Here is a 144,179-nt window from a genome sequence, read left to right on the forward strand (position 1 = left end):
CTGTCTGCTGCAGATTGCACACGTTCTCGACCCTTTAGTATCTCATTATATCTCCCAGCTCCTTAGACTGCTTCCACACCCCGAATTTAGATGACTTCACATGCAGAACACTTTAGCTGTCACTCTGTCACTGTTATACTATCTCATGGAAGTATTTTACTTTAAACAAAAAGCAACTTGCACCCGAGGAAAAATTATGACAATATTTTGTGCAGAAGGGAGTGAAGTCATTTGTGGTTTGAAACAACATGTTTTTATGCCTTAAAAAACACAGACAGCTACTACCACTTACTGAGAAAAGAAAACACCAGAGGAAGTTTCTAATAGAGATCAGGAGTTGTATTCAAATGGAATCAATCAAATTGAGTTTATCCCCACCTGCTAACATCTGGGCAATGTGCCAAGGCAAGAAAAATTCAATAAACATAAATTATTACCAGAGCATGCAGGCCTCTGTTTCTAAAAATGCACATAAAGATTGCTTATAGTATTAAGCATGCAAAAAATTAATTAATAACTATAACTTATTTTTGTGACAATTTACTGTTACTGATTTTTATTCTTTGGTCTGAATATAGTGCTATGGGAGAAATGAAGATAGACCGGGAAAAATAAAACTAGACTTAAAAAAGTTTTTAAGGTCTGCAGCTGAGATGATAGAGGAGCTTAGCCTAAAGGAAGTGCATTTGTTTCTTTACCACTGTCCATAAATCTAGTTGGACTTTTCTTTTACCTCATTCTGAACTTCCAAGTTCGGAATCACTGAGATAACAGAATACATTTTTATGTATCTTAAAGCAGCTTTCCAGGTGGATGTGTTAGCAGGTACATTTTTAAATAACAGGTACCCGCTGTTAAACAAATGGGATTCACCCATAAATTCACCTGCTTCCATTTAAGTTCACTATCTTGTAGAGAAACATGTTTGATTTCCAACACCAACTATGCTTTTGAGTTCTTGAATGAGCCACTGATTCTGGAATGAATCTTTGCAGGTAGCTCTGTTGGAGAATCCATTCAGGGATAGGATAGTCTGTTTCTGCCAAGTCCAGGATTCATTCAAGCAGTGTTGGCTTCAGGGATTACTTTGCATCATACTGAGTTGGTACATGGAAATGTATGTGACAAAATAACTTGTAATCCATTTCTGATGGGATTTGCCTGAAAATAAATTATTTCTGTTCAGTCCACTATTGAATTTATCTCATAAATACTGATGAAATCATTGAGTTAACTGGTTATTCCTTGTACATGGCATTAGAGTTGGTCCACAAGGGGGCCCCCTTGCTTTAATTTTTAGATTTCTTGTAAAATGGATTACGGTACTTTGGAAGATTATTGTTTTGGTATTTTTTTTACCTTTGGAGAAGAATTTAATAAACCAATTTTAAATGCACCAGAAACTCTGAAATGTATTAATGGGTCACATTAACGTGAAAGAAAGAAGTGCAATCTCCACACTCTCTGGGGCATCTGATTTTTCTTAGTAAAAACTTTTTTTTTTTTTTTTTTAACAAATGTCATGTTGTTAGTCAGCTACGACAAAACTGTACTTCCCTAAGTCGTGCAAAGCCTACTGTACCAACACTACACAAATTCCACGAGACAGATAACATAATTGCAATGGTTAGTTCTGGGAGACCCCCATGGTTGCCATAGGACAAATTGCTATGTCAAATGGACATGTCATTTTTGTAATGTGAGTCTTAAAAAAAAAAAAAAAAGTATTTGTTTCTTCCATAATATAGGATTTGGCGATCTTTGAAATCTATTTGACTATGCATTTGGTAGGTTCTTTCTCGCGAATCCCACTGTTTATTCAAGAGATTGCTTGAGTGTGGACTTCGTCACAAACATTGTTTTAAAAACTAGGTGGTTTTATAAATGAAGAACTGATACCTCCAAGCAACTTACAGTTTCCCAGTAGGAATGAAATAGTATGTATGCAATTGTATGGCAATTCGATGGAGGTGCTGGATATGGGGAGCTTTGTCTCTTGATAAGGTTAAAAGGAAGACTATGGATTTACGTTAGGTTTACAAACACACGAAATACTGCATAATTCAACATTAAGGAAATATTTGTTGCTTATTTGTCTTATACCAGTCACTGCTGAATATATTTTTTTGTGCATCCTTTTATATAATCTTCATACTAAACCATGCCATGTCCTACATTTCCATCTGTTGAGCTCTATTTCCCTACAGGCAACAGTGGAGGACTAAACAATCCAGTGATCCCAGTTTGGCCTCTAGGTGGCAAACAAGTCTTTTTTGTTACCAAGTAGATGTCAGCATCCTGTTCCAGCCCCTCTTTTCTAAGAAAGAGTAAAATTCCTCAGGAAATATTATAGGCTTTCAAGTTTCATAAAATTCTGTGAGTAGCAACACAACTTAGATATTAATTCAAAAGAGGAATAAGACACGTGACTGGAAGTTTTATGTTACCAAGAACAACTCTAATATAACTGAAATATTTTTATATAGAGGGGAAGGGACTAGGAGGAAATTACATGGAATTGGAATGTTGAAATGAGTCTGAGCTGATTCTGGAAGGTAAGCTATAAAAGATCGAGGATCTTTATGTCTTTGTTTGCCCACTTTCTAAATTCCTTGCACCTAATATATAGTGAATGTTGAAAAGTTATTTGGTTGATAATCTGCCTCCCCAAATTTTTCTGTTAAGACTCCAAGAGTAAATATTTTTTAGTTTGTTGGCCATACTGGGTTTGTCACAACTATTCAACTCTGTTGTCATAATATGAAAGCAGCCATTTCCAATTAAAAAAAGAAAAAAAAAAAGAATGAACATGTCTATGTTTCAGTTAAATTTACAAAAAAAAAAAAAAAAAAAGCCAGGTGCTCAGCCCATGGTCTAGGTTCTTTGGCCCCTCCTACACATCTTCTTCCTTGTTCCTTGGATGCTCGAGTGTTTAGAAAGTTATATTTCATGGTTCATGACAAACCAGATAATCTGTGAGTTTAGAACCATGCCTTAAAATTTACAATGGGAGCTTGTTGCTTATATATTAACAGAGGTGGTATATTTATTACCAGGGCCTAATTTTGTCTCTTCTGAAGGCAATGGTCCTTTGTGAACACCTCTAACTATACTAGACCAGCCTCTCCAATGCCCCACAACATCAGGTTGATAATAACTTTGGAAATGAATAATAGTTACTTACCACACAGCAGATTAAAGCAGAGGTCTTAACTATCTGATGGTTTTCAGTTTAAGTGTTTGTTTGCCCTATAATACTTCCTTTACAATAATCACTTGAAAAAATATACAATAAAAAAATCTGCCTCTAAACTCTTCTCAATTTATATAGCACAGCAAGAAATAATATAAGCCAGGGAGAACACACATTTTTTTTTTCTTTTAAAGATTTTATTTATTTATTTGAGAGAGAGAGAATGAGAGACAGAGAGCATGAGAGGGAAGAGGGCAGAGGGAGAAGCAGACCCCTGCTGAGCAGGGAGCCCAATGTGGGACTCGATCCCGGGACTCCAGGATCATGACCTGAGCCGAAGGCAGTCGCTTAACCAACTGAGCCACCCAGGCGCCCGAGAACACACATTTTTAAAGAACTAAGTTTAGTAGCCAGGATTGTGCAAATCCTGTTACTTTCATTCTCTACTCCTCTATCCCTTCATCCTCCCCATCAGATCTTTACTATGGTAAGTGTCAATGAAGAAAAGACACAACAACTAACCTAAAAAACAGAGATATCCTTGAAAAGAGAACAGGGGTACACTTAGCATGTGTATTTCTAATTAATATTTGGCATATGGTCATGGTAAATTTAATGTGTCAACTTGACCGGGTCATGGGCTATCCAAATATTTGCTCAAATGTAATTCTGGGTGCATCTGTGAGGGTGTTTTGGGATAAGAGTAACATTTTAATCAGCAGACCGAGTAAAAAAGATTACTCTCCCAAATGTGGGTGGACCTCATCCAATCAGTTAAAAGCCTAATGAAACAAAAAGGCAGAACCTCCACTGAGTAAGAGAGACTTCTTCATGCCTAATGTTCTTTGAACTTGGAGGTGGTCTTTCTTCTTGCCTTTGGACTGGAACTGAAATTTAGGTTCTTCCTGGATCTGAAGCTTACTGAAACTTTACACTGGAACTACACCATTCTCTCTCTCAGTTCTTAAGCCTTCGAACTCAAACTGGAATTAAACCACTGGTTCTCTTGGGTCTCCAGCTTAGTGACCGAACCTGAAGATCTTGGGACTTGCCAGCCTCCATAATCATTTGAGCAAATTACTTATAATAAATTCTACATAGGGATGCCTGGGTGGCTCAGCAGTTAAGCATCTGCCTTTGGCTCAGGTCATAATCCCAGGGTCCTGGGATCAAGTCCCTCATTGGGCTCCCTGCTCATGCTTTCTCTCTCTCTTTCTCTCTCTGACAAATAAATAAAATCTTAAAAAAAATAAATCTCTATATAAATATTTAACATATATACTATATAATATACACATACACATACCCCATTTGTTCTCTGGACCCTAATATATACACACATATGTATGGTTTCATTGGTACCCAGCTCCCTGCTTTCACAGTCTAGATACTCTCTTATACTCTCTATGCTTCATCTGTGAACACTGACTACAGACAGAGCCTTTCTCTGCTTTGACGGGAAATTCAATGAACCCGTCATTTTTTTTCTTGGCTGCCTGCTGCAGCTGGAATCTTGATATTCTTATTTCTACAATGAATGTTTCTACTATTAAAGTTGAGTATAGGACGGGAGCCTACTTCTTCCACAGCTGGGTATACACCAGGGGAGGATGATGTGCTTAACATCCCAAACTGGAACATCATTGTGTTTTCCTAGTACACTCCGGTGAAGCTGAATTACAATTACATCTTTTTTAATTTTTTAGGTTTTCATAGAAAATAAACTTATGAAAACAATTTTTTAAATATAAAGACATTCAATCTTCCACATAATTCTCAAATAACTCTTGAAACATGATATTGATGCAATTTAGGAACCAAGAAATGCCATTGTTCTTTTTGGTTTGTTGCCTAATTTCTTAAGGTTTGGACTGATTTTTTTTATAAGTCTGTGGATTGTGGATAAATGCTGATTTGTTTAATTTATGTAATGGATAAAAAAGCAGACATTAAAATGCACTGACATTAGTGATGAGGTTGAAGAAACCAAGGCATTTGGTATTACATAAAGTTCTATTGAAATGTCTGGAACCAAAGCAGCAGTCTGTATTTCAAGGCTATTTAGAAAACAAGACATAAATCTTTACTTGATAAGAGGAACAAATCAATAGAAAACAAAACACATTTATATGTTCCTGATAGCACTACAAATGGGGAATAGAACTCTTAGGTTAACCTATTGTTCAAGAAGAGCCATTCAACTCTGTTGTGCATAGTGAATATAATTCAGGAATTTTGATACTTTTTGAAGTAAGGGCTTCTATTTTTTAAGTACCTCTAACCCTTCTTGTATGAGTTGAAAATTTGATGTTTTCTTATTTTTAACACTGTTAGATTTCCCTGCAAAGTACAGAAACAAACCGAAAAAGAACACAGTGTCTCTTAAAACCGAAAAGAAAATCTACTTTGACATTCACAGTTGCTAGACAAAGTCATTGTTTTTTGTTTTGTTTTGTGAAGAGCTAGAAAATATGGAATAGTAATGAAGAAAGAAAATAATTGTGACCTCATATATACTGAATATTAAATCAAATTAATAGGCAAAGATAGATTTATGACCCCAGAGATTATACAATGAAGCAAATTTCTGTCAGATCTGGAACTTGATTTATATCTGTTAGTAATGAAAATAATGAAGAATTATCTTTGTGTTATAATCTTTTAACCCTGTCTAATTTTTTTTCTTTTTTTAAATGGTTCTACTGAGAAATCCTAGTGATTCACTACTTGAAACAATCTAGCATCGTGAAAAATGAATTCCTTGTTGTAACCTTTCTGTTCTATGTTCTCAGTAGACATAAGTCTGTGCTTCAGATAGTGATCGTGCATAAACGCAGAGAGGCATGGATCCTGGATTCCTCTTCTAAGACTGAGTAGAACTCAGCCTTGCAAAGCCATGCTTCATCACCCCATTTTAAAATGGATTTTGGACATCCCATTTAGAGATGGATTTTGGACACCCCATGTGTTCTTTCACACATTATAATACAAAATACATTTATTTCTGGTCACACAGCACAAGCTTGTTGCTTCTGCTCTGACATTGGTAGATAGCACACTAAAGGGTATTTAGAAGTATTAAAAAATGCTGAATGGTGTGACCGCTGGTCACACAGATGTTGAGAAGTTTCCCCTGTGCAGTCTGGAGCAGCGAGTGTGATTAAACTATAAAGTAAGATTTCCAATCTAGTGCCAAAAGAAAGGAAGGAATGAAGAATGAACAAATGGACAAAGAAAGAAAAAAGAAGAAATCTTTTAATTCAAATTCTGCTAAATTTAAAACATTTGATTTCTACCTTGGTCTTGCACCCCTTCACTTTCCTCTGTTTACACTAATATTAAACTGGTTCCAATCAAATGAGTTTATTGGTGTGCAAATTCTAATTTTTTGAGCAAGTATAAATAAACATTCCTCTGATAATAAGGTGTAGGTATGTGGACGAAGAGATGAATTCATGAGAAAATCACTTCATATAAGACAAAACTTAAAAAAGATAATCAAAATAGTACGTCCACAAGCCCCTGGCCTTGATCCAAGTCTTAAAATGTCCTCTCCAGAAATATGAAAGGTGACTGAGAGATTGTCTACATGACCAGACTGAATGCACTTAGAGAGATATCTGAATTATCTCCAACATACCAACTTTGTAATATTATTCTAAGAACATTACTTATGTAATGGCTTTTTTTCCCAAGAGGGTGAAAAAATGTTTTTATTCAATTTTTAACCTATCTTTATAATTGCTTATAATAGTTGATTTAATTAATAAAATGATGATTCCCTATTTAATAGGTTAAATATAGAAGAGTAGGAGAACATATAGGCCCAAGATCCAGCACTTGGTGGTAAGGAATATACATTCATGAGTCCTCTGATATATATTAACTGCTACATTATACTAGCATATATAGATACACACCCAGGGTTCATTAATACTATGTGAGAATGCAGGTTTCCTTGTCCCCAGTAATGTTCTTTCCCACAGCATACTATATGTATCTACATAATTATTCACATAGAGTCAAAGAGTTGACAGTCATTTAATAACCTCAAAACAAAAGCAAAGTTGATGAATAGATAATGCCTCACAGAAGATCTGGGGCATCTTCCCGAGCATCTAAGGTTAGAAAGTCCCCTTTTTCAATAGTTTTTAAGCAATCTTTGATGATAAGGCTTATTTTTTTTTTCTCTCCTCGCCATTGGCATGGACCTTCCTTTCTTTCTTGAGATGTGCTCCTTCTCCATTTTTTTAGTCCTATCAATCCTTCAGGATTAACATCTGCCTTTCTGACCATTCTAGGATTCTGGATGCTCTCACAATCTGACAAAGGTCATGTTTTTGCCACTAAATTTATCGTGTAGTATTATAATTAACCTTATATTGAATTTGTCTCCCAAATTGGCCATGTACTTTTTAAGGGAAATTACCACATCTTAGATATTTGTGGACTTCCTTTGAATCACATAGCGGTTCAGTAGAAGATCAAAGAATGTGTGAATGAATTTATAGTCATTTAAAAACCTAAACCTATTATCTGTACCAATTCCATTTGCTTACTCTATTTCTCAGAGCTAGCATAAATGATGAGGAGTTGTTTTATATTTAGATTGATTTCATGGATTCTATTCTATAATGTTGGCATCAGTGGATGCCAGAATATTCAAGAAAATAATTTTTGGGGGCACCTGGGTGGCTTAGTCGTTAAGTGTCTGCCTTTGGCTAGGGTCATGGTCCCAGGGTCCTGGGATCGAGCCCCGCATTGGCCTGCTTCTCCCTCTCCCACTCCCCCTGCTTGTGTTCCCTCTCTACCTGTCTCTCTGTGTCAAATAAATAAATAAAATCTTAAAAAAAAAGAAAATAATTTTTTGCCTATTCTAATGCCCATTAAACCTCCAATTAATGATTTTAATAAAATTGAAATAAGCAACTGGTAAATAATTGATTGATTGAGAAATTCCTAACTTCACATTTTTTGATAATTTAAATTATTGATCTCATTTGCTATGGTGCTGGCATTTGACCAAGTATCCTGCCAAGTTAGTAATTAAAATACAAATTGGTTTTATGAATCAAAGTGCTTCCTTTCTAGATAAATAAATCCTCTGAGACACTGGCAATTGATATCATACACACTTGTAATGTCAAACAAGAAAAGGTTAGTTGCAATTGTAGACAGAAAACGATTAGTGTGGTTCTGGTTTGTATTGACAGAATCACTCTAAACAGAGATTTCCCAGTCTAAACACTATCATCCATTGTAATAAAATTTGCCAGCAAATCTGCACTATAAAGCATTTAGTTGATAATAATCCCCTTTAAAATGCAGATAACCCAGTCTCATAGGTGTCTGTGTTTATTTGTGAATCTATAATTTCAAACTCAGAAAAATAAACATCTCCCATGATGATTATTATCCCGTTCTATCCCTGACAGCTTTATTTCAAGCATAGACCATTCCTGGGGAATGAATTACATTACAAGCATTCAAAGTCCTGAGCATCATATTTAGGGTGATATGGCCTCAAAAGTTTAACTTTACAAACTCAGTACACATGTTCCACTTAGAATTGGAGGTTTTCTTCCTCCCCGCACCCCACCCTCCAACCTGTTAGTAGAAAGAGGCATGAGTGCCTTAGAGGGAGAAACCAGGTCCTAGATGGGGAGTACTAGGGAATTACACTTTTCAAAGGGGCTTGGAGTAGGTATTCTTAGTGAGAGTCTGGGAATGTGAGGAAAAGGAACAAGCTGTAAACATAAGAACTGATGTGGCGCACCACCTTATGGGTATTATTGTTTTCTTTATTTCCCCTTAAATTTCTCTTCATCCTAACTGAGAACAGAATGACAAGAAGGGGATATCGCAGTAGTAGAGGGGGGCTTTCCCTCCTTTTCAAGCATATCCTTACTGAGGTTGATTTGACTATGAGTCTTGTGAGATTAGCTCTACTTCTTGTGATCTAGATATTTTCCCTCAACATATCATTTAGATCTTCCTATTTCCCTGTGGATTTTCTGAAAACCAAACAAACATTCCAGCTACCTTTCTATTTAAATAATAAGAGATTCAGACCCCTTCTTCTAGCCATATTCTCCTCTGTATTCCAGCATAAAAAGGAAGTGAGGAAGCCGGAGCTGTAAATGCGAGATGGTGTGCAGGGCTGGGGTCCCCAGCCAGTGGTTCTCCATTTCTCTCCTGTTATTTAATCCTTTATCATGTAGGTGGGACTAGGGGGCTCTAATAAAAGTAACCACTGCACATAGTTAATTTAGTTCATGTACATTTTAAAAATACTTCTAAAATTGTTCAGTATAAGAGAAAGTGATGGGGTTCAATATTCAGCTGACTTCAGAAAACAAGAAAGGGGGATCTTGGATGGGCTATCATCATGGACCCATTACTTAGCATCCCAAGTGTACATAGGTGGTAAGACATCAAGAGTAAAGTATTAATCCAAGAATGTTAATTAAAATAACCCATTTCTGTTAGGTATCGTATGTTCATATCTTGGTCCAAGATCCCTTTGGATGGAAAATCACCCACCTTTTCCCAGGTTAAACAGATTAAAGCACTAGGATAAAAAGCTCCCTGGCTAAGTCGCTCCAAGCATTTAAAATGGCATATACCATTGTTTGTATGTGGGGATATGTGTGTGCACAGGCGCACACACACATGCACAGGCGCACACACACATGCACAAATAATATTTTAAGTAGGTTTTGTGCTATGAAAGGAAGAGAGAGAAAACAAGAGGGGGAAAGAAGGCAATGAGGGGAAACAAGGAGCAGCAGACCACATTACAAGGTGATCACTGCAGGGTGCTGAAGGAATGCAAATAGGACCAGGAGGGAGACAGATGTCTGTAGGATGAACATCGCTCTTCTTTTTCCCTCTGCCAGTTTAAACGTATCCTTCTAGCTACATGAATATTATCATTTAATACTGGAGCTTTGTTTAAAAAAAAAAAAAAGAGGGAGAGAGACAGACAGACATTGGCTGGATCTGTGGTGTAGCAAAGACAGCTTAGTGATTTGAACTGTAGGGTTGGTAGATAGCAGGTAAAAAATCATTTCCCTACATACCCAGAGAGCAAGAACAGTTCATGTAGACCCAGGCTGTGGATGCCATTCTTAGGTAACATATATACAGAAGAACGGGGGAGATGACTTGTATTATCTGAATCAGAAAGAGCTTTCAACAGGGCGAAACAATCTTATTTTTTCTCATTTTATAAGCTGTATTTGCCATTAAAATTTTTTTTTATAACAAAATGTGTGTTCCTCAGGAATCCTGTCAAAGGCATGATTATATTTTCTCAAAAGAAATTTTTGTTTTTTAACTCACATCAGGTCATATTGAAACCACCAGGGTCTCAAGCCAATAGAACCATCACATGTGAGGAAGGGGCAAACTTCACCGGTTCTTCCAGAAAGGAAGTTTTGGAGGAGGGAGGGATGTAGGAGGTGGAAGGGTAAAAATTCTTGCCCAATATGTGATGATGACATCCTCACTTCTTTCAAAATTTTAGTAAAATTTATACTCACAAATGTTATAGGCAAGTCATTTTGTTGTGGGGAGAAGGATATGATATTTCTGCTTTCCAGAAACTTACCACTTTCTACTCTCCCCAGAAATTAGAAAATCTCCTTTTTATCACCTTTCATTCGAATGGAACACTATCAAATTATGACAGCTGCCAATTTGAAAGCTGAAAGGGTTCTATTTTTATTATTTTTTTTAAAGATTTTATTTATTTGAGAGAGAGTGAGAGAGGGGTGAGGGACAGAGGGAGAAGCAGACTCCCTGCTGAGCAGGGAGCCTGATGTGGGGCTTGATTCCAGGACTCCGGGATCATGACCTGAACCAAAGGCGGACACTTAAAAAGTTCTATTTTTAAATTTAAATCTGAGTACTAATAAACTAACAGTATGAGTTTGTTAATTTCTTGGAGGGTCTTGGTTTTCTAACACAGTTGTATTATCTTTGTATAAGAATATGAATGAATATTGAAGGTTTCAGACATATTACCTGGAGATATATAAATATATGAATTTTTGAGAAGGTTTCTTTAAGATCTGAATGAATTAACTTTACACCCCTTGGAAGAGTTCCTTGGGTTTAGAAAGTGCTGCATATATTAGCTTTTTACTATTATTCGTACTTCACTTGCAAATTCATCCATTATAAAAGATCACTTACAAATTCTTACAGGTGACAATATCTTAGCAACTATGGAGAAGAATGGTAATAGACATTTTTACTATTGGATAACTTACTCTAATTCTAAAACATGTTTTAAAGAAGGATACGAGTATAACCACTCTGGCTCAAGTGGGTGGGGGGCGTGAAGTGCCACCAACTCAGCTTTTCCTTGTCTTCAGAGTGCTCCATCTTCAAGACACCTCTTAAGAACTTACAGTGGCATTGAACATCAAATATTGTTCCATCAAATCCTTTATTTAAAAATAAGATTCAATCATCCCTGAGAAACAAATTAACAGTCCTTGATCATACAAGTTAAAAGAGGCACATCTCTTATATTTTTTCTTTGCAATTGATACAGAATGAAAGAAAAATTGATCTAGTATATTCTCCAAGAGTACGAAGTCAAAAAGCCCTGACTTCAAAACATTTTGAAAAACAGAAAATCAGAATCATTTGCCTGGTTATTGTTTGGTGATACCAGTGGAGACACATTATGTCAACTTTCTAGAAACAGCTGTATTTCAGCCATTCAAAAATTTTGACTAGAATCACACATGGAATTCTAATTGCATAAATATAAGTAAAATACCAACTCAGCAGTGATTCATATTTAAAACTCAAATTTTTCACAGAAGCATAAATTATATGAACTTACACGGCATGCATACAAAAAAAAGACATTTAAATATCAGAAGAAATGTCAAAGGCATACCAATGAGAATATTTTTCTTTTCCTAAGGGACTAATGATCAAGGATTTTATACTTTATTATTTTATTGCCTAACTTCATTATTTTCATTACCTGCTTGAAGAGTTAGTTGAGAAATTATAGTACTTTTACTTATTTTTCTCTTACCAAACCCAGTGTGTCAATAACATTTATTTCTGCATTTTCTACTTAAAAAGGTTGTTTAGGTGATAAGCATTTGTTTTAGGGCTGCATGCAATATACAAGAAACTAAATGCTGATGCTCACAAGTTTAATATGCTTTCTTTTTGCTTCTCTTCGGGTTGCTTTGTGAGATTATTATATAGGTTATACTTTTTGAGCTTTTGGAAACCCAGGAAGTACTTTATGCTTTCCTTTGGATTTGGGAGTTTACTACATGCACATAACGTGCAGTCCATCTTTATGCAAATAGCTTAAAAGGCAATGTGCCTGAAGGGCTGTTTTATGACATTATTTGGTTTTACATCTTTGCAATCAACACCATACAGCGAACAGGGCCATGTAAATTCATGAGAGATTTTTCCATTGAAGCCCAAACAAGGTCACCTGCCTCTGAAGATCAGCGTGAGATAAAAGTGACACGGCTTCTATAACGGTACTAAAATAATGTGCACAGACTCTTTTTTTAAAACTATTGATTCCATCTTTGAAAGTATATCATTGATTTTTCCCCCAGAATTTGGATTTCTAATGCTAATTCTAATGACGTAATTTTGGACAAGCTCTGGTACCAGCTATTCGTGTTTATTTCCTTTTATAGAATGCTCTCTGAAACATTAAAAAAAAGTTTCAAAACTTGTTTTGCTTTCCAAGGCTATAGTGAGCTTTTTCAGGTATGTTTATGCATGGAGGTAAATAAGCATCTTATATGTTTTTATGTGTCCTTAAGATGCATTCTACAATATATACTACAGAATAGGCTATACTATTTTAAAATATCAACTGGAAAATATATTTAATGAGATTTCTTTTTTTGAAGAGGGAGTGTGACTGCCTTTATCACCTTTTACCCTTTATACATGGTTTCATTTTCATTAAAAATAGAAGTATTCAAAATGAAGTTCACATTCACTTAAACAAGTTTTTTTCTTTTTGTTTTGCAGGAAAGTGTGTTGGTGCTAAACTAAAGTGTGTCTTGCTAAATCCTCTTTTTAAAAAATACCATAGAGTTTATTTATATTTTTAATGAGAAAGGGAAAAAAAATAGGATCTTGATAGCTAGGCTATATAAACAAGACAAAACCAAAATCAGGTCCCTGGCCATACAGTTAATGGTTTAAGAAAACCCAAACCAAAGGTTCCAACACAACTTTCCTTGAATAACCTACAAAATGGAGAACCAACGTCATTATTTTTACATGTCCTGAAATACAGACTGATAACTTTCATTAAATATTTGTCACACTGTCCACTCATCTTCTATAATTTTATCTACTCCTAAGAACAAAATGTTAATTCAAATGGCATTTTTTTTTAGTACAGTCAACACAAAATGTTACATTAATTTTAGGTATACAACTTACTGATTTGACAAGTTTATACTTTATGCTATTTTCACTACAAGTATAGCTACCATCTGTCTGGTTACATGGCCATTATAATATCATTGACTGTTACTTCTTATACCAAAATTTGTATAAGACCACAGAATACTCTGACTAGCCAAAGCAATTCTGAGAAAGAAGAACAAAGCTGGAGGTATTGTAAGACTAGATTTCAAGATATACTACAAAGCTGTCGTCATCAAGACAGTATGGTACTGACACAAAAACAGACACATAGATCAATGGAACAGAATAGAGAGCCCAGGAATAAATCCACAGTTATATAGTCAATTAGTCTATGACAAAGGAGGCAAGAATTTACAATGAGGAAAAGATGGTCTTTTCAATAAGCAGTGCTGGGAAAACTAGACAGCTACATGCGAAAGAATGAAACAGGACTACTTTCTAACACCATATACAGAAACTCAAAATGGATTAAACAAGGGGAAAAAAAAGCAAAAATAAACTATTGGGTCTATATCAACATAAAGAAACTTTTGCACAGTCAAGGAAGCCATCAACAAAATAAAAAGACAACCCACCGAATGGGAGCAGATATTTGCAAATGTTATATCAAATAAGGAGCTAATATTCAAAATATATAAAGAACTTCTAGAACTCAACACCAGAGAAACAATCTGATTTAAAAATGGGCAGAGATCTGAATAAACATTTTTCCAAAAAGGACATACAGACGGTGAACAGACCCATGAAAAGATGTTCAACATCACTCATCAGCAGGGAAATGCAAATCAAAACTAGAATGAGGTATCACCTTACACCTATCAGAATGGCTAAAATCAAAAACACAAGAAAAAATAAATATGAGCGAAGATGTGGAGAAAAAGGAATCCCTGTGCACTGTTGGTGGGAATGCAAACTGGTGTAGCTACTGTGGAAAATACTACGGACGTTCCTCAAAAAATTAAAAATAGAAACACCATATAATCTGATAATTCTGCTATTGGGTATTTACCCAGAGAAAACAAAAACACTAATTTGCATCCTTACACTTGCTGCATTATTTACAATAACCAAGACATGAAATCCACCTAAGTTGAATAGATGAATAGATAAGGAAAATGTGGTATATACACACACACACACACACACACACACACGGATATGTATGGAATATGGAATATTACACAGCCATAAAAAGGAATAGGATTGTGCTATTTGAGACAACATGGATGGACCTAGAGGGCATTCTAGTAAGTGAAGTAAGCCAGACTGAGCGAGACAAATGGTACCATATGATTCCACTCATGAATGGAATCCAAAAAAGTAAATAAACAAAAAGCAGAATCTGACCTATAAATACAGAGGAGTGATGGTTGCCAGAGGGGTCAGGAGTGGGATTTGGGCAAAACACGTGAAGGGGAGAGGGAGACACAGGCCTCCAGTTATGGAGTAAGTCACAGGAATGAAGGCTCCAACCTCTTTTTGAAAGAGACTCCCTGTGTGGATAGTTATTTAACAGAGAACAGAAACTTACTCAAGAGATTAATCCAAGATTTCCTCCTTACCAACCTGGACTTCTTACACACTGGAGTTCTTTTCTATTACCCCACTTTGTAATACTTCTAATAGGACCCATTCTTAGCATTTTATGGATTATTCAGTTTACTCTTAAACTACCTTATGCCTCAGTACTACGATTTCCCCCATGTTACTGATGGAAACTGAAGCAGAAAGTAGGTAAGTTTATAGTTGCCAAAACCCACAAAGCTAGAACACCGTGGAGCTGAAATTCAAAGCCAGGCAGGACCTTCATCTACTGCATCATCTGCCGGCACCTAAATTTGAGAGCACTGATCCCTCAAGTTTCTTAATAAAACAAAATATGGAGCAGGGAGAAGAGATGAGGCATACTGAAATTTCTTAGCGGTTTTTTGTTTTTTGTTTTGTTTGCCAGTTGTGGATAAGTTCAGAATTTCTTGTAAGGCTGACAGAGGCACTTTGGGAGAGCTAGAGAGGCACTGGCATGAGTCTCTGAAATGCTGGGATGGACACTCTGTTTTACCTCTTAATAATTGTGAGAAAAATTTGGGGTGCGGCACTTCATGTCTGAGCCTCGGTGGATGGAATGAGGATAAAGACACCCACTTTAACCCAACTACACCTCAGGGAAGTTATAAGGCAATAAATACATGGATGGAGGGCACGGTATTCAAATAAGGGATTATAGATGAAAAAATTTCTCTTAAAATTTTTTTGAAAAGTTTAAACAATTATAGAAACGTACAGAGATTGAAAGACACGTGCACTTGTTGCCAATAATTAAATATATTTTGTCATTTTTAGAAAAGTGGAAGCACAAAAGAGTAGGGATCCCCCACCCCCCCTCTTTTTTTTTCCTGTCTCCAAGTTCATTTCCTACCTTCCCTCTCAGAGGCACAACCACCATGATAAATTTGGTGTGTTTTCCATCAGACCATGTTTGCAGACCTTAACTGAAAATTTGTGTACCCTTCTTTCATTGCTTTATGTTTTCACAAATTTACATAAACGCTGTCAGTTTATATGAAACAATTTTTACACCATGATATTTTTGAACTCTTCCCTGTACATTTCTATATCTGATGCAAGTGTATGAACATATCACAAATATTTATCCATTCTCCTACTGGTGGATACTTTGTATCCAAATTTGGCTATGCTTTAATAAGCAGCCTTGCCCACATCTCCTATTATGCCCATGAAAAAGTTTCTCTCTATGTATATCCTAGATCAGAGGCATGTCAAGATTTAAGGCACAGTGCCCTAATGTGATAAGTACACCTCATTTTTAGAAGTGACTCATGTTTACTCTCTTGTTTCCTGCACTGAATCATTTGCAAGCATCACATCTCTAAAGTGCACAGTGAAACAAGTGTTTTGGATTATAGTTCCTTGGTTGAATGCTGTCTTGAAATATCTTCTCTAGATATTAAAAAAGAAAGTATTTAAAATCTTCTGTCATCTGGCCACTGGAATTCATTTTAAAAAATGCAAATGTGACCATCAAATGCTTTAGTTTAATACTTATCAATTCAATTGATAACAAATGACTACCAAATGCAAACAGAATTCTTATCAAGCTCTAAAGAACCCTCAGTGATCTCATACCTAATTTCCCCCTTTAATTTCTTGATTTGTGCCCTTGACCTAGCTTTGTCTATACCGAATCTCTTACAGTTCCCCATCTGTACCTTCTAGTTTAATACCTTCACCCTTTGCTAATGCTGCTTCCCCTGTCATCCCCGAAAAGGCAATCCTTTCACACTTGGCGACACATGGTCAATACTTGTTTGCTGAAACTCCTTGTGACTACTTGCTCTTTTACTTTGCATTCTATCTCATCCCCAATTTAATACCAGTTGGTTTCAGGATCAGAACAGAAAAAAATAAAAAATAAAAAAGCTTACTATGTTCCCATCAGTGATTTGTCTTATATGTGAAGGACTCAAAGCAGGCATTATAAGCACACACAAACAGAGAGCAGTTGCATGAGAAAGTCTTGCACTATTTCTCCTGGCTCCTAGGCCACTCCATGCATGGGCTATGCTCTGCCGCAAGAGACAAAGCCGAAGTGGGAAGGGACTGCAAGGGAGCTATGCCTCCTTGTCTTAACCACCACTTGCATTACACTTGCCAGGAAGCCTCACCAGGCGGATGTGCCAAGCCATATTCCTCCTGGGGCAGCGGTAACTTCAGGGGTTCGCAATAAATAATCCTAAAAAACAGGCACTGTGAATTTAGTGTGTCATAATTCACTATGTTTCAGAGAGCAGTTGCGAGAAGATAAAACCAGTGTTTTAATCCCCAGCTGAGAGAAGTGTTTGGGTTGAATTGGGTCTTCCCCAAATTCCTATACGGTAGCCCTAACACATAGCACCTCAGAATATGGCTGTATTTGGAAATAAGACCCTTAAAGAGGTGACTGAGTTAAAATGAGGCCATTAGGGTGGGGTCTAATGCAATTTGATTGATATCCTTATAAGAGGAAATTGGATCCACAAGAGACATACTACATACCAGGGCTGTAGGAGCAGAAAGAGAAGATCATGTGAGGACACAGGGAGAATGTGGCTGCCTGCACGCTGAAGAGAGAGGCCTCAGAGGACACCGAGCCTGCACGTAGAAAATGCATTTCTGTTGGTGAAGTGGCCCAGTTGTGGTATTTGGTTATGGCCGTCCTAGCCAACTAACCCAAGTGAGTTGGAATGTCATCCTGCAACTCAGACAATGTAGTGCACATTAGGAAGTCTGTTTTCATCAATGGTGAATCTCAGTGATGCATCCTTGATCGGTCAATATAAAGTTTACCCCAGTGTTTCCTGTCACTTACCACCCTTTTGCAATCTAAGTTTTTCGTGTATTTGTTCTGGGACCCCGACTAACCCCCACTCTCGCCACATACAATCACTTCCCTAGAATATAAGGCACCAGAGGGCAGAAATATGTTTCTGTTTTACACACTGACAAATGACCAGTATCTAGAATAGTGCTTGGCCCAGAGTGTCTGTTAAAGAACTCTTTGTTGTCTGAAAGAAAGACCCATTTTAAGATTAGGTCACATTCATATTTCTCTACAGAGAAAAAGCCAAGTGGGACATAAATACATACTTGGTAGACAGTTTTTATTGAGTGAATGCGAGATTTCACAGGTCTTCTCCACAAAGCCTAGTCATTGCAGAATTTCCATTCTTTTCAAATTCAGTATTTCCTTTTTGTTAAAAAGTAATTTTGTGTTTTCTTTTAAATGTAACAAACCATTGTGCAATGCTCTAGGCATGGTTCTCAAAGTTTTATAAACACTGAGACATGTAGCTCTCATAAGAATCCTTTGTGGATTTTTTTTTTTTAAAGATTTTATTTATTTGTCAGAGAAAGATAGCTTGAGAGAGAGAGCACAAGCAGGGGAAACAGTAGGCAGAGAGAGAAGCAGACTCCCCGCAGAGCAAGGAGCCTGATGCGGGACTCATTCCCAGGACCCCAGGATCATGACCTGAGCCAAAGGCAGACGCTTAACTGACTGAGCCACCCAGGTATCCCATGAATCCTTTGTGGATTTTTAAAAGCAAATGGTAATGTCCTAAAAAGTGGGAGAAGGTGGGAGAGAAGGGCCTGCGTTAAGCTTCAGCCTGCTCAGCAATAATTCCAGCATGGATTTGGAAATCAATAGAGCCATTAAAACGCCGATTAGCAGCAAACCACAGAAGAGGTAGGAGCCATCATTGCTGACCTGAGACCTGATTTAGTACATGGGAAATGTATAACCCAGACATAGTGTATATATATTTTAAAAATCATTCCGTCAGTGGCATCTTTTTTTTTTTTTAAGATTTTATTTTTTTATTTGAGAGAGAAAGAATGAGACAGAGAGAGAGCATGAGAGGGGGAGGGTCAGAGGGAGAAGCAGACTCCCCGCTGAGCAGGGAGCCCGACGCGATGCAGGACTGGATCCCGGGATTCCAGGATCATGACCTGAGCCGAAGGCCGTCACCCAACCAACTGAGCCACCCAGGCACCCCACCGTCAGTGGCATCTTTAATGGTAATTTCCACTGGGTTCAACAATATCATCACTTTATTTCTATTTTGTATTTATTTTTATTTATATATTTTTTTGGTCATTTTTAAAAACACATTGGCTTATGGTATCATTGTGTCAAAAACTGTGAAGGGTCTGAACATTTACCCAGCTTATAAGCTAACAAATTAGTCTGTACCATTTTACATATGCTGGCAGAAGAAAGGAGACTCCGGTGTCAGAGACAACAGACTTTATTACTCATGGCCCCGCAAGAAGCACGAGCATCATGTTTGCATCGGTTCCCTTTCCCCAACAAGTCCATGGGGGCAATGAAGGAACACAGGCAGATGCTGCACACACATATGGGTTTGTGCCATAGCTGAGGAACTCCGAGGTTATGCAATCCCCGGTCTCCTAGAGGGGGACTCTAGCAAACCTGTCCAGCTTTTGATTTGGAGGGAGACATCTTTATTATCTTGGACAGCAAACAAATCTGCCTTTTGTCCTAAAAGAAGATATTTCCTCCATCTTCCATGGGTGTTCTTATATATACTTGAAAAGATAGTCCAGAAAGAAAAGCTGCCATGAGAAGTGCAGAAATATATACAACCCGTAAAGCATTGTCTCCTAACTTCTTGATGTTTTTCATTATTCTCTTTATACATTCATGAGACACTGAGAGGCTGCTATCCTGCACGTGGAATTCTCATTCTCCTTTTTAAAAAATGTTCTCTGTGCTTTTTAAAAAATCATAATATTTGTACAGTTTCGCCTGAACCTCCCTGTGAATTCCAGTTTGATTTGCTATGCTACATGATTCATTCAACAAATATTTACCGAGCACTTTCTTTGTGCCAGGCACACTGTACTAGTGACTAGAGATGCAACAGTGAATAAGACAGACAAAATGCCTCTTCTCCTGAAAGGTCAAATAATTAAATAGCGATTGTTAAATACTATTAAGAAATACAGAGAGCTATGCGATAGCTAATGATTTGGCAATTGGTCACATCAGATGAGAGGTGTTAGCAAAATGCCTCCTGAGGAGGTGATTTGGAAGCAGACACATGACAGATGAAAAGAGGCTGGCAGAGATTAGGGATAAAGAACATTCCAAGAAGAGAGAAGCGCTAGTACAAAGAACTTGGAATGGAAGAGGTGGGCTGCTTAGTGAATAGAAAGAAGGCTTTTATGTAAATATTGTAGGGAAGGTAAAAGTGATAGGAAATGAGATCAGAGGTAGACAGAGCCCCAAACACGTAGGATTTCCTTATAAGTCATAGTGGATATTTTCGTTTTTACTCTAAGTGTCATGGGTACAATTTGTCTAAGTAAAATCTAAAGGTGTCAGGGTGGGCTGGTTTGGTCTAGGGTGGTAGCTGTGAAAATGGAGAAAAGTAGGTTACCTTGGAAGTTTCAAAACTAGAGCCAATGAAATGATTTTATGTCTCTGCTGGTTTATATGCTCAGGTTTAATTTTATATTCAAGCTTATTCTATATTCAATTTTAACTCTGATGCCTGTTAATGCCAAAATCTCTACAAACATAAATCAGATTTTGTTATTTTATGCAATGCAATTGGTCATAGCATCTCAAACACATCAGGAAATAAATCAGGGGTACTGGAAGAGTCTTGCTAGGAGAAGAATATTGTTTAATAGAATAAAATAATTATCAAATAATAATTAACAGCCTAACATTAGTAATAGGATTGACCACAACTAAGCATTGCTTCTTAGTAGCACTTTTTTTGTTTTGCAACAAAATGACTACTATATACATTTATGACAGAGCCAAAAGTCTTATTTAGGCCACCAAAGCCATTAAATTTTAAATATTTCTTAAATCTTCCTGGACAGTCAGGCTCTCAACCGAGGAAACAAATTTTGTTTTGTAAAATTGCTGTGATATGCCCAGGCTAAAATGTGAGAACAAGATTAACAAATGAGGAAACAAAGAAACTATATAAAAATATACTCATCCCAAACATGGAATTGACAAGGAAACCTTGGATTCTTACTAAATATGATCTTAAAGTATTTAATTTAGTCTCTGACAATTTGCTATATTTTCCCCCATCTTGAATTAAAAACACAGACATATGTTCAGAGAAAAAGAAAGCTAAAACACTTGAACTGAAAACAATTTGTTTCATTATCTAATTTGGTTCAGTCTCTAAAAGTGTGACTTTTACCTGAAGAAAGGTGATTGCATGAACTTTAAGGATTAATCATTCTAATGGATCAATATGGTCCTAAGTGGCCGAAGCTTGCAAGATAAGGTTTTGAAGTCATCATGTGATATGCCATCCAACAGATTTTATCTGGACACTTATAAATTGTTTAAGATTCAATTATAATTTAAAAAAATATAGTCATAATTTAGACTTATACTTTCCAAATTTTTTAAATTTAGCATATTCTTCTAATATGTGGTATGTGCGTCTCGATGTAGAATAGCAGACATTTATAAATGCTGATTTTGAAAAGCTTTCAGTTGCTTAATAGAGATACTTAGAAAGGCAAGAGTTGATTTGGTCAATTGAGGCCACCAGCTACTGTCAATATACTGTTAATGTTTAAAAAAAGAAGAAAGCTCTTCATCAGTAGCTTGGGACTTTCCGAGCAGAACAGAGGATAAAATGGTGGTATAATTATTCAAGAAGTATTTCAATTGTGTATAATCTAATTATCCATATAAACACATAAAAGAAATCTATTTCCACACTTCACACTTTACTTATATTGCAGGGTTAAAGATCTTCTACTCTTTGAGCATTAGAGAAAAGATGCTATGTACATTTTGGTTTGCTTTGCTATTTTAAGGAAGTAAATCTTTCAGGGTAAGAACTTCTCAATCTAAATATAATTTACTAATTGATGGCAAAGAGAGCTACAGTGGTGCCATTTTTAAATATGTTAAAGTGGCTGGGAAACCTGATAAACCAACTGTCCATGCCACACTGTAGAGGTGTAATTCTTTTATTCTTGATGCATGGGGTTTACTCTCCATTTGGTTCGTTGTCTTACGGGCTTTTGCTTAACAGTATCTTCTGTATCACCTGTGGGTTTGTTGGGTAGCTATTCTGTCTCTCAAGCCTTTTCTCTCTTATATTATTTTAAGGGGTTTGTTATGTCATCAGGGTTTTTCTTTAGCCTTCACCTTGCAGAACATTCATTATCCAAAGTGGTGTATGACATACAACTACTGTTAGCCTCCATGGAAGCTTTGTCCCACAGACTCACATTGGATTAATCATCATATTTTGCTTGCAAATTGGCAGATTTTAGTAGCTTGTTTTCTATTGTTCTGTCTCCCTATTTAGCATTAAGTATGACTCATGAGTGACATTACTGAACCTGCTTATAAAGACTTTATTACAATGTGTTCTGAGGAACACACTATGAATACTACAGAAACTGCCCTGTTTCTATCTTTAACCTTGTCCGTTTTATTGCTCTTCCTTCCCTGTTCTATTTTGTATCATAACCTTTCACCACTGACACGGCTTTTCTTGTCAAAGACCACTTCTCTCACATTTTTCCACCACTGAACCATTGTTTGTTTTGACATCCAATGGCTTCTAACAAATTCCATTCTATCCCTTCTTTTATCTAAAATGAACCTTATTTTGCATTTTCTTGGCTTAGTCTATAGAATTCCAACTGGCTAATTGCTTTATATATCTTTCTAAAGAACAATTTTGGGGAACAGATGGCTACAACTGCCCAGGATCCGCAGCCAAATCCACTAGTCAACTACCAACAATCTTTGGCACCTACAGTAATTTCTTGTTATTAGATCCATGGGAACAGGTTGATAGAGTTAGGATAATTCCTCTCTTTTGGTCTTGACTATGTTTTCTAAAATAAAACATAGCCACAATGTCCATAGTAACGGTTACAATTTTAATGCCATTATGACCATTTCCACTGGAGAGCTGTCAACATGAATCTTTGATAAGAACATGGAGATTTTTACCATTATTTTCCTAATCATAGATAATTACTGCAGCAAATAACTGTTCACGGGGAATGTAACCTAGGTTACATCAGACTTTCTTTGGTTTTCTGTGATATGCTTCCAGCGGAATAAATTCTTTTCTACAGTAGTTGTGATGTACAAAATCTCTACAGATGCACCCCCTTTCTATTATTGTTATCAGATTCTAGTTTTCAATTGCTCTGTCTAGACAAACGAGATAAATTCCCCTTATTAACAAACATTTACTGAGTGCCTGTCTTAAGAAATGTAACGGCATGGGCACCTGGGTGGCTCAGTCGTTAGGCGTCTGCCTTCAGCTCAGGTCATGATCCCAGGGTCCTCGGATCGAGTCCCGCATCGGGCTCCCTGCTCAGCGGGGAGCCTGCTTCTCCCTTTCCCACCCCCCCTACCCCCGCTTGTGTTCCTTCTCTCGCTGTCTCTCTCTCTCTGTCAGATAAATAAATAAAATCTTAAAAAAAAAAAGAAATGTAGTAGCACATTATCTACTATCATTAAAAAAGAAAGAATGTTCTGCTAAAACATTTCTTTGAGTATTAGTTCCTTTATACTAATGCAAGATCTGTTATCTTGCATCCTTCTTCATGTGGCATATTTAAACTCTAGCTGGGATATTTTTGAGATTCAGTGTTCTTCAGTTTGGGACATAATATCCATGTGGATTTTCTTCTAGAGTGAAAATGTGATTGTGAGAAAATTTACCAGATACATTCAAACAATGTGGAGCTGCACATTTTTTTGAGAGAGAGAGAGAGAGAGAGAGTGAGCATGCATGAGTTGGGTGGGAGGGGCAGAAGGGACAGAGAGGGAGAGAATGTTAAGTAGACTCCATGCCCAGTGTGGAGCCTGAGGTGGGGTTTATTTCTCATGCCCCTGAGATCGTGATCTGAGCCGAAATCAAGAGTTGGATGCTTAGCATACTGAGCCACCCAGGCAACCCCATGGAGCAGCATATTTATACTACATCTCACCAGAATGAAGCACACATGATTAGCAAGTGATCAAATTCTGAGGTCTCCATGAGTTTTCTTAAGTATTTCATTGCCTTGCCCTAACACCACTAACACTTTATTGGCTCACTGGCTTCTCCTTGGCATAACCTTCATCACCATATTCTCTCAGAAATTACTATATTTTAATCCTAAATCACTATCTCTTGAGCAATAACCATTTTGGCTCAGCTTGAAGAAATTATGTGCCTTACATGAAGGGTGGTGAGAACAAACAGGTGCTTCCTACCTTCATCATGAAGTTGGCATTATTCTCTCATTACAGGTGGTTCTCTGTTCTAGGAAGTGGATGTAAATAGGCTTTTTTTTTTTTTTCTTTTGCCTAAATAGAATCCCTTTTTGTTAAAAGCATCCATGCTGCATATTTCATGGTTCTGGAAGAACTGCAAATAAGAGAACTTAGCACCATGGTCAGATCTGGACAATCAGATTATCCCATTCTCCAAGAAAGAGTGATTAATCCAAGCAGTGTACATGTGAATTCTTCTCTGATGTTGATATATGGAAACTGAGAGGAAAAAACCCAAATTTTCCACCTTTGGTCACAATAAAGTATGTTTGCCTAAGATATATTCTCTGACACTTGAAGATTTAACCACCATAGATAAAAACAAAGGCAATACATAAAACTGGCTTTGTGAAAAATAAGCATATGAGAGATGATGTATACTGAATCACAGTGGCACTGAACTCAGTAGTAAAGTCAAGGCCCTTTGATCTGTGATCTCCCTACTGTCTTTCCTAGTCTCAGGAATGTCCCCCTTTTTAATTTTTTATTAAGTTATTTTGAGTTACTGGTCTATAAAATTGCATGTAGAAATTATTAATATAGTAAATAAAGTGATCCTATTTTAAGGTAAATAATAACAATTGTAATAGCTAATACATATTCCAAATTTACTGTATATCTGAGACTCTTTCAAGTGTTTTATACATATTAGCAGCTTTAACCCTCTCAACAACTCTGTAAAATATTTAAGGCACAGAGAAGTTGAATAAATTGCCCAAGGCTTTGAGGGCAGAGTTGCAATCTATTTCCAAGTGGTCTGACTCCAAAACTGACTTTAAACGTGTTTATATACTGAAAAGGAGAGGTGAGATTGTAGCAGCTCCAAAGGTGTCATTTTTGGCATTATAAGACCTACAAGTTGTGTACCTGCTTACTTGCTTACAAATTGGGATTTTAATACTTTACCCACATTGTTGAAGAATGACAAAAAATGTATATATTTAAGGCGTGCAACTTTCACCATAACCCTGTGGTGTAGAGATGATTAGCAAATGAAGAAACTAACTCTTGAATATTATGTAACTTACTCAATTCACAACTAGTGAGAAAAGGGGATGGGATCTAAATAACCACCTGAATCCGAGATTTGAGATTTGTGCTCGTTGTTCTGCTTGACCGAACAGAGACATGTAAATGTTAGGACCTGAACACTTCATCTAAAACTAATGATGTAATGTATGGGGATTAACATAAGAATAAAATTAAAAAAAAAAAAAAGATAAAAAAAAAATGTTAGGACCTGAGACTAACTTTAGGTCAGGGGTCTTTTTCAATAAATAACCCACTTTAGGAGTGAAAACTAAACTCTTTGTACAGAATGGCGCTTATAGCAGATCAGATATAACTCTAAATTCCATTTGATCTTACAAGGTAGAAATAAATATAAGGTGCTAGGCAAATAAGTAGAGGAAGAAATGTTTGGGATAGGTAATAGAAAAGAGAGGACAATGGATGTGGACAAAGGAATCAGAAAGCAGATATTTAAGACAGGTTAGAACAGCTTGAGCGAGGCAGAGCAAAAAAGAGCAAGAAAGGGAGTTGTTGATTGTGGATGGAGGGACTGTGAAGACATCTGAAAACTTGCCTGGAGCCAGGCTGTTAGGTGCTGTTGGCTTAGATAAATCAAATGCAGTTGGCAGTGGAGAGTTATCATAGGCTTTTGTAAAAAGGTGTGGTTGGTTCGTTTTCCAATTTGAACATCCAAAATGAACAAAATATTGCTCAAGCACTGTAGGAGTCAATGGAATAAAGGCGTATCCCAATGTTAATCTGAGGGTAGACAATAGTCACGCAAACACACAAGACATGGTGAAATGGGTCCTATACAGATGTATAAGAAAAGTTGCAGAGCACTCTGCAGAGTGCTCTTGACAACCCCCAAATACATTCAGATATCAACGTAATTGCGGAGAGGGGCTTCAGATGGATTTTAAAGGAAGTAAAAAAGTATGAGAGCAGAAATGCATTAGATATAATCAGCCATAAGCTATCTCCTTTTGGCTTTTAACATTCTTTTCATGATTATCTCCACGTTTGAGTATATGTCCTATTGAATCATCCTAATGAATACCTGCTGACAACTCTGTGGAATATGTAAAGAATAGGTAGAAATTTGGAAGAATCACATATATTACCAGTTATCATTCTGACTTTAAAAAATGAAATTAAAATAACATTCACTGAGTATTGTCTTGTCCACATGCCTGTATATTTTACTGTCCAATTTTCATTGGAACCATGTAACACACATAATAAGCACATGGTAACTTCTCAATAAATACTTGTGGAGTGAATGGACTTGGTACCTATTTTTTCTCTAAACAGCAATGTGTTTGGAATCCTTAATGTAAATGTTTACCATATTTAAATTTATTTCCCTTTATCTCATGCTGTACCCAGAGTTGATTGCTTTTCAGCTTATAAGTGAAAGGTCACCACGTATAAGTACAGGAAAATGAAATTGGTGACTTATAAACACATTTATTTAAATGGAATCAGGGCAGCAAAATCTAATTCCATATATAGTATTGTGAATTATTCATGTTTTTCATAGAAGTGGGCCACAAGCATTTGATGACATTTTGTAAATTCTAACATTTTTATTATGCTGAGTCCTATTGTGCTGAAGATTTGCATCTTTACAGGTGTCCCAAAAAACAAATACTAAGACATTACCCCCTCAGTACACATTGTTTTAATTACAATTGTATTTACAAATAGCCTAATTAGTTGATGCATCTTTGAATTACTCATAAAATCAAACAGCTGAATTATTTTTGGTTTTTGGCTTAGTAGGAACAAATAGTGATTGTAAGGACTAAAATGCTAAAAGAAAATGGAACAGAGCTGACTTGTGATTGCTGACTTATATTCAGACTGAGCCAGAACTGTTAGCATTACTAAAAAACAGTATCAAGGTTCTATGATCCTCAGAGGTTCTTAATTACATAATTGACCTTTTCCCCTAATATACAGAGGGGCTAATTCCCATATATACCTATTAATTTTAAATGGAAAGCAAAATGTGACCAAAGAAAAACAGAGGCATTGTAACTTAACTTTCAAAGGAAACCTCTGTTTGCTTTGATCTAATTTAAATATTCATCCCTATGATTCTGGGGCAATACCTTTTTCTGGCGACCTTTACCTTCCTTCCTCCATTAGTGGTAATACTTGGACAAAGGGAGATATAAGAGTGGAGTGAGATGCTCCCTAAAGGTAAAGGAGAAGTATTTGAACTTAAAGTGTCCACACGTCAAAATATCCATGCAACAATAATGAACAAAAATATCATATCTCAGTTATGTTAGTTTAAAAACTGGAGCAAATTAATTCTAGCTAAGAAACTTGAAATTCAAGGTCTTCTCTTTCAGTAAGGCTTTTTCTATGTGTATAGGTTGAACCAGTGATCAATCAGTATATTTTCTGTTTCCTAATGATGATAACTGCACATATTCATTCAATATGTGAGCATTCTTTTGTTCTTTTGTGTATAAAAATAGAGGCATTTTTATAAGAGTATAGTTTAGAAAAAAGAACACGGAACTGGAGATTTTGATTCAATCAAGTCAGGTTTCTCTATCACAGACCTAACTTCTCTCAACCTCAAATTTTTAATCCATAAAAAGAGAGCATAATTGCCCTACTTACAGGGTGGCTGTGAATTAATAGATGTGAAACCACTTTTAAAAACATTTTTGTAAGATATGCAAATCCAAGGTGTTAAGAGATTGTTGTATAAAAATGAAAGATTGGCCTACAATCCACAGAAATGATAAATTTTAATGTGAGTTTTATGTAAATGATCTTTAGATGCTTAGCAGGCAGAGGTATAATCTTTCTGACCCATTAATGCCTTTCTTCATGCCAGCCTAAAATAAATTTAATAAGACTTATATAATTAAAAAATGTAACCTTGACCTTGTGCTACCTTTCTTTCTTGAACTTTAAGGTTATCGTGCTACATGCCTTTATAGGATAGAGCCGACTGATGTTATTTTGAAATAACCAGGCTATCAGACACATTTTCTAACAAGTGGAAGTATTGGCAGCTCTCATTTCAATAGTTTAATCTACTTGTTAAAGGAGAAAATAATAGCCTTATGAGTCTTGGGCTAATAGGAAAGGAAGCCATCTAAATTCAAGTAAAATGTCTAGTGAATAAAGCTTTATCTTATTAAAAAAAAACCCCAAAGACAAAAAGAAAAGAATGAGGATTGACAATAGTCTTCATTAAGAATTATTTAAAATAATTGTAGCGGGGTGCCTAGGTGGCTCAGTCGTTAAGCGTCTGACTTTGGCTCAGGTCATGATCCCGGGGTCCTGGGATCAAGTCCTGCATCGGGCTCCCTGCTCAGCAGGAAGACTGCTTCTCCCTCTCCCACTCCCCCATGCTTGTGCTCCCTCTCTCGCTGTCAAATAAATAAATAAAATCTTTAAAAAATAATAATAAAATAACTGTAGCTATAAAGAAAAGTAATATTTTTACAGTATCATAATCTCTTTTTCAATGAATACTCAAACTGGTGAAGTGATCCAAAAGCAATTGAATATGCTCACAGAATTCAAGTTGCTAATGAGTTTTCTTGCAGCTTTAGTTAATCTCAAAATGTCAATATTTACAAATAATTTTACAAGGGTGTAAAATGTCTCTATGAAGTCCAAATTCTATTGGTGTTTCAAAAGGCATTCTGACGAGATGATTTTGTAACAGTTTCTTTTATGGCACTAATCTAAAGAACTCTGAACCCTGGGCCAATTTGCACATGAGTTGTCATTTTATGGACACATCAGCATGTTCCTTCAAGTAAGTGAATCCCTTATCAAGGATTCCCCCTCAAGGTTTACAGAAAGTTTATGTACTTTTTCAGATCACATGTATGTTGAAAAGTTGGTAAACATTTTAGCCCCACCGCACAATAAACACCCACATGTACATCGTTTTGTTTGCCACTTCAGTGTTCACAAACCCATAAAGTGACTTTATGGGTGCTTTAAAGATGTGGTGCGCAAATCTTTCTGCAAAAGGCTAGATAATACCCTTGTTTGTGGGCCAGATGGTATTAGCTGCAGTACTCAACTCTGTTACTATAGCACAAAAGCAGCCGTGGACACACGAGCATGACTCTGTTTCAATAAAACTATATTTACAAAAGTAGGCAGTGTGCCATATTTGGCCACAGGCCATAGCTTCCTAACCCCTGTGGTGGGGAACCACTGACACTAGATGAACGACTCTTAGAATATGACACAGATGTAACAGTTAGGACGTCAACCATCTGGTATTTGAAAGCCAGTGCTTCCAGAATTAGTATAGCTCATTTTTTCAGCTTCTAACAGTATAGAATGTCCCTCAGTGTTTCATTCTCTGTATAATTATTTTTACCTAAAACTGTGGTCACCCAGATCAGGGACTACAATCCTGCTATGGCTGCATGTGTCTCCCAAAATTGATGTTTAAGCTCTAACCCCCAATGTGATGATATTTGGAGATGGGGCTTTTGGAAGGTAATTGGGTTTTGCATCCTATACATCTCCCATCCTTCTAGAATTTACTTCTAGATAGTCTACACTTCCTCACAATCAGTACAATTGCAGGTACAGTCTAAGCAAGGGCTGGGAAAGACCGAATAGAATCATCCTGAATACTCACATCATGGTGGGTTTATGGAAGCAGTCAGCCTTTGGTTGGTAAGGGGTAGCCAGGAGCCAAAACCCTCAACCACAGCTCAACCTTCCATTGTCATTTCCTAAAAATGCACAGACCATCAGACATCAAGAATTCTTACAGGCAATTTCAGGTTTCATTCTTACCATTGTCCCCACTCACTCTCATATAAACCACACCAATGTGACAAACTCTTAGGAGTATGCCAAATGAGCTAGGGTAGGCTCAAAGGGTTAATGTGGGCTTAGGACAAACAAGGAATCATTGGATCCAACTGAGGTTATTTCCCCTTAGTTTTACTACTCAACCAGGAAATAAGAAATAAAATACACACCTGGTCAAGGCAACCCCTTCCTGTACTTTTCAGGCTCCTGCCCATGGTGCACCTCGGGTTCAGAGGTCTAGGTACTCTCAGTAGAGAGTGAGGAGTCACCCTGAGGAAAAAAGCCCAGAGACTTGGACTTGTTGGGTTCTTTTTCCACTAGGGCCCAACTTTAATCCATGGTCCATCGTCTTACAACAGTAACCATTTCTTGCTATGTTACATATATATACATATTTCATTTCTCCTCCATCAGAAGATACAAGATACTTTGGCAAGTCTGGCTATGGTCTATCTCAGAGACTACATGAAATTGCATAAAAAATTATGGGTATATCATTACATCTCTATTTTTCAGAAGAGAAATGCCGTTCCCTTCATCTAAGTGGTCTGTAACCCAAAATTTAATAAAACAAAACTGGGGTGCCTGGGTGGCTCAGTCGGTTGAGTGCTGACTTCAGCTCAGGTCATGATCTCGGAGTTCACACTCAGTGGGGAGTTCACCTGCCCCTCTTCCCCTGCTCCACCCCCCTGCTCAGGCTCTCTCTCTCAAACAAAATCTTTAAAAACAACAAAACAACAACAGCAAAAATCCCACTGTTACAGAAGATGCCATTCAAACAAAGGAACAAGTGATACTGTAACTACAACATAAGACAAAACAAAAAACCAAATGTTTTATCTTAGGAAAATTTTCTAACATAATTCTAATTCATGAGGATATAGATTCACCCATGTTAGTGAATTTCTAACTAGAAAATTAGATATTAGTTACTTAACTAAGTCAAATTCCAACAAGCATTTCTGAGAAACGTCCTGTTGGACACTAAAATCAGGTGTGAGATGCAAAAAGTGAATCAGGGGCTGTTTTTTCCCTCATAAATGTGATTTTTATTATACCTATCATAACCCCTGCTATAATTTTAGAATCATCACTAATTTCACAAAATGAGTTTCCAAATTTACTGAAGACATAGTAATTATTCATTAAGTATTTATTGAGTATTTACCGAAAGGTAGGTATACTTTTTCCCCCCCAGGGAATTCAGTGGTAAGACAAGCTTCTCTTTCTATGGGAGGCAGGTTCTTTTTTTTTTTTTTTTTTTTTTTTTAAGATTTTATTTATTTGAGAGAGAGAGCATGTGCATGAGCAGGAGGAGGGGCAGAGGGAGAAGCAGACTCCCTACTGAGCACCCCCTCTGAGGCATCCCCCTACCCCAACTTGGACATTGATCCCAGGACCATGGGATCATGACCTGAGCTGAAGGCAGAAGCTTAACAAACTGGGCCACCCATGTGTACCGGGAGGCAGGCCCTTAAGGTAAAAGATTAGAGACAGAAAATGTTCAAGGATAAACAAATAAATGACGGAGGTTATTTTGGGCTATTAAGAAAGTACAGCAGAGTAATATGAACTAAAGGAGTAAAATGGGGAAGTTTCTCCTGCTGGTGAGGTAATCAGAAAAAGCCACACTAGGTCAATATATCTATATATAAAATAGCTGTTGGCATGGAGTTAAAAAATATTTTCTCTGTCCTCAAGAAAAAACAATATGGAAAAAATACATGAAAATAAAATAGCATAATGAAATTTCATAAGTGGCATGATTGGAATTATAGACAAGGAAACAATAAATTCTATCAGTGCAAGAGGCCCAGTTGTCCATTTGTCTGTATTAGCTTTTTGAAATGAGTTTTGGAAAAAAACAGATAAAATGTGCAATATAATCTTCTAGAATGCTGTTATAATATAATTAAGCTTATTATTTGTCATTATTTCAACTTGTTTATAATTAATTCATCCTACAAATTGCCTCTTATGAATGTACTTAGCTAAATTTAGTTGCAGATAGCTTTATTCATTTCAGAAAGATTAAAGGTCATGAAAAAATGATAATTATTCAGAAACAGGAAGCAAGATCAGTCTAATGGTATTATATAATTAGATATAGTCTGGGTTTGGAGAACATGATAAATGTTGAAAAACTAAGAGGTGGGTACTTGATTTGGGATAGTTATGGATGGGCTAGAACATGAGAAGCACACAGGTCAAATTAAAATCATAGAGTTGGTTCAATTCTACCTAAAAATATTTCTTGAACACACACAGATGAGGAATTATTTAAAACTTAGAGGTAATCATGATACTACATTTTTACTCTAAAACATTCAGCATATTGTTAGTAACATAGCCTCTGGGATCAGGTTCCCCAGGTTGGAATCCAAGTCCTATGACCTACAAATGTTCTGTACCTCAGTTTCTTCATCCTTAAAATATTTTGGGGGGTAAATTTTAAAGGTTACAGGAGATAAAAAATGAACAAAGAACAGTTATGAAAACTAATAAACAATTTTTAGCTAGCTTTAATGTAAAGAGGCATAATACTAGCTCTTGGGAGATAGGCAGGGTCTGTGAAATTCAGAAAATGGGGAGATGGCTCCTGATAAAATGGATCAGAAAAAGGTTTAATGAGTTGGGATTGAGCTGTGTCTGTAAATAAGTAGCATCTTAACACGTAGAAATGGAGGGAAAAAGGCAAGATCAAAAAGAGGGAGATGGAAGAAAAAGGCTCTTTTAGGAGCGGTCAGGTAAATTCATTTTTCTGGAGTGACAGTACTTGGCTTGAAAAAGTATGAGTTTAATTTATTTACTCTTGAACTGATTGATTATGAAATGTAAGAATACATTTTGTTAGGGACAAATATTCTAACAACATGGTGGCCTACATTATCTGAATTGACTCATTTATTAAACCAGTTTTTTTTTTTTTTTCCCAACTCTATGTGAGCTATGAGGATGTAGAAAGAGAAACAAAAATAATGCAGGATGGAAAGATGCTTTGGATACAGATTGTAGGTTGTCTGCAATACCTGAGATTCAGTATTATTCATTCTCTAGATGAAAGGGGACTCTAATCCACATGACACTGAAGATGAGAATATTAAGCAGCAACATAATGAGAAAAAGTTGTCTAAGATGTTTAATTCCACAAAAAGTGCCATCCCAGGAGGACATGAAGAGGCTCTACTAGCCAAAGAGAATCAAACACATTCTCATCCTCACAGTGTATGTAACATATTAGAATGGTTAAAGGAAAAGACGATTAAACTCTTAAGGAAATTTAGTATAAAACCTACTATCACCAACCAATATGAGTGTTTGTTACGCATTTCTAAAAAGGATTTATAAGAGATGAAACATTCCCTGATGAGAATAAATGTAAAAGTGAGCTTATTACAGGCAGATTTCCTGAAGCTTGCAAAGAAATGAAGGCAGGTTAGCTAAGCATGCACAGCCTCAGAAAGACTATACTTACAACATTATATTCAGATAACTAGAATGTCAATGAATATTTTATTACATAATATGATCTATGTATTCAAGAAGTATTTCCTACAAATATAAGACACATTGGAGGAAAAAAGGGCTAACGTATCTTTTTTACATAAAGCAATGCCATCTTTATTCCAACAGCAACTACAGCTATGTTCAAATGTCCAAGAGTATAAAAGAATAACTATTTGCATGTTATCTTAAAAGGATGTGATTTGGAATACTGTATTAAAAAAAAGCTTAACTGCAAAGAAATAAAAATTCAGCTTGTATATGAACTGAAATAAAATGGCTGGAAAGATTTTAGGACTTGAATGTTTAAACATGATTGTTTCTAACTAGAACATCTTCTAGAGATTTCTTTTAAGCATCAGCATTATTTTAAGAAACACTTGTAAGGCCTCCAATTCATCCCCAGAAAGCTGATGTGCTAAACGAACAACTGAGGCCAATTTAGTTCTACAGGGACATAAAAAGTACTTCTCCGAGAAAGCTGGTTATTTCTAATAAAATATAAAAGATCTGCTAAGGGGAAAGATTAATGAGACAATAAAAATAAGAGAAGACAAGTTATAAATACAAAATGGCAAAAGAAGAAATAAATGTCAACATATAAAAAATACTCTCCCTCAAGCAACAATGTATTTTCAAATGTATTCAAGGAAACAGCACATATACTCATTTTTCCCTTTATAAATGACAGTGAAACAGGGAGAATGGTTTAGGAACTCATAGATTTGACAAGTATTTGGCAGCCATGTATAAAAATGCAGTGTTTGGTTTCTGAGAGTGATCCTTGTTTTAAGTTTTGATTCACAGTTTATGGGAATATGGAACATTTTAGCTTGGTTCAATAGTTAGAAAAAGAAAATAACCTTTTGTCCTACATTCAGCTCTTGCAAGAATCCAGATCTTACCAGGAAAAAAAATAAACAAATATATATGTAAAAGCAGGAAATAATTGGCCACAGATATTTAAAGTATTTAAATAGTGTCTGCATTTCTTATTCACTGTTACCTTACAAAATTTACCTTAGAGCAAATTTACTCAGAACAGAATAAAACTACTAAAATACTGAAATAACCAGAGACTTAATTGATAAAATAAAAAGTAGACATAAATTTTGCTATCAAGATGCTATGCAGTGAATCATTTGAAATAATGATTACTGCTATCTTGCCCATGAGACCTCAGGTACTAAGAGAACCATCCATCAATTTACATAATATGGTGAGTGCTGAGAAAGGGATGTTTGTGCCCCATGACACATTATTTTTTAAACAGGAGCACATTCATCAGTAGACATATTTTAAGTTGTTAAGGCAAAACACTATTCTACTGTACAATTTTAGACATGATATTGATCAAGTTTCTGTGCAGAATACCTCATATCTCCTCTTTATCTTTTTTTTAATAAGGGGCATTTAATATCTTGCCTCGAATATGGGACCACATTCCTTTCACCACTCCATTCAGATCTTTCTTTAAAACTAACATAACTGGTAGACATATATATGCATTACATTTCGATTCCATAAAAACACATTACAGTGAATTAGTTTTTTAAACATGAAATAAGATGAAATCAAAGGCAACTTATGGGAAAGGCAATCCTAAACCAGTTGGTGGCTCTAGCCCCGAGTTCAGAGACCACTGAAATTAAATGATGCTCTGCATGTTCTCTTATCACCAAGTTGGGGATGTTCTTCAACCTGTTAACCAAAACGTATGAAACTTTACACTCAGTAGAACAAGAGGAAGGGACTCATGTGCCCATCCATCTTTCTCTTGCTCTTATCCTCATTCTTGTGTAATCTCTTTACTGTATATTTATCAACACAATCATGTATACTAAGCATGTTTATAGCATCACGTGTGACTTAAGGTCCCTTCTACATGGGACTACACAGTTCTATGACAGACCCTATAAATAAGACTCAAAATTGAATAAATAGTTTTGAATTTACATTTTCTGAGTCTATCTTTTCATTTTAGGTTAAATGTACTACTTGTTCCAAGCAAATGCTACCTGCATATTTTTTTCCCAGTTTGCTCCACACTTGCCTCCACTTAGGAAAATATAGGTGATGACGGTACTCAGGAAACATACGATTTCTTTTTTAAAAATAGGAATCTATGGATAATGATGTTTTTTATGAGTAAGCTATTATTTATAAAGAGTTGACCTAATGCAGCACAGTCTATAGCTCTTTCTCTTAAGTTTCAAAATTAAGCACTGCTCTTTAGACAATGTTCAGCCAACTTCGCGTCTCTCAAAAAACTTTATGATAGGAACTAAGCAGTAGAGGGTTATTGTTTTATCCTCAGTTGATGACTTAAAGCACAAGTAATATGAATTGTTGGTTGTGGTTGGATCTATTTGCTTTAGAAAACAGATAAGCATAAATCTTGTCTGGATGGAGGCTTTCCACATCCCCAAGGAGAGGACCTTGGTAGGCATGGGGGACACTACAGAAAATTCTGCATATTTATCAATAATGTATTCTAGGTCTTCTGAAGTTTTATTTCTATCTTTTCTCCCAGAAAAGCAAAAACAGTCTGGGAAACTTGAACTGGTATGTTGATGTAAAAGGTGAAAGATTTATATGATCTGAAGAGAAACCAAAGTATTAAGGTCTTGACTGTTGGGGCACATAGGACATGGCAAGTATGTAGACCAAGATATTTTAATCAAAGCTGGAAGGTATAGTCTGTAAAAAAAAAAAAAAAAAAAAAAAAAAAAAAATTCTTCTTAAAGCAGAGCATACAGAATTGTTAACTGTAGCTTGAGAAAATGACATATTTTTCTCTATTATGTGACAAGATTTAATCATCTTTTAGAAAATACTATTTAAAACTTATTACAAATAATTGAGGAAAAAGAATTACAAAAGCTAGAATTAAACAGTGAATAAGGCCAAACTATTCCACATATATATTGAGTTTATAGCATTTGAATTACATTTGTAAAAAGATCTTATTTGAGAGAGAGAGAGAGAGTACATATGTGGGTGGGGGGAGGGGCAGAGGAAAAGGGAGAGAATCCCAAGCAGACTCCCTGCTCATCACGGGCACCCCATGCAGGGTGCAATCTCATGACACACGAGATCATGACCTGAGCTGAGGCCACTTAACCTACTGAGCCACCCAAGTGGCCCTACACATTTTTTCAAGCATGCATATATTACCATGTATAAAAGCACATTTTTATTCTTCATAGCAGAGATATGGTAAGCCACACATAACATCAGTTTCAAAACAAATGGATAATGATTTAAAGAAAAAATAAATTCTTCAAAATTGAAATGTAATTTCCTATATAACCACTGGGCCAAAAAATTTAATAGAAATAATGCTTTTTAATAAGAGATAGCTATTATTAGCTCATAAATGTATGTCAAAAATGGTACTAAGAATTTTTAAAAATATTATTCCTTCCTTTATGTGTTTATTATTTCATTCACCACAAAATGCTTTTTGAATTCTTGCCATCAGAATCAGACATTAGTATATAAGAGGTATTCTTCCAATATTATTTTGAAATTATTTTTTTTAAAGATTTATTTTAGAGAGAAAGAGCATGAGCAAGCATGGAGTGGAGGTGGGATAGGGAGAGAATCTCAAGCAGACTCCCACTGAATGTGGAACCCTATGCGGGGCTTGATCTTCTGACTCTCAGATTAGGACCTGAGCCAAAATCAAGAATCGGCTGCTCAACTGACTGAGCCTCCCAGGTGCCCCTGAAATAATTATTAAATCAGGAAAACTTGGAAAAAAAAAAAAGCCTACCCTAATAATTATAAGTCCTTCTTGACTAACTACCCAATTTCCTGTTCCTTTTTTGAAGGTAAACTTATTTTTCAGTTCTGAATGTCTTTCCAGATGTTTTCTTGTGTTTTTTTCTACATCTTTTGGGATTATATGTATTTTCTCATTTATTTTCTGTCATTCCTAGGACATTGATTTACAAATATTAACCAACTTCACTTTCCTTTATTGTTTTTAATACTGATTTCATGTGCTTTATATTTAAAGTGCTTCTCTTTTAGATAGCATAGAGTTTTGCTTTTTCATACTGTATTTATTTGTGAGAACTGTCAAAACAAAATACCACAGAATGAATGACTTAACAGAAATTTATTCTCTCATGATTCTGGAGGCTAGAATTTCAAGATCAAGATATTGTCAGATTTGGTTTCTTCTGAGCCCTCCCTCTTTGGCTTGAGATGCCTGCCTTCTCACTATATCCTCACATGACCTACCCACACTGTGTGCACCTGTGTCCAAATTTCCTCTTATAAATACATTAGTCATAATCTATTAGGACCATTGAGACCTCATTTTAACTACGTCTTTAAGAATTTTATCTCCAAAGAAGGTTACATTCTCATGTACTGATGGTTAACACTTCAATATATGAATTCTGGGAGGACACAGTTCAGTTTAGAACACTCCCTAATGATCTCTGCCTTCTTATTGGAATGTTTAGTTTACATTTAATATAATTTTTAATATATTTGAATTTAGGTCTGCTATTTTTGCCATAGTCTATTTGTATGCCCTGTTTTTTTTTTTTTTTTAACTTTTGGATTAAGTGTATGTTATTTACTACCCCATTTTAATTCCTTTATTGGCATTTTAGCCATACCTCTTTGCATTTCTGCATGTGTGGTGACTCAAGGGATTGCTACACATATCCTCCACTTGTCTGCTAAGAGTTACCATTGTGCCACTTCATAGAAAATAGTTAATAGTTAAGTACCATTTCTCTCATTGTTTTCCTATGATTTTATACTTATTATTTCTGTTTGTTTCAACTTTTTATTTAAATTCTGTTAACTAAATATAGTGTAACATTGGTTTCAGGAGTAGATAACACCCAGGACTCATCACAAGTGCCCCAAAACTATATCTGCATGTTATAAGCTCCACAATATTATAACTTTATATTTAAATAGTTTATATCTTTGGAATTTATTAATAAAGGAAAATTGTGTATTTCTTCTGTCACTTCATTCCTGCTTTCTGATATCATTTTCCTTCACCCCAAAATGCTTATTAGAATTTCTTATAGCTCAGGGATTTATCTTGCTATGGATTTACCATGTTTCTTAATTTCTGAATTTGGGAAATTTCCAGCTAGTATTTTTCTAACATTTCATACTCCATTCTCTATTTTTAAGATTCAAATTATACACATGATAAAATAACTGATATTATCGCATGTTTTACGGTTCTAACTTCTCTCCTGCTTAGATCTATTGATTTTATCCTTTGTTTGATCTTCAAATTTAATTTCTCTGGTCTTTAGTTTACTGATATTTTTCTCTGCAATCTCCCATTGGCTGTTAAGGCTATCCATTTTTTAAATTTAGATATTTTATTATTTATGAGTATAGAAGATATACTTTAAGTTTTTATAGTTACTTTCCATTATTGTATTTCATTAAAATATATTTCCATTATGTATCATGAACTAAATAATCTTGACATTTCATATTGAATGTAAAGCCATTACTTAAATAAATTCACAGATTTACTTAATGGTGAAACTTTCAGCTGATTTTCTTTTTGATCAAAAGGGACAGAGTTAAATTAGTATTAAACAGTGAGAAGCAAAAATATTTAATAGTATAAGTCATTTAATAAAAGCTGATGAATAATTATGTCTGATTCTAATACTCTCTAATAGGCAACATTCAGCATAACTTAACCTTAAATTTTCTTTTTAACATACATTAACAAAGTATGAAATTTGGTAAAAACAATCAGCCTTCAATGTTAATTTCTCGTGAATGGGCAGCTTTTCTCCATTTTTTTTTTTTTTGACAAATCAGTTAAACACTGAGTGTGTGCTCATGTTCAATATTCTTCTTCTATCTCAAATAACTCAATGACTAAATGCTAACAATGATGTTGTTGTAAACAAGCAGTTAGTCAGTCTGCCCTCCCATCATTTACCATTTAGGTTTATTGCAAGTGATATATATCACCACAAATATTTGAAAAGCAGATGGAAAATAGGGTATATTTAAATAAAAATGATTTTAAGAGCAATTTATTATTCTCATTTTTAAAATGAGAATTTAATAATACATATTAGTATATAGAGACTTCTTTAATGTTTCTTTCATACTTTCAATAAACTGAAATGCAGTAAAAATGATTCTACTTAAGGTCAGCAGTACACATTGCAAATACACTAAATTAGTAGCTATAGGGCTAAGATATTAGCATTAATTAAAATTCAGACTATTCTTACATATGAAAGAATATTATTTTCTCATTGCCTTCTTTTTTACCTAATGGTATGTTTCACTTAAAATGACAGTATTTTACAATGGAAAGAAAACTTAACAATTAATGCTCTAAGCCACTCCTTTTTAGAAATGAGGTAACTGCTATGGGTGGATGTTCCCCCCAAATTTATACGCTGAAAACCTAATGCCCAAGGTGATGGTATTGAGGGGTTAGGTCTTTAGGAGGTGATTTAGGTCATGAGGACTGAATCCTATGATGGGACCAGTGCCCTTATAAAAGGGACCCCAGAGAGCCAGCTTGTCCCTTCTTCCACAATAAGAGGACACAGTGAAAAACTGACAATCTGCGGCTGGAAAGGGTCTTCCACAGAACTTGACCATGCTGGAACTCTGATTTAGGAATTCCAGCCTGCAGAATGGTGAGAATTCTGTTGTTTCTAAACCATCCAGTCTGTGGTATTGTATTATAGCAGCCTGAGTGCTGCTAACCTAAGACCCTAACCTAATGATGCAATGTAATTTGCCTGTGGTCATAGATGGGAAGTGGTAGATAGGAGACTGGAATTAGGTCTATGTAGAGCTAGTTCCAATACCTCACCTTTCTAATTTATATTGAACTTTTATTTATTTTTTAAAAAGATTTTATTTATTTATTTGACAGAGAGAGACACAGTGAGAGAGGGAACACAAGCAGGGGGAGTGGGAGAGGAAGAAGCAGGCTCCCCGCCGAGCACGGATCCTGATGTGGGGCTCAATCCCAGGACCCTGAGATCATGACCTGAGCTCAAGGCAGACGCTTAACAACTGAGCCGCCCAGGCATCCCTATATCGAACTTTTAAAAGAAGTTCATTGCATTTTCCCAGTCAGGCATATTAAACTTTTCCATCCCAATTAACAACACTGTTATACATAGAGAAGCAATGGCCAGTGTTCAAATAGAATATGGCAAATGGGTGGTAAAACAAATTTCGGGCACCTGGGTGGCTCAGTCGGTCAAGTGTCTGCCTTTGGCTCAGGTCATGATCCCGGGGTCCTGGGATAGAGTCCCACATCCGGCTCCCTGCTCAGAGGGAAGCCTGCTTCTCCCTCTCCCCTACTTGTGTTCCCTCTCTCACTGTGTTTCTGTCAAATAAATAAATAAAATCTTCAAAAAAAAAAAACAAAAAACAAATTTCCCTTTAAAACCTAGGATAAAACCTGCATGTGTATGTAAAAATGTATTGTTTTCTTGAAACAGTCAGTACTCATATATGTTAAGAAATATAACACTATTTTCTACAGAACATTAAGGTGATAGTTCTTAAAGACTGTTTTTAAGTTTTATGCCATGTACTCCTAAATATAAGATTATATTCATAATATTGTATTTTCAGGAAGAAGATTTCATTTCAATGCCTGTCATTAGATAGAATAAGGTCTGCTTCCTCCTAAACTAGAAGTAGTAAATGTGAAAGGCAAAAAACAAAGATGCACAGATGTAAGCAATCTCTAAGATGGTCCCCAATGATCCTGGCCTTCTGGTATTCTTACCCTTGTGTAATTGCCTCCAGTTGAGTGTGGACTGCACTTATTGACTAACTTCTAACAAGGCGAATGCAGAAGTGATGGGATATCTACTTCCAAGATTAGGTCCCCAAAAGACTTGTTCTTCCTGTCTCTCATCTACAGCAGCCATGTTTTGAGGTCACTCAGGCAGTCTAGAGAGAGGCCTATGCGGTAAGAAGCCAAGGCCTCCCAGTAGCCATGTATGTGAGCTTAGAGGAGTATTATTCTGCCACAAATTAGTCTCCAGTTGCTTGATGTCCAGGCCAACAGCTTGCCTGAAACTCTATGAGATACTCAGCCCCAGCACCCAGCTAAGCTGTGCCCACATTCCTCATACACAGAAACAATGACATAATAAGTTTGTTGTTTTAAACCTTGAGATCAGGGGGTAACTTTCTACATAGTTGTACATAGCTACCGTAATACAATTGAACAGAAGCAAAAACTAAAACTCAAGAGTATCATCATTATTTTCTTTCCCATTCCCAAAATATTGCTTTTGAGAAATAGTTTTTAGCTAAAGGTCAAAATCAATCTTGGCTTTCCTTTGAAAGACTGTCTTGGTGGTTTGCTTCCCAGAAGAGTATTTATATTTCCGTAAACTTTAAGGCCACCCTAGTTTCATGTATGTTTTAAATAACAAAATCAGTCAGCAAATTACATTGCTTTTGACTTCTAATCACCTGAGATAATGGAAGAGAAATTGTTTGCCAGTTGAGTTCCCTCGAAGTAACCCGCCACAGCTAATCAGCGTTCTCGCTCTGTAGTTACAGTGAGACTGTTAGCAAGGGTTCTGCTTTATGATGCTGCGGGGCCACCATTATTCACCCCTGGTTTAACACCATGTAGAGGTGGCAATAAGAAATCTAATGAAGAAACCATCGAGCCTGGAGTAGTAATTTCAGGAGAAATCATGCATGGTTGTTTGAATAGGGTTGAGTAAGAATTGACATTTTACGTTATTGACTGTTGTATAGGGGCTTTACCCTCTCATCCTTTGTACGTTTATGCCGCTGTGATTCCTTCTGTTTCAGTAAGCAATAGAGCATATTATCACCAGAGCCCTATCTTTGTGCCAGACTTCTCTGCAGCTGTTCCAGTAATAATTTTTTTTTACTAAACAACAATCTCTAAAACACGCTCTGAGAAGCTGTGCTACTCTTAGTCTGGCTTTGTTTTAAATTTTTTATTGTTTTCCCACAAAATCAGACTGCCTAGCTTAGAATACTTGGGAATTGTTTTTTCTTCTAAACTTGCCTGTTTTCTCGTTAACTGAAGTAGAACATTTTACATATTTTATTAGGGTTGTGATATATACATAAAGTCAAATGCTCCTCTTTTATGCAAGGTAAACTCAGGCTTGTCAACAAAATTGAAGCAATGCTATTATAAGCACATAAAATCTGCACTGGGTAATTTCTAACATCTTGTCCTATTAAAAAAAATCTATATACTTGAACTTCAAAGGTAATCTAAGTTCACTTTCTTTAAACAAACTTTAAATATTGAATGTGCTGGCCTAGCTTTTAAAACTTGTTGAAGTTCATAGAAAAAAAAGACTCTACCACATCAATCGATTTATTATACCTTTGCTATCTGATACAAATAGCAATATTTCTATTACTTTCATGTATCTTTTAACAAATACTTATAGAAGGAATGCATTCTGTTTTATCAAGCTAAAGAGGATATTTCTATTTCAGGGATTTTAAAACAGTGAGTCACTGGCATAAATGTTGAAGAGACATGCTTAATCACCAACTGAAATTTAACTTTACCATTTTTAAAACTGTGATTCATCATTCCTGGTTGAAAATCTATAGCTAAGGTAACCATTGTTTATTTCCATGGTACTCTAGTTCAATGATAACATAGATTTTTTTTTAATGAGCAATTTTTGGAAGCAAATTTAACCACAAATCACAAACCAAAATAAAACAAACCAGATTTCCCAAATACCTAAAAGTAAAATTATTCTAATTCTTTAGGATATTATGTACATCTGAAGCATAACTTCTGTAATTGTGTTTAAACTTTAGACTCCATTGCCCTATGGCAAGGACACTAAGGCAGTTCATTTAGCTGATGGGTCTCTGAGAGACCAATTGAAGCTACTCAGTTCAAATGGTAGAAAAGAATTCAATCCAGCTGCCTTATTGAGTCATTTTTTAGCTTAATCAAGAGGGCTGCAAATGAGCCTGGTGATATTTTATCTGAAATATAATTGTTGAAGAAATAGACTCATGGGTGGAGATGAAAGATGCCCTGATAGAATACTTGAATTTCCTTATTCTCCTATTTAAATATGTCTTTCTCATTGTGGCCTATCTCTGTCAATAATACTGTAACTTGTAAACATTCCCAGATTACTCTTAACAGTGATGCTAAATGGAGTATATTGTGTAATGAATCTGTGCCCAAATTTCAGTAGCCTTCTGTCTTACAGAAATACACAATTTCCAACAGTCTCAGAGTTCCTACCTTTTGAATGATATAAAGTCCAAAGTCTGTTTTTCTACTAGGTTTCCCTTCCTAAAAAATGTCAACATGTTATTGAACAATGCTTGCATGCTCCACAAAACTGCCCAGGTGATTTCTGACCTCCTTTAGAATTGTTCCTGCAGAACCCTACAGGCCCCTGAAATCAACTGCATGCTCCTGTAGATATACATTCCCTCCAAGCCATAGGCCATTTCCTCCCTCAACTCACCAGATCATATGAAATCCAGCCTGGGCTCTACATGTGATCATGAAACACACGGTATGCATGGCAGTAAGAGAGATGTGATGAGAATACGGTACACATTAGTTGTCAGTGGTTACTTCTTCCATGCTCTTCCTTGATTTGCAACCTCAGCCTTGAGTCCAACACATCCCAGATACGGCCAATAAGTCTTCCTTTACTCACTACATTGATTTAGTAGTACAGGAGGGAGATGATGGTGGCTCAAACACATGTGTGTTTCTGTGTTTCTATAATGGAGAACTAGAAAGATTTGGGATGTGTTTTTCAGTGAATACTGGATTTACTGATGGATTGGATGTTGAGGTGGTAGCAGATGAGGTTAGCACACAACTCTCTGATGGAATGGGTGTGGGAAGTCAAGAAAAGCTCATTTCCCAGTTTTGAAAATCTGGAAACCCTCTCTCCCCCCCAGTTAGTGCACAGCTATTCCAGTTTTTCCCTAAAACTGTACAGGCTCATTAAGGGATGGAAGGAAATGCACCATTCATTACCCACCTCTTCATGGTTATTCTATTCCCTTAAAAGCCCAAACAGTTAAACCATAATAATTCTTGTTTAAATGGACAGGTTGTATCGTATCATCTGTAAAGAGTGAGAGTTTGACTTCTTTGCCAATTCGGATGCCTTTTATTTTTGTTGTCTGATTGCTGTGCTAGGACTTCTAATACTACGTTGAATAGCAGTGGTGATAGTGGACACCCTGCCGTGTTCCTGACCTTAGGAGGAAAGCTCTCAGTTATTCCCCATTGAGAATGATATTCGCTGTGGGTTTTTCGTAGATGGCTTTTATGATATTGAGGTATGTACCCTCTATCCCTGCACTCTGAAGAGTTTTGATCAAGAAAGAATGCTGTACTTTGTCAAATGCTTTTTTTGCATCTATTGAAAGGATCATATGGTTCTTGTTCTTTCTTTGATTAATGTATTGTATCACATTGATTGATTTGAGGATGTTGAACCAACCTTGCAACCCAGGGATAAATCCCACTTGGTCATGGTGAATAATCCTTTTAATGTACTGTTGGATCCTATTGGCTAGTGTTTTGGTGAGAATTCTTGCATCCATGTTCATCAAGGATATTGGTCTGTAATTCTCCTTTTTGATGGGGTCTTTGTCTGGTTTTGGGATCAAAGTAATGGTGGCCTCGTAAAACGAGTTTGGAAGTTTTCCTTCCATTTCTATTTTTTGGAAAACCGTTTCAGAAGAAGAGGTATTAATTCTTCTTTAAATGTTTGGTAGAATTTCCATGGGAAGCCATCTGGCCCTGGGCTTTTGTTTGTTGGGAGATTTTTGATGACTGCTTCAATTTCCTTAGTGGTTATAGGTCTGTTCAGGTTTTCTATTTCTTCCTGGTTCAGTTTTGGTAGTTGATACATGTCTAGGAATGCATCCATTTCTTCCAGATTATCTAATTTGCTGGCATATAGTTGCTCATAATATGTTCTTATAATTGTTTGTATCCCTTTGGTATTGGTTGTGGTCTCTCCTCTTTCATTCATGATTTTATTTATTTGGGTCCTTTCTCTTTTCTTTTTGATAAGTCTGGCCAGGGGTTTATCAGTCTTGTTAATTCTTTCAAAGAACCAGCTCCTAGTTTCGTTGATCTGTCCTACTGTTCTTTTGGTTTCTATTTCGTTGATTTCTGTTCTGATCTTTATTATTTCTCTTCTGCTGGGTTTAGGCTTTATTTGCTGTTCTTTCTCCAGCTCCTTTAGGTGGAGGGTTAGGTTGTGTATTTGAGACATTTCTTGGTACTTGAGAAAGGCTTGTATTGGTATATACTTTCCTCTTAGGACTGCCTTTGCTGCATCCCAAAGATTTTGAACAGTTGTGTTTTCATTTTCATTTGTTTTGATGAATTTTTTTTTAATTCTTTAATTTCCTGGTTGACCCATTCATTCTTTAGTAGGATGCTCTTTAGCCTCCATGTATTTGAGTTCTTTCCGACTTTCCTTTTGTGATTGAGTTCTAGTTTCAAAGCATTGTGGTCTGAAAATATACAGGGAATGATCCCAATCTTTTGGTACTGTTTGAGACCTGATTTGTGACCCAGGATGTGATCTCTTCTGGAGAATGTTCCACGGGCACTAGAGAAGAATGTGTATTCTGTTGCTTTGGGATGGAATGTTCTGAATATATCTGTGAAGTCCATTTGGTCCAGTGTGTCATTTCAAGTCTTTATTTCCTTGTTGATCTTTTGCTTAGATGATCTGTCCATTTCAGTGAGGGGGGTGTTAAAGTCCCCTACTATTATTGTATTGTTATCAATGTGTTTCTTTGCTTTTGTTATTAATTGGCTTATATGACTGGCTGCTCCCATGTTAGGGGCATAGATATTTACAATTGTTAGATCTTCTTGTTGGATACACCCTTTATGTAGGATACAGTGTCCTTCCTCATCTCTTTATGTGGAAAACCCAAGACTCCACCCCAAAACTGCTAGAACTCATACAGGAATTCAGTATAGTGGCAGGATATAAAATCAATGCACACAAATCAGTGGCATTCCTATACACCAACAACAAGACAGGAGAAAGAGAAATTAAGGCGCTGGTCCCATTTATAATTGCACCCAAAACCATAAGATACCTAGGAATAAGTCTAACCGAAGAGGCAAAGACTCTGTACTCAGAAAACTATAAAATACTCATGAAAGAAATTGAGGAAGACACAAATGGAAAAACGTTCCATGCTCATGGATTGGAAGAACAAATATTGTGACGATGTCAATGCTACCTAGAGCAATCTACACATTCAATGCAATCCCTATCAAAATACCATCCACTTTTTTTAAAGAAATGGAACAAATAATCCTAAAATTTGTATGGAACCAGAAAAGACCCTGAATAGTCAGAGGAATGTTGAAAAAGAAAAGCGAAGCTGGCAGCATCACATTTCCGGACCTCAAGCTCTATTACAAAGCTGTAATCATCGAGACAGTATGGTATTGGCACAAAAACAGACACATAGATCAGTGGAACAGAATAGAAAGCCTAGAAATGGACCCTCAACTCTATGGTCAACTCATCTTCGACAAAGTAGGAAAGAATGTCCAATGGAAAAAAGACAGTCTCTTCAACAAATGGTGTTGGGGAAATTGGACAGCCACATGCAGAAGAATGAAACTGGACCATTTTCTTACACCACACACAAAAATAGACTCAAAATGGTTGAAAGACTTCAATGTGAGACAGGAGTCCATCAAAATCCTTGAGGAGAACACAGGCAGCAACCTCTTCGACCTCAACCAGCAACTTCTTCCTAGAAACATTGCCAAAGGCAAGGGAACCAAGGGCAACTTGGGACTTCATCAGGATAAAAAGCTTTTGCACAGCAAAAGAAACAGTCAACAAAACCAAAAGACAACCGAAGAATGGGAGAAGATATTTGCAAATGACGTATCAGATAAAGGGCTAGTATCCAAAATCTATAAAGAACTTCTTAAACTCAACACCCAAAGAACAAATGATCCAATCAAGAAATGGGCAGAAGGCATGAACAGACATTTTTCCAAAGAAGACATCCAAATGGCCAACAGACACATGAAAAGGTGCTCAACATCGCTCGGCATCAGGGAAATCCAAATCAAAACCTCAGTGAGATACCACCTCACACCAGGCAGAATGGCTAAAATTAACAAGTCAGGAAACGACAGATGTTGGCGGGGATGTGGAGAAAGGGGAACCCTCCTACACTGTTGGTGGGAATGCAGGCTGGTGTAGCCACTCTGGAAAACAGTACGGAGGTTACTCAAAAACTTGTAAATAGAGCTACCATACAATCCAGCAATTGCACTACTGGGTATTTACCCCAAAGATACAAAAGTAGGGATCCGAAGGGGTACGTGCACCCCGATGTTTATAGCAGCAATGTCCACAATAGCCAATCTGTGGAAAGAGCCAAGATGTCCATTGACAGATGAGTGAATAAAGAAGATGTGGTATATATATACAATGGAATATTATGCAGCCATCAAAAGGAATTAAATCTTGCCATTTGCAACGAGGATGGAAGTGGAGGGTATTATGCTGAGCGAAATAAGTCAACCAGAGAAAGACATGTATCATATGACCTCACTAATATGAGGGGAATTCTTAATCTCAGGAAACAAACTGAGGGTTGCTGGAGTGGTGGGGAGTGGGAGGGATGGGGTGGCTGGGTGATAGACACTGGGGAGGGTATGTGCTATGGTGAGTGCTGTGAATTGTGTAAGACTGTTGAATCACAGACCTGTACCTCTGAAACAAGTAATACATTATATGTTAAAAAAAAAAAAAAAGGAGATAGCATGAGGGGAAGAATGAAGGGGGGGAAATCGGAGGGGGAGACGAACAGAGACTATGGACTCTGAAAAACAAACTGATGGTTCTAGAGGGGAGGGGGTGGGGGGATGGGTTAGCCTGGTGATGGGTATTAAATAGGCACGTTCTTCATGGAGCACTGGATGTTTTATGCAAACAATGAATCATGGAACACCACATCAAAAACTAATGATGTAATGTATGGTGATCAACATAACATAAAAATAAATAAATAAATAAATAAATAAATAAATAAATAAATAAATGGACAGGTTGTAATTTGCTTCTTTAGATGAATAAAGTTGCCTAAGTAGAGCGATTTTAACATATAAAAAGTCAATAGCTGGATGCTTATTTAAATGGACATATAAAAAGCACAATATAGAAAGCACAGTGAATCAGCCATGAAAACCTATCAATATTTAGTCTGTTACTACATTTTGTAAAATGGCTGGACAGATTTTCATTGAACTTATTTATTTATGTTTTTATTTTTCACTGAATTCAGAGAGCAGGTACATAAAAATATCTTTTGGTGCCCTTAGGATTCCCCCAAAGACAGAGGCAGACATTCTTCAGCAAAGCTAACACTATGGGATAGGAGAGACCATGATGATACACCTTGCTAAGTAAGATGTCTCTCTCTCAACAAGGATTGCCTCATAGGTCTTCCTGACCATGATTTGTAAACCACCACCCCTCACTCTAGCATCTCAACCTCCTTTATCTTTCTTCACAGCTCTTATCACTATCTGGCCAAGTCCTGTATTGACTTCTTTACTTTTTTATTGCCTGCCTCTCTTTCCCCAGATCCAGGAGGGCAGGTTTTGTTATGTGTTTTGCTTACCACTGTATCTCCAGCAGAGACTAACAACTTATACAGGAAGCAAGCACCTCAGATCTCTTGTGAAAGGTGTACATGGATGAATAAATACTCCCTGTTTGATTCTGGCTGCTGTTGCTAGCAAAATCTGTCATTTAGCTTCTATTCCAGCCTTAGCCTTTCAAAGACAAAACAGGGAAATGTCAACCTCATTGTCATTTCTGACATCCCTGACCTAGTAGGTGATCAATGATTATGTTACCACACAGGCTACCATCATATCTCATCAGTAACACAACATCAGGAATAGAGACGTGGAATGAATAACAAAATATTTACTTTTTTAAAAAGGTAAGAATTAGAGATGCAACTTACAGTAAAAAAAAAAATTCATCTTTTGTGTTTCATGTTTTAAAATTCTGCCAGTTAAAAAGCATATTCTGATGAAAATAGTACAATATTCAATGACTGATGTGATGGTCATTAACTGTAATAAAGCAATTAAAGACTTTCAAGTATTTTAATAATTAGCAAAGTAGATTAGCAGTTAATAATATTGTAATAACTTTGTATGGTGACAGAGGGTAACTAGACTTATTGTAGGGATCATCTTGTAATGTATAAAAAGATCAAATCTCTATGACATACACCTGAAATAGAATACTGATTGTCAATTATACTTCAATAAAAAAGAGACTAAATTGCCTAAGCAATTTGTTATGGATAATTTCAGTAATTTCACTTAGCCCTTTTATGCAAACTTGTGTTTATAAAAAGTTCAGAGATTATACTAGATACAAAATTAAAAATAATTTAACTATATAATTATTTACCTCCACGTAGACCATACTTGTTTCAAGAAAAGTCCTACTGAAAATTCTTCATATATTTGAGAATGAAATAAAGTTAAAACAGTAACTTTGCCACCTCAAATTTCCCAGGGGAGGAAAATCTCCAAAATCACTTATGACATCTATAATAAATCACCTCTCATCTGGTCTGAAAAAGAACATAAAAGTACAAAAAAAATGAAGTGTTCAAGTAAATGAGGTACCAACAACATGTTCTGTTTCCACAAATCAGACTTCATAATAACAGGCTTTCAAAAATGCATTAAGTATAAAGTATGCTTAACAACAACAAAAGTAAACTTGTTGTAAAACAAGGCAATTCCTTAGAGTGCTGAGTTTATGGAGGCTAAAGCTTTAATCAAATTTGCTGAAATAATTGTGCTGGAACACCAAATATTTTGAGTAGTTAAGGAGAACTACCCAAGGTACAAGTGAGAGAAACAACTTGTTTTCTTAAAAAAAAAAAAATACCTTGTTGAAAAACATTTTTCTTCTACACAATTTCTTCTGTAAAATATGGTCAGTGATACTTAGTGAGCCAGTTGCAAATAAGCATGCATTGGGATGCCCAGCTGTGAAAAGAAGAGACAGCAAGAGTGAGCTAGGGGCTGCCAGTGTTAAGCACTTAATTCCTGCATTACGTATCCTCAAACTTTTAAGATTTTACTAAAATCTCAAAGAGTAAAACTGGACTTAAAATGTGCTGATAGTTTTAAATTCTTTCTCACACATGTTCTTTCTTTAATGTGTATGTTAATAAATATATTGATTGATTTTAAGACAAACATTCATCTTTCAGCAAAATGTCTATTGGGTAAACCACTGTTGTGTGATACAAAACACAAAGAGGACTTTCATGCTTGCGCTCTCAGTTCTTAACACAATGCAGATGCTCTGAATTTTATACTGAACTTTGATAATGTGGCCTCCCACCAGGACGACTCTGGAGGGATTCGTGGTGAGGAGTAGCACATGGAATTTATTTATTTAACAATGCTTTATGATTCTTTATTGCAGTAAAAGTCATGCCAGCTCAACTACAACCCTGAGTGTACTTTTCAAAGCATTAGCTTGACCCATGTTATTGTCACAATAAGAAAATCTTAGATACTGCGTTGTTTTATATAAATGTACTACGAAATGGCCTTTGAAAATGGCACAGCTTCTTTCATAAGAGCACAGGTTTCAAAAAGTGCAATCTTGACTCATTTTCATACATACTATGATGAATGGTGAGCATAAACGTTTTAAGGATAGAAAATTTGCATGAGAGAACATTGAAATTAGCACTTTATCAAGTAAATAAATTTTGCTTAGCTTTCTCTTGGTCATGCTTCTCTTTTCTTTTTTCTTCTTCCAAGCTTTTATTTAAATTCCAGTTAGTTAACATATAGTGTAATATTAGTTTCAGGAATAGAATTTAGTGATTCATCACTTACATGTAACACCCAGTGCTCATCACAAGTGCCCTCCTTAACACCCATCACCCATTTAGCCCACCCCCCACACACCTCCCCCTCCAGCAGCGTTCAATTTGTTCTTTATAGTTAAGAGTTTCTTATGGTTTGCCTCCCTCTGTTTTCATTTTTCCTTCCCTTCCCCATGTTCATCTGTTTTGTTTTTTAAACTCCACATGAGTGAAATCATATGGTATTTGTCTTTCCCTGACTGACTTATTTCACTTAGAATACACTCCAGCTCCATACAGATCATTGCAAATGGCAAGATTTCATTCTTTTTGATGACTAATATTTCATTGTACACACACACACACACACACACACACACACACACCCTACCTCTTCTTTATCCATTCATCTGTTGATGGACATCTGGGCTCTTTCCATAATTTGCTATTGTTGATAGTGCTGCTATAAACATTGGGGTTCATTTGCCCCTTTGAATCAGTATTTTTGTATCTTTTGGATAAACACCAAGTAGTGCAATTGCTGAGCTGTAGGGTAGCTCTATTTTTAACTTTTTGAGGAAACTCCAGACTGTTTTCCAGAGTGGCTGCACCAGTTTGCATTCCCACCAACAGTGTAAGAATTTCTCTTTTTCCCTGCATCCTCACCAACATCTGTTGTTTCCTGTGTTGTTAATTTTAGCCTTCTGACAGGTGTGAGGTGGTATCTCATTGTGATTTTGTTTTGTATTTCCCTGATGATGAATGATGTTGAGCATTTTTTCATGTGTCTGTTAGCCATTTGTGTTTCTTCTTTGGAGAAATGTCTGTTCATGTCTTCTACCCATTTCTTAACTAGATTATTTGTTTTTTGGATATTGAATTTGATAAGTTCTTTATAGATTTTGGATACTAGCCATTTATGACATATGTCATTTGCAAATATCTTCTCCCATTCCATAGACTGCCATTTAGTTTTTTTGATTGTTCCCTCCAGGATGCAGAAACTTTTTATCTTGATGAAGTCCCGATAGTTCATGTTTGCTTTTATTTCTCTTGCCTCTGGTGATGTGTCTAGGAAGAAGTTCCTGTAGCCGAGGTCAAAGAGGTTGCTGCCTGTGTTCTCCTCTATGATTTTGTTGGTTTCCTGTCTCACATTAAGTCTTTCCTCCATTTTGAGGTGATTTTTGTATATGGTGTAAGAGTGTGGTCCAATTTCATTCTTCTGCATGTTGTTATCCAATTTTCCCAACACCGTTTAGGAGACTTTTTTCCATTAGATATTCTTTCCTGCTTTGTCCAAGATTAGTTGACTACAGAGTTGAGGGTCCCTTTCTGGGTTCTCTATTCTGTTCCACTGATCTATGTGTCTGTTTTTGTGCTAGTACCATACTGTCTTGATGACTCAGCTTTGTAATACAGTGTGAAGTCCAGAACTGTAATGCCCCCAGCTTTTTTTTTTTAACATTACTTTAGCTATTTGGGGTCATTTCCATACAAATTTTAGAATTGCTTGTTCTAGCTCTGTGAAAAATGCTGGTGGTATTTTCATAGGGATTGCATTGAATGTGTAGATTGCTGTGGGTAGTATATAGACATTGTAACAATATTTGTTTTTCTAACCCATGAGCATTGAATGTTTTTCCATTTCTTTGTGTCCTCTTCAATTTCTTTCCCAAGTGTTCTATAGTTTTCAGAGTACAGATCTTTTACCTCTTTGGTTAGTCTATTCCTAAGTAGCTTATGTTTTTTGCTGCAATTGTAAATGACATTGATTTCTTGATTTCTCTATTGCTTCATTATTGGTGTATAGAAATACAACAAATTTCTGTACATTGACTTTATATCCTGAGACTTTGCTGAATTAATGTATCAGTTCTAGCAATTTTTTTGGTGGAATCTTTTGGGTTTTCTAAATAGAATATCATGTCATCTGTGAGGAGTAAAAGTTTGACTTCTTCCTTGTGGATTTGGATGCCTTTTCTTTCTTTCTGTTGTCTGATTGCTGAGGCTACGACTTCTAGTACCATGCTGAACAACAGTGGTGAGAGTGGACATCCCTGTCATGTTCCTGACCTTAGGGGAAAAACTCTTACTTTTTCCCAATCTGGATGATATTGCTGTGGGTCTTTCATATATGACCTTTATAAATGTTGAGGTATCTTCCTTCTATCCTTACTTTCTTGAAGGTTTTTATCAAGAAAGGATGCTGTATTTGTCAAGTGCTTTTTCTGCATCTGTTGAAAGGATCATGATTCTTATCCCTTCTTTTATTAATGTGGTATATCATATTAATTGATTTGTGGATATTGAACCACCCCTGCAGCCCAGAAGTAAATCCCACCTGATCGTGGTGAATAACTCTTTTAATGTACTGTTGGATTCGATTTCCTAGTATCTTGTTGAGAACTTTTGCATCCAAGTTCATCAGGGATATTGGCCTGTAATTCTCCTTTTTTAGTGGGGTGTTTGTCTGGCCTTGGAATCAACACTAGCCTCATAGAAGGAGTTTGGAAATTTTCCTTTTGTTTATATATTTTGGAACAATTTCAGAAGAATAAGTATTAACTTTTTTTTTTTTTAAAGATTTTATTTATTTGACAGAGAGAGACACAGCGAGAGTGGGAACACAAGCAAGGGGAGTGGGAGAGGTAGAAGCAGGCCTCCGCTGAGCAGGGACCCTGATGTGGGGCTTGATCCCAGGACCCTGGGATCATGACCTGAGCCGAAGGCAGCCGCTTAACGACTGAGCCACCCAGGTGCCCCAATAAGTATTAACTCTTAACTTTAAGTGTTTAGTAGAATTCACCCAGAAAGCCATCCAGCCCTGGACTCTTATTTGTTGTGAGATTTTTGATTACTGATTCAATTTCTTTGCTGGTTATAGGTCTATTCAAATTGTCTATTTCTTCCTGTTTCAGTTTTGGTAGTTTGTATATTCCTAGGAATTTATCCACTTCTTCTAGATACACCAATTTGTTGGCATGTAATTGCTCATAATATTCTCTTACAATTATCTGTATTTCTGTGGTGTTGATTGTGATCTCTCCTCTTCCATTTGTGATTTTATTTATTTGGGTTCTTTCTCTTCTTTTTGATAGGTCTGGCTAGGGGTTTATCAATTTTGTTAATTCTTTCAAACAACCAGCTCCTAGTTTTGTTGATCTTTTCTACTCTTTTTTTTTTTTTTGATTCCTCTATCATTTATTTCTGCTCTAGTCTTTATTATTTCCCTTCTTCTGCTGGTTTTAGGATATATTTGCTGTTCTTTTTCCAGCTCCATTAAGTATTAGGTTAGGTTGTGTATATAAAACTTTTCTTGCTTCTTGAGGAAGGCCTATATTGCTATGTACTTCCCCCTTAGGACTGCCTTTGCTGCATCCCAAAGGTTTTGAGCTATCATGTTTTCATTTTCTTTTGCTTCCATGTATTTTTTTTTTTTTAATTTCTTCTTTAATTTCCTGGTTAACCCATTCATTCTTTAGTGGGATGTTCTTTAACCACCATGTATTTTTGGTCTTTCCAAATTTTTTCTTGTGGTTGACTTCACGTTTCATAGTGTTGTGGTCTGAAAATATGCATGGTATGATCTCTATCTTTTTATACCAGTTGAGGCCTGATTTGTGACCCAGTATGTGATCTATTCTGGAGAATGTTCCATGTGCACTCAAAAAAATGCATGTTCTGCTGCTTTAGGATGAAATGCTCTGAATATATCTGTTAAGTCCATCTGGTCCAGTGTGTCATTCCAAGCCATTGTTTCCTTGTTGATCTTCTGCTTGGATGATCTGTCTATTGTTGTGAGTGGGTGTTAAAGTCCCCTACTGTTATTGTATTATTATCAATGAGTTTAAGTTTGTTATTGATTTATATATTTGGCTGCTTCCAAGTTGGGGGCATAAATATTTACAATTGTTAGATCTTGTTGGATAGACCCCTTTATTATGATATAGTACCACCCTTCTTCATCTCTTATTACAGTCTTTGGTTTAAAATCTAGTTTGTCTATCTTTAAAAATATAAAATAAAATCTATTTTGTCTGATACAAGTATGGCTACTCCAGCTATCTTTTTATGTCCATTGGCATGATAGGTGGTTCTCCACCACCTCACTTTCAAACTGGAGGTGTCTTTGGGTCTAAATGAGTCTCCTGTAAGTAGCATATTGATGGGTCTTGTTTTTTTTTTTTTTTTTTTTTTTAAATCCATTCTGATACCCTATGTCTTTTGATTGGAGCATTTTGTTCACTTACATTCAGAGTAATTATTATTATTTTTTAAAGATTTTATTTATTTATTTGACAGAGAGAGACACAGTGAGAAAGGGAACACAAGCAGGGGGAGTGGGAGAGGGAGAAGCAGGCTTCCCGCAGAGCAGGGAGCCTGATGCAGGGCTCGATCCCAGGACCCTGGGATCATGACCTGAGCTGAAGGCAGATGCTTAACGACTGAGCCACCCAGGCACCCAAGAGTAATTATTGATAGATATGAATTTACTGCCATTGGATTACCTGTAAAGTCACTATTCCTGTAGACTGTCTTTGTTCCTTTCTACTCTGTTGCTTCTAGTCTGTCTTTCCTGCTCAAGGGTCCCCTTTAATAATTCTTTCAGAGCTGGTTTAGTGTTCACGAACTCCTTTAGATTTTGCTTGTCTTGGAAACTATTTCTCTTTTTTTTTTTTAAGATTTTATTTATTTAATTGACAGAGAGAGACACACACAGAGTGAGAGCAGGAACACAAGCAGGGGGAAGGGGAGAGGGAGAAGCAGGCTTCTGGCCGAGCAGGGAGCCTGATGCGGGGCTTGATCCCAGGACCCCGGGATCATGACCTGAGCCGAAGGCAGTCACTCAACCAACTGAGCCACCCAGGTGCCCCCTTTCTATTCTAAATGACAGCCTTGCTGCATGAAATATTCTTGGCGCATATTTTTCCCATTCAGCAAGCTGAATATATCATGTCAGTCTCTTCTGGCCTGCCAAGTTTCTGTGGACAGATCTACTGCTAACCTCATGTATTTGCCCTTAACCCTAGGTTAAGGATCTTCTCTCCCTAGTTGCTTTCAGCAGTTCTCTGTGTCTCTTGGAATTGAATGCCTGGTTCCTTCCCCAGATTAAGGAAGTTCTCACCTATAATTTGTTCAAATAAATCTGCCCCTTTTCTCCACTCTTCTTCTTGTGGGCTCTTATGATATGGACATTATTCTGCTGAGTTCCCTAAGTCTATATTCATGATCTAATAAGTTTTCTTACCCTCTTCTTTTCCATAATTTTATCTTCTATATCACTTATTTATTCGTCTCCTTCTTCCATCCTCATTATGATTACATCCAGTTTTGCATCTCCGTTATAGCATTTATTTCGGTCTGATGAGTTTTTAGTCCTTTTATCTCTGAAGCCAGGGTTTCTTGGTTTCTTCTATGCTTTTTTCAAGCCCAACTAGTATTCTTATGACTGTTCTAAATTCTTGTTCAGATATATTGCTTATACCTGTTCTGAGTAAATCCCTGGCAGTAGTTTCTTCTTTTTTTTTTTTTTTAAGATTTTATTTATTTATTTGACAGAAAGAGACACAGTGAGAGAGGGAATACAAGCAGGGGGAGTGGGAGAAGGAGAAGCAGGCTTCCTGCAGAGCAGGGAGCCCCATGCGGGACTCGATCCCAGGACGCTGGGATCATGACCTGAGCCGAAGGCAGACGCTTAACGACTGAGCCACCCAGGTGCCCCATCTTCCTGATCTTTCTTTTGGGGAGAATTCATCCATCTTGTCATTTTGTCTAGGTTTCTGTCTTTTGCGTATTATGAAAGTTTGCTATGGTTCCTGCTCATAGTCCTCTGCAGAGTTCTTCCGTGCTTGCAGTAAAAACTGTTTGGACCTTTAACTAGGTGTGCTTTGATTTGTTAAAATAAGCCGGGGCAGAGGGAGCCTGATCTGAGAAAAGGAAAAGGAACAAAAAAAAAACCTCTAAACAGACAAACAAAAAACTATGTCTGATTCCAATGAAAAAGGAAAAAAAAAATTAAACCCTGCTTCTATTTCCACCAGAACTGAAGCTGATGCTTTGGAGCACTCTGTGATCAATAGACTCGGTGCATGCAGGGGCCCTGTGCGGCTCTTCTGGGGGAGAGGCCTGCTGCACTGGCTCACAGGCCTGCCCTAGTAAAGATGCTCCTGTGCGGAGTAGGGGGTCTAAGCAGCTTCAGCCTCCCCTGGGGACACAGCGTTAGTCACTGAAGTCTGACCATGCTGGTGGGTGGGAGGGAAATGGCATCACTCTGCTCTCTTGTCCCGCGAGAGGGGAGCACGCACCTGCTGCTATTCAGGAAGTCCTCACAGAAAAGTGAACGATTTCCCCTCTTGTGTCCCAGGCTTCCGTCAGATCCCACCCTCACCCTGTCTGTGCCTGGGGCTATTGGCATGCTTGGTGCCACAGGTCTGTGTTTTATCTCTGGCACATGCCTGGGATTCAGAACTCCAAATCTTACAGGACCCAGCATAGTGTGGACTTGCTCTCCTCCTCCAGAGAGACTCGCCACACTATGTCTGGTGCCACCCCATCCCAGAAAAGTAGTCACACGGCCACGAAGTGCTTGGAGTTTATGGCAAAGCACAGCAAAAAAGCAACAACCAGGTTATCTTCCCTCTGCACACACCTCTGTCCCCTGACAATGAACAGCTGGTCAATGGCGACTCCTGGGTCTTTTGTCTTTGGAGAGGCAATGTACTCTTTCAAATGTATTCCAAAAAGGGGAACGTTCTCACCCAGTACAACCCAGGGGATCCCTACACCACACTGTCCACTCCCAGGCCTCTGCCATCCTCCTCCCCAAGACCACCACCACTCCCACCTGGCTCATCTCAGGCCAATGGAGTGGACTTCCAAAACCTCAGAATTTAAGCTCCACTGCTTGCAAAAACTTGTAATAGTTCTTGACTCCTCAGTCAACAGTTTGAAGGAAGTGCTTTTCTTGCATGAACTTGATACGCTGCTCTCTCTCCCCCTCTCTCTTTCTCTCCTATCTCCACTGAAAGGGCTTCCTTCCCTCCATGGTGCCATGGCTCTTCTCTCCAATTCATGTCTCCGTACCTCATACCTGTCATGTTCTCTAACTGTTCATATTGTTGTCTAATCCTCAGATCTATTTCCTAGGTGTTCACAATGGTTTGATGTTAATCCAGCTGCGTTCCAGGGACAAGGCAAGCCCAGGGTACCCTACTACTCTGCCATCTTAACACCCTCCATGCTGCTCTTCAACCTGACTGATGAGAATGATCTTAGTCACCAATGTAATGATTTCTTCATGTACCATTGACTTCCAGCAAAATGAAGAGAGATGGTCTTGTTTAAAATTAGAATTCTTGTTTGAAAGCATTTAGTGAGGTAATAATGTTTTTGCTGGCTTTGGTTTAATGGAAGATATTGACACATTCAATAGTATTTATATGTTTTATACAGAACTATATTAAAAAATACCTAGAAATTATGTAAATGTAAGTATCTTTCTGTATTTTCTATGGAAATATAATGATGTACTATATGTTGGCTAATTGAATTTAAATTTAAAAGTTATTTTAACAAAAGGAAATATATTAGAAAGCATCTATAAGTTACATTTAAAAAACCCCATACTATTGTTTTTATAGAATAACATTATATTGAAATCTAAAAAGAAATCTCAATCCAGTGTGTGAAATTAAGAAAATCTTACAGTATTGGCTATATCTATTAACATGTTTGTGCCCCCTCAATTTTAGATGCTTATGAAAAACATCTAAAAAAATCATGTTAAAGTTAAACATACTTTTGAAAATTACTTATGTTTTTGGCAGAGCATGCCTCAGCCATCATTTTCACCTACAAATACGAAAGAAATTTTCTCTACTACAAAAAAAAAATGTTTAAAATTTTCTCAGAAAGTTGTATCAGACTGGGTTTGGTTAAGAAAATAAAACCACTACAGGGCGCCTGGGTGGCTCAGATGGTTAAGCGTCTGCCTTCGGCTCGGGTCATGATCCCGGGGTCCTGGGATCGAGTCCCGCATCGGGCTCCCTGCTCCTTGGGAGCCTGCTTCTCCCTCCGCTTCTCTTTCTCTCTCTCTCTCTGTCTCTGAAGAATAAATAAATAAAATTTTAAAGAAAAAAAAAAAAAGAAAAGAAAACCACTACAGTTATTATGGGATAAGGAGTTTCATGTAGGAGTCAGCGTTTCCACTCATGTAGAAGGAGCTGAACGGAATTCTGAAGATTAGGAAGGGGGCAGCCAGCAATCGGATACTACAACCACTAACTTGCTTCAACAGCATGAGGTGCTGGAGCAGAGGAAGCCAGGCAGGCCCACAGCTCAGGGAAGCCTGCAAACTGCACGGCCGGCAGCCCTCTGGCAACATGCCGCAGCAGTGAGAGGTGTGACACTCGGGACATCCTGGCTTCTGCTTCACTTCCACCTTGCAAATCTCTCATTGCTTCCTCTCCCCAGCAAATAGCCCTGAGCAGCACAGGAAAGGAATTCTGAGAAATGGAGTTGGCAGTTATTGAAGAAGTTCTTGATGGTGCTAAGGTGACAACCACCAATGCAGGGTTAAAAATATACTTAATGGTGCATTTTTAGTGTATTAACTAGCAGTATATCAAAACTGAAGTAAAAATTTTAAATTCCCCACATGATCTAGACTTTGTACAGACGAGGAAGGGCCTGGAAAGGGGGTGGCTAGAGCACAGAGTCCTGTGGAAAGGGACAAGCCTTGTGCCAGGTGCTTATGAAAGCCTTAATTCCAAGTGGATACACATGGCAGGATTCCAGAGAAACTGGAATCATGTAAAAGAGAAATCATGTAAAAGAAATCATGTTTGCAATGAGTCCTGGCCTGTTAGACAAATACTGCACCTTAATCCCTTCAATTTAAATGTTTTTATTATTCCTTTAAAATAAAAGGTGTCTGGGGCACCTGGGTGGCTCCGATGGTTAAGCGTCTGCCTTCGGCTCAGGTCGTGATCCCAGGGTCCTGGGATCGAGCCCCACATCGGGCTCCTGGCTCAACGGGGAGCCTGCTTCTCCCTCTGCCTCTGCCTCTCCCCCTGCTTATGCTATCTCTGTGTCTCAAATGAATAAATAAAATCTTTAAAAAAATAAATAGAAGGTGTCCTACCGTGGATAGTCTTTTTTTTTTTTTTTAATATTTTTTATTTATTTATTTGACAGAAAGAGAGAGACAGCAAGAGAGGGAACACAAGCAGGGAGGGTGGGAGAGGGAGAAGCAGGCTTCCCGCGGAGCAGGGAGCCTGATGTGGGCTCGATCCCAGGACCCTGGGATCATGACCTGAGCCAAAGGCAGATGCTTAATGACTGAGCCACCCAGGCACCCCTGGATAGTCTTGAAGTGGGAGTTGACTCTATCATTGGAATCAATCCAGAATCTGAGAGGAGGTTTCCACTTAGGAAAAGAGAAATCATGTGAAAGCAGAGGATCACTGATGGAAGAGCAGAGAACAGAGATGGACATCCATGTATATCTATTTCTTCTACTTGGCAATCATGTTTGCAATGAGTCCTAGGGGTTTTTCAAATGTTCTGACTTTCAGAAGCCCTTTCCTCTTCATTATTTTGGTATAAACTATTTCCAGACTAACCATATGGTAGCATTAGTGCTCTGCCTTGTTGTAGGTAATGTATACGTATACAAAGAAAAAAAAAAAAAAGCATCATGATTAAAAAAAGTGATGGTGCAAACAATATCTGCCAGCAAGGAAAAACACACTTGTGTTTTTAAAGAACAATAACGGGTTGTGGTCTTGCAGAAGGAGATCACATTTTAAACTTCCTCCAGTGTAAACTTAAGCCTAATAACCTACTTATGAGGCGATAATAGTGTAGTGTCTCCAAATTAGGTGGAAGGTTTGTGGAAACTTTTAGCAATGTATCTCACAGATACTAAAATTGTATTACCCATTACAAAATAATCATACCTGGAGGAGGGATAGAGGACACGGTTAATTGAACTGTATTTCTAAGTGGTGCACATTTATGGAACACTTACCTTCTCAGAACCCTGGAAAATGCATGTATCTAAAAACAATTCTCCTAGTCATAAGGAGAAGTATTAAAAAAAAACATAAATAGGATCTGTTCCATATATAATTAATGCGTTTACATAATTGAGTCACCCAGTTCCAAAATTTCATTTCTCCTTGAAACTTAGTCCAGAAAAAAAAGGGTGGGGGGAGGTAGATATAAATAGGTCTTCCACCTGGGTCTACTTCATTTTACTGAAAAGAAAGTATATGTTTCTGTAATTGCTTTAATGCCCAGATAATGTTACATCATTGGTGAGTAATTTGAGTTCGGTGAAAAGTTAAGGATTTTTTTTTTTTTAATGTTTATTACATTTGGATCTTTATAGTCACTGTCCTTAGGCTGAAAAAAATCTATCAAGTGTCCATTTTGGCTTGTGGTTCTCCTTAGTCTCCGCAAGAATTATCATATTGTCTCTTCAAACAATTCAGGGACAGAAAACTCCAGCACAAAATTGGAAACTGTGAGGCTGATCTTACTTACCATGCTATATGGTAGAAAGCTCCCAGAATCAAAGTCAGAAAGCAGATGTTCTCTCATGCTAACTTCATGTATGAGCATTTAACTACTCTGAGCCTTCTCTCATTTGGTCATTTTTAGATTGACAAGAGATCCTTTTTAGGGCAACATTTTATTATTCTGTCACTTTGTGTTATTTGCAGAACCAACACCGTTTGTGTGAGGACTTTCAGAAGACTGTTCTCCTAAGTAGAGAAGAAGGTAAATCAGATGCCACCATTCCTGATGGGGTCCTGAAGAATAAAAGAGAAATTTCCTAGAGGCCCATTTAAGGAAGAGATTCCTAAGGATTTACAAAAAGGAATCAGACTATCTCCCTCTGGGAACAGAAGAAGTCATGTAACAGAAACACAGATTTTTACTAATCAGTAAGCTTTTGGTGATGTTCCTCCCTACACTTGGAGACTACTAAGAAAAATCTAGTAGTGGTTAAGAACTCTGGAAGTCTGACCTTCCAGCTTTGCAATCCCCACCAGAAAACCCACTAACTGAGCAAGCATGGACCAATTACTCAACCTGTTTCCTCATCTATATGCTATGGGACCATTCTCCATGATACTTCCACATGTCTTGTGACAGATCTTGTCCTGATCCTAACTTTTCACAAAACCCTGGGTACCAAACAGTCTTGAAAGATAAAGATAGGGTTTCCCTGTGGGTCACATGGCAGGTTTCTTTTCTGATTTGGATCATACAGAGAAGATATACATAGATCTCTCCAAGTCAGAAGTTGGGCAAGATCACTAGCAGACTCCTTTATAGGCCGGGGTTTTTACTAAGTTATTGTTTCTTACTTGTGACACAAACACACAGGTGGGTACACAGCATCCACCTGGCCTGCCTGGGCATCTCCCACTATGGGAATTGGAGAGACCAGGGGAGCTGATATGAAGTTCATGGTGTGCTACACCATTAGAAATGAAGTCCTTTGTCTCTAAGGTTGTTTTCTGTCAGCATCTATCAAACTGTATCAGGTTAACCAATTAGCTAGAAATAGGTACCATCTCCAACCCTTCACAGTTCCTGATACTATAAAAACATGCCACTCATCTCATCTCATCAGTTAGGAAGTTTATGTCACTAACATTTGTAAAAAACCTCTAAAAGGCAACTTGTACAGAGTCCATAAACAAAAAACCTTAATTAAATAAAGGATGCAATTTCATTTCTCACAAGTATCTTCTCTCACACGACTCCTAGGACTCACATGTACATATCCTTATATTCAAAGGGACCTCAAAAATACATAGGAGTTTAAAATGTAGCTGGCACATCTACATGTTCATTATTCCCATATGAAAGGCTCTATTTTGAAACTGATGGACATGTATTGGAACTCCTTCACCATTTACCAGTTTTGTGGGCTTCAGGAATTTATTTAACCTCCAAAAGGGCCCAATAGTAAGTTTAATTTTCTATAGCTGAACTTAATTTCTTTTACAAGATCCATTCCATGGGATGTTAAAAAACAAAACAAAACAAAACAACAAAACCCAACCTTCCATGAAATCAAGTTCTTTGCCACCTTTGTTCTTCAGTTGCATCTGAGCGCTGGAGTGCACTGCAGTGTCTTGCTAAGGGTCCTGCACAGAGATGGTCTTCAGCCATAAGCTGCACACACAGACAGACTGAGCTCTATGTTACCCGGCAGTGAATCCAGGTTTTGTATGTACTGAAATGTGTGCATTTGGTGGTGGGCAGGGGAGGCTTTAATGAAACCACAAAATTACAGACACTGAATTAGGTACAAAAACAAGCATTTACTTAGAATGAAAAAACACATAGCAATTTACAACGGTAACAATGCTCATCACCACTATACCTATCAAACTCCAGAGAAATAACAACTCACACTTTTATAATCCTCTTTCCTACATTTTGACTACATTTTATGTCCCTCTTCCAATGACAAGGATTTTTTAATTATGGGAGAGGAAATAAATAATTTGTTTCCTTCTTGATCAAGTTTTATTTTTGATAACTGGGTTCATAAAATATGATTTCACATGAAGACAAACTCATTGTTTATAGTTCTACTAGAGGGATATGACCTGCAAATAAAGGGTCTTTGGTAAATTCTATATGGTGTGATTCTTACGTTATCTTTATATATGACTATAATAATTATACATTCCTGGCAGTTACAGCTTCCTGACAGAGAGGACCAGAAAACTTTCACAGATTATCTTCTGGTTTTCAAGATGGGAATGGAGTAAATCAAAGGGACACAGGAGCCAACTGAAAGAGCTCCCAACAGTCAAACGTAGAATAATCTGAGCAAAAACAATAAAGTAATATCAGATTAAACTCAAAGTGTGTGTGTGTGTGTGTGTGTATAAATCATGAGTCCATACCTAAATAAATAAATAAATAAATAAAGATAATCCAAATCTTCCAAGTGGAACTCGAAACAATTTACGTAGACACTCTACCCTTAAGGGCATGGAACACAGTCCTTCATTCCTAGAGTAGGCAGTGCAGAGTGACTTCCTTACAAAGAGTACAGTTTAGAAAGGTGGAGAATGATTTCCCAGAGGAGAAACCTGATAAAGCTTACCTCAGCACCCTGACAAACATCAGTAATGAGAAGTCATCTTGATAGCCATTACCCAGACATGAAATGATGACAATGGCTACACAGAGGCAACTCTGTGGGCCTCCTGGGTCATCAAACCCAGAACCCCAGCCTAATAAGGAAACCATCAGACAAAATCCAGTTGAGGGGCATTCTACAAAATGCCCAACTAGCACTCCTCAAAACTGTTGAGATCATCAAAACACGAGGCAAACAGAAATAGTCGCAGCCACGTGGAGTCTAAGAGACAACTAAATGTAATCTGGTATCCTAGATGGGATTTTGGAATTGAGAAAGTACATTAGACAAAAGCTAAGGAAATATCAGTGAAGTATGGGCTTTGATTAATCACAATATATCAGTATTGAGTCATTAAGTATAAGAAATGTTTGCATACTAATATATAAAGCCTATCAGGTAAGCTAAGTGTGGAACATAAGGAAACCCTCTGTACTATCTTCACAATTTTTCTACACATCTAAAGCTGTTTTAAAAATAAAGTATATTAAATGCGAAAAAGTTTTCTGGCTTTGAACATGTCACATCTTGCTCTCAACCACTCCCCATATATTTCTTGTGTTAGGCTACCTCTGGCACTACATACTTAGGTTTTTATAGCAGCTGAGAAAGTGCAATGGGCAATAGGAATATTTCTGGAAGCCATCCACTTACAGAATGTTAGCAATAATCTGTTTGAGAATCACCTAATATCCCAATAAATTCAAACTCTATGTACTGCCAACTGTTTCTCCTTTAACAGATCCCTAAAATGCCTGCAACTACTCTGTCACGCTGAATGAATAAAGTGCGCTCGAGTGCAAGTTACTATAGAAAGAGGCAGTGCTCTTAACAGAATGCAGTTAAAAATACATTATTTCCATGAATTTTTAAAAAGAGAGGATAGGTCCAGCTTCTGCAAATACTAGACTCTCATATAGGATATTAAAACATCTTTCAAAGATGTTTTCTGACTAGACAATTTTTTTTTTTTTGAGTTAACTGTCAAGATGCTGGAGAGCGAACAAAACTAATCAGAAACCAGAGGTTATGTTATCTCTCCTTGAAAGAAGAGAAAGAGACTAGGTAAAAGCTAGATCTGTTCAGCTTTCTTTATGCTAAACCATGCCCATGAAATAGATTCTCATACAGTGAAGTCCCAATAGACTGAGAAGTCAGAGGTCATGGCTGAAGATCAAAAGCAGCTGGAAAGTGAGGGGAAAAATGCTATTTAACATGAGTCATAAATGGAAGCTTCCAAAACCTGCATTCAAGCTTCCCCAGACCCTTGGCTATTTCTTGAACTCTGCACACACTGGGTGAGACCCCAAGCTGCTCAGAAAAAGCAATAGTCGGAAAGCTGAGAGAACAGAGTATCAACAGGCACTGAGTACTAAGGAAACAGAATTTAGAGTTTAATGTCTGCCCAAAGCCTTTTTGAAGACTTATAAGGGGATTCTAAAATTATGTGAAAATGTATACACTGAGGATAGCCAAAACAAACTAGGGGGGAAAAAAAAACTACATAGGAAGAGCATTTGCCTCTAAGTGTGGGATAGAATACTTGGGGGCACAATAGAACTTTTTGGTGTGATAAGAATGTTATGTATCTTGATATGACTGATGGTTACATGATGGTACATATTTTTCTAAATTCATTGAACACATTTTTTATTTTTTATTTATTTATTTGAGAGAGAGAGAATGAGAGAGAGAGCACATGAGAGGGGGAAGGGTCAGAGGGAGAAGCAGACTCCCTGCCGAGCAGGGAGCCTGATGTGGGACTCGATCCAGGGACTCCAGGATCATGACCTGAGCCAAAGGCAGTCGCTTAACCAACTGAGCCACCCAGGCGCCCAACTGAACACATTTTAAATCTGTACATTTTTGTAATTTAATCTTCAATTAGAGTATTTGAAAATAATAAGGTAATTTCAATACATTCCATGTCTTCAGAGGAACTCCTACAAGTCAGGAGCCCTGAGACTTAATCTTCATGAAAAACCTGTCTTGGTAGTTATTCCACTTTGTCCACCAGTTTCTGTCCACACAGTCACTGGTGCGGACATTTCAGGTCTGGGCAGCTTTCTCGGTTAGTTCTGCAACTTCCACCTCTTCTCCTCCCCTCCCCACCCCATGAAGATTTGGCTGGTCTTGTGCTCTTCTGGAGCTCTAAGAAATTTAACAGGGTTGCAACACCCTCCATCTCTGTATTTTCTAGAGATCAGGAAAAATTGTAATACTTCACATGCAATGCTGAAGACATATGAATATGGTATAAGGTCAACAAGTGACATTTGGCCATCTACCTAGACATACCATGCTAACATTTCTTCTACTCTGGTTTGATGGTGAGCTTAGAGGAACTCTCGGCTCTTGCAATTTCTCCAGTGTCTAACTGCATTACAAAGGTGCACTAGATCTTTGGACCTCCAACTTGTACTTTCTTAAATCATCTCCTCTTTAGTTGGGTTCATCTAAAAATCAGAAAATTACAGGGCATTAGAATTTCTCCAGTCTCTCAGGCCTTTCCTTGGGGTTAAAGCTTAGACTTTTTAAACCTCATTCTACTTCTTAATTTCTATGTAACCTGGAAAAGATACCTTGTTTCAGGTTTGTGTAAGGTTTTTATAAAACTGCAGATAACAGCTTTATAAAAATGTGTATGATAATAGCATGTATCTCCTAAATGAAATAATTTAAGTTTTTTAAAAAAGATTTATTTTAGATAGAGAGCGAGCATGAGTGGGGGGGGTGGAGAGGAGAATCTCCAGCAGACTCCTTGCTGAGTGCAGCTAGATCCCAGAACCCTGAGATCCTGACCCAAGCCGAAATCAAGAGTCAGATGCTTAACCAACTGAGCCACCTAAGAGGCCCTAATGTAAGATATTTTAAAAACTTGATATTATAGAGTAAGAAATCAAAGTTAACTACTATTATTCGTTACTCGAACTATGGTTTTGAAAGAAATGAAGTTTTTTTACTAACATTATAAAATTCTGTGGTGACTGAGGCATTGTTCATAAAATATCCTAACAATGGATGAATGAGGAACAAAAAAATATATAGTGGAAAAACAATAGTTTCATATATAAAAATATTACCCTGATTTACTAGTTCAGGCCACTGTTTCCTCTGTAGAGAAAAGGACATCCTTATAAAATTATTGGAAGGATTACATAGGAAAATAACGCATTCAAATTTCCTAGCACAATGCCTGATGTACAGTAAGCACTCAATAACATTAAGTGAACTGACCTGTATGATCATTTTCCCTCATGAACCCAGAGAGGAAGTACACATATTGGAAAACATTTATCCAGAATAAAATGTTAACAAGGGCCCATAGTTATTTCCAAAAGTACTGACCTGAGTAAATTAACCATTTAATAATACTGAGCCCCTACCTTTCTAACTTAATAACTTACGCTAACATACTATAATCTTTTTCAAAAAGTCCTATTATACTAATTATCTGAAATAGTCCTCTAAACCTGTGAGATAGGTATTATCTCTTTAATGAGAGGTTGCAAGTCCTGTGGAAGTGACATACAGCTAAGTGTCAGAGCTGGAATGAAAAGCCACGAATCTTGATTCAAAGTCTCTGGGCTCTTCTACCAATGCAGAAGTTCTCATATGTAAAAACAGAGCAAGCTATTTTTGACCCTGCCCAACTAGTCCCAATTAGGACTCCCCTGAGATCTCTCTCTTATCCGAGTTTTTCTGGCTTGTTCTTCCATGAAAGTTTTTGCCCCTTATTTTCCTAATTAGTTTTCAAACAGAATGATCTTGTGCATTCTTTTCACTGGGTCTGAGCTACCGCAGAGACTAAAAGAAAGGTGACAATATGTTGTGGGGATGGGAGGTATGAGCACTTAAGAAAGAGAAATAAATGGAATTTAAATGGGTATGTCAGTTCAGAAATGGGCAGGAAAGAACCAAGAAAATAGTTTTCATTTATCTTTCTTTTAATCAAAGCCTGCATTTGAGAAGATGAGGTCCATCCTTCAAGACAGAAGGCTAAGGGCTCTGTAGTCACTAGATATTAATCTATGGTAGAACAGAATCTATTGTCCACATCTTTCCTAAAATGGAGAAAATTCATCTTTTAAAGATATATCTTTAGTTTACCTCCTGGATAGATGAAATTCTATATCTAGTAACTCTGGTATTTATCAGATCTCATATTTTGCCAGTGTTCATTTGTTCCTTTGTATACAAATACTGCAAATTAACCAAGATACCGACCAATAATGAAAATCCATGAAAATAGAGAACCTGTGAACCAAGATGAAAATAGAGTACTTAGTAATGTAAGAAATATTTTCTGTATCAGTGTTGATATAGAAGAAGTTAAAATGGATTTTCCACCATTGTTACACTGAATTTTAAGGTCTGATCAATTCATGATATTGCAATTTGGGGTGAATTTTAATAAGTTCAAGTACTCAGTAGGATACACTATAATTATTTATATGGAAGCACACTGGTTTGGTATATCTTATTGAGTCATGAACTTGTGAAATCAAATACAGAAGTGGGTTATTGTTCTTTACCAGCATCATAAACATTCATGATTAAAGAGTCATGTAGCATCATATACTAAAGTCCTGGCATTTAAATATAAAGTTAACTATTTCTAACACCTTTGTCAGAGGAGGTAATGTGACGTGTCTGAATCCTGGTCTTGCTGTGACAGGAAAAGTTGCATCCCAAATCAGGTTTTAATGATTCCATGCCTCAGTCAATAGTGACCTAAAATAACGGGGTGAGGAGGTTTAAATTCTATTATAAAACAATTTATTCATTGATACTATTGTTAAAAAAAAAAAAAAAAAAAAAAAGGAAACCTATGTACCAGAGCCTTAAATAAAAAGAACTCACTAGGTGAAGATATAATCCATAATAGGTCTAACTGTAATGAATTCAATTGTAATCAAGAATAAGACCAAAACCAGTGGTGGGAGTGGCCTAAGAGAGACATAAAATGTGAAATGTGTTACCTGCTCTCTGGGAATAAAATTAAATCTTCAGTCATGAGTGTCCATTTCAAGAGGCTTCTGACTGGCATAGGACTTCACAATCAGGGTTTACGGTTGCTTTATCAAAGTGCGAAAGGACTCTTCAGATAGATCTGGTATCTTTGGGTCCTTGGTTTGGCCTGGGTCCTGACTGGCGACAACTAAAGCATGATGGGGTCTCACTGGCATTTTGGAGTGAAGAGCTGGTACCTGTTTTTGGAACCCAAGTCCCAGCCATCTGCCTATTTTCCTGGCTTTCAGACTTTGCCTGCTAGCAACTCTGCATCACCTCACAGAGAACAGGGAGAGGCTGAGGGCTACCTGAGGACCACATGATGTGACCATCATCATTCTGGAGCCCTCATGTCTCCTGCTGCCTCATGTCCTAGATCAGGAACAGAGGAGAGGTCTTTTCTAGTGGGAAAATCTCCATAGTTTGTTTTCCCTGAAGCCTGCCTTTTGATAGGTCCTTAGGAATTCAGAAAAATATGTTTTTCTTCACAAATCCTGGCAATTTAAGAACTTTCCTGATACACACGCAAAAACCCCATTTTGGATGCCAGAGGTTAGAGAATAAATGCTTTGCTCCAACAATCCTTATGCCCTGTCCTTCAACCTGTTCCTTCACCTCTTCTTTCCTTCTCTCCGCAGATCAATGTCTCAGGAAACAGTGGAGAGCTGTATATAAAACTACACAAGGAAGGAATATACTAATATTTTTCATATTACCTTTTTTACATATATGTAGGTAATTCCTTATTAAATGCCTTTGCTATTAATATTGGTTTGAATTTTACTACTTTCATTTTTAAGAAAAACTTTGTCCATATTGTAGTGACCTTTGTAATATTAAAAAAAAAGTTATACTGAATTACAGAAAGTTTGTGTGAGTCACACTGAACTCCTTACCAATCTTATCTTGGCCAACTAACAGAGAAAGAGGTATTGAGAGAGGTGCCCTTTATTGTATTTACATAAGAATGAGTTGAACATTGGCCTCCTCCCAGGTTCATTATTCACATTTTTGTCTATTCCTGACTCTGACAAGTTTTAAGGCTGGTGTTTTTGTGCTTTTGTTATCAGCTTTTATGAGCTCTTTATACATTAAAAATCTTTGTCCTATTTATTACAACTCATTATTTCCTTTAGTTTTAGATTTTACTTGATTGTGTTGCTTATTGTAATTTCCATAATCCTTTTAGACTAAGTTCTGCAAGTATATGAACCGTGGTTGTTTTATTCTTTAGTTTATCTCAAGTGCTTTAAAATGATGGCTATATTTGTTACTCAATAAATGATATTGTTGAATCAGTAAATGTTTGAACACTTTCAAGTCCTGGAAGCTTTGATTGCCTTAATCTAATTCCTATAGCAACCTATGGAAAGCTAAAAGAAGTAAAACACACAAAAAATAAAGATTCAACTTTTGCTATGTAGAGTGATTTAGCTTAAAATTTTCTTTTCAAATGTAAGAAGAATTTATACTTTTCATGTAAGTTACTGGAAATTTAAAAGGAACTGAAAAAGGCTGAATGGTTTCAAAATCCCAACATAATTATTGATTTTTAAAAATCTCTCCTTTTCTCTGTGGATATAATTTGCATTATGTTTACATTTTTATGTAGCTGTGAACATACTGAACATGTAAACTATTTTCCTTTTTAAAACTAAGTATATCACTGATTTGGGAACTGAAGTGAGTAACCTTCATAATATATGCCAAGAAGGATTGTTTCATCTGACTATATTTTGTTTACAAATTTTTTTTAAGATTTTATTTATTTATTCATGAGAGACAGAGAGAGAGAGAGAGAGAGAGGCAGAGGGAGAAGCAGGCTCCCAAGGAGCAGGGAGCCCGATATGGGACTTGATCCCAGGACCCTGAGATCATGACCTGAGCCGAAGGCAGACACTTAACCATCTGAGCCACCCAGGTGCCCCTACAAATTTCTTTTGACAACTGTTTCCCCAAGCTTTGTAACCTTTCAATTATTTTATTTTATTATTTTATTTTTTTAAGATTTATTCATTTGAGAGAGAAAGAACATGCATATATAGGCTGGGAGGGGAGGGGCAGAGGGAGAAGTAGAGAAAATCTCCAGCAGACTCCCCGCTAAGTGTGGAGCCCAGTTTGGGCTCCCTGGCTAAATTCCTTGACTCTGAGATCATGACCTGAGCAGAAATCAAGAGTTGGATGCTGAACCAACTGAGCCACCCAGGCGCACCATGTAATCTCTCAGTTGTTAACTTCTGTATTAGGTTTAGACAGTGGTGTTGAAAAACTAAGACATATTAAAAATTTTAATAACTTATTTGAGCAAAATGCCATTCAAATCAGACAGCTCCAAACTGGAAGTGGTTAAGAGCACTCCATGACAGGAACCTGGGTGAGAGGCTTTTACACAGAATAGGCAGAAGCAAAGTGAGGAAATTATTGATTAGCTATAGTTTTTGATTGGCTATAGCTTAAAGCATTACTGGCAGTTTGTGATTAGTTGTTCTTAGGTTTCAATTTTGTAAACTGAAGGCACCTAGGAGCTTAGAGTTTGGTTTATGTAGGCCACCATGGCATCAGGGACACCTCAGTATAATTAAATTTTTCTAAAAATAATATGTAGGTATTCAACTGATGGCAGTTGTAATTTTAGTACCCACAGATTAATTGGTAATGGCAAGCGGCAAATGAATTTTAGTGTATATATTGGCAAAGCCATATAAATATCAGCCTACACTTGAACAATGTGCTCTTCAGTCTGTCATCATACATGTGGATTCCTAGACCCTCTTCAATGTTCTGAAGCCTCAGTGTCATCTCCCACTTGAGCCCCCTGTGGTTCTCACACATTAGGAACCTGTTTGAAGAGGATAAATGCATCTGTCAGTCACCCCCAAAATGTACAATCCCATTAAATAAACAAATGCCACTTAAAAGACGGTTGATTTGTCTACTGTTTTTCCTCAAAGCATAATTTCCTCATCCCCAAAGCAGACATTTTGAAAGTTACTTCCTAAATAGGTCTATCTTTCAAGATTAAAAAAAAAAAAATGGCGTTCCTTTACAGCAAAACCCAATGATAATTTGAAGAATTACAAGCTGGCTTCTTCACCCCAGATCTAGGTAGGATATTCTGGCATATGTTACTTTGGAGAGGAAAGTTGGCATTTTTAAGAAACAAAAGAACATTTTGCTTTTTCATCAGAGAGACACTTCTGTATCTTAAGTGCTCATTTGCAACCTCATAAATGTTTTCTTTCCCTTTAAATGTCAAAGTGATGTTTCAGGATTAATATAAAATCATTCTTTACATTTAAGTGACATTAGCAGGAGGGACACAAACAATTGTAAGTAGGTTTTCCTAAGGTTAAGCTACAACACCTTTACTTTTAGAACTTAAATTCTTATGTTAGTGGTCATAATTTATTTATTTTTTATTTATTTTTTTTATTTATTTGTCAGAGAGAGAGCACAAGCAGAGAGAGCTGCAGGCAGAGGCAGAGGGAGAAGCAGGCTCCCCTCTGAGCAGGGAGCCCGATGCGGGGCTCGATCCCAGCACCCTGGGATCATGACCTGAGCCGAAGGCAGACGCTTAACCGACTGAGCCACCCAGGCGCCCCAGTGGTAATAATTTAAAGAGCATTTTCCGTTCTAAATATTTTAAGATGTACAATGAACACTAATGTACCAAGAAGGCAAAAACATTCATACGCTAACAAATTTAGTTGCATATCCAGCAGAGAAGCAGCTATATTTGTTAACTATCATTCCTCAAATAATAAAATTTATTTTAACTGCTAAAATTACACCAGCAATAATAGATCTTATATTTTATCATTCACATTTCCAAATTACAGCATTACCAGAGTTATTTTGCTCACAAGAACCCTAGGAAGTGTGTAGATTAAGTATTATTGTCTTCATGAAAATTCGCAAGCAGAGAGAATGACAGGGCCCAGCCAAAAATCACATACTTAATGATTAAGATAAATTGATAATCAAGAGAAAGATAATAATCAAAATAATTTCATTCTCTGCCAAGTTTTTATATTGGTAATGATATAAAGCACTTGGTAATATTTAATATTTATTTAGTTTTACTTCTGTAGTTCTATGTAAATGTGAAAAAATAGATTGTGAACACTGTTGCCAGGAAAATATCTTATCAATATTGATATAAATTATAATATTCTGCTGGGAAGGGGATGCACCCCGTAAGGCTCTGGGAACTCTGCTCTTATGGCTTCAGTGTCAGGCTGACCTGAGGTGGTGGCCCCAATGATATCTGCATCAAGTTCAGGGCCATTCTCCCCTTTTCTTGAAGAACAGCACAAGTTCACAACCAAATAAACTTTACCATTTTGGCCTATAGAACCGAAGAAGTCCAGCAGCCTTGCTACTTCCATCCCATCTAGCTGTGTTCTCTTTAGTCCCAGCTGGCAGGATTCTTGCTGGTTTAATCCCATCTCTATTCCTGGCTTCTATTAGATGGCTGATTGGGTCCATGGTTTATACCCACCATAGTTTCCTTATTAATATAGGCAGTCAGTCACACTCTGAGTATTCTCTTTGGAACATGCTTTCTCTCTCTCTTTTTTTTTTTTTTGGCAAATAGGCTGAAAATTTTCAGATCTCTAAGTTCTAGTTCCTTCTTGCTCATTGCTTAACAAATCCTTCAATTTATTTTTCTCTTCTTGCATTTTACTGCAAGCAGTCAGGAGAAAATAAGCTGCTCCTTCAACACTTGGCTTAGAAATCTCCTCGGGTTGGGGTGGCTGGGTGGCTCAGTCAGTTCAATGTCCAACTCCTGATTTCAGCTCAAGTCATGATCTCATGGTCCCCATGATCAAGCCCCATATGGGGCTCCCCGCTCAGTGGGGAGTCTGCTTGTCTCCCTCTCCCTCTGCCCCTCCACCTGCTCATGGGCTCTCTCTCTCTCTTAATCAATCAATCTTTTAAAAAAGAAAAGAAAGCTCCTTAGCTAGGGTTCTGGTTCAAGATGATAACATCCTCCTTGGAACATACCAAATTATACCTCTGAATGGAAAAATTCCTCCTGAAGAATAACTGAGAGCTGACTGAAGAGCTACTGAATCACCAAAGACAGAGAGAAGGGCAAGAGAGATGGAGACACGGTAACAAAGGGAACTCCCACCCTCAATGCCAGGAAGGGCAGAGGGGAGGGATAGTACTGAGGGACCAGGAATAGATCCCTCTGCCCTTGGCAACAGAAAAAAATAAAGCCACAGTTTAAAAGAGCAACTAGCATATAAAAGAGAATGCTAGAACCCCACTGAGGAGCTGCAGGGAAAGCTCTTGGGTCAGCGGGGCTAGAGATTGAAACAATTTACATTCCCACTCCACTGAAAAGCCAGGGTGTGGACACCAAAGCAGGGAGGTCTCATTATCTCAGTGAGCTTGCAACCTCGGTGAGCCCACAGTCCATAAGGCCACACTACCCTTGGTCTTGCTAGGGCACAGATAAGAAGCCAGGGTTGAAAAGGGGCTGAGGAGTTATGAGGATACTCTTTCCCCTCCACCTTAAAAGCCCAGAATGAAGGAGGATCTGGCTCACAATGAGCTTGCAACCTCAGGGAGCCCAAGGTTTGCAAACCCACACCAGCCACTCTGTGATGCTGGGGCACAGAGAACAATTCTGGTGTTTTTTTGTTTGTTTGTTTGTTTTTTTATTTATTCATTTGAGAGAGCGAGAATGAGAGAGAGAGAGAGCACATGAGAGGGGGGAGGGTCAGAGGGAGAAGCAGACTCCCTGCCGAGCAGGGAGCCCGATGCGGACTCAATCCTGAGACTCCAGGATCATGACCTGAGCCGAAGGCAGTTGCTTAACCAGCTGAGCCACCCAGTCGCCCTGGTGTGTTATTTCTTTTAAATTTTATTTTTTTACTTTTTAAAATTTGTTTTTTTCCTATTCTTTTTTCTTTTTATTTTTTAAAATTTTTTCCTTTCTTCCATTATTTTCATTTTTCATTTCAGTTTTTTCTTTTTCCTTTTTTATTTTATTAGTATTTTTTTTCTTTATTCTTTCTGTAAAAAGCCATGGTTTAAAAGAGTAATTGGCATATACAGCCGCAGTTCCTCCAGCCAGCCAGCAAGGCTCAACAAGCACACACAACACCACTTCTTCAACTTTAGGAGAAGTAGCCATTTTGCCTAATCCAGAGAAACAAACACAACGTCAAGCAAAATGGGCAGAGGAATATGCTCTGTGACTTCGTTGTTAGTATATAGAAACACTACCAATATCTGGGTATTAATTTTGTATCCTGCCGCTTTGCTGAATCTGTTTCAGTAGTTTTTTGGTAGAGTCTTTAGGATTTTCTATGTATAATATCATGTTCTCTGCAAACAGTGACAGTGTTACTTTTCTTTATCAGTATGGATGCTTCTTGTTTCTTGTCTGATTGCTGAGGCTAGGACTTCCAGTTTTATGTTGAATAAAAGTGGTGAGAGTGTACATCCTTGTCTTGTTCTGACCTTAGAAGAAAGATTTCTTTTTTTTTTTTTTTTTTTTTATTTGAGAGAGAGAGTGCAAGTGCACACAAGCAGAGGGAGGGGTAGAGGGTGAGGGAGAGGGAGAATCTCAAGCAGACTCTGTGCCGAGCACAGAACCTGAAATGGGGCTCAATACCACAACGCTGAGATCATGACCTGAGCTGAAACCAAGAGTTGGACACATAACTGACTGAGCCACCCAGGCACCCCGGAAGCTGTCTTTATCTCTGAGTATGATGTTTGCTGTGTGCTTTTCATTTATAATCTTACTTCATTTTTGAGAGTTGAGAGTTTTTATTATAAATGGATGTTGAATCTTGTCAAATGCTTCTTCTGCATCTAGTGAAATGACCACATGATTTTTATCCTTCCTTTTCTTGATATGGTGTATGACATTGATTTTGTGACTATTAAACCATCTTGCATCTTGGTAATCACACCTGATTATGGTGAATGATCTTTTTAATCTAGTATTATAATGCAGTTTGCTAATATTTTTTTTGAAGATTTTTGCATCTATGTTCATCAGGGATATTGGCCTGTAGTTTTCTCTTTTTGTGGTTTCTCTTTATGGTTTTGGTATCAGGATAATGATGGCCTCCTAGAATGTATTTGGAAGCTCTCTTTCCTCTTCTATTTTTTTGGAATAGTTTGAGGAGAATAAGCATTAACTCTCTTTAAATGTCTGGTAGAATTCACCTGTGTATCCATTTCATCCTGGACTTTTATTTTTTGGTAGGTTTTTTTTTTTTTTTTTTTTTTTAGTACCAATTCAGTTTCGTAACTTGCAATCAGTTTGATCAGATTTTCTATTTCTTCCTCGTTCAATTTGGAAGACTGTTGTTTCTAGGAATTTATCCATTTCTTCTAGGTTGTCCAGTTTGTTGTCATATAATTTTTTATAGTATTCTCTTAAAATCCTTTGTATTTCTGTGGTGTCAGTTGTTACTTTTCCTCTTGTTTCTGATTTTATTTGTCTGGGTCATTTCTTTTTCTTTCTTTTTTTTTTTTTTTTAGTGAATCTGGCTGAGGATTTGTTTGTTTTGGTTTTCCAAAGAACCAGCTCTTGGTTTCATTGATTTTTTTCTGTTGTGTCTGTACCTCATTTATTTCTGCTCTCTTAATTATTTCCATTCTTCTATTTACCTAGGGCTTTTTTTTTTTCTTGTTTCCTTGGATTAGAGTTAGATTGATTTTTTTCTTATTTATTGAGGTAGGACTGTATTGCTATATACTTCCCTCTTAGAACTGCTTTTTCTATGTCCCAAATATTTTGGGCTGTTTTGTTTTCATTTTCATGTGTCTCCATGTAATTTTTGATTTCTTCTTTGATTGCTTCATTGACCCATTGGTTGTTTACTATCATGTTGTTTGGTCTCCACATGTTTGTGTTTTTTTTTCCAGATTTTTTCCTTTGGATTTATTTCTAGTTTCATGCCATGGTGAAAGGAAAAGGAGATGGTATGATTTCAGTCTTCTTAAATTTATTGAGGCTTGTTTTATGACCTAATATGTGATCTCTTCTGGAGAATGTTCCATGGGCACTTAAAAAGTGCATATTCTGTTGTTCTGAGATGGAATGTTCTGTATGTGTCTGTTATGTCCATCTGGTCCAGTGTGTCATTCAAAGATACTGCTTCCTTTTTGATTTTCTGTCTGGATGATCTATCCATCGATGTAAGTACAGTGTTAAAGTCCCCTACTATTATTGTAGTACCATTAATTTCTCTCTTTATGTCCATTAATATTTGCTTTGTGTATTTAGGTGCTCCACTGTTGGCTGCATAGGTCTTTACAAATGTGTTACATCTTCTTGTTGGATTGATCCCTTTATCATTATATAATGCCCATCTTTGTCTCTTGTTACAGTCTCTTTAAAGGCTATTTTGTCTGATAGACTCTTGGGTTCAGTTCAGGTCCTGATCTCAGGATTGTGAGATCAAGCCCTGGGTCAAACTCTGTGCTTAGCACAGAGTTTGCTTAAGATTCTCTCTCTCCCTCTAGGCTTCCTGCTGCCCTCCCTCTCTCAAATAAATATATCTTAAAAAAAAAAAAGCCACTAATGTGTATTTTGTAAAGTATATGCTCTTGGAGATTGTTTCATTATACATCTGAAAGGGAATCCTGCAAGCCATTCAATGGTGGATAACCACCTTTATTAGAAGAAGGTTACTAATTTTTTTTAACCATGGGTATTCATTTATTCAACAAATATTTATTGAAAGAGCACAATAGGTCAAGAATTTTATTAGCAATGGGGATTTTTAAAGTTAGTAATTTTTATTTTTTAGAGTAATTTTTAAAATTTAAAGTTTTAGGTAGCCTATTTTTATTTTCTAAATTAATATTACATTCCCCAATATTTTACTTTTATAAGGTGGATTTAGAACTTAATAACTATATTTTAATATGATGTTATTACAATGAAGTATTAAGATATTATTTGTAATCCACCAACTCATTTGTCCTCTGTTGGAGATTTTCAAAGGGAATAAAAAAGAATTTAGAGACAAGCCAGATATTAATATTACACAATCCATACATTTCATGAGTGAATTACAACAACATACAGAATGAATTAATAAAAAGGTGCCTTGACTGGAACAATTTATTTTGCTCTTTCCTCATCAACTACATCTAACTTTTCCATATATGCTCACATTCAAAGATACAACATTTTGAATGCCATTTTATAATTCATTTAAAACACTGTTTCCTACCTTTAAAGTTATTTGCTCTTGAGGATTCTTTTTGAGAGAATATTACTAAAAAAGGCATTGAGGGGAAATGAAAAGAGGAAAAATGATAATTTTAGGTATATCAAAAATATTTAGTACACTGGAGTGTCATTTTGGAAAAATACGTGCAGCATAGTAATCAGAGCAATAAAGGTACGTAAAACAATACGTCTAAGATTCAGACCTGACGTACTGAAGGCAAATGCCATGTGAGTTACATAAAAGCAGGTATGACCTATCTTCATGAAGAAGTAGCTTATAAAATTTAAAAAATAAGTGGGTCAAAATTCATGAGTTAAATGCGTATTTTATTTCAAAACTGAATATTTCAAGAAATAAAGGAGCAACTTTATGAAAACAAAATGCAAAATACTGAGATTAGTATTAAAGTGATCTGCAATTAAAGGATATGATGAAAGAAAGAACTGGTACATTTCATTGACAATGGCTGGTGTAGAAAAGTCAATCACATCTGCTTACGGTTATGTATTTCTTAAAGTGTCATTAGTGACACCTGAAAATGTTTTTATTAAGGGTTTGTATCTGACTTGGTCTGGAGCAAAAATTAACTTAGCATCCATGTTATGAAGTGTTGAAAACACTTCAGTAAAGTTATTATTTCATAATAATGGAAGGAAGTGGAATTATGAAGGAAATAATCATACCTCAAACTTTTATGTACAAAATATGAATTTCCACTCTTTTTAGAAAAACACAGAGCTCTATTATACTAGAAGCTGTGCATTTATTCTGTTTTTCCCCACTGTTGCCATTTATGTCATCCCAATAAGAATATTTGCAATTTATTTAATGGACAGTAATTAATAAGTCCATTTCTTATGTTAAATTTATTCAGATGACTATCCCTAAAAGAGTGCTAAACTATCTTATGCACAATTCTCTTGGTGGCCATGATTTTTGCTTTTTTCTTAACCATCATACATTGCCCTTGATCACTTTAGTTACAGCTGACTAATCCAGAGCAAATACTTTATCCAGGGGCAATGATTCTGCAGCTTAGTCAGGGGTTGTTGAAATAAAAGATCTAACGAATAACTCAATGAAATATGAACTAATTAAATCTGAGAAAGTTCATCTTATGAGAATGTCAGATGAATGGTCACAAGGAAAGGGTTGGATTAAAAAAACACACAATGAAAAATGCTCGATTTGAAGTTACGGAGAAAAGGACTTAACTCTCAGCAGATACACATTGTTGGTAGAGAGAGGTATGTTGTAAGGCTCAGCTATGCCATGGGCGAGAACACTGATGCCACACCAGAGCAAAATCCTACTGGTTTTGGATGACTTCCTCATCTTTTCTACATGTGTCTTCACAATAACATTCTTTGAGCTTATTTCCCTTAAAAAAAAAAAAAAAATAGTGCTCTGCAAGATTGAAAGAACTCAGAGCAACTTGAAAACCATATGGGGAGGGGTGGAGGGAGGAGTCTTCCAATATACAAATTCTCTAGAGAATTGCTCAAAGAATTCCTTTTATATACAGGTCAGCATATTGGGCTCCAGAAGTTATTTAATATAAATATACACATAGACTCATTGATTGCCAACTTCTTAGGTGAAGAATCCTTATAGTTAGTGGAATTATCCTCATCATTTCCAACAAGAGAACCCATTTTTGCATGGCTAAAGCCTGGAAAGAACCTAGTGGTTGGCTTTAATACATACTGTGAAAAAAAAATAGGCATTAATCTACATTTGTGTATTAAATAAAAATATCTTAATGAGACAAATTATAAAGGTAACTGGTGGACACAAAAGGACGAACTTGAATATTGATTGTCCTCATCGTTGGAACAGTGCCCACTTTAAACTGTTTTCAAAGGCCCTTCCTCCACTGCCCCCCACACCAGCCTCAGGTTTTGAATATTAGATGTAGGAACTAAAAATCTTGTTGTCACACTTATGCCTTATTAAATGATATCACTTAATTCATTTTCACTAGTTTAATTGTTAAAAATGTTCATTATGCAGAAATCTTAGCCCCACTGACTCTTTACTGAGTAAAGCTATTATGCTCATTCCAATATAGTTAGTAATCTGGTACATTTTTAATTTTTCCTTTGAGATAGTCAATATTGAATAAAATTGAAATCCCTTATTATCTACAATTAAAAAAAAATTTTTTTAAGTAAAAGGGCATCTGTCATGATGGATCCACTTAAAAGGGAGTGTCTATCTAACCCAGATCTCCAGAATAACCAAAGTTGAAAATGAGTTAACATTTCATTTTTAAATTATCTTTTTTTTTTTTAAAGATTTTATTTATTTATTTGACAGAGACACAGTGAGAGACACAGCGAGAGAGGTAACACAGGCAGGGGGAGTGGAAGAGGGATAAGCAGGTTTCCCACTGAGCAGGGAGCCTGATGTGGGGCTCAATCTCAGGACCCTGGGATCATGACCTGAGCCGAAGGCAGAAGCTTAATGACTGAGCCACCCAGGCACCTCTAAATTATCTTTTTCTGTTTAGATTTTAAATTTCTGAGTGACTTATGCTAATCTATATTCACCACTATTTTGTTGGAATAAAAAGGCAATGGTTAGGCTTAAAAATTACCTGGGAGGGCGCCTGGGTGGCTCAGTCGGTTAAGCGACTGCCTTCATCTCAGGTCATGATCCCAGGGTCCTGGGATCAAGCCCCGCATCGGGCTCCCTGCTCCGCGGGAAGCCTGCTTCTCCATCTCCCACTCCCCCTGCTTGTGTTCCCTCTCTCGCTGTCTCTCTCTCTCTCTCTCTCTCTCTCTCTCTCTGTGTGAATTAAATAAATAAATAATCTTTCAAAAAAAATCACGTGGGAAATAAAAAAGGTCACAAAGAAAAATTTTTTACACAAAGGAGAACAATATTTATTAAGAACTGCTTTTTTAGACCTCATCTTTGTTCCTAGAAGGATTTTAAGTGAAAAGATCAGTTATACCTTTTTGCTATTCTCTTGAGCCCTGAGACAGGATTAGCTAGGGGGAATCTTGGGGCCAAGTTGAATATGAGGTTCCCGAGGGAGAAAAGCAGGTCAGATTCAACCTGCCAAGTTTTTCTGCCGCATTAGCTACCTGAGCGGCTGTCAGATTGTTCTGGGTCTTTTGAGGGTTAAGGCCCTGGCAGTTTTTCCTCTGAATATGACTGCTCTATGTCTGACACTTACTTTTTGGACTACAGAATTATCAAATACATTGTGATAATAGGTAATGATTTTGTATTTCCCATTTTGCCCCAGCTAAGAATCAGAAAGATCTGTGGGTGGCATTTTTAAAGAAATTTAACAAAGCATTACTGCCATAGTACTTAGTGCTGATTCCGTTGCTTACAAGGTTGCTAGTATATCTGCTCCCAATCATTCAAGTCACTGGGTAACTATCAATGAGTAAAGGTACTTTTATTTTACCCATTGTTTCAATTTTCTCCTTCAACTCCTCTAAAATGTCAGCAGCACTCCCCGGAAATGTATTTGAACTATTTTCCTTTTATTTACCTTTTATGACTCCTGGTACACCTTCCACTTTAAAGTTGCTCCTGTGTAAATCAGCAAGTTTTCATGTTATGAGAGCAAATGGATTTTTTTTTTTTTTTTGGTGTTCTACTGCTTTACCTCTTTTCAGTCATTCATTTAAGGAATTACTGAATATCTCCTGTTATAAGGTACTAGAGAAACAGGTCCATAAGACAGAGACAGACCACATCCTCATGGTACTCACGATTTAGTTTGAAGGACAGACACTGAACAAGTAATTACAGAGCTGTGAAATGTTAGAAAAAAGGGAACACATAACTGAGTGACCTATCCTAGTTTAGAAGTTAGAAAAAGTTGCCAAGTGGAAGCCATTTTCAGCTGAGTTCTAAGTGTTAAGTAAAGAGTTGATTTGTGAAGTAAGGATAAGGACATTTTTGTTTAATAGGAGAAAAGCAAGTTCCACTTTCCCACCTTTCAGTTAACATCTATTAATCTAGCAAAATAGTACTAAATCTAGATGAGAAATAATGAGGATCTAAATTTGGGGGCAGAAAAGGGAAGTATTCAATTGCATTAAGATTTGATAAATTGGGTGATGGTATGCATGTGAAGGTACGAAGTTCAGGGAGAGGGTAAAGCTGAAGCCCCCACCTTCAGGCTGGGCTACCAGGTAGGTGACAGTACCCTTTACGAAGACAGAGAACGCTGGCATAGAAGTGAGTTTGGAGAGAGCTCATGAATCCAGTTTTACATGTGTTCATTTTAAGGGGTTCTAGAGATAAACTGGTGAGGGTAGTAAGCAGGCAATTAAATACACATTGTCCCAGAAAAGAGGCTAAAGATACATGTAAGTTTCTTAAATTTAAAATATCCTCAAGTGAATTCATCATTGCAACAAAATATTGATGTGGGAAACAAAGGCAAAAGAAAAATTAAATTTTTTTACTACTTACAGCCCATTGACAAGTCCTTGACACAGTGCCCTTCTACTGGGAGCTCAGCAGCCTCAATGTTGACACTTTGCTAAGGGCAAAAGGCAATCTTAGCCCAACCCCCAGGATCCTGTAAGTCTCCTTTAACACATAAAAATTCCTTTGGAAACTTCCTTTATCTCAACCCCCCAAGATACATGTTGGCCATCATCCCCCAAGCCTATGGCTCACTGATATACATCTGAAGGGTCTCATGACTGAGTTTTTACTAAGCAGTACTAAATGACCATTTCCTAACAATAGCTAGGCCCCCTCAAGGTCCTGGAAACCTTGTTTTCAAAATCCCTTGGAGGCTTGTGCTGTCCCTAACCTCCTCCCAACTTGAAAGTATATAGTAGGCCACTCCTCACGACTGGTGCAGCACTTTCTGTCCGCAGGTCCTGTCCCTGTGCTTTAATAAAACCACTTTTTGCCCAAAAACATCTCAAGAATTCTTTCTTGGCTCCCACAACCCCAACATCTTTCCTACATCAATAAGATCTAGATTCCCTTACATCCTTATGATCACAGGCCTAACATTCATCTTATCAAAGTCAGAAGTGTGAGAGTCACATTTACTCCTTATATTTTTTTCATTGTTCATGACTCTTCGATCACCGTGTTGGTCCAATTATACTTTTTCAGTTTCCTCAGCCTCACCTTATTCCATTCCTCACTTCCCCAAGTGCTCTCTTCCCTGGGGAACTGCAATAGCCTAATTCAAATGCTTTCCTCAGTGGCAGCATTAAAATGAACATTTATGGGGCACCTGGGTGGCTCAGTCAGTTAAGCGTCTGCCTTCGGTTCAGGTCATGATCCCAGAGTCCTGGGATCAAGCCCGGCATCGGGTTCCCTGCTCTGAGGAAGCCTGCTTCTCCCTCTCCCTCTGCTTATGCTCTCTTGCTCTGTCAAATAAATGAAATCTTTTTGAAATAATGAACATTTATATTTTGCCAGGGTGAGGTATTTAAAATAGAAAACATTTTTATGTTTCTCCTTTGTCCTCTTGCTAGTGTTAGAGCTTCTCACAGGTGGTCCTAATGCTTCTTGGTTTTACTGTGGAGTACTTTCTCATTTTTCCATATCTTTTTTCCCCCAAATATATGGGTATAAAAACTCCTTTTAATTCTTTCATTTGCCACACGTTTTGCTTAAACTCTAGCCAATATAAGATTATAAAGCATTACTTCCATCATGAAAGTAACAGAAGAAAAAGATGACAGAGAACAGCATGGCCTCCAGAAAGACTGTCCACATTCAGGTTTCAGTCCCAATATGTACTAGCTTGGTGACTTCGGATGATTTACCTAAGCTGTCTGTGCTTGTCTTCATATATAGAATAGGGAGCCCAATAATGACTATTTCATAGTGTTGCTCTGAGAATTGAACTAGTTAATGTAAATGCCACACGAAAAGACACTGTGTTAACTATAAAAAATGACTTCTGAACACTCATAAAAGGGGAAACGCATAGGATATTAACTAAATTAACTCAGTTATTAATCAGGTTTATTCAGTACCTGATGTGTGATGGGTCCTATCCCAGTATTGGCTATATAGGAACGAATACAAGTCTGTTTCTTCCATCATGAAACTTAGCACCCAGAGGAAAAAATACACATTACATATCCGTGAGAAGAAATGTGTGTACCAACAGCTGACCACCACATGGACATAGCGTGTTTAATATTCTTGACATAAGATTTATCTTTTTCCCTTACACTGACTTTGTTTCTTGTTTTCAATAATGGAAATATCTACTTATTTGCTCCATTCGGAACTGGGGATTGTCCACTCCTTGCCCTCACTTTTATTTATGTTTTTAACAAGTATTTATTTATTGGGTGCATTCTTTAGTGATATATCATTGAACACGACAGACACAATCACCACCCCATCAGAACTATGTTATTGTATTTTATACTTCCCGGTTAATTTCCCCAAGGAGGTAATCGTCCTGGTGAGTCGTAATCAGAAACATCTGAAGTATTCAGTTGCACTAAACAGTTAAGTCATTCAAGGAAACAATATAAGAACCACTATAAGGCCACCAGTGACTCCAATGAGAAGGAAAGAGGAATTTAGACTTAGAGGTGGCCACCTTGGTCAGGAATGACCACTTAAGCTTTCATACTAGGAGTGGGGTTTGGGAGGTGGTGAGCCCTATACAGGTAAGGAGGAAATAGGGCATTCCAGAGAAACGGAGCCGAATTTATTATCTACTCATTGAAGCTGATTTTTTTTTTTTTTATTTCTGATCAAATGCCTGACAGTTGAGACTCCATCTCAACCTCACAGTGGAGGTCTGGGTACTGAAAGTAGCAAATGGCAATAAAGAAGACTTGAAAGTCACTAAATTGGGCGCCTGGGTGGCTCAGTTGGTTAAGCGACTGCCTTCGGCTCAGGTCATGATCCTGGAGTCCCGGGATCGAGGCCCGCATCGGGCTCCCTGCTCGGCGGGGAGTCTGCTTCTCCCTCTGACCCTCCTCCCTCTCATGCTCTCTGTATCTCATTCTCTCTATCTCAAATAAATAAATAAAATCTTTATAAAAAAAAAAAAAAAGAAAGTCACTAAATTATTAGCAACTACCTAGCCAGCCCACAGGGGATCCAAAAACCTACCCTACCCCAGACCAAGCTTTTACGATATGCTTATGATTTGTCCATATTATTGCCTGGTGAACTGGGGAAACCCCAGGCCCCAAGGCCCCCACCCAGCCTGTCCCAAAGATGTCAACCAAAGTCTCTCGGTCTCATCCCAAGAAAGAATTCAAGGACAGAGACAATCCAGTGGACGAGGGACACAAGTGGGAAAGTGTAGTAAAGCAAAAGCACACTCTTGAAATGTGAGAATGGGCAAGGTCAAGAGAGAAAACTGCACTCTGCGGGGCTTGGGTTTCTATCTTTTATTGACAGTTTTTAATAAGTGAGTGGAATATTCATTACTTGCGGCAGGGATTTCTTGGAAGCAGGGTTTTGCACCTTTTCTTCCTTATTTGGTCAGGGGTTTCCCGTCATCCCACCTGCCATCTTGGGCCTGTCTGGTTTCGTCTGGCTTCTTGTGCTTTTTGGGGCACTGCCAGGACAGGCCTCTGCCTTTCCCTGCAGTTGACCATGCCTTCCTCTTTGCTGGCCTCCAGGTATCCTGTTGGAATCTAATGAACTGCCTCTAACAACAGTATCTACATTTGGTTCTGTACCATATTAAAGATTTTTTTAAGTGGCAAAATGGATCCAAGACCACTTTCAGGGTACTAGGAGAAAGGAAGCTTAAGAGAGTGTATCTTGGAAGCAAAACTGGCAGGGGAACATCAGAGACCCAAAAGAATGGGTGTAGAGTCACACCTCTAGAGCTTGCTTTGATTGCCTTTTCATGAAACCCAGGCTGGCCTTATCTATTTACTCCAGGTTGATCTCCACCGATTCATTCCCATCCTCATCTATAGGTTTGTCTATTCCCCCTGTCCAACTGACAAACACCTTAGCACAGGCTCTGCCGGTAAACTTGTCTTGTGAGATCTGTCATTGTCTAAATTCTGCCTGCTCTACGACCCTGGCTTTCCAGACAAATTTTGGGTTCCCCATTAACATAATTCCCTGATCTGACACACAGTCATTTAATGAAAGGAACATATCTTAATTAAAACATATGATTAGCTTTGTCAATTTAAATGAAAATGACTCTCATTTAGACGTAGGCATAGAATTTTAAAGTTAGAAGGGGACTTAGAGATCACCCAGTAAATGAATGGTTTGGGTAATTGTCCTCCCCTGCTGTGTGCATTAGCATCTGCATTGCATTCAGTGCTGTCAAATACATATTTTTAAAGAGACAATATGACCTTAGGAATATGGCAAGTTTCTAATCATTGTAGTTCCTAACAATCTTGCCCAAGTCCTCTGACCTTAGAGTTCATGACATAATTATTTATTAGGCTAGGGATAGAATTATTTCTGGCTTAGAGTAGATAATAAAAGGGATTACTACGCCTGCAGTTTCTTCCTTAAACTCACAGCTTTCCTAATCTCTTTCCCTATGGCAACAGAGCAATTACTTTCCAGCGTGTGGATTCCTTTGTACTTTAAATATAGATAAATGTAATCATGCTAAAAACTTGCGAGTTAGCTAGTGCTCCCGAAGTAAAATCCCCAGCTGCAGAAAAGCATTGATTTGCAGCTTCGTTTTCTACAAAACCTGGTTACAACTGTACATAAAGGACCAAATGGCCCTCAACTAAATCCTTAAGTATCATCCTTGCAATAAAGTCTGGTATGCCTGATCTTGATTAAAAGATCTTTTGCAGAAAAGGGATGAAATTTTCTGTTTTTTTTCTTCTTAGAAATTTTAGATAAAGGTTGGTATACAGAAAAAGTTTATAAACAAAAGGATGTTGGCTCAAGATGGGGGAGTCAGTAAAGGATACAGTTAAGCAGAATCTCAAATCATGTAGAGGACTCAAATGCATCATATGTGAAAACCAAATTATACCAAAGAGAGTGTGTATTAAAATATTAAGATTACTATTGTAGAAGTTACCAAATAACTTCAGAGAATTTAAATCTGTATCTATTAAAAAAGAGACAGCAAGCCCAAAATAAAGTCACTTGAGATAAGCCCCACTTCAGCAAACCAAAACGTAATACCTATATGAGTTTCACAGTCTCTCCCAGGAGTCAATCTGGAATTACCTGACCAGCATAGTGAGGAAATCCGCCTCAAATACCCTTTCTGGGGGTGCCTAGTGGCAGAGTTGGTTAAGCGGCCAACTCTTGGTCTCGTCTCAGGTCGTGATCTCAGGGTCCTGAGATGGAGCCCCACATTGGGCTCTGCACTCAGCACTGAGTCTGCTTGAGATTTGGTCCCCCACTCCCTCTGTCCCTCCTGCTCATGCTCTTGGCCTCTCTCCCTAAAATAAATAAATACATCTTAAAAAAAGACCCCTTCTTTCTCCCACAGTAGAGTGTCCTTGCCCGAAACAATCCACTCTTCGGTAAAAACTACCTTTTCCTACCCTTTTCTACCTGTGAAAGTCTTCTTGTATAGCTCTTCAGAGCTCTTTTCTATCTGCTAGATGGGATGCTACCAGATTCATGAATCATTGACTAATGCCAATAAGATCTTTAAATTTTACACAGTTGTCATTTTTTAAACAGTGTTTCTTGTGAAATGAATCTCAATTATTAGAACACCTGAATTAAGAAAAAAATTCCACAAGCCTTGTTGTGAACTTGTCCTAAATGACAGTCAATTCTACCAAAAATGGAAAGTCCATTTAAAACACTATGAGAACCCATGTATTTCATATGAATTACTCTATTTTTTTCAGTTCCTAAATAGCTTTCAAAACACTGAATATATTGTAACTAGGATAACGTGTAAAAAAAAAAAAAAAAGTGGCGGTTTAGATTCAGTGCCATTATTTTGAAAGTAAACCCTGGGTTTGTTACCTCTTGGGTTAGAAAGATTGAAGAGCAAATAGCTAAAGTATATGAAGATTTTCTTCCTTTTCAAGAATATTAAAACATCATTAGAAACTATAATAATTTACAATTGTATTACTGGAATGATAAAATGCAGGTCAAAGTTGTATAATGGCATATCTTCTGAGGACTAAAAGGGATAAAATAACACAATGTCTTCCCCAAAATGCAGCTTTATAGTCATGTTCAATGATGGTCAATGTGACATTTTGAGATAACCCAATTTCTGCTTAGTCCTAGAATTAAAAACCAGTAACTGATGGCATAGTTGGTTGACTTGATAACATACATTAGATATTGCCTAAATCGGTAAACATTGTTTCTTATATTCAACTAATGCTGTTTTTCAAGACAATAGTGAAAAGTACTTTGAATTGAATTTTCATTTATTAACTGAACATCTTGAGACCTTATACATAATTGATGCAGGTATTAATTTGGGTTGTATTGTGCAGAAAAGGTAGAAACAAGACTTAAAAAGTAGAGTTTAGAGAGATCCTGAAAAGTCCTAAGTGTGTTGATAAGGTCATATTTTAATCATTTAGTCAATGCTAATCCAGAGGTAATATTTTTAAGCAAAAGGGCAATATAATTAGATTCATCACTGAAAGCAGATCCGAGCAGTGAGGAAGGACTAATTGGGGCAAGATGGGAAAAGGAAAGGAACTTAGTTCTAATCCGCATGAAAAACATTCTAGGGCCAGATCAAAATTAGCATTAGGATGGAGAGGAAAATAAAGATTTAAAAAAAAAATGATTAGGAACTAGAATTGTATAGACCTTACTACTGATTTGATGGGTGGTGAGAAAGAATGAAGAATCTAGAGTTATAGTCACATTTTTGGCTTGGGTAACTAGTGGGTGATTGTTTCATTTTCTCAGGGAGTAGGAAAAAAACACATTTGAGAAGGGCGGATTTGGAGTTCTGAATATGTGAAGCTTGAAATGAGTGTGTGAAAACAACTAGCAGGTGGAGTTGAGAGTTCTTGTTACTTACATGGTGAAATAATGAGTGTGGTTGTGGTCGCCCAGGGGACAGACAGGAAGACAACTGAACGTGAGAGTCTCGGAAAAGTTGCCTTTAGGTGGAGAACCAAAGCTCAGGAGAATGAGAGGAAAGAAAATACAGAGCATAAGGGGGAAATCAACAAAGACTTATCCAAGCAGCCAAGTTTTAGTAGTGTTTTATAAAGAGTGAAACAGTGAATAGTGTCAATATTAAATGCCAAGCGGAAAAAGCAATGGAAAGATGCCATTTCATTCATGAATACCACTCAGTATCCTTAGTCCATAAATGTTACTAGGTAAGAGATGAAATGTGCCTAGAAATATTGTAAAATTGAAAGCTAATCTCCAGAACTAGGATTTTATAGACAACAGGGCTTCAAACTTTGAAGACAGTTATTTAACAAAAATAGAGCCTGCTGCTCATATAAGTAAAACCATTAATAATTTATATACATTCACTATTCTAATATAGGCATATTTCAAATAGTGTGATTAAAAATTTTTAAATGATTTAATAAAGTGGAAATAACTAAAATATTTAAATTAACTTTATTTCAGCTGATGAAATGTTATGAACATGTTGGCGCTCAGTAAAATAATGTGGAGTAAAAAATAGTTTTGAACAATCCCCTGTGACTGTGTGAGTATGTTAAATTGGTTAGAAGAACCTTGCCAAAGTCAACCAGAAAGTTTTGTTTCCTTCAAAGACTAGCTCAACGTTCATGAGCATCTTCTATAACATAAAGCTTTCAGTCTAATAAAAGAAAGTGTATTTTTAAAGGGAGGAGGCTTCATGTTGTGTATTATTCATATTATTGTGATCAAAATATCTGTTGTTTATCACTGAAGGGGACAGAGATTATTCTAAAGTGAATTCATATCCTAAGAGGGGAAATATCCCATTACAATTATCTCCTACTCTCCCGCATCTCCTCATGTCCTAAGGACAAAGAAATAAAAATCATTTCAAAAGCTTTGAGGCAAGCTGATCATCCTGATGATACAGTAAGACAGGAGTACTGTAAATTCTCTGAACACCAACCACTTCCAGATAGCATTTTAATAATTTCATTTAAGCAATTTACCCTTAGGATTACTTTATATAGATTTAAAAAAATCTTTTCAGGAAATATGTATTCTTTTTTTTTTTTTTTTAAGATTTTATTTATTCATTTGAGACACAGAGATACAGAGAGAGAGAGAGAGAGCATGAGCAGGGGGGAGAGGCAGAGGGAGAAGGAGAAGCAGGCTCCCCTCTGAGCCAGGAGCCCAATATGGGGCTTGACCCAGGACCCTGGGATCATGACCTGAGCTGAAGGCAGACACTTAACCATCTGAGCCACCCAGGTGCCCCAGGAAATATGTATTCTTAAAGGCCAGATTTTCATTTGCAATGTGTACAGTCCACCTGGGAAGCATACCATGTCACTAAAAAGTAGTTCTCACCTGAAAAGGTTGCTATTACTTTTATTCGTTACTATTAATAGTAATCCTTACTAGTTAATAGTAGGGCTACGCCATCACATTTTTCTCCTACCAGGTTAATACATAGATATGGAGAAAAGTATTGCTTTTTCCTATATTGTGTGTTTTATTTTCTCAACATATTTATCAGGTATTTATTTCATTGTTAGGTTCTCAATTGGGCAACAAATCTGTCAGGTAATTTTAGGTCAGAAAATGATATGCATTTTATTTATTTATTTATTTAAAAGATTGATTTATTTATTTATTTGACAGAGAGAGATAGCGAGAGCAGGAACACAAGCAGGGGGAATGGGAGAGGGAGAAGCAGGCTTCTTGCCAAGCAGGGAGCCCAATGTGGGACTCGATCCCAGGACCCTGGGATCATGACCTGAGCCGAAGGCAGACACTTAATGACTGAGCCACCAGGCGCCCAATGATATGAATTTTAAAAATCAGATTAAATGGAGTATTGGGGTCTTGATTCAAAGATGTAAACATATCATTTACAAAGAGGGAAACGATAGGAATAAAACTGAGCAGTAAAATTTGCCTAATGTTAATCCAAAATGATGATAATTCAAAATGATTGTATCATGGCCTTGACTCATTGGTTCTGTTAATCAGCCTCATCTTGAAAAGTGAAATAAACTTAGCTCTATCTCATAGGGATTTCAGGATTTGATGTTTATTACTGATTACAACATATTCTGAAGAAACAAACACTCATTAAGTATCAAGCTGTGGGCAAGGTTCTATCTTATCCCTCACTCAGGAGCTCAGTGTGAGCTTGAACAAATCATATAAAGGCTTGGGGCGCTTCAGTTTGGTCATTTTGACAGGACAAATTCTAAATTGCCTTGGATGGCATTATAGGTCCTCGTGTGCTTTCCTTAATTTAGACTTCCTATGCACCCCCTCTCCTCCCCCCTCCCCCCATTATTCATGTTATGCTTCAAGAATACTCATAGTTCCCCCAAAATGTTCTATTTCTCATGCCTTCATATGCACTGCTCTGTCTGTGCAGAATGCTTCCATCCCAGGAGTTGGCCTGAACTAGTTCCCTTCACTTTCAGCCTACTGTGCAATGCTCCTTCAAGAAGCTGAGGTGATCTCTGAGGACTGGGGTCTCTGGCAATGTTCACACCAAACTTATTCATTCTCATAAATGAGTCATGCACATCTGCCTAGTTTACCATTAAATAGTATGCTCTTCAAGAAGCTTGAAGCTTATCAAGGATATGATCTCAAGGATATGAACTTAGTTAACATCTTTTTTTGAATATACTTACATAATGGATGTGCTGACCGTATTTAAAAAAAAAAGTTATAAAATCAATTTACCATTATATACAAAATTTTTGATATCAAAGAACATTCTAAAAATGTTTACTGAGCAATAACCACGTACTAAGACAATTGGTAAGTACTGAAAATACAAAGCTAAATTATACAAAGCCCTTGTCCTAGGGGTGCTTGGTACCAGAGAAGCAGGCAGGACTACAAATAGACAAATAGAACAATCTGGTGATTTCTATTGAGACACAGTTTTGTGTATTGAGGTCAGATAGTGGTGAGACTAACCCTGCCTAGAAGAGAAAGATCAAGAAGGTGAAATTTGAGCTGGTCTGCTAAAATACTGGTAAGAGAACTGAAGAAAGACCATTTCAGAAGGAGTGAATGGGATGTGCAAAGATAATGAAACTATTTTTAAAGAACAATGAGAAGAACAGTATGGTGGGATAGGAAATGTACATATCGGGCAACTGGAATGGTAGAAGCCTAAAGTATTTTAAGCATGGGTAGGGTCAAGAATTATTCTTTTATAGAAAAGAGTGATGTGATCTAACTTGCATTACTGGAGGAGGACACATCTCAGAAGCTAGGGAAAAACATAGATGGGACTGGGGAGACAACAGAGGCAGGGAAGGGAGATAAGAACAAGTGACCAAGAAGGCTTTAACATTCCCCTGAGCATGACTAAATGTTAGACAGGTTTCTTCTGAACTCTATGCCCCTCACTTCCCTTTTCTTAGAGCATTTTCTGTAGAAAATTTGAAATTATAAATTCTCTGCCATTTGAGATATGAATCTTCTCCCACCCTCTTTCCAGTTTTATAACTCATGAATATCTTTCTCAAAGACCTGAGAGCCACCCTTTCCAAACACAATCATCAACAAAGAGAGGGTCCTTACCTCCCAGTCTTAATGGGAGGGTGGGAGCCCTACTTCAGTAAGCACCAATTACCAAACACAAAGGGCTTGATCACATTGACCAACCCTCCCCACTCATGTCCTGCCATACTTCCCCACCAGCTTATCCTCACCACCCCCCACTTAAAACTCTCCCACCTTTTTGTTTCAGTAGAGATCAATCTTCTCCTCTATTGCAATAGGCTTGATCCCTAATGCAATAGTCTTGAATAAAGTCTTTCTTGAAGTTTTAAACAAGTATGTGGTCCAACTTTTCTTTTACACCTGAAAGAAAGCACTAGCTCTGAAAAGAACTGCATGGATGAAGTCACGTTTCTGAAATGCGATCCTTAGGGGAAAAGTTGAGGATAATCCTGAAGTATGTAGTTAAGTAGAAAATCATACCAAGTGCCTGAACTAGAAGAGAAGACTGGAGTAGACTTTTTTTTTTTTTAGAAGTTCATTTAAAGGCTTGCTACATATCAGATTTCTATAGTATGTACTAATGGTTGCCATTGAAACAATGGTCTGCAACAAGAGAAAAAAGTATGTCTGGTTATATAGAAACTAATGGTTACAAATTCACTACACACTTTTGAAGTAGATGTCGATTGAATACAGTTATAGCCAAAATTTTAATGGAAAGAACACTGAATTTGGAGTTTACAAATATGTATTTGAATTCAGGTTCCCAAGTTTAATTACTAGGTGATCTTGAACAAGCCTTTTAAATTTCCTAAGCATTGGGTGCCTGGGTGGCTCAGATGGTTAAGCGACTGCCTTCGGCTCAGGTCATGATCCTGGAGTCTCGGGATCGAGTCCCGCATCAGGCTCCCTGCTCGGCAGGGAGTCTGCTTCTCCCTCTGACCCTCCCCCTTCTCATGCTCTCTCTCTCTCTCTCAAATAAATAAATAAAGTCTTTAAAAAAAATAAAATAAATTCCCTAAGCATCTTTTTTTGTCTCTATCTGTGAGACAATGCTAAAAATAAAACCTATCAGCAGTGGTGGTTATCAGAGTTATTCAACCTTTATTTCTGGTTCTTCTACCTTCTAGGAACAAAGATAGGTTATACTTCTTGATATCCCTATGGTTAAATCAGTTCTAGCCAATGAGTCGTAAGAAATGATGAATGTCACACATAAAGCTCAGTTTGTTTTTTTCTAGTTTTGAGATACAATTAACACATAAGATTTGTATTTGTTTGGGGTATACAACATAATGATTTCATATATGTATATATTGTGAAATGATTATAAGGAGTTTAGTTAATATCCACCACCCCACATAGTTACTCACTTTTCTTGTCATGATAACTTTTAAGATCTACTCTCTTAACAACTTTCAAATATTTAATATTTGAAGTATTTAATAGTGGGTGCAAGACTTCCTTTCCCCACTTCTCTTTTCACTCCAACAGATCAATATTTGAGATGTTCACTTCTCCCTCAGACTGGCCCCTGAGACACTACAACCAGAACTCCCTCCTCCTCCAGGATATTCTAGCTTGAGCAGGAAATAAGACTTTGTTCCTCTGAGTCTGGAAGGTTTTTTGCGATGTTAGTTATCTCAGAATAACCTTGTCTATCCCAAATGTTATAGTATTCAATTGTGAAACACAAGTGAAAAAAATATGACAGTATTTACCACAAATCACTATATAAATGTTTATACTCTTCATTATTGTCAAGTGTTAAAACATTTCCATTTAAAGTTTAATAGAAGAATGCCAGAAATATCTTCCAATCTGAAATATAGGTGGTCAAAAAAAATTGGTACGATAGTTCAAAAATTTTTAGTATAGTATATGTAATAAAAATTTGTCTTAGAGATAATTACTCTTATAGTTTTAATTATACCATTTGTATTACCCTTAAGTTCTGAATCTTACTCAATTTCATACCAAAGTTATAACTTTCCATTATACACACATTCTTTAATTTTTTTTTTTTTTTTTTGAGAGGGAGAGAGCAGAGAGAGAAGGAGAGAGAGAATCTCAAGCAGGCTCCATGCCCAGTGCGGAGCCCAATCCCACAACCCTGAGATCATGACCTGAGCTGAAATTAAGAGTTGGACACTTAATTGACTGAGCCACCCTTATACATGCATTCTTTTTTTTTTTTTTAATTTATTTATTCATCAGAGAGAGAGAGAGGCAGAGGGAGAAGCAGGCTCCCTGCTGAGCAGGGAGCCTGATGCGGGACTCGATCCCAGGACTCTGGGATCGTGACCTGAGCCAAAGGCAGACGCTTAACCATCTGAGCCACCCAGGTGCCCTATACATGCATTCTTAACCCTATTATTTTTATTAATAGAGAAAAAGGTCCCACAGTCTCTTGTTAACAAAATCCATCAAAAGTAATTTCTGGGCATATCTACAATTTTAATGGTAGATAATTGCCATAAAATTGATTTTATTGATGTCTAACTTACAGTTCATTGTGAGCTTTTAAAGGCTAAAATGTTTATAGCAGCAATGTCCACAATAACCAAACTACGGAAAGAGCTGAGATGTCCACTGACAGATGAATGGATAAAGAAGATGTGGTATATATATATACAATGGAATATTACTCAGCCATCAGAAAGGATGAATACTTACCATTTACACTGACATGGATGGAACTGGAGGGTATAATGCTGAGTGAAATAAGTCAATCAGAGAAAGACAATTATCACACGATTTCACTCATACATGGAATATAAGAAACAGCGCAGAGGATCATAGGGGAAGGGAGGGAAAACTGCATGGGAAGTCATCAGAGAGGGAGACAAACCATGAGAGACTCTGAATTATAGGAAGCAGACTGAGGGTTGCTGGAGGGGAGGTGGGTAGGGAGATGGGGTAATTTGGTGTTGGGCATAAGGACGGCACATGGTGTGATGAGCACTGGGTGTTGTATGCAACTGATGAATTACTCAATTGTGCATCTAAAACTAATGATGTACTATCTGTTGGTTAATTGATTTCAAATTAAAAAAAATAAAGACTAAGATATAGTAAGGTGTACAATAGGATCCAATAAATGTTTTTTCCTCTGTTAAATTATGATTGACATAAAATGATCTATTTAAAATGAGCTAAAACCAACTTCTGATGACTAACGCATAAACAAGCAGCTTAGTGCTGGGTCGTAGTTTGCTAAGAAGAGATTAGCTTAAGTTTTGGGTCAAATAAAGTATGGATTTCCAGAATATCAGGGCCTAAGAAATTGTTCTATGTGCAGATCAATTAGTTTCCAAACTGGAAGAACTTTCAAGACCATTGGAAAAGACTTGCATATAATGAGTCTTCAGGAGAGAGAAACTAATGATGGAGTGAACACCTCACAATTCAGGGGCCTTGTCTGTAAGTATTTGAATTTCATCCCTCAAACAGCCAAACAAAGGATGAGTAGTCATTGCCACTGCCTTATGATTTTTACAATGAGTAGATCTCTTTATTTTCATTAACTTTCAGGGTCATCATGTTTTGAAATTAGGATGGAGCAAAAGGACTCACTCCTCCTGCCAAGTAACAAATTAGCATCTTACATTGTTTATTAACAGCATCCGATTGCAAATGTCACCAAACAGCTATTAAACAGCGAATCTTACGCACAAAACTCAATGGTGCATGACACCTCTGATTAGCTGCAGTTTTTTCTGAAAGGGTGATTATTCTTAGAAGGAATATTTCATTACCCTTAATCTGAATCCAGTTTATGCAACCATAACCTGAAGCCTCATAAGTTATGTAACCAAACCTCAGTATAAATCTATCAATGCTGTGGTTATCTTAATGAACCATCTGTATGATTGAAATGCACTATTCTAACTATTCTAAGTTATATGTCAGAGCTTATTAAAACTCATCAATTGCATTGTTGAAATTTTAAAAAGGTTCTACTATTTTAATGCATGATTTGTATTACCCTTCACTTGAAACAAAAGTGTTCTCTGCAGTTTCCAAGCAACACATCTTTTTCAATTACTATTTAGCATTGAATTCTGTCCCTAGATTCCTAATGCACTTCCCTTCCTCACTGTGTGTATATTCAGAGTCTTGCAGAAGAATGAAACTATTCCATTACTTTGACCAAATCTGCTGTATGTCCTGTGTAAACCTTTTGTAAACAAGATAATTGCATTAGGACATTCAAAACTGAATTACATCAGTTGAACTTTCAGCAAAGAAAGAATTCAATTTAGTTAAAACTCTATTCAGAAACAATTTTTACTGATTGGAATTTTCATCTTATTTAGTAATAGAGGAAAAATTCTGAACTCAGCCATATTCACTCTTACCTTGTAAGATTAGATTACAATTACAGAGCAGAAATAGTTTCACTAAAACAGGTTCATAAATGTGACAATGAAACACATGTGTTTATCATGTGCTTGGCCTTGATTTAAGCCTTTGACACATATTAGCTTTATAATGCTCAAATTAATGCTTAGATAGATAAGTTAGCTACTAGCATTAGTCTCATTTTATAGATGAGGAAACCAAGACAAGGGGAGTTTATATATCCTGAAGGTCAAAAAATTAACAAATGGCAAAGGCAATATTTGAACCAAGATGGCCTGACTTGGAATAATCAATTGACGTTCCAAAATTGTCATAATTGATAGTCTTAAAGTTAAATCCAATGATCTACCAAAATAAATTATTGGAGAGTTTCAACACATCCAAAATTAGTTCTGAGTTTTATATGTGTTGTGCAGCAATCATTTCATTCAAAAAGCAATTATAATTTCACAGTAAATCTTATTGAGGGAAGTATTACTGGAGGTAAAATGAGACACATTTCGGGGCGCCTGGGTGGCTCAGTCGTTAAGCGTCTGCCTCCGGCTCAGGTCATGATCTCAGGGTCCTGGGATCGAGCCTCGCATCGGGCTCCCTGCTCTGCGGGAGGCCTGCTTCTCCCTCTCCCCTCCCCCTGCTTGTGTCTCTCTCTGTCAAATAAATAAATAAAATCTTAAAAAAAAAATGAGACATATTTCATTTGCTGTGCATGGAGTTCGTTCCACACCACTGTTCCAAGGGCAGTTCTTAAAGTATTTCTCCAGAATGTGCACTGGTGTTTCATGTTGCCAGATTAAGTTCGCCTGAAAAAATAGTAAGGATATGGAAAAGGCTTTACAAAGTGGCTATTGTTGCAGACAAGAGATTTTCCATCGACTGACTATTGGGGATAGAGCCTCTTTCTGAGTGTTTCTCTGTAAATGTGTGTGTTATTGGTATTTTCCAGGCCAGTGAGAAAATCAAGTTTAATAAAAATTGCTCTACTTATTTGCTTTAATAGATATGGTTTGGTTTTCCCATATACAGACAGTGATTTAAAAACTTCTTAGCTTTCTAGCAAGTGTCGGCAACACATTTTGATCAAGTGGTACTACCCAGAAGACAAAATTTGGCTTCTGAAAAAGATGCTTTAATGCTTCGTAGGTTTTCTTGGGTAGTGGGCAGAATTTATACATAATGAGAATATGCAAGGAATTTAATAGTTTTGATATAATTATCCAGCACAATAATGTAAACTGCTTAGCCACATTCCTTTAGCAGCCAAAAAAGAAAAAAAAAAAAAAGTTTACCATAGATATGTAAGAATAGTCCTGGGTGGTTAGCTATTTTATGTGCACTGCTGTTGGGATATATATTCTATGCGCTACTGTTTCAAAGTCCAAGATAAATGGTACAATTCTCAGTCTTCACCTTTGGTGCCTTAAAGACAAACATGTGGAGGAGCTCAAGTTCACCACTAACTGTGCACGGATAAAATATGCCACTCCATTTGTTCTTTTGCTAGGTAGTGGGGGATTATCTACTAAATGCTTGCTATCTCATTATACTGAACAGAATTAAAAAAATTGAAGTGATTAGGAACACCTTACCATGCATCTTGAAACAATGACCATGTCTACTTCTTAAAGGAACAGTTATTTAAATCATCTTTTCATTTTGGCTCACCACTTTATGCCAACCTCAGTGCCTGGTACAAAGCCAGCAGAACACCTGACAGTGTGTTAAGAATTCCTACTGTGCACTGGGCTAGCCAACCCCACACGAGCGTACATGGTGGCATAAAGAGGAGGATCAGAGGCACTACTGTTAACATCACTACCACTCAGATATGAGACAGTACTAGTCAAACCTTGAACGATTCTTTCTGGCCAATGAGAAGGAAACACAAGTGACTCTATGTGCGTGGGATATGGAGGGAGGTGAGAGTAAGAATAGGGGCATCAGCAACAATCTTTATGAAAATTATTCTGTTTGCTTTACTTCCAGATTTGTCACCTTAAATCCGTTCTCTGTCATTGCCAGAGGAATGTTTCTGAAACATAAATTTCATCAGTATTCTATTCCCCACATAAATTCCTTTAATTTTCTTCCATACTCCAACATTTTAAGCATTACCTCTCATTACCAACCCATGTTGTTTATGGTCCAGACATACTAAAGGTGATCATGTCTTTGCACGAAGAACCAAAGCAAAAACATTAGAAAACTCAGAAACATTAAATATATAAAACTACCACCATTAATAGCTTTTCATCTCCACTTTTCCTCCTATCACCTACAGGAAGTATCCTTCCTATAACAGGTGCTCATTCGAAATGCATTCCTCTATTCATCCATACCACTTTCATCCCTTCTTTGCTCCCTTCTCAGGAACTGTATATGACAAATGTGCTTGGCCCCTCCTCATATCTTTAAACTCTTTTTGTGTGCATCCTTCCAGTTATCATTTAAACCATAATTTAGTACCTTCCATAAAAATTTCTTCCAAAGCCTGTGTTCCTCTTTGTAACTACTATTCTCTTCCCTATACTCCACAACTCAACTTCCACAACTCAACTGATTCATAGGCCAATGAAATCAGTGTGACTTCTCCTGCCCAAGTCACCAATGACATCAAACATGCAAAAACAGTAATTGGACTCTGTTGACTACTCCCTCCACTGTGAGACAGTTTAGCTTCTAAGTTACTCCACTTTTCATAGTTTATTTATAACCCCAATTCTTCCTTCTTTATACCCTTCCTAGTTTCTCCATTTCTGCTAAAACTTTAAATACAGGAGTTCCTTGGGGCCTTATCCTATCCTCTCTTCTCTTTTAAAACTATACTATCCTTGTAAGGAATCACATCTCCTCCCATGGAATAAAAAGTAGTCTATATATTGAAGGGTCGCAGAATGTACTACCCCAAATAGGACACTTTGGCACTATTTTGAGATGCAGTTACCTAAAAACAGCAAATGATGGTAGAGGTTTTCTCTGAACTCCCCTTCCTCAAAATGAATTCTCCAAATGGAGCTCAATTGTCATAGGTCCACTTCCTGAGAATGAGTTTTATTAACCAAGGGAGGTTGACTCATCAGAATAGACTAGAAATTAACACTACACCCAGATAAGATTTGTCACAAATTATCACAAACTACCACACCTCCCAACTATTCTAAGGACCTGTTCATCCTAAATTCATGGACTCTCCCCTAAAAGGCCTTCAACACTCCCCTCTTTTCCCTGTTAAGATGATATTTAAACCTGAATCTTAAACACCCTTTTGAGTTACTTATTTCCCCCTGGGTATCTTCCCACCTATACATGATATAAACATGTTAATAAACTCCTGTTTTTCTCAGAAGAACTTAGAAGACAAAAATTTTTCTTCCCCTACAATGCCAATGAACTCCAAATTTAACTATAGGTGAGACCTCATTATTAAGTCCTATGCACACATATCTGACTGCTTATTCAGCATTTCCACTTGGATAACTCTCAGGCATCTTACAATCTGTCCAAATTGAATAATCATCTCCCTTCCCCACCCCATCCATCCTTCCTCCAATGTTTCCTTTCTCCACTGATAGCCTCATTACTTGCTATTATCCTCAATAACCTTCATAACTGATTCTCTCCTCTAGCCAATCAGTGAGTCCCACTTTTTATCTGATTGTACCTCAAATCTGTTTACTTCTCTCCCTTTGCAATATAATTCATTATAATCAGGCCAAGCTAACACTGTTACCCATACAACTTCAGTGGCCTCTAAAAGCCTGTCTTCCTATGTCTTCTCCTTGTTCTAACTTTACCATTGGTTACAGAGAACCTATAATTATCTTGAAAAAAAAAAAGTCAGACTTGTACATCTGATCAGGCCAATTCTCTCCTCAATATGCTTTGCCTTCCCACTGGTCTTAGGATAGCTTTTAAAATCTTTAACCTAACTGACAAAAACCCACTGTATTCACCACCACCTAGCTGCTCAGTTTCAATTTAATGAACTCTTGCAACTCTGTTTTAGCTACCTCAGTCTCCATGTCTTTATTTGAAATAAATCCTCATTTCTCCCCTCAGAACACTGCCTATATATATATCCCTCTATCAAGAAGCTTTCCCCATTCCTTCTAGCCTTGAAAATCTTGCATCACCTTTCAGATCGTCTGAGATTACATCTTTCAATTCTAGAAATCTGTGCCTGACTCTCTAGGCTATTTAGGGGGTTCCCTGTTATTTTATTTTTTCTTCATGTAGTATTTAGCAAGTGCACTGAAATAATTTATGTGATTTTCTGTTGCATGTTTGCATAACCTACCAGCTATGAATTCCATGAAGCCAAGAACCTTGTCTTTATTTTTCATCACACTCTGCCAAATAGATACTAATTAAAACTCTATGAAATGGATTGGATAAATTATACAACAACATTACAGAGGCATTTTTCTTTAGTTATTCCTTACCTCTAGCAGATATCAGAGATTAGTGCATCAACTATCATATAAGAGGTTATTTTGAACTTTGAGGATTAGCAAGAGATGCTTACAATTTCATCCTGAGAATCCTATATGTCATATGTTAGATCTCTCATACTATATTTGAACTTTAGAGATTAAAAAGAATCATCTGAAGTTTATCTATTACTAGTATCAAGACCAAATAGGCATTCATTTATTGCATGTTTTATTAAAACACATGAGGTAACCTATAAGAAAAATCAGGGTAAAAAATTCTCAATAATACTCTTAATCATTTGACTTTACGTTTTTCCCTTCAACCTATTTGTAGAATAATTAAAGCAAAAGAGGTCGTCTTAAGAATTTTTACTTTCAGAAAAAAAGTTCATAATGTATTCAAATCAACCATTCCAGAAAATTTCAGATTACTTCATTTGGTATTTGCTCACAAGTTGCAGATGTTATATCCTATTTATATTCATGTCCCACCAAGAAAATCTAAAATGTAAAATAGCAGTTGGTCCTTTTGAAAACCTAAATTATATAAAATTGAAATAGTACATTTTAAAAATATAGGATTAGAATTTCATAATTAAGAATACTATTTTCAAAGAAAGAATACTATTTTTTAAAATGATTTTATTTATTCGAGAGAAGAGAACGCACGTACACATGAGGGAGGTGGGGGGAGGGAGAAGCAGACTCCCTGCTAGCAGGGAGTCTGGCATGTGGCTCCATCCCAGGACCACGGGATCATGACCTGAGCTGAAGGCAGACACTTAAGTGACCGAGCCCCCCAGGTGCCCCAAGAATACTATTTTCATGTAGATTTCTATTAATATAATACTCATCTTACAAAATCCAGTTCATATCATAATAACTAGAAAATCAGGGGACTATAAACCTCTTTCATAGTGTTTGTACATATTTAATATCTATCTTCATTCAAAATTTTAATAAACTAAGTTAAAATCTTTGGCACTATTAAGATTTCAGTTAAACATGAAAACTGAACACACAGCAAGGAGCAGGAAGACCTGCAGTATTAGTCTTGTACTGTTTCAAAACCACTGTGAAATTATTATGCTCACCGATATACAACATTCAGGTACAGAAACTCAATACATCAAAACCACATACACTGAATCACAGTGCTCTTGACATACACAGCAATATGCCTGTTTGAAGATATTTATCAACTACAATTTTATTAAAATTGTGGACTGGATGGCTACTTGTACTAAAAGTTTATCTTTCTACTGAGATGCATGATACAGCAGAGCTGGAATGGAGTGTAGACATTAGAAGTCAATGTTTGAAAAGATGTTTTACCCACATAACTTATTCACATAATCATTCTATTCCTTCAGAGATAGTATGGAATTGACAAATGCAATATTCTTCTAGGTGTGAAGTATTTTGCTCTATGCATACAGCAAATGTAATACCACCATTTGATTTCAGTTAGAGATTATGTAAGCATTGCTTAAATTTTTACAACACAGATAAGCAAGTTAAAATGGAAAGGTACAATTATAATCAAAATCTTTTTAAAAACATGAATTCTTACCAATTTGTAATAGAGCATCACATAAATGACTGTTTTTCTCGATTTCATTCCAGCGTTTCTTCTCATGGGCACCCAACCTCCATATGACACAATGCACACAGAAACAGTGAGGCTTGGAGGAATGACAAGTACCTAAATGTGAATCCTACTTTTGAGAGTTTGAGCTCTCTCCACTTGAAAAATCACTTAACATCTCTGAGATAATTATATCTACCTTCAAGCAAGATTATGAAGACTGGAGATAATATAAATTGACCAGCCATACTTGGCTCCTACCACACAGAATTGTGGATGATTTTAATAGATGGTCAAAAAGAATCCTGTATATGTCCTATAAGAAAATATCTTCCATCTCCTTAAGATGGCAGAGAATTCAAGACCAAGAACAGAAATATCTGGCAGAATTACGGAAGAATAGAGAATCTTCTTTACACCAGAAAGCAGTAGAAAAAATAATTAGTATTTAAATAGTGCCGATTTTGTGCTGGGTGCTTTACATATTCAGTATCATAATTCTACAAAAGTCCCATAAAGTAGAGTTTTTAAACTCCAGGTCTTCTGAGAGGGTACCATGGCTCTAAGAGCTTAATGCACTTTTCTTGTTGACTCCACAGCCCATGTTCATTCTGTCCCAGGCTGGGGTCTAGAATCTCTAAAAAGGTCATCCATGATTCAGGAAATACATTCAATGGGAAAGCCTAGAACTGCCTTCTAGTGAAGGGCAGAGAATAGGTCTACAGGTGCATGGAACTGAGGTCACTAAAACTTCCTGTACAGATCTTTAATGGGACACAAGATGGCAGATGGTGTTCTGGTAATATCCTAATTCTTGATGTAGGTGCTGCTGGTATATAAGTACAGTAACTTCCAGAAAATATATTGATATGTATACCTTTAATTTGTGTATTTTATGTATCCCCACATATATATTTGTATTTATACATACACACTTCTAAGTTTTTATATATAGTTCCTTCAATATAAACAAAAAAATCAATGACCAGTGTGCACTTATAACAAAGGAATCTGGACCTAGCAAAAGGGAGTAGTAAGACAGAGCTCACTGAATTAAATGCCATTTAAGCTTTGACCTGAAAGAAGAATCTAACCAGAGTTAAATGGCAACAGAAAAACTAAAATGTGTACAAAAATGGTACAAGGGTCAAGGAAGCATTCACAAATGGAGGAGGAGCTTGGGAGACCAGCCAGTGTATTATTGGAATAATCTGAACAGAGCAAGCTGCTTCTAATAGGTATAGTTTGTGAGTGCAATGAGAACATTTACTAAAAACAAACAAACAAACAAAAACAAAGCTAATAACTTCACAAGAAAGCAAATGTTAAAATCTCACACCTTAAGTTAATATTAGTCATAACCCAACTTTTTGGAGGAATACAAGTGATTCTTCATGATTAGAGTATTTTAAAGGGACGTCCTGCTGTGAGAAAAGTTTAATTGGTTGTTTTCTATATTCTGTGAAATGCACTTTTAAGAACTTGCTCCTTGGTAGCAAAATTGGCATTTTGCAATGTGTGTGGAACCTGTATTATGATGAGACACAGGGACTTTTTCAGGGATGGAGCAAACCCGCCTGTTGGACATTTATATTCAGCTTTCTAAAAATTAAATAAGAACATAACTTCCCAGGTTAGCTCAGAGTTTCTGGTTGCCTGTGATTAAGAACTGGCTGGGAGAAAGAACGAGGAATGTCATTAAGGTCTGGACTATTCTGATTATTTACAAAATCTACTCTTACTTAAGGCAGTTATTCTTTTTTTTTTTTTTTTTTTTTATTTATTTGAGACAGCGAGAATGAGAGAGAGAGAGAGTACATGAGATGGGGAGGGTTAGAGGGAGAAGCAGGCTCCTCGCCGAGCAGGGACCCCGATGCGGGACTCGATCCAGGGACTCCAGGATCATGACCTGAGCCGAAGGCAGTCGCTCAACCAACTGAGCCACCCAGGCGCCCAAGGCAGTTATTCTTAAAGTGTCGTCCACCAACCAGCAGCCTCAGCATTACCTGGGAACCCATTAGAAATGAAAATTCTTGGGCCCCACCCCAGATCTACTGAATCTAAAACCTGGAGTGAATCCAGCACTGTGTTTTATAAGCCTTCCAAGTTCTTCCAAAGAACACTGAATTTAGAAAACCAGTACTTAAAATTTCCATTCTATCACTAATCGCCAGGGAAATGCAAATCTAAACCATAGTAAGATATCACCTTACATGTGCCTGAATGCCTGGAATCAAAAAAGGAAGTGTTGGCGAGGATGTGGAGAAAAAGGAACCCTCCTGCACTGTTGGTGGGGATGTAAAGTGGTGCAGCTACGTGGAAAGCAGTATAGAGATTCCTCAAAAAATAATTAAAAATAGGACTACCATATGATCCAGTAATTCCACTAGTGGGTGTACACTCAAAGAAAATGAAAACACTGGGGCACCTGGGTGGTTTAGTCGGTTAAGCGGCTGACTCTTGATTTTGGCTCAGGTCATGATCTCAGGGTCCTGGGATCAAGCTGCACACTGAGCTCTACACTCAGCGGGGAGTCTGCTCGAGAATTTCTCTCCCTTTCTCTCTGCCCCTCCTTCCCCCTCAAATAAATAAATCTGAAAAAAAAGAAAGTGAAAACACTTAATTTAAAAAGATATTTGCATCCCGATGTTCATTGTAGCATGATTTATAATAGCCAAGATACAGAAGCATCCATAAATGAGTGAATAAAGATGTGGTATATATACAATGGAATATTACTCAGCCATAAAGAATGAAATCTTGCCATTTGCAACAGCATGGATGAGCTAGAGGTTATTATGCTAAGATGAAATAAGTCAGAGAAAGACAAATACCATGATTTCACTTATATGTGGAATCTAAAAACAAAACAAAACAAACGAGACAGAAAAAAGCAACAGATTCAAATTGAGAACTGGTGGTTGGCAGAGGGGAGGTGAGTTGGGGATGGGTGAAATAAAGGGGATCAAGAAGAACAAACCTCCAGTTATAAATCATGGAGATATAAAGTACAGCATAGGGAATTAATTAGTAATGTAGTATGGTGACTACGCTTATTGTGGTGAACACTAAGTAATGTATAGAATTGTTTAATCAATACATTATACACCTAAAATTAACACTGTATGTTAGTTTTAAAAAATTCTACTTTAACCTGTTAGTTGGAAGCTGCATAAGAGGAGGTCATACATATCCAAGAACCCCTCAAATGTATCTAGTCCCATCTTAGTCTGGTTTTTGAACATGCTATCAACATACCTCAGCAACCTGTATAATATATCCTTTCTCCTAACACTAGGCACAGCAATAATCATGTCCCCCTTATCCCACTCCAGCATTACCTCCTCTAAATTCTTCAACTCATGGCTATTTGGCTTCCACCCCAGAGACTACTTCTCTTTGGTAACTGCAGTGAGTGCCTCATTGTTAAATGTCAAATCATGGTCTTAAACTGCATGAATGTTTATGGTCTATGTCCTACCAGAATTTAATTACTATTAGAAAGGTGATTTTTCTGTTTTGTTCACTATTCTATTCACAGCATCTGGAGGAGTACCTGGCACAGATTACTTGCTCAACAAAGTTTATTGAATAACCATGAAAATAACTTGTTTTCAATTCCTCATCCTACACATCTTTGGGGTACTCTACAAGGTTAACAAACTCCATTAACACCAATATTCAAAACCATTAAATCTCCACCATTGACTTCAAAAGTACTTCAGTTTCTAGCTTTCTTCATATGGTTCTCAGTCCTCTTTTTCATTCTCCTTTGCTGGAGAGTCTTATCTTTGTTTTGCAAGCTCATCCATTCAGAGACAGAAAATGATAGTAATTAAAGGAAGCAAATTTTGAAATCAGATCCTATGCAAATTACACTCTGAGCCTTGCTTTTCTCATCCATAAATTGGTGCCCTGATATTACTTATCCTGCAGTATGTTTTTTAAAGATTTTATTTATTTATTTGACAGAGAACGAGAGAGCACAAACAGGCGGAGTAGCAGGCAAAGGGAGAGGAAGAAGCAGGCTCCCTGTTGAGCAAGGAGCCTGACACGGGGGCAGTCGCTTAACCAACTGAGCCACCCAGGCACCCCTATCCTGCAGTATTTTGAATACTAGATGAAACTGTAAATTCTATCAACTGACCCCTACTATGTTTTGTTGATGATCCTCTGCAAATGATGTAAATCACGAACCTCCAACTTTTAACTGTTTCAGATCTACATTTGCAACTTCCTGATGGACAGCATAGATATTTTTTTTAACTTTCTATTCAACTTGTGAAGACCACACTGATAAGTTTTCCTCTTCAGATGACTTGGAATCCTTTGGCTCAATGCTCACTTCTCATCTTCAATATCCAATCAATAAGCTATAATTTTTTAAGTGACCTAATAATCCTTTCATATCCAAAATGTTTTTTTTTTCCATTTCCACTGTTACATCAATGGTACACAATCTGTAGACAAGCCCATTACAATAGTCAGCAAATGCTGTGTGCATTCTTCCCAGAATCTATTATTCCACATTCTGCAGCCAGAGTGCTGCTTTAAAATACAAATATATTAAGACTATCTATTGCCTTCTCATTGTTCTTAGCAAAAATGAAGTAATTACTATTCCAGTCTAGTAATCTCAGACTGGTTCAGCTCAATCCCAGCCCTCTAATGTATAGAGAATGTTCCTCCCTAAAGCATGCTAGAGATCTTGGGGGTACGCACTCTAGGATGGCCATAAATGGTAGCCAAAAATGGTTATGCACATCCCATGGCATGGATAAAAATCAGATGGGCCCATTTGTAGTTCTGATCAGTGATCCTGAGTTATTGAGAAGGCCTCATGCAAATGAATATGTGTCACAAGCCCCTTTCACTTATTTCCTTCTGGGTCCTCTAGTTTTTCTCATTACGCTGTTCAGGTTTCCCAATCATTACAATCTAACACTTCCTGCCTCCTCTGTCCCCCCCCCCCCATCAATTCTAGGATCCCTAGGTCCACATCTTTTTTCTTTCCACTGGGAGGACAGGAAGGCAAGGACAACCAGAAACATTTTTTGACATCTCCCCCAAATCAAAATATGATTTTTTTTCTTTTCCACTCTAAGACAGAAAGGGTTTTAACTTCAAATATTCCAAGGTTGTGAGGAAAAATATTTGTCCTAGATCTTTCTTAAAAGCACTCAAGAAAAGCAAGTAAAACCAATGCAAAGGTGGTTGAATGTCCAAATCCTATTGCATTAAAAGAGGAATTCTTCACATGGTCTATGGCATTCTTCCCAGTGCAGCCCTTAGCCATGTCTTCAGTCTCCCCTCACACCATGAACCCTTGAACCCTCTTTTCTGTCTTCTGAATTCACTATTGGACTTAAACCAGTTTCTCACACTTGCCAAGCCCTATCCTGCCACTGGAATTGCTCAGGTTGCTCCTACAGTTTGAAATACCCTCCCTTTCCTTCTTCACCTCAGTGAACCCTCCCTGTTCTTTCTCAGCAGCAGTCACTTTCCTCATCTCCTTGACAAGATAAAATACTTCACTATTTTACACTTTAATAGCACTATATTCTTAGGTGCAAGATTTATAGTAAGCACTCTATAAAAATTAATGAAACTAAAATTAGTAAATACTTTAGTAAATTATTTTTGCAGGGCCTATGGTCTAAGTTTGCAATTCGTTTATGGGCTTCTCCCCCCCAACTATTACTGATCTGCTGCCAAGAATGAGCCCTTCATTTTTTACTCTGCTAACAAACTCCATGACTCAAATTTCTTCCCTAGACAGTTTTATATTTCCTGCTGAATCTGATGTTAAATTCTCAAATGTCAAATATGGTTAAGTTCCTTTTCTGCTCAAAATCCTTCACTGGTTCTTCATATGCATAAGGGGTAGATACAAATATCTTAGCATGGTAAAGTACTTGCTAGTCTGCAAAGGAAACAGTCAATAAAACCAAAAGACAACTGACAGAAAGGGAGAAGATATTTGCAAATGACATATCAGATAGAGGGCTAGTATCCAAAATCTATAAAGAACTTATCAAACTCAACACCCAAAGAACAAATGATCCAATCAAGAAATGGGCAGAAGACATGAACAGACACTTTTCCAAAGAAGACATCCAAATGGCCAACAGACACATGAAAAAGTACTCAACATCACTCGGCATCAGGGAAATCCAAATCAAAACCTCAATGAGGTACCACCTCATACCAGTCAGAATGGCTAAAATTAACATGTCAGGAAATGACAGATGTTGACGAGGATGCGGAGAAAGGGAAACCCTCCTACGCCATTGGTGGGAATGCAAGCTGGTGCAGCCACTCTGGAAAACAGTATGGAGGTTCCTCAAAAAGTTGAACATAGAGCTACCGTACGACCCAGCAATTGCACTACTGGGTATTTACCCCAAAGATACAAATGTAGTGATCTGAAAGGGTATGTGCACCCCGATGTTTATAGCAGCAATGTCCACATTAGCCAAACTATGGAAAGAGCCAAGATGTCCATCAACAAATGAATGGATAAAGAAGATGTGGTGTGTGTATATATATATACACACACACAATGGAATATTAGGCAGCCATCAAAAAAAAAAAAACCCAAAAAATGAAATCTTGCCATTTGCAACAACGTGGAGGGAACTAGAGGCTATTATGCTGAGCAAAATGAATCAATCAGAGAAAGACACGTATCATATGATCTCATTGATATGAGGAATTCTTTTTTTTTTTTTAAGATTTTATTTATTTATTTGACAGAGAGAGAGATACTGAGAGAGGGAACACAAGCAGGGGGAGTGGGAGAGGGAGAAGCAGGCCTCCCGCGGAGCAGGGAGCCCAATGCGGGGCTCGATCCCAGGACCCTGGGATCATGACCTGAGCCGAAGGCAGATGCTTAACGACTGAGCCACCCAGGCACCCCAATATGAGGAATTCTTAATCTCAGGAAACAAACTGAGGGTTGCTGGAGTGGTGGGGGTGGGAGGGATGGGGTGGCTGGGTGATGGACATTGGGGAGGGTATGTGCTATGGTGAGTGCTGTGAATTGTGTAAGACTGATGAATCACAGATCTGTACATCTGAAACAAATAATACATTATATGTTAAAAAAAAGAAAAAGTACTTGCTAGTCTGAACTCTTATCTTTGCCTTATTTACCTACTTATAGTACTCCAGCAAAGTAGCTTCAGTGTTAACTACATCAACATTATCTGCTTTACCATGGATACATACCCCAATTTCCTAAGGGTTAAAGAATATGTACAACAGAAGCTGAAAATCCATTGGACTTGATATGGGGCAGAATTTAAAAAATTAAACAGACTGGGAAGACCTTATTTCCCTTCATGTCTCAGTGAGAATTTCCCTCCCAGATACACATGTTTGATTACCCCATGTTTTGCCTCCCTGCGTATTTTTTTTCTCTTAACTTCTGTTTTCATTATTTTTAAGTAATGTGGTTTTACTGGAAAACACGTTGTAAGTTAAGTGCTGCTGGTTGTATTACTGATGACTATAGTAACATATAATCTGTCAGAAAAAGGAAAGTTTGAGTTTATTATTTTATGCATCAAGAAAACATGAAAAAAGAGAATTGGATGGTCCACTGGTGCGTCCAGAGTGCTACAGCCACATCATTTGGGCATGACCAAGAACTTGCTGTTTGAAAGCATAAAGACGTGGCCTTGGCAGGTCCTGAGCAAAGGGGGCAAGGAAAAAGTCTCCTATAAGGAAAGGACCTGTGAAGGAGGAAGGTTTGCCATAGGGAAAGTGACAGATCAGCCTGTGGGTGAGGCTCTAAGGGAAGAAATGCCCAAAGTCGTGAAGTATGTGGGAGGCACCAGTGACAAGGGAATCCGCATGGGGATGACAGTTCCTATTTCTTTTGCTGTGTTTCCCCAGTGAAGATGGCTCCCTATGGAAGAAATTCAAAGTCTGGTTTCAGATTCCAAACCAGCTCCAGAACAACCTGCCCAGTTCCTACTGATGGCAGCATTGAGATGGAGGACAGGGAAAGCATCAATGTCTCTTCCCTGCAGTTTGGTGATTATGTCAAGGAAGCTTACTATGTAGCTCATGTGGCCCAGCTGCATACCACCTCGGAGGACACAGACACCTGACAGAGTGACTTCTACTTCTACACTGGGTATGAGCCTCCTATGAAGCCCTACGGATGTCACCATGAGGTCTGCCTGGTGAAAGCATGAATGACTCCCTGAGCCAGCACTTCCTGAATACGTGCTTCTGTGTCTACTTCCTCAGGGGAGAAGAAGGGGAACAAAGCTTACAGCTGTATCTCCAGCTTAACCAATTTTCCTTCAAAGCCAGTTCCTGCCAATTTTCTGAAATAAACATATTCCATCTATGCTCCTTTTCTCAAGGTGGGAAATAATATAGCCAAGATAGGCATCATCCCTCTAACAGACTTAGAAAGTTCCGTGGTGGACCATAAAAAAATCCAGCAACATTTTCCCAGCTATGTGGGTCACTAAGAACGGATTAAAACAAAAAATGAACCATGAGAGACTATGGACTCTGAGAAGCAAACTGAGGGTTCTAGAGGGGAGGGGGGTGGGGGGATGGATTAGCCTGGTGATGGGTATTAAAGAGGACACGTATTGAATGGAGCACTGGGTGTTATACGCAAACAATGAATCATGGAACACTACATCAAAAACTAGTGATGTAATGTATGGTGATTAACATAAATAAAAAATGCAAAAAAAAAGATTATCCTAAAATTAAAAAAAATGAAAAATAAAAAAATGATTGAAATTGTATTTTTGTCATTGAGAGAAAAACGTGGTTTATGCATGATCTTTCATCTGTGGTTCATATAAGACCTTTGTCTAAAAGAAACTGAAAATACTAGGGACAACTGGATATGATGAGGCAGTGAAAAGAACTTCTGCAATATTTAACTGAACACAGCCCATGTATACGCAACACCGTTCAGACCTAAAGGAAGGATGTGAAGGTGATTAAATAGAAACTACTGTCCTCAAGCAGCTTAGTTTCTCATGAGGGCAACAGGTAGACATATGATTGCATTTAACAAAGGGCACATAGTGTAAAGTACCAAAAATTCTATGAAAACTAAATGCTTCAGCAATGCCTGAGAAGGAAAAAAGATTAATTTTTACTGAGATGACTGGATCTGACTTGATGATTTAAGTGACATTTGACCTGAGTTGAAGACAGTGGAAGGTTTGATTAGCCAGAAACAGGGAACAAGGTCACTCCAGGCTAAGGGAGAGGTGGGAGGCAGAGCACAGAGGTACACAGGGCATGACCTCTTTGGAGAAAAGCAGCGAGAACAGAGCTGAGGTTCACATAGTTCTTCTGTAAGAAAGTGATTCATATAAGAGATGAGGTTCAAAGGACCGATTGGGGTCAGACAGGGCATGACCTCTTTGGAGAAAAGCAGCGAGAACAGAGCTGAGGTTCACATAGTTCTTCTGTAAGAAAGTGATTCATATAAGAGATGAGGTTCAAAGGACCGATTGGGGTCAGACTGTGAAGTCATGAATACCATGTGAAGAAATTTTTATGACCACAGCAAGGGACAACAGGAAATAGCACTTTTTGTTTTGTTATTGTTTGAAAATGACCAGGATTTAGTTTTTAGCTATTCTAGCTCTAGGGCACTGGGAAACACATAAAAAAACTGTCTTACCCTCCCCGTCTCCTATACAATAAAATTATACCTATTAAACTATGGGGTAAGCTTGTTTTGTTTTTTAAATCATTTACTCTGTGCCAGGCTCTGTTCTAGAGCTGGTGATGTAGCAGTGAAAACAAGAAAAAAAAAAAAATCCGTGCTTACATGAAGATTAGATTTTTGAGGCAAAGCCATTAAGAAACAAGCTCACCCATGGTATGTAATGTGGAGATAAATTCCACAAAGGGAACCATAGCAGAGTAGGATGGCAGAATGGCAGAGGCCACTATTCTAAGTTGTTAGGGTAGGCCTCACTGAAGAGGAAACTGTTGGTCAGGTTCCCACCTGGTTGTGTGGCGTTCAAAGTCCAGGCAGACAAGACAGCAAGGGCAACCTAGGTGAGGACGGAATGTGCAGCAGTATAGTAGTTGAATTGCACTATTCGAAAGGAATAGGCCACAGTATTTTCATACCGACCAAATGTGAGATGCGAAAAAGTAGTCTGGGATAACTAACGGTTATTTGGCCTGAGCATCCAAAGAAATGAAGGTGTCCTTCACTGAACGCATCCTTTACTGAAAGCTGTCAGAATACAGCAGGAGGAACTGGTGAGGAATAGGATCAGGACTTTTGTTCAAGATTTCCAGTGGCCAACTGTTACACACATCTTTAATTCAAGGTAAAGTTGAGGTTGGAGACACACATCAGGAACCATCAGTGAGTGCATAGATGGTATGTGAGCTTGGGAGGGCACGAGATTAGTCCCGAAGAAAGAGAGAACAGAGAATAAGACAGGGTACAGAACCTCTGAGTTTTCTTATGCATTAGTGTTGAGAAAATGAGCGTCCAACATTAGCATCTGAGGAGCAATGGTTAGTGAGGAATAAAATTGAGTATTCTAGAAGAAAGGTAGAGTAGTACATCAAGAAGGAAGAAATGATCAATTATAGGCAACAAATAACTCAAGTAAGATGAAAACTCTGAACTTACTAGATTGAACAACATGGAGTTCTTGGTGAAAGCAATCAGAGCAGTTTGAAGAAGAGTAGTAATTTGGTAGGCTTAAAATATTTCCTATCAAAAGTTCCTCATACTGTAAGATCTTATTAAAAGACCCAAAATATTTAACAAAAAACTAAACCTCTTAAACATGAGAAAAACTTTTTAAAAACACAGCTGAAGAGTATAAAGGAAATTTTTGAAGGCCAAAACAAACAACAAAAAAAACCAAAAAGGGAATACTGTTTCCATGACATGCTGTCATGCAACAAACCTTGTACCAAGACTAAAATAGTTTTTATTTGTGAAAAGCATTATTTGTAACCACCAAAAAGGGATAGGAAGAACAACAAAATCTAGGCCATACAATTGCCTGGAGCTGAATTAGAGACCCTAACATGAAGCTGGGAATCTTGCAGACCTAAATCATCAGTGAAAAGGGTGATGTAAAAGCAAAGAAACAAACAAAAACCACAGAAAGGGTGAAAAAAAACAACAACAACACTCATTTGTCACAGGCTTGGATCTTGTGGAAGAAAAAATATATATACTAAGTTTTTTAGACCACAGTCACAGTTCACACATTTTGATGCCTGAATACATTTTTTAGGGTTTCTGTCCTCAGATATCCAGAAGCAAATGCAGAATTTTTCTATAGGAATGACGCTCATCTGTGGCCACAAAGAATTCTCAAATTTCCAGATACAAAAAAGTAAATGAAATAGATGAAGGAAAGGGACACCATAAATGAAAGTCAGAAAAAAAAAAGTTAACAGAATGAGCAGAGATGCTATTCTATGAGGTGTTTAGAAAAATTCTCACAACAAGGCAACTTTTGTCTTGGGCTTCAGACTAAGTATCTTATTTGGACCTATTTTCCAGTGTGCTAATTTTTTTTTAAGCTACATGAAGTCTTCCTTTACCTCTTAGATTGAATACTCAAGTTCAGTTATTATATTTTTGCAGCTTTATGAGTATAACCCATTTGATTTTTAACACTTTTTAATTCTATAAAATTCTCTGAAACTGTTTTCTGTTTTCTCTAACCTCTTTAACATTTTAATGAATTATTAAAAGTCAGTGTCTTATTAAACCCATCTTGATCTTTATGCATCTTTGTTATGTTTTTATTTTGGGCTTTTGTTATCCACTTTTTACCTGGGGGTATTCCAGGTGAATTTTGATTGAATTCCAGATGTGTAAAAAAATAGAGAAATTTTGAAGACCTGAGTCATCTTCTCTAGAGGGAATTTCTTTTTGCTTTTAATATACATCTAGGGGAGAGGGCAGATTTCCTTAATCTGAGTAATGTTTAAGTTCATCTGTAGTTGGGCTTACCTATTTCTTAATTCACTCTTTTCCTCAACTAAGTTAATGGAGTATTTACCAAGGCCTCTCTTTGCCCTCATGCAATCCAGTTTTGTACCCCATTCCTGTAAGATGCTCAAGTTTTTCAGCTGCTAAAATCTTAGTTTCCATACCACACCCAGCTTCTTAGCCTTATGACTCTTGATTAACGCCTAGAAGGTAGGTCTAGAATATTAGGCTCACCTTTTTGAAACACTCTGAATATCATATTGTATGTTAACTAGAATTTTTTCTTAAAGCTCAGCACATTTTTTTAATTTTTTAATTAACATATAATGTATTATTTGTTTCAGGGGTACAGGTCTGTGATTCATCAGTCTTACAATTCACAGTGCTCACCATACTACATATCCTCCCCAATGTCCATCACGCAGTTACCCCATCTGTCCCACCACCCTCCCCTCCAGCAACCCTCAGTTTGTTTCCTGAGATTAAGAGTTTCTTATGATTTGTCTCCCTCTCTGGTTTCCTCTTGTTTCATTTTTCCCTCCCTTCCCCTATGATCCTCTGTCTTGTTTCTCAAAATCCTCATATCAGTGAGATCATATGATACTTGTCTTTCTCTGACTTATTTCGCTAGAATTTAAATACTTAAAAGAAAAAAAAAAAACACTCTGCCTTGTTAGCATTTGAATTCTCTCATACAGATTCCTTTAAAATGTTTTTCTCCCCTTTACTAGGAACAGATCTGAAATAAACCAAGCTGCTGTTTCTCCAAACAGAAAGCCCACAGATACAATTTTACCTCTAGGAAGACAATTGGGAATGTAATTGTGAAAGGTTACAGAGGACCTCAGACTGCCACTGATGTTCTGCTCTATGGCATTCATTGTATTATTTTTATGCCAGATACAAACATATTAGCCTTACATAATCTGTAATGTGGATCCTGTATCTTAAGAGAAAAAAAAAAAAAGGTGTAGAATCAAAGAAATGGGAATCAGCAAGTACAGAAAAGTTTTTGATTTTGTTTCAAAGGGGAAGCTGAGAATTTGGACACTATTTGAAAGGATTTGGAACAGAAAGTAAGAAAGTGTCTACAATCCAGAATGCTTCCATGCTGATGCGAGATGGTAGGAGATTGAATTCATCACCTGAAGTACAAAGCGTGGATACTTATGTAACAAGAGTGCATATTTAAGTTTCTTTCTGACCTTTTTTTTTTTTTAAAGATTTTATTTATTTATTTGACAGAGAGAGAGACAGCGAGAGAGGGAACACAAGCAGGGGGAGTGGGAGAGGGAGAAACAGGCTCTCCGCCGAGCAGGGAGCCCGATGCGGGGCTTGATCCCAGGACCCTGGGATCATTACCTGAGCCGAAGGCAGACGCTTAACGACTGAGCCACCCAGGCGCCCCTCTTTCTGACCTTTTAATCATTTAAAAATGCCAGCTGTGGGGAGAAGAGATGGGCAGTAAGGAAATAGGTGGAAAAAGTCAAGATGGGGTCTTGGAAAAAATAAAGATGAGGTGAAGGGTGAGAGAAAGTGGGGAGTTTATAACAACTCTTGGATTGGATTTCTAAACTCTGTAACTGGGAGGAAAGGAAGATAGCCTTGCATGTATTAGAAAAAGCAATGTCAGTTTACTATATTAACACATAGTTCCAGATCCCAAGAAGGAAAGCAATAGTCTGTTTGGGAAATTACTTTGACACGGTTTGTAACTTGGTATGATGTCCATTATACCTACAAGAGCCCATGCTATGGCAATAGGGTAGTTTTAATAGCGGCAGGCTGCCAGGTATGCTTACATTCTACTTGAATTCAATTGAACACTTAATCCTGAGCTTTGTAAGGGTCAGATAAAAGCAAAATAATTCTCTCACTGCCATACTTAAATGTCCTAATTTCTTTCTCTCAAGGAGTACAATTATCTGAAATTATGAGAGAACAGAATCTCAGAACAAGATAGAGGAAATTCATGTAATCCACAGCGGATATGCTCTCACTGGGATTGCTGGTTTGCATTAACTTGGTAAATCTGGATTCCAAGAGCATTACAGCTCTGCTTGAGATGGGGAGTATTTGTCAGTTAATTATGCTATGCTGTACATAGGGAATAGTCCCTTATGTACAAAACCAGAGTCACTCTCACTCAGAGAAGGTTATAAAAATATGAGAAATTATGGGAGGATAAATTATTTTTATTTCACTTATTACCAACTACCAATACTAATATTTTCCCAAAGGGAAGAAAACTTTATGATAAGAATGTTTTTAAGAAAAATTGTCTTACTATAAAATGTGCCATCTCCCATTTGTTTCACTGTATTCTAGAGCTATCAGTCTTATGAAGTAATAAATTTCTGTTGTGTACTCCATAAGCTCTTGTGATAACATTTTATATTGCTTGACTGCTGCCTGAAGGAGGAGGGTAAACTATTATTTCAAGGTGCATTTTGCATCCAAGGAGACTAGACCTGTTTATTGCAATAGTCCCATTTTTTTACTCTAGGGCAGTGGTTATTAGATATGAAAGAAAATGAGAAGGACTGGTTTCTCTTTCCCAAGGAAAGGAGAAGGGAAGAGAGGAGAGAGAAGGAAAAAATGGGAGGGGAAAATAAACCAGTGAAATCTTGAGGTGGATACTAAGTGGGTGGTTGTCTATTGAGGCAATCTGTTCCTTGGGAGGTGATTGGCTGAAATGTCTTAATATCAACAAGCAGTATTAAATATTTGTTCTGTGATAAATGCTGTAATTCTAATATTGCTCTATAGGAGGTAGTTTGTTCATGTGGCCCATGAGGAGGTGATTAGGTGTCATGTTTGATGTTTTGGATTCAACGGTATTTTCTCAAAATTCATATATTGAAGACCTAACCCCTGGTACCTCAAAAAGTAACCTGATTTAGAAATAGGGTCACTGCAGATATGGTTAAGATGAGGTCACTTTGGAGTAGGGTGAGCCTCTAATCCAATGCACCTGGTGTCTTTAGAGTCCTGTGAAGAGATATATACAGAGAGAAGACGATATGAAGACATAGGAAGAATACCAGCTGCAAAGAACACCCAAGATTGCCAGCAATTCACCAGAAGCTAAAAGAGAGACATGCAACAGATTTTCTTCAGAAGCTCTCTAAAGGAACCAATCCTCCCACAATTTGATCTTGGACTTTCAGTCTCCAGAACTGTGACACAATGAACTCCTCGTTAAGCAATCCAGTTTGTGGTACTATGCTATTGCAACCCTAGCAAACTGTTATTTTTTTAACCTGGTGAGAAAGAAACAACATGAAAGTAATTTGTTCCTCAGAGGTGGAATCACCTGGTGTGTAAGTTTGGCTCCTCTGAGAAATCGATGCCACGTGGGATTTGATATGTACGATTTTACTGGGGGAAACACCTGTGAAAGATAAAGCGAGGTTAGGGAGAGGTAGCTACAATGCTAATCTGACCCCTGTGAAAACAGGAGGAGGAAAGGATTGGGTACTAGGAGTCTCCGACTGGAGCAGATTTTCTTATTTTTTTAAGATTTGAGAGGGAGCAAGCAAGAGAGGGAGCAAGAAAGCATGGGGGGAGGGGCAGAGAGAGAAGGAGAGAATGTCTTAAGCAGAGTCCATGCTGAGCACAGAGCCTGATGTGGGGCTTGATCTCACAACGCTGAGATCATGATCTGAGCTGAAACCAAGAGTTGGATGCTTAACTGACTGGGCCACCCTGAGCATATTTTTTTTTTTAAGATTTTATTTATTGATTTATTTGACAGAGAGAGACACAGCGAGAGAGGGAACACAAGCAGGGGGAGTGGGAGAGGGAGAAGCAGGCCTCCCGCTGAGCAGGGAGCCCGATGCGGGGCTCGATCCCAGGACCCTGGGATCATGACCTGAGCCGAAGGCAGATGCTTAACGACTGAGCCACCCAGGCGCCCCCACCCTGAGCATATTTCTAAGCAAGGTTAAGAGAGGCTAATGGGGACTCTTTTACCTTAAGTTCCGTGTCACGGGAGTCCCATGTCTTGTAGTCATAAGCTTTCATACTACCCCTGCTGTGCTTGCTCACTGAACGCAGCCTGAGGGCAACGTGACCCCAGTACAAATGCAGTGGGGGCCAGAGAAGGGGGGCAGCTGGGCTGTCCTTTAACTCTGCTCTCCACAGTGTGACATCTGAGCAACACAATTCTTTTTATTTTTTATTTATTTATTTTTAAAGATTTTATTTATTTGAGACAGAGAGAATGAGAGACAGAGAGCATGAGAGGGAGGAGGGTCAGAGGGAGAAGCAGACTCCCTGCCGAGCAGAGAGCCCGATGCGGGACTTGATCCCGGGACTCCAGGATCATGACCTGAGCCGAAGGCAGTCACTTAACCAACTGAGCCACCCAGGCGCCCTGAGCAACACAATTCCATGGCTGCCACCACACTGGTGGACGTGGAGATGCCTTAGGAGAGTATTTCTTGAGGGTCAGCTGCAAGTTATCTGTTTTAGGTACTGTCCAGCTATGCTGGGGATAGCCTTTTCATCAGGAGTTGACCAACAATGGCCTGTGGACCAAACCCAACTTCTATTTCTATATGACCTTTGGACTAAGTGATTCTTAAAGAGTAAGGAAAAAAGGAAAAGAGGAAGAGAAGATCCAAGAGACTGTATGAGACCCATAATGCCTAAGATAATTATCTGGTTCTTTAAAAATATAAAAATTAAAAAAAACCCACAAACATTAGCTAACCATTATTTTAGAAGTTATCTACAGCCATAAGTACTGGGGTTCCACACATGTCAGAGTGGTCTGTTTCAGCTAGTTATCCCTAGACCACCTCTGCTTATAGAAGTAAGCCAAACTGGGCGTGATGCAGTGAGGTGGAGCGGGAAGGTGATATGGTCTTTAAAAGGAAGGGATATGGAATCATTCAGGAAATCACATACAGTATTTATTAGTTCAAGCTTCACTTCTGTTTTCTCCTTTCCAGATAAATAGAATTGTTATGGTCCATCTGATAGGCGTGGCCAGTTCACAGCCACTGACCTGCTGAGAAGTGGGTGATGGCGGCCAGTGGTCCATCATCCAACCTAACCCATTGGGTGTCAACCTATGCTAAATTCAAGCTAGTTTATTCATACAGTCCTTTCAGATCTCACAAAAAAGTTAACGTATGCTATTTAAAATTTGAAAGTTGGCTGATGAAAAAAATCCTTGAAGCTATATGCAAGAGCAATATTTTTATAATTTTTAAATCTTATAGGTAAATCTTAAATCAACCCTTTTAAAGTTAGTAGCAAAAGAATAGATATGTGATTTTTATTGTGAGTGAAATGTAGGAGAAGGTTTTGGAGAAAACAAAACATTAGAAGAATCACTCAAGCTTCTGGAATGTGAATGAATACATTATATAAGGGAATATAGAAAGTCCAGAAATAGATCTAAGTGCATATATGCAGCCTATGTATAACTCACTAATCCAGTTATTATCAACTATCACTTTCTCACCCTATCATTTTTAGGTTCAGTTGATTTTATCTTCTCTTTGTACTCTTTCTTCACTTGGTTTCCAGGATGGGGAAAGAATGAATTACTTACAAATGTTAGAGGAACAATGGACTACCCATGATAGAAGATCCTACTCGTTTATTTTACATAAAAATAAACCCCAGGTAGAACTTGACTAATACATAAAATAGCCTTAGGAATTAAGAGCATTTTAAATAAAATGGGAAAAAATGATACAAAGAAAACAGTTCAGAAATTAAATATATAGCTGCCATCATTAACAATCATTCAAGTATTTCACATCTGTTATGTTTCAGGAAGTGAATCGTCACTTAGTATATATCTGTGAATATAGTAAACCACAAAATAGACCAATTATGAAATTTATTTCTAGGGAGAGATCATAAATTAAGCCTAATTACAAACAATTATTTACCATTTTAGATAAGGACACAGGAATCATGAGAGCTGGGGTGGGAGGAGGGGCTTTGAAGAATTAGGAACTGAGGTCTGGGTAAACCTGACTGAAAGGGTGAAATATAAGGAAAGACTGAAGAAATTTAGCATAGTAGATAGATATCAGGGGAGGGAGTGTCCTAGATAAAGAAAATAGTAGAGCCATGTGTGAAGTATTACAGGAAAGTCAGGCTGGTCCATGTGCCTGGTGCACAGTGAGGAGAGAGAGTGTTCTTGGAGAGAAGGTCAGGGAGGTAAGTGGGCTGGATAACGATTGGCCTTGGTGGCCCCTGTGGCTTTTACTACAAGTGAAACGCAGTACAGATATTAGGTATTTACACAGTGAAGAGACATCACATAACTTGCAGAAAAATTTCTCTGTAAGTCTATTATATAGTGGAAACATGAAATGTCTGTCCACCTCTGACTGACTTATTTCACTTATTATGATGTCTTTTAGGTGCATCCACATTTTTGCGACTATCAGGATTCCACCTTAAGGTTAAATAAATTCCATTGTATATATATTTTCTTTGTCCATTTATCCATAGAGAGATATTTAGACTGCTTTCTTGGCTATTGTAAACAATGCTGTAATAAACACAGGAATGTAGACAGCTCTTTGAGACCCTGAATTCCGTTCTTTTGGATAAATACCCTACAGTGAAACTATTGGATCATATGGAATTTCTATTTTTAGTTTTTTGAGGAAATGCCATATTCTTTTCCATAGCAGCTGCACCATTTAACAGCCCCAGTATCTTGATGGTACTTAGGGTATTATGGGTGTATATAGTCATCCAAATTGTATATATTAAGTATAGTTTTTTGGGTGTCAATTATACCTTAAAGCTTTAAGAAAAATATCACTCCAGCTAATGACATGGAAATAGATTGGGGCACCTGGGTGGCTCAGTCATTAAGCGTCTGCCTCCAGGTCAGATCAGGATCCCGGGGTCCTGGGATCGAGCCCCTCATCGGGCTCCCCGCTCGGCGGGAAGCCTGCTTCTCCCTCTCCCACTCCCCCTGCTTGTGTTCCTGCTCTCGCTATCTCTCTCTATGTCAAATAAATAAATAAAATCTTTAAAAAAATAGATCATATAAGACAAGGGCAGAGGCAGAGGTATCTCTTAGGAAGCTATAGATTTATATCAACTAAGGTAAGAAAATGGGGACATACTTTGACTCAGGAAGGTAGCAGTGGTGATAGTAGGGCTTTTTGACTCCTAGATAGGTTTTGGAGGTAAAACAACAGGATTTGATGACATAATGAATTTAAAGGAGATTTTTAAAAAGGAGTCAAAGAGGACTCCAGTATTTTTGACACTGTAACTGTAAAGGTGAATTTGCCATTAGCTGAGATGAAGGAGGAAGGAAGAAGGACTGAGCAGGTGTAGGGGGGAAGCAGATGAGAGAGGTCAGTTTCAGACATGCTTAAGACCCTTATTAAGGATCCAAGGGAAATGTTGTGTAAACAATTATGTATTTAATCTGGAGATCTAAGGAAAGTAAAGAGTAAATTTTTGTGTCATCAGCACATGGAGGTATTTGAAACTATAAAAATGCACATAGCCTCTGATAGTGTAAAGATTATGTACGAAAACAAGGACCGAGTTTTGAAGTATCATAACATTAAGTGCTAAAGGGCAGAAGATAACCAGTAAAGGAGAATAAAATGAGGGAGAGGGAAAAAAAATCATGAGATTGTGACGTCCTGAAAGATATATTGAGTTTTAGGGGAGATATCAATTGGATCTAATGATCTAATTCTTACGTATCAAGATGAGGGTGAAACTATTAGATCAGCAACAGGTGATCACTGACAACTGGGAAGAGAGAGCAGTTTCGGGGCCTTCCTGGACTGACTGAAGTGAAGAGCCTGGGAGGAGAGGAATTCAAGAGTAAGGAGAACAGAACTTTTGAAGAGTTTTGTTGCAAAAGGGACCCAAGAAATGAAGAGGCAGGGGAAGTAGGATCCTGATAAAGCTCATTAAAGATGAGTCAAATAGCCTATTCTATGGGAAGGATATGGTAGAGAGTAAAAATATATATAAATATATACTCTAAAAGAGCATGAAATGATGTTCCTAAGTGGGTGAGACATGATGGGATCTAGTGCTTCCAGAGGGGAGCTGGATTTACATAAATTGGTTAAGATCATCTGATAACAGATGGGGGAAAAATGAGGGCAAATGCTGTTGGTTAGGGCAGTTTTGTTGGAAGAAACGTGTGAAGTTCTCTGCTGATGGTTTTCTTGCAGTGAAGTAGGAAGGGGACTGCTGTAGGGACTGAATTATCTAACATAAAGCACACAGAAGAGTTCCTAACATGTATCTGTATTTTATTGACATAGAAAATACGATACTAAGAAAAAAGGTTAAAAGTAGTATGTAGGGTATAACCGCATTTTCTGTGTCCAAAAGTGGTTTTTGAGAATGAACATGAAATTCTTAACAGAAGGGACCCTGTGCTGAGTCTGAGACCATGAGTTAGAGAAAGAAAACAAAGAATACTTCAGGGTCACCTGGGTGGCTCAGTTGGTTAAGCGGCTGCCTTCAGCTCAGGTCATGATCCCAGGGTCCTAGGATTGAGCCCCACATTGGGCTCCCTGCTCAGTGGGGAGCCTGCTTCTCCCTCTCCTCCCACACATGCACTCTCCCCTCAAATAAGTCTTTAAAACAACAATGACAAAGAACACTTTTAAAAATTCAAATCCAAGATCATTAACGGTATAAATCAAAGGTCAGAATAAGTGCCAAACTGAACAATACTCTAGAGGCAACGTTAGGAGAGGATATTTGGAGGAACCCCAAAAAGTGTATCTATGCTTTTTAGCCTTTTTGTTACATTTAAAGATAAGAGTTTGAGAGTGAAGTATTATAGAATAGAGGTTTTAAAAGGCAAACAATATCGGGGCGCCTGGGTGGCTCAGTTGGTTAAGCGACTGCCTTCGGCTCAGGTCATGATCCTGGAGTCCCGGGATCGAGTCCCACATCGGGCTCCCTGCTCGGCAGGGAGTCTGCTTCTCCCTCTGACCCTCCTCCCTCTCATGCTCTCTGTATCTCATTCTCTCTGTCTCAAATAAATAAATAAAATCTTTAAAAAAAAAAAAAGGCAAACAATATCTTTTTCACTTCTCGTATAGTTTTGTATTTTGTACTGATTATTGTATTGGTTGCCACAGACCTGAATGTCCAAACTTCAAGTTCAAATGTATTTTATTATGTATGCTGAGAAACAGCCACCAGATGATTTGCAATGATCCTACAGAGCTCCTATTTAATGTTCTTTAATAAACCTTTACAAATTTCTTATTGAGTTCATGACTTGTCCAGAGATTAAGTACAAGGGTGTTTTTTAAAGTTTGAAAGAAGTTCATAACTTGAAAGATGTAGTTTATAAAGGAAATTTTTTATAATTAAAAAGTTAATTGAAATAAAAAGAATTTTAAATTAGAAGAAAGACTTAAAGTACTATTAAAAAGTTAAGGAATATTTTTAAGACATTTATTCTTTGTAAAATATATTGCTCTACAAATATTGCCACTATTTTTTCTTTGTGCAAAATCTTCACCCACATCCTATGTAAAAAAAGAATTTGCTTTTTAAGGTTTCAATATGAATATGTTATCTTATATGTTTTGTTTTGATTGGCTATTCAAGATTACTAATTGCTTTCTGATTATATATAAATCAATGTGACTTTGAAAAATAGTGATTAATATAGAGGTTTACTTTTAAATATACTTTTCAATCTCCTCTGCATTTTTTATGTGCACCTTAGGACCACAGGCAAGTCACTTCTCACCAGAGACTTCAATTCCTCATTTGAAAACGTTGTTTCAGACTATCCAGTAGGTGCTTTCCAACTTTAAAGCAGAATGATTCTCTCTGTATTTCTTAAGTATTTCTGAACTTTTCTAAGCTTATGAAACTTAGCAAGAACCAGGGCTGGATATTTTCTAGTTCATGCTAAGTTTCCATTTTGCCAGATAATGTTTAAAAAATTAGGTAAGACTTTGGGCCATGCTGGGTTCCCAGTAATGCTCAAGTATTATTCAGGAGCAAATATATTAACCAGGTTTTTTTCCCCCTCTTAAAATAATTATTGAAAATTTATTTATACAATGAGATTGGTATATCCATACAACTTTCTGGAAGATGAAGAGGAGCGGAATGCAAAGAATTTTTAATAAAAAAAGTCTGTTAAAACATTTTCAACCATTATGGTCACTTATAAATGTGGTAAGATATGGGGGTGAAATCCAACCATATTATTATCTATTATGTCACCAAGGAAAGTTTGTGGAGTTGTTCATGCTATTTGTACCCAAATGACATAATTCACCCTTATAGAAAAAAAATGAACTGTGAAAAATGTAGGTCTCAGAAACAGATTTGATCTTGAGCCATCATCTGACGCTTAGTAACTCTGGAGCTTTTGAGTAGCAGTTGACATGTCTGAATTTTTACTTCCGTACTTAGCAAAAGGAGTATCAACCACTTAGGGTTATGGTAAGGATTAAATAAGTATACAAACTACTTATGATAAACGGTCAGTATGTGTTATTGTTTCAGGATGACCTAGATACATTTCTCTGACTGCAAATAAGCCACTCTTTGAAAGTTTTCTTCCACAAAATGCAAAACATTTATGTTTCATAAGTGGCTAGATTTACCCTTTACATTCCTTTTCTTTTCTGTACTGTTTAAAATTTATTTTTCTTCCTTTCTTTTCCTTCATTTTGCCTTTACCATTCTTCATGGTAAACTGTATGTGTATATGTATATGTAAGTATGTGTGTACGTATATGTATTTGAAATTTTATCTTAAGGAACTGGCTCATGCAATTATGGAGGCTGGCAACTCCAAAATTTGCAGGGTGGGCCAAAGGCAGGAGCCCCAGGAAGAGCTGCTGTAGCAGTTTTTGCCTGAAGGTCATTTGCTGACAGAATTCCCTTGGGAGGCCAGGCTTTTGTTCCATCGAGGTCTTCACCTGATTGGTGGAGGCCCACCCACATTATGAAGGTTGATCTGCTTTATTCAAAACCCATCACTTTAAATGTTCATCTCATCAAAAAACTCCCAGAAACATCCAGATTAACGTTTGACCACATATCCGGGCATCATGGCCAACAAAATTGACACATAAATTCACCATCCCACTCTCTAAATTGGTACTCTTTTCAGAACACTTCAACAGCACTGAACTCACCCTGTAGGCATATGAACAGGAACCCAAGCATCAGCCTTCAGATAGTGCCTAATCAGATATGTTAAAAGACAAAGCAAATATGGGGGGAGGGGTGTCAATCCTTTCTGAATGTACAGGATCCATTGAGCTATGAAGACCTAGGACAGTAATTCATCACAATTTTGTATTTTAGAACAGAAAGTATTAAATTTATAATATAATGGCTTTAACTCTGTTCATCACTGAGAATATTTGTAAAAAATATGAAATTGTCATCTATTTGTTCATAATTATAAAATGATTAACCACTATGAAAGTTATATGCATTAAAAAATTTATATTGAATTTCATTATCTATGTTATATAACCTAGAATGACTAGTCAAGAAATTAGGAAAGGTAGTAAACACTAGTAATTTGTAGGATTAGTTTTGTGGCTTGAGAAGCTCTTGGTAACTGGAATTCAATTTGTTATAGCAGACTTTCAAAAGAATATGCCTTTAAAGCCTAATACAGAAACAGAATTACTGTGTTAACAGAAAGAAAACTCTTTTGAAGGAAATATTATTTAAGTGTCTAGCTCCAGAAATTATAACTCATGATTTTCCAGGTAGGGGTTTCACATTAAATTCACTTATGTACTAACACTATGACCTTGCATAACTCCCCAGCTGTCAGGCCTGCATCGATCACCCAGTCACTGTGCTAAACAGTTACTGTGGGTGCAGGAGTGACACAGGAGAGGCTTTGATCCACTTAAATTGGAGAGTAGATTCTAGTTCCCAGCTTTAGTTTGGATGGACTCCAAACAGGAAAGAACTCTGAAATTGCTCTCATTTCAGGCTAAAGAAAATGCCAATGCTGATGGAGGGAATTAGCAAACAAACAAAAAGGAGTGCTAAACAACTGCACAATTTAGAGAGAGAACTGGCTACATCTCACCATCCTTGCATCTAATAACAAAAGACCCAGAACTCTCTGCAAAGAATTTAAAGGACTTGGAGAAACAAAAATGTACATTCCAGGGCAGTCCAGACAATCAGTGCGGGGCCCAGGGAACAGGCTGAAGAGCAGGGTTTATCACCTCAGCCACAATAATGAAGGGTTACTGATATGGGCTGAACTGTGTCCCACCTACCTCCCCACCCCACCAATTCAATTCTAGTACCTCAGAATCTGGCTGTATTTGCAGATAACATCTTTAAAGGCAGGTAAAGTGAGGTCCTATAGAAGTGGGCCCTGGTAAGACTCATGTTCTTATAAGACGAAGGAAATTAGGACACAGACGTGTATACATGTGAAGACAGAGTGAGAAGGTGGTGACCTACAAGCCACGGATAGAGGCCTTAAATGAAACCAACCTAGTCAATACCTTGGCTTCTAGCATCCACAGCTGTGAAAAAATGACTTTGTTGTTCAAGCCACCCACTCTGTGATATTTTGTCATGACAGTCCTAGTAAACTACTACAGTTAAACTATTAACTATTTGGTTAGAACAACTCACTGGATACATGGCACAAGAATCAAGTACTTTAGGACACATCCTCTGTTAGTGTCTACAATTCATTAAAAATCGTTCTGATTAGGGACTCCTTGGATGGCTCAGTCAGGGGGCTAGCTCTTGATGCCAGCTTAGGTCATGATCTCATGGGTCCTGAGACTAAGTCCTGTGTTAGGCTCCTCCCTCAGTGAGGAGTGAGCTTGAGATTCTCTCCCTCTGCCCCCTCCCCCTACTCACTCTTTCTCTCTAAGTCTTAAAAAAAAATAGCTTTCATTAGGGGCACCTTGGTGGCTCTGTCAATTGAATGTCTGCTTCTTGATTTCAGCTCAGGTCATGATCTCAGGGTCTTGGGATTGGGCCTTGTGCGGGGCTAGTACTCATCGAGGGTGGGGTGGTGGGGGGTCTGCTTGAAGATTTCTCTCTCCCTCTGCCCCTCCCCCCCTTAAATAAATCTTTAAAAAAAATAGTTCTCATTACAAAACGTAGGTCCTTGTATTTTCATTTTATTTTTTTTAATGGTCAAAATGAATAACAGTCTTTAAATAACAGTCTTCACATGTAGATTCTGAATTGCGTGGTCCATTGTGTTTGCATTAAGATTTTAAGGTCTAGAATGAAATAACCAGGTGATATGGATCCATTGGAGGTTCCTATTTGGGTATGCCATTCCCTGTTTTTTATACATGTAGTTTAAATATAAGAAACACCCATATTAAATAATGAAATTTAAATTGGAGAATAGACAAATAGTCTAGAGCATTTCATTAATAAAATGGCATATATAAGAGGAAAATACATGTTACCAACTGAAAACATGTTCTAAGAGTGGAATAATATTTACAATCATTATGTCACTATATCTTTATAGGCATTGTAACCAGAGCCTGACTTAGGCATACATCTGTCCATTCACATTTTACTTGTACATTCTAAATATGTCATTTGTGATTGACTTTGAAATAGGCAAAGGGCCTAGTTCCAATAGGACTATTTTGTTGGAACAAGCAAATGCGCATAGAGTGAAGAATAGACTTTAACATTCTATTTCTGTTAGGAATACAGTTCTGAGGATACCATTTAAAAATTTATCTACAGGGGTGCCTGGGTGGCTCAGATGGTTGGATGTCTGCCTTCAGCTCAGGTCGTGATCTCTGGGTCTTTGGATAGAGTCCCATGTCCTCGGGCTCCTGGCTCAATAGGGAGTCTGTTTTCTCCTCCTGACTCTCCCCCCTCCTCCTGGCTCTGTTTCTCAAATGAATAAATAAAATCCTTAAAACAAAATAAAAATATATCTACAAATACTTAACTATTATTTCATCATTCTACAAATATTTTTTTGAACAGTGAAGTATCTGTAGTAACAAAAGCTGTGCTTTCACATTAACCATTCTTTAGGTCAAGAGAAAATTCAACAGATCTTGACATATATGAGCCAAATGAATATTATTTAACACTTATGTGACAGACCAAAGGCTAGATTCCAGGGTGGGGAGTTCTTTGGGCTATTTTGCACTAATTTGTACAAGTGTTCCTTACTAATTTAGCAATTGTGTGACTGGAAGCATTTTAGAAAGAAAATTTTCTATTAGCAAGATAGAGGCAAAACTCTTAAGGATTCCCAGTGCAGAAACAGATAGTCAATTAACACATCTGTGTCAACGAAACACGCGGGATCATGAAGCAAAAATATGCAGCCCACCCACTCTTGACCTTGCCCTAAGTGCTTTATTTACAAAAGAAAATTATCACTGGCTCCCAAGCATACTTTTTCCACAGCTTGCGTCTTGTAAGTATGTCTACACTCTATTACTAAAGTTTTACACTGCATATGAATCCTTATAAATTTTTAAATAATCATGTATAGACCTAGATTTTTTCCCCAAAACATTCTTGAGAGCATTGACAAATTTTTATCTCACATGCATTGTCGATTGTTTCAGTACCATAGTTATAAAATGTATTTTGAACATACAGGGGAGCTTTATTTGAAAGTTTTGGGTCACTGACATTATAGAAGACATGTTATATTGAAGCTGAGCTCATTGCCTGGGAAACAAATGTGCCAAAGGAATTATTTCAAGGTAATCTGCCATTCTGGAATTTGAGTTACTGACCTGTCTATATATAAATCAAATTTAATTTTACGTGCAGGTTTACAGAAACAAACCTTAAGACGTGTGTAGACAGAAATATAGATATTTTAGGGGCTCTGGGTGGCTCAGTTGATTAAGCGGCTGCCTTCGGCTCAGGTCATGATCCCAGGGTCCTGGGATCGTGCCCTGCATCGGGCTCCCTGCTCGGCGGGGAGCCTGCTTCTCCCTCTCCCTCTGCCTGCCTCTCTGCCTACTTGTTCTATCTCTCTGTCAAATAAATAAAAAAAATCTTAAAAAAAAAAGAAATATAGATATTTTAGGTTCTACTGCTATATCTGGAGTATTTATAATATATTTCAAACATCAAAAGTAGAAATATTGTATTAAAACAGTACACCAAGGAGAGTCATGAATTCAATATTTTAGCTTCAAAAATAATCAAAAACAACTTAAGCCACAAAACTTCCTATAATAGATTGCTTGTATTGGCCATTTATGATAACATAAATGCTACTTCAAACACGGCTATATTTAAACAATGCATTTCTTTTACTGCTATCATATTACAACACCCAAATTTCTCTGTTTTGTAAAAGCCAGTCATAATTTCATATCTCAAAGCTACATCCTTACAAAGTCTTGAGATTTTTTAAATTTTTGCTTAAATTTTAGTCACCGATCTAAATTCACATAAAATTGTTGAACGTTTGAGTATAGAATTATCAGTCCATGGACTAAGCTTAATTTTTTTTTTCTTACTGAAAGATCTTGTTCAATAAATACATATATGCTTTTTATCAAAAGCAATAAAATGAAGGTTAACTAAAAGTTAATTTGGTGAAACCTACCAAACATTCATATAAGTAATACCAATCTTCTTAAACTCTTAAAAAATTATATATATATATATATATATATATATGGAAGGAACCACTTCCCAACTCATTCTTTCTTCTTCTTTTTTTTTTTTTTTTTTAACAAGTCCAGCATTACCCTCATAATAAAACCAGGCAAAAACACAAGAAAAAAAATACAGGCCAATATCCTTGATGAATATAGATGCAAAATCCTCAACAAAGTATTAGCAAACTGAATTCAACAATACATTAAAAGGATTATATACCATGATTAAGAGGGACTTACTCCAGGGATGCAAGGATGGTACATTATCTGCCCATCAAAATGACATATCACATTAACAAAATGAAGGATAAAAGTCATGACAACAGATGCAGGAAAAAAAAAAAAAACATTTGACAAAATTCAACATCCATTTCTGCTACAAACTCTCAACATCGTGGGTATAGAGGGAATGTATCTCGATAATAAAGGTTAAATATGACAAGATCACAGCCAACACTATCTTCATCATTCAGCTTTAAGATCAGAAATAAGACAAAGATGCCCACAATCCCCACTTTTATTCAGCATAGTATTAGAGGTCTTAGCCAGAGCACTAGGCAAAAAATAAAATGCACCCAAGTTGGAAAGGAAGAAAATTGTCACTATTTGCAGATGACATGATGGTGCATAGAAAACCCTAAGGACTCCACCTAAAAACTGTTAGAAATAATCAATGAATTCAATAAAATTTTAGGATACACAAAGTCTGCTGCATTTCTTTACACTAATAGCACACTATCAGAGAGAAAGAAAACAATCCCACTTACAAATGTATCCAAAAGAATAAAATACCTAGGAATAAATTTAACCAAGGAAGTGGAAGACTGAAAACTCTAAAATATTAATGAAATAAATTAAAGATAACACAAGTAAATGGAAAATATTCCATGCTCATGAATTGGAAGAATGTTAAAATGTTCATAGTATCTAAAGCGATCCACAGATTTCATGTAGTCCATAACAAAATTCCAGTATTTTTCAGAAATAAAACAAGCAATCCTAAAATTTTTATGGAACCACAAAAGACCCCAAGTAGCCAAAGCAATCTTGAGAAAGAACAACAAAGCTGAAGGCATCATGCTTCTTGTTTTCCAGCTATACTACAAAGCTACAGTAATCAAGAGTATGGTACTGATCAATGAAACAGAACAGAGAGCCCAGATATAAACCCAAGCATAAGTCTCCAATTAATTTATGACAAAGTAGCCAAGAATATACAATGGGGAAAGGACAGTCTCTGCAATCAGTGGCATTAAGAAGACTGGACACCCACATGTAAAAGAATGCAACTTCACTCCATTCTTAAACTATACACAAAAATCAACTCTAAGTGGGTCAGAGACTTGAAAGTTAAGACCTGAAACAAAATTCTCAGAAGAAAACATTGGCCATAAACTCTTTGACATCAGACTGGACAATGATTTTGTGGATCTAACACCAAAGACATTGAAAGCAAAAAAAAAAAACAAAAACAAAAACAATGGAATGACATCAAGCTAAAAAGCTTCTGCACAGCAACAGAAACCATCAACAAAATGAGAAGGCATTCTATGAATGGAAAAACATTTGCAAGTCCTACATAAGGGACTAATATCCAAAATACAGAAAGAATCCATACAACTCAATAATAAACAAGTGGAATAAAAGATAGGCATATCTGAATAGACATTTTTCCCAAGACAACACACAAATGGCCAAAAGGTAAAAGAAAAGGTATTCAACATCACTTAGAGAAATGTAAATCAAAACCACAAGGAGATATCCACCTCACACCTATTAGAATGGCTATTACCAAAAAGAAAAGAAATAATCAATGTTAGCTAGGATGTGGGGAAAATAACCCTTACTGTTGGTGGGAATGTAAATTTGTGCAACCATTATGGAAAACAGTATGAGGGTTCCTCAAAAAATCTAAAAATAGAACTACTATATGATCCAACAATTCCACTTCTGGGTATTTGGGTATTTATCCAAAGAAAATGAAAATACTAATTAAAGATATATGCACTCTAAGTTTATTACAGCATTATTTATAATAGCCTAGATTTGTAAACAGCCTAAGTGTCCACTAATGGATAAAAAGGATAAAGAAAATGTGATACACACACACACACACAATTATTCAGCCATAAAAAGGAAATCTTCCCTTTTGTTCCAACATGGATGGACCTTGAGGTCATTATGCTAAGTGAAATAAGTCAGAAAAAGACAAATACTGTATGATATCACATATGTGTGAAATCTTTAAAAAGGAAGGAAAAAAAACAACAACACACACACACACCTCATAGATACAGCAAACAGATTAGTGGTTGCCAGAGGTGGGGTTGAGTGAATTGAATGAAAAGGATGGAAATGTACAAATTTTAAGAAAAAAAAAAAAGGTAAGGAAGAATATAAAAGGAAATCATCCTACACAATGAAGTAGAAGCAGATGATCCCCAGTGGTAGGAGCCTTTGACGAATTTATGGAGTAGAGTTTCTAGAAGCTTATGAAGGAGGAAGTTGACGGCAGTGAGTGGAATTATAGTTTGGTTTTCCCAGGAATTAGACTGAAGCCAGGATTAGGCATTTTGGAACTTTCTTAGGGAGTGCTCTTCAGATGAACATCTGAAGATGGAAGGGAAGAATGCAGGTCTGGGTAGAGAAACGGGGCTTCTGGTACAAGGGCCTCAGCAGACTCCAAGTAAAGTCATCGTATAATATCAGGATCATTGGGCAAGCAAACAGGGTCTTATAACTCAACCAGGCATTGGATGCAGGCTGCCTGGGAAAGGTCCTGACCTTGGACAATGATGAGGTTCTCTTCATTTGAGGGGAATTCCTAGGGATGGTTGATAAGTGAGGGTCAAAAGCTGGCAATATTTCCAGCAACAGCCTGGGAAATTGATCCTTCAGTCCTGAAGGGTAATGGAGAGGGTCCACTACAGTGATGCCCTGCACCACTCAGATTTATTTTAGTAATAGAAGCCCTGAGAGAAGTTACTTGTGGACTTCATTTCCCAAAGGAAACTTATAAAGAAAGGTTATAATTTTCATCGTCCTTTAGGTCTTGAAGGCACAACTGCTACCATCTTCAACCTCCCCTATTATCCATTTTAGATGCCCTTCAACTCTCAGTTTGTACTTTTTCCCATCCAAATGGCCTGCTTGGCACAATAAAACAGATCATCATTCCTAAAGGGTTTGAGCCTCCTCACCATAACTTAAGACATGGCTGTTGCACTTGTCCCTTAACCATTAAGCAGCTGAGTACCAATAACCACCCAGTTAGATCATTTGATTCCCAACACATTCTTCTCTACCTCCATGTGTAACATCAGTTCTATACTTTCTCTTTCTGATCAGGGTCAATTACCTTCACCAGGATGATAATTCCTGTTCTTGCTTTCTATTTTCTTAACACAAGGAGCTCCAAGTACCCAGGTGGCAGGTTGAAATTCAGTGGTAACCTTGCTGGGTCTTCTGGAAGCGTTTCCCTTTGAGAAAGCAGGACCTCTAAATCTGCACGGTACAGAGTCATGGAGGAAAGAAATTCCCCAAGTGAGTTACTAGAAGTGATGGTAAGTGAGGCCTATCACTATTTCCACCTCTTGGTTTTTGGACCTATGTAGTCTATCTGTTGGTGGCTTACCCTCACATGATTGTTGATTTAGGAAGTACACTAGTTACTGAAAGAAGGTGTCTGTCTTCATTGGGGAACCTCTCAAAACTGTCACCTAAGCTATGCCATCAACTGATCCATCATTCCAGCAGGTTAGCACCTTCTAGCTAGTGTGGCACATGATAGGACCAGTGGATATCATGGTCATGGACCAATTGCTGAGATGGATTTCTTGGCCTGATTAAAGGTTGCATGTGATCCATTGGTACTATATCAGCAATTGATAAACACTTTAATAGTGGCACTTGCTGAAGCTTTGTAGGAAGGAAAAGCAAAATGTATAGACATTTTGCAAATTTTCTAGTCAAAATTAATTCTGAGTTAAAGGCAGTCCATTGTGTTGCCTGCCAGGTGGCTAGTGGACATAATACTCCAAGGATAATGCATGTAACCAGGATGATGCATGTAACAAGGGCCCAGTGCTGGATTGTCTGTCCAGCAGGTTGAACATTTGGTGAAAGCAGTAGATAGGTTTGGTGAATAGGAACCACCACAGTGACTCTATTCACATTGTGCAGTAACTCCATTGCACAATAACAGAACCCAGAAGACTTAGATGTTTAGTGCCTGTTCCATGATGACTGCCCCCTGATAGGCATTAGTATGAAATATACTGAACTTCCCACTATGCTCTCCCAAAGGTCCATCCAGATTCCTCTACCCAAAAACTTCTTGCCCCAAATCTTCGAATCTTCCTGACCAGGCCCCTCACCAAACCATTGGTTTATTCACCTTAATATTTATACGTTCTAAATGTCACTTCTCTTTCCATATAAAAATGGACAATCAGTATACTGCCAAAAGTTCTGACCATCAGGAGGATTTTCCATCCGTGGTGTTTTCAAGGATACCCAAGTGGGACTGTACCACAACTACATTTTATCTCAGTTTACTCCCATATTCGGAACCAATTCACAGTTGTTTAAATTCACATTTGAATCAAGATTGTTTTCCTTCTGCTTGACATAAGAGATCCCTCCCCATTAGGGTAAATGGATGGGCCCTATATCGCTGCTTCGGCCCAGTAGTTCAGGTGCTACTGAAGAACAGTGTGGCTTCAGCCACTGTCTTCTTGCTTAGTCATTGGCCAGGGGCCACTCTGCAAAGAGTATGACCTCAGATCAAATTCTGAGGCAGATCCAGAGAAAATTGATAACTAGAAGTTGTCGCTTACCTATGCCCTTTACAAGTGGGCAGCAAGTCATTTATTTGAAGGGCTTTATGACCTCTTCATCTCTGTGCCCTCCAATCAATATCACTATCTAAAATTAAAATTTTTACTTATAACCAATTAACTAAAAATTGATGTCAAATGTTTCTCTAGGGCGCCTGGGTGGCTCAGATGGTTGAGCGTCTGCCTTCGGCTCAGGTCATGGTCTCAGGGTCCTGGGATCAAGTCCCGCATCGGGCTCCCTGCTCCTTGGGAGCCTGCTTCTCCCTCTGCCTCTCTCTCTCTGTCTCTCATGAATAAATAAATAAAATTTAAAAAAAAATGTTTCTCTAATTTGTTCACAATTTCCTCTACTTCCTTAAATATATGGAATATATTTATAGCAGCTTTCTAATTCCATCATTTCATTTCTGGGTCTGTTTATATTGATTTTTTTCTCCTTAGTTATGGACCATATTTTCCTGATTCTTTGCATTCCTGGTAAATTTTGATAGGATGTTGTATATTCTGATTTTTACATTGTTGGGTGTCAGACTTTGCTCTGGTAATAAGTTACTTGTCAGTTTTGTCTTTTTGAGTTTTGCGTACATTCTGTGTACACGGGCTTATGACATCTTTTAGTATAGGGCCACTTCAGCCCCCCTGTGTGAGGACAACCTTCTTAGAATTCTACCCAATATCTATGGTTTATAAGGTCTTTCCACTCTGGCTAGTAGGACACAAATTATTTTTTTTCATTTTTAATTTTTTTAATTTTAATTTTATTACGTTATGTTAATCACCATACATTACATCATTAGTTTTTGATGTAGTGTTGCATGATTCGTTGTTTGCGTCTAACACCCAGTGCTCCATTCAGTACGTGCCCTCTTTAATACCCATCACCAGGCTAACCCATCCTCCCACCCCCCTCCCCTCTAGAACCCTCAGTTTGTTTCTTAGTGTCCACAGTCTCTCATGGTTCATATCCCCCTCTGAATTCCCCCCTTCATTTTTCCCTTCCTCCTCCTCCTCCTCCTCCACCTCCTCCTCCTCCTCCTCTTTTTTTTTTTAACATATAACGTATTATTTGTTTCAGAGGTACAGGTCTGTGATTCAACAGTCTTAATACAATTTATTCTAAGCTTTATATGAGCTTCAGGAATTGTTTGACATACTGCTTTCCAGTGGTTCCTTCTCTAATATCAGGTAAGTTCTTACACGTATTGAAATCGGTACGTAGGAATTCAGAATTCCCTTCACAAATCTCTGGACTCTCTATGCCACATCTTTCTAGTATTCTGCCCTACAAATTATAGCTATCTTGGCCTAAATTCCCAGTTCAATCTCTACAAATCAGCAACATTAAACGGTGTTAGTAAGGTACTACATCCCTGCATGGTCTCAACCACTATCTCCAAGTACCAAGCAGAGATAATTGTAGGGCCTATCTCCTTCATATTCCTCATCTAAGACCTCTCAGTCTTGCATTGCCTATTTCCATTGTCTGAAATCATTATTTCAGATATTTTGTCTAGTTCCCTAGTTGTTAAATTTGGAAGGCAAATTAGGTCTCTATTATGTCTGAAAGCTATAATCCTGACAATAAAATTTAAATATAATTGCTCTATCACTGAAAGTCATCAAAAGCCTAGGAACAAATCTAAGGAATTATTTGGAAATCCTTTACAAAAGCCATAAAACATTATTAGGAGCCTTAAGGAAGACCTAGATCAGTGGAGGAATACACAATGTTGAAATACTGAAAGACTCAGAATTGTAAAGATATCAAACTTCTCCAAATTGGTTAATGGTCTTAATGCAATGTGATTTAAAAGGCTAGTAATTTTTTATCATGGACTTTGACAAAATCATTCTAAAATGTCAAAATGCAAAGGGCAAAGTATATCTAAGACACTCTTGAAGAAGTGTCTTACAGGGAGTAAAGATTTAGTCTCTCAGAAACCAAGAAATATTTTAAAGCTACTTGAATGAATACAGAATGAAATTGGAAGAATATCAAAAAGGCCAATGGAACAGAATAGATCCACACATATGTGGATACTTGATTTATGATAAGAATGATATTGGATACTATTAAAGGAAAGATGTTCTTTTCAATAAAAGGTTCTGGATGAAAAGGATTCCCATGAAATAAATGAAACTTAACCTTTAATCTCATACCATAAACAAAAATCCATTTCATGTTGCTTTAATACAAAAGGTATAACATTAAAAACATTAGAATATAGTAAAAAAAATAACTTTATGAACTTGGGATAACAGTACACAAAAGCCCTGAATACAAAAAAAACCCAGTAAGTTGGATAATATTAGGTTTATGAAGTGGCCCATTAAAGGAGTAAAAAAACTACAAAGAAAATATTTCAACAAATAGAATCCACAAATGGTCAATATCCAGAATATATAAGTAACTGCTATGCATCAGTATTGAAAAGACAGACAACCTAATAGAAAATTGACAAAAGAAACAGCGAATTACCAAAAACTGGCATCCAAATATTCAGTAAGTTTTTAAAACTAATCAAATAATAATGGGGAAATGCAAATTAATATAATAATTGGGTATTCTAATATCTATAGGACTAAAAATAAAGGAACTATCACTATATTCAACATAGTTTGAATATAGATATAAATATTGCATGATACCATTCATAAAGGTAAAACAGGCATTTTTAAGATTTTACTTTTAAATCATCTGCCCCCCTCAAAGTGGGGCTCAAACCCACAACCCCAAGATCAAGAGTCACATGCTCTACTGACTGAGCCAGCCAGGTGCCCCCCCCCTTTTTTTTTTTTTGGTTTTAGAAATTGGAATGAGATTAAAACTGTATAGGATGGGACATGCAGTTACAAGTCATCACAAGGGAAACTTCTTGTTTACAATCTTTTATTTTTTGACTTGGATGGTCAAGATACTAGAAATATGTTTATTTAGGGATCACTCACTGAATAGTCTAGTTATTGATTTATGTACTTCATGTGTCTATTATACTTCAATTAGAATTTTTAAAAAGAACAGGAAAACCAAGAAGGGGACCCAGAGGAAGAGAAAGTTTGCCATTCCTAATAAAGGATTTAAATGAAAGGTATTTACAAATTGGCATACAGAAGAAATTTTAAAAGGCCTGCATAATTTTCAGTGTTTTAGGAATCAAGAGAAGTTGTCAAATATTTCAAGACTGAAGCAGAATAACAGGTCAGCTCCATAGAAGTTTAACACCTGTATTTTTTATCAACTTTGGACTATAGAAGATAAAGGCAAAATAATCTCAAATTTTTAAGGGAAAATGATGTTCAACCTAGAATTCTACACTATCCAGGCAAACTATCCAATTATAGATGCAAAATAAATACATTCTCATAAATGAGAGCATCCTAAACAATAATCCTTGCACACCATTTCAGACTCAATACAGAGGTAAAACACAAGTGAGAACAGAGGCAGTGGAATTGCACAAACAGTGGCCACGACTGAACAGATCAAGGAAACGAAACCCTGGCATGGTGGAAGATAATCATATACACAATGAATTATCTTTTTCATCACAAGACAAAATAATTAAAAATTAGAAAACTCAGGAAAACCAAACAAATGGCAACAACAACAAAACAAATGCAAGTAATGGAAAGTCAAGGTGTACATATGAACCAAAGTAAAATGTCTCATTTGGAACAACTGATGGAATATAAGAAAATACAGTTTGTCCTTGATGTTAGAAACATTTTCTTAGTGTCTTTCTTGCCCTGACACTGAACCTTAGAGAAGCTAATAAAGAGTGAAGTGTTTTAACCTCTTCTGTATATTTTGCAATGAAAAATATTTAGTCAGATCCATGGAAATTCTGGTTTTCAACCTTCAGAAATTATCTGTGGACCAAGAACTAAACAATTGTTTTTAAAGAAAAAAGTATTTACCCTGATAAAAATATAGGGAACTATAAATGTTGAAAAATGAAGTGGGGAGTAGCAATGAGATGTGGAGCTCATACCCAGTAAGTAATTAAGAGAAAATGCAGGGGAGGGGTCCAAAGGTGACATAGGAAGACCCTAAACTCACTTTTGCCTTGGACACACTACAATGTACACTCACATAGAGAGCAATTCCTTCTGAAGAAGGGCTGACTGAATAGCTTCTCCACAACAAAGGACAGAGGGACTACAGAGAACAGCAAGTCAGACAAGAGACATGGTAATGACAGGAACTCCACCTTCGACTGACAACTACAGTAGAGAAGCATAACACAGACAGACCAGAATAGGTTTTCCTATCCTGGGGCACAGGGAAAAAAAACCTCTGGTTTAAAGGGCATCTCGCTAGAAATGAACTAACTCTAGAGTGTCTGCCAAGTGACAGGAAAACTGCTGGAACAGTCTCCAGGGTTGGAGGTGCTAGTAAGTGGCATTATTTACATTTCCCTGGGCATCTAAGCAAACATCCCCAACCTCTTCCCCAAGGCAGACCCGCCCATCCATGCCCACTCAAATTCCAGCCATCCCCAAGGGGGCTCCAGTATGGCACATACCAGGACATCCCCAAACAGTGCCCATTCAGCTTCAGCTGTTTCACACCAAGGTGGCACAGACAAAAAGCCCCTGGGATACTTACACCCACTTTAGCTCCAGATGACTAGCCAGGATAACCCTGCAGAGAGCATCCTAGGATACCCTGGCTCACACCTGCTTCAGCTCCAACTGTCCTGCCAGGGTCTCCATGTACAGAGTACCCTAAGATATCCCCAGTTCATACCTGTCTCAGCTCCAGCCATCCTGCTATGGTACCCCCCTGTACAGAGCACCCCATGACCCCTCCAGCCCGTGCCCACCCCAGTTCTAGCCATCCTACCAGGGATCAACCCCAGAAGAGGATATAGCAATTGTAAATATCGATGCACACAACATAGGAGCACCTAAATATATAAAGCAAATATTAAAGACATAAAGGGAGAAATTGACAGTAATACAATAACAGTAGACTTTAATACCCCACTTACATTAATGGATAGATCAGACAGTAAATCAGTAAGGAAGCAGTGTCTTTGAATGAAACATTAGCCCAGATTGACTTAACAGATATATACAGAACATTCCATCCAGAAACAATAGAATACATTCTTTAAGTGCACAGGGAACATTCTCTAAGACGAATCACATATTAGGCCACAAAACCAGTCTCAGTAAATTTACAGTTGAAATGTATCAGGTATCTTTTCTGACCACAACAGTATGAAACTAGATGTTGCAAGAAAAAAACTGGGGGAAAAAAAAAAGTCTAAACATGCAACTAAATAACCAATGGATTACAGAAATCAAAGAGGAAATTAAAAATGTACATGGAGAAAAATGAAAATAGAGACAATGACCTAACATCTTTGGGACACAGGGTAAAGTTCTAAGATGGATGTTTATGGTTATACAGGCATACTTCAAGCAACAAAAATTTCTAACAAACAATCTGACCTTACCCCTAGAGGAACTACACAAAGAAGAAAGCCCAAAGTTAATAGAAGGAAATAATAAAGATCAAAGCAGGAATAAATGAAATAGGGACTAAAAAGAAAACCCCAAACACAAAAGAGTAATGAAACCAAGAGCTGGTTCTTTGAAAGATAATCAAAATTGATAAACTTTTAGCCAGACCCATCAAGAAAAAGAGGACTCAAAATCAGAAATAAGAGAACCAACACCACAGAAATACATAGGATTTTAATATACTACAAAAAAATTATATACCAACAAAATGGACATCTCAGAAGAAATGGATAAATTCTTAGAAACAATTTTGGAAGAAATAGAAAATCTGAACAGACCAATTACTAGTAATAAAATTTAATCAATAATTTAAAAACTGCCAGTATCAGATGGTTTCACAGGTGACTACTGCCAAACATTTAGAAGAGTTAATACCTATCTTTCTCAAGCTACTCCAAAAATAGAAAAGGAATACATCCAAATTCATTTTATGAGGACAGCATTAACCTAATACCAAAACCAAAAACCCAACAAAAAGAAAACTACAAGCCAGGGCGCCTGGGTGGCCCAGTTGGTTAAGCGACTGCCTTCGGCTCAGGTCATGATCCTGGAGTCCCTGGATCGAGTCCAGCATCGGCCTCCCTGCTCGGCAGGGAGTCTGCTTCTCCCTCTGGCCCTCCCCCCCCCTCATGTGCTCTCTCTCATTCTCTCTCTTTCAAATAAATAAATAAAATCTTTTAAAAAAAAAAAGAAAAAGAAAACTACAAGCCAATATTCCCGATGAATTTAGATGCAAAAATCTTTAACAAAGTATTAACAAACCAAATTCAATAATACATTAGAATGATCATTCACCATGATCAAGGAGGATTTATTCTGGGGATAAAGGATGGCTCAGTATCTATAAATCAATATACCACATCAACAAAATAAAGGATAAAACCATATGATCATCTCAATAGATGCAGAAAAAAACATTTGTAAAACCCAACATCAGTTCATGATAAAAACTCTCCACTAAGTGGGTTTAGAGGAAACATACCTCAACATAATAAAGGTCATATATACAAATGCTAATATCAGCTAACATCATCCTCAATGGTGAAAAACTAAAAGCTCTTGTAAGACCACAAACAAGACAAAGATGTCTACTCTCACTACTTTTATTCAACAGAATACTGGAAGTCCTAACTGCAGCTGTCAGACAAGAAATAAAAGGCATCCAAATTAGCAAGGAAGAAAACTTCCACCATTTGCAGATGACACAATACTATATATAGGAAACCCTAAAGCCTCCACCAGGAAACTATTAGAATAAATGAATTCAATAGTTTCAGGATACAAAAATCAATATATAGAAATCCACTGCATTTCTGTAAATAATAAAGTAGAAGAGAAATTAAGAGAACAATCTCATTTACAAATGCATCAGAAAGAATAAAGTGCCTAGGAGTAAATTTAACCAAGGAGATGAAGAAGCTGTGCACTGAAAACTATAAGACAGTGGTGAAAGAAATTGAATAGGACACACACAGAAAGCTAGATCATGTTCATGGATTGTGAGAATATGGTTAAAATGGCCATATTACCCAAACAACCTACTGATTCAATGCAATTCCTACCAACAATATTTTTCAATAATCTAGAATAATTCTAAAATTTGTATGGAAATACAGAAGGTTCAAGCAGCCAAAATGATCTTAAAAATGTAACTGGAGGTGTTTCAATACTAGATTTCAAGATATGCTACAAATTTATAGTAACCAAATGGCATGGTAGCAGCACAAAAACAGACACACAGATTAGTGGAACAGGATAAAGAGCCCAGAAATAAACCCACACTGATATGGTCAATTAATCTGTGGCAAAGGAGGAAAGAATATGTAATGGAGAAAAGAACCTCTTCAGTAAATGCTGTTGGGATAATGAACAACTATATGCAGAAGAATGAAACTGGACTATTTTTTTTTTATACCATACACAAAATTTAACTCAAAGTGGATTAAAGACCTGAAATCATTAAACTCCTGAAAGAAAATAGAGGTTGTAATCTTTTGGATATCAGCCTTGCTAACATTTTTCTAAATAGGTATCCTCAGACAAGGGAAACAAAAGCAAAAATTATTGGGACTACATCAAATTAGAAAACTTTTGCACAGTGAGGAAAAGCATCAAGAAGATGAAAAGGCAGCCTACT

At 37.2% G+C, this 144,179-nt stretch overlaps 1 pseudogene; it reads left to right on the forward strand.

Moving 5' to 3' along the window:
- The first annotated feature begins 18,822 nt into the window (after positions 1–18,822).
- LOC123839264 (heme-binding protein 1-like) lies at positions 18,823–112,279 on the forward strand (annotated as a pseudogene).
- Positions 112,280–144,179: the final 31,900 nt, after the last annotated feature.

Source organism: Mirounga angustirostris, unplaced genomic scaffold, assembly GCF_029215605.1.
Source record: "Mirounga angustirostris isolate CCGP_5_RB_7025 unplaced genomic scaffold, mMirAng1.0.hap1 SCAF_3, whole genome shotgun sequence".
NCBI classification, from domain to species: domain Eukaryota; kingdom Metazoa; phylum Chordata; class Mammalia; order Carnivora; family Phocidae; genus Mirounga; species Mirounga angustirostris.